General features: G+C 32.2%; 2 protein-coding genes across 18 annotated transcripts; one reads left to right on the top strand and one right to left on the bottom strand.

Moving 5' to 3' along the window:
• Positions 1 to 2,269: 2,269 nt before the first annotated feature.
• Positions 2,270 to 8,714, top strand: LOC134708016 (myb-like protein X). Of its 2 annotated transcripts, none has more exons than XM_063568255.1 (5): positions 2,270 to 2,400; positions 3,400 to 3,459; positions 3,890 to 3,928; positions 5,526 to 5,616; positions 6,720 to 8,714. In XM_063568255.1, exons 1-5 carry the CDS (start codon positions 2,346 to 2,348, stop codon positions 8,029 to 8,031), a joined length of 1,557 nt encoding a protein of 518 aa, XP_063424325.1. In that variant the 5' UTR covers positions 2,270 to 2,345; the 3' UTR covers positions 8,032 to 8,714. The 2 variants fall into 2 exon arrangements, with proteins under 2 accessions (XP_063424325.1, XP_063424324.1); XM_063568254.1 differs by having other exon boundaries at positions 2,331 to 2,400; positions 3,382 to 3,459.
• A 1,687-nt stretch (positions 8,715 to 10,401) lies between these two features.
• LOC134708014 (uncharacterized) lies at positions 10,402 to 116,218 on the bottom strand. Of its 16 annotated transcripts, none has more exons than XM_063568241.1 (7): positions 116,104 to 116,218; positions 109,225 to 109,392; positions 104,443 to 105,597; positions 103,772 to 103,923; positions 95,106 to 95,331; positions 23,589 to 23,757; positions 20,341 to 20,436 (listed from the first exon to the last, which is right to left on the bottom strand). In XM_063568241.1, the coding sequence occupies exons 2-6, from the start codon at positions 109,358 to 109,360 to the stop codon at positions 23,621 to 23,623; spliced, it is 1,806 nt and encodes a 601-aa protein (XP_063424311.1). In that variant the 5' UTR covers positions 109,361 to 109,392; positions 116,104 to 116,218; the 3' UTR covers positions 20,341 to 20,436; positions 23,589 to 23,620. The 16 variants fall into 16 exon arrangements, with proteins under 16 accessions (XP_063424316.1, XP_063424318.1, XP_063424311.1 ...); XM_063568250.1 differs by lacking the exons at positions 20,341 to 20,436; positions 23,589 to 23,757 and adding exons at positions 33,482 to 33,596; positions 45,060 to 45,196; XM_063568251.1 differs by lacking the exons at positions 20,341 to 20,436; positions 23,589 to 23,757 and adding exons at positions 76,672 to 78,312; positions 78,565 to 78,708.
• Positions 116,219 to 144,179: the final 27,961 nt, after the last annotated feature.

A 144,179-nucleotide genomic window follows, 5' to 3' on the forward strand; every position in this document is an offset into this window, starting at 1 on the left:
AAATGCTTTTTCATAGAGAATTAGCAGGACTCTTAAAATAAAAGTTAAGATTATAATTAACGGTAATACTAGCGCCGGGTCAGACAAGAGATAAATTATGCAAAAGTGCAAAGTATGTCTTCTGACAGAAACCATAAATAAACAATAAAAATTGTGGCAATAAAAAAAAAAGGCAGAGGTTTGAAATACAAGATTTGACAGAAATTATATTACGGGTGATACAATATGGGAAAGTATATTGTTTAAAGAGGTGTCAGCAGCTACGAGGTATGAATGTATACACAATTTAATTCGCTTTAACATGTTTCAGCAGACAGTTTGGTTTAATTTTTTTTCAAAATAAGCAAAGAAACATAGCTGATAAATTATTCACTTACAAATGTGAATAATTCTACAAAATTGAATCCGTATTTATGTGACCTTAAATTTGACCACTAAACTGGAGATGACACGCACGTATTCAGCTGTTAAAAGAATTTTTTTTTATTGAAAATGAAATGAGGAACAACCATATGATTGACTGATGCGATCTACAAAACAATCATTATTCATACAGGTAAAAATCGATGATAAATTTTTAACCTACAGAATGAAATCAAACACACCTAAACAGTCCATATGCGCATGACTTCTTTTTATCTATGTCTATATGCACTTTTTATATCAGATAATATGACCATCGGTAGTCCTCGGTTATCATCTCGGTGGTTGATCATATGACGTCTAGACTAAAATACACACGAAATTCCGATACATCTACGACTTTACACATTGTTTGTTTTCATTTGAAACTAATGGTACATGAAAATGTTTTTTTCCATTTTAGTTGTAATAAATCAAATTTGAAAATTTGAGTCGAATATGACAGCTTATGCCCCTTACATGTATAGTTAATTAATAATGTTCTATATTTTAGTCTGTTATTAAGGCGTCATGGTGGACCCGGAAATCAGAAACAACAATACACCGAGTTTCTATTGAATAAAAAGTCTTCAAATTCGTAAAGAGAGCCGTTTTATGACTATGCAGTATGAAAGTTTATCTCATTATATACAACGAAAAATATTATGGCTGCGTGCATATATATTGCAGCACATACAAATTACCATAAACAACATCTCTATTGGTTGTATTGGTTGCATTTCTTTGATGATGCAACTTAAACTGACCTTTAGGTGTTCGATGTTTTTTAACTTCGTAATTCATTTTAATTTAGATATTTTTTTCGAGGGATATGTCTTTTGCAGACGAAACGTGTGTCGGTTGGGGTGCACAAAGTAAAGCCTGGTATGTTGTCAAGTCATTAAAGATTGCATATTTTGGCGTTAATATTGAGTCACTGATAAGGTCTTTGCATCGGAACTAAACACATTTATTCTGAAAACAGTTGTTGGCATGACACGGGTTATGTTCTTCTCATATATGTTATGATGGTATGATACTAAACCCCTAACGGGAAGGATTGTGCCTGATGTTCATATGATGAAACATAATCTTTCATGCAGTCAGTTTAATTGAAGTCTGGAGCTGGCATATCAGTTAACTGCTAGTAGTCTGTTGTTATTTATGTATTATTGTCATTTTGTTTATTTTCTTTGGTTACATCTTCTGACATCAGACTCGGACTTCTCTTGAACTGAATTTTAATGTGCGTATTGTTATGCGTTTACTTTTTTACATTGGTTAGAGGTATAGGGGGAGGGTTGAGATCTCACAAACATGTTTAACCCCGCCGCATTTTTGCGCCTGTCCCAAGTCAGGAGCCTCTGGCCTTTGTTAGTCTTGTATTATTTTAATTTTAGTTTCTTGTGTACAATTTGGAAATTAGTATGGTGTTCGTTATCATTGGACTAGTATATAATTGTCTAGGGACCAGCTGAAGGACGCCTCCGGGTGCGGAAATTTCACGCAACATTGAAGACCTGTTGGTGACCTTCTGCTGTTGTTTTTTATTTGGTCGGGTTGTTGTCTCTTTGACACATTCCCCATTCCCATTTTCAATTTTATTTATGAGTTTACTGTTAAATTTAGATAAAATACATTCTTCTCAATTGTGCATGACTTTGGTAAAGTGAGTTTATTTTTCATAGATGGTATGAAAGAAATATACGATAGATAAATATTAAATGGGTATGCGTTATTGGAGAACTGGAATAATGATTTATGAGAACGCAATAGAACTAAAAAATAATGGTTTAAAAGGAAACTATTAATATTCGTTCAGTCTAGCGTCAATTATTTGCAATACCAGGAAACGTCCACTCTTATTAAAATTAGTATGAATTCAAATTATGTTTTGACTAAATATTTCCGTATTTCATATCAGTTATAAAAATATATGAAAGATGGCGACGGTGTCCAGTTTTCGATGGTTGTTTATAATTTTACAGATTACATGCTGTAAGTACAAATATATGTTTACCTATTTCTTCTACTCTGGACTCTGCAGAAAAGAGAATCAAAAATCTTTATCATATGGTTACATACATACATCAAGGTATTTCTTCCATCGAAACGACATTTTAAGATACTAGTTATGTGCCGTTCTTAATCAATTTGAAGGGGGAGAAAATTTAATATTTTATCTATGAAAAAAAATGCCTTTGTATAATGGTTTTGGTATTCCCCTTGTATTTCAGATAATGTTAGAGTATGTTATAAATCCTACCGTAAAATTTCATAGTTCGAAAAACCTTACGAGGACCATACATACAGCCTCAGGCGATAAAAATCACCATGTCGAGTGTCATGGCAATTTGAAAAAGAAAGCTTCGTATTTGACGGAAGATTATTTATCTTTAAAAAAAAGTAGTTTATAAAGCTGAAAATGACAAGTCGTTACCTAAAAAATCAATTTGATGCCAATTTCAAATTTTGGCAACTCATTTTAAAATTTAAGATTTCGAAACTTTCTAGTGCATATTGATAGAGAATGGAGAACACGTATCATTTCAAAAACAAATAACGTCTCCTAGTCGATTGATATGAATAAAATCCTTTGATTATGATGAAACACAGGTAACGGTGTATAAGAATTGTAATGATGTTCCGGACAAATTTACTTATACAAATTGTGACTTGGATGGAGAATTGCCAAATTGACACTCATACCACATTTTATATAAAATTACATCTTTTAATACGTATTTCTGACACAATTTTACAAATTTTAATAAAAATATGGTAAAAGCTCGAGGCAATATACCGAAGAAAGTTGTACAACATGTCGAGAGAGAAAAAACAAGGAAATAAACCCTTTAGGTGCTTTATTTTGAGCATATAAAAATATGACTGTTTTTGTGTTAGAAATGAATTAGTAACAGTTAACGTTGCATTTATTTAGACACCAATATACGAAATTTTATATTTCTGTTTTTAAAGTCTTTTTTTCACATATAGCTGCAGGTTCTACGACGAAATCTTCTACTGTACAATCTACTACTGAAACTAGTACAAGTAGTAAGTCTGTATTAATATTCACAGTTTATAATCATTCCCAAATAATTCATCATCACAACTCAAAATGCAAGATTAACGTATTGTCCTTCTATTCATTTTCATGCCTGTTCAAAGATGGTATTCAACTAGAATCATCTATTTAAGGAAAGTTTTAAATGGTGTATCAAAATATAATAATATGTAATGTTCGACTTCTTTAATGTTTTTAAATCGCTATCCTTGAAACGTAAATTATGCTTAGAAATCGTGTTTTAATTCACAATCACCTATTCCTAAACTTACATAGAACTTCCAGGACACTTTGGGTTAAATCTCATTGAGTGTTTTTAAATTCAAATATTCGTTGAACTCAATCGATACATATTTTCATCTATTTTTTTTTGAATTTTCCATTTTCATTTAATAGTGTACTATTTTACCTATATTTTAGAGAAAGTTTTGGATGCTATAATATCATTCTTTAAAAGTGGTGAGTATAACCAACTAGCATGCTTTAATTTTGATAGTTCAAACACGCCTGGAAAACCTTCAATTCTCATCCAAATGGTTAAGCGAGAAAAATTAACTGGCACTTGCTGTTGAGCTTCTCTGGTGGAAATATTAAAAAAAATCATCAATTTATTGTCAATCCGTGAATGTTGTCTTAAAAAGGAGAATGTAACGTTATATATAACTGAACCAGAGCTGGTCTTGATCATTAATCGGACCAATGTGATTTAAAATGACATCGACAGGATTTTTCTTCCGCATGCAGGTAAGTGCGGCCAGCTCATTGAGTTTTTGACAAAATGAAATAAGAGCTTCAACACGTAGTGTATATATATCAGTATATATCCTAATCAATATAAACGTATATTAACAATTTTTAACTATTTTTTTACGAATATAATTTTATCAAGCATATTATCTTGTAATGTATGATAGGTTGAGATTATCCGGTATCGGTTGTGATATTCTGGAACAATATAAAAAAAATTCCAACTAACTGCTTGTTAATCAGATACGACCGTAAAAATTCGTGAACTGTATAGTGGTTGTCATTATAGCTTGTTTTTGTTTTACCATTTGTTTTGTATGTTCAAGTCTTGTATATCTACAATAACTAAAGAGTGGTGGTTTTTAAAGTCTTTTAAAGTTGCTTTGTTTTATGTCTCTAGCGCTTGGCTCTTTATCGCTTGGCTTAACCTCTGTTTTTCGAGGCTTTAAAACTACCACTCTTCAGTATTAGTTTTAATAGACCTACAATTTTAGAACATACAAAACTAATGTCAAAAGAAAAGCAAGCTAAAATGACAACCCTTATGCAGAGGGTTCATGAATTGTTAGGGTCGTATCTGATTGACAATTATCTTCTCGAAGATTTGTTTTTACTGATAATCTCAACATTGTTCAAGTATATCACAACTGATACCAGAAAATCTCAACCTGACATACCTTATAAGATATTCAGGTAAATCAAATCATCTCCTAAAGATATAGAATAAATACTACGTTAATAGTGAGGAATAAGGACTTTTATATACTGATATATACCTTACGTATTGATTAACTGATTGTCATTTTGTCAAAAACTGAATGAGCTGACCGTACTTACCTGCGGGAGAAAAGTCATTCCGATGTCATTTCAAAATCACATTGGTCCGAGTAATGAACGAGACAAGCTTTTATTTAGTTATCCCATGGTATTGCATTCCTCTATTTAAGAAAAGACTTACAGATTGACAATAAATTGATAAAAGTCGACCTATCCTGTCTTTATTATTGGTATTATTACCAGAAAAGCTCAACCAGGAGTGCCAGTAAATTATCTAGCTTACCCATTTTGATGAGATTTGATGGTTTACTCTTTACAAACAGTTAGTCCCTATTGAATGTATACAAGACACTATATGTTAAAGTGAAGAACTCGACTGATGGCTCATTTGTTTTAATAATCATTTGTATAGGCCTACGCGTTTTGCTAACCCGATAGATTAGTATCCATTTGAAAACTTTAAAGTATCTCCTAACACATAAATATAAATACTGTTATCAAATAGTTACACATGGCTTCATTATAATTTTAGATTCCATAATGTACTTCTCGGCGGGTTTTATGACAGCCGCTTTGATTTTTTCCATTGGCTGTTTTGTCTCAAAATGCAAGACGTCACGAAGGTATGTGAGATGTTGTAATTAGTAAACAATTAAATAATGACAGTTCATGGACGATACAAATGCCTTGAAAATCTGGAATATGTGTGGGCAAAATGCATATAAGAAAACCGCATAACTAGAACACAATATGTATTTCAGTAACCTATTATAATGATAAAACCATATCTTGCTTTAAAATTTTTTTTGTCCAAAAAAAAATCAACATCCTTCACCTCACAAGCTCCCTATAACATTTAACGGCTTTGAGCTGTGGTTCGTTTTAAACTTTTACAATGAGGCAGCAACCCAAAAGCCAAGTTAACAAATCAATATCTAGAGGCCAGTGTACAGTCTTCAACAAAAGTTAGATTCCTAAATAAACTGACAAGCAATAAATCGTTTCGAATCTAAACAAAAGGTTAACAAGAGGCTGTCACAACGACAGCAAACCGGATTTATTAACATTTATTTGTGTCCTGGCAATATCACAAGAATCGTAACTGATGAACGATGAAAGTGAAATTCTTCAATATCAAATTTGAATTCCATTTTGTCATCAGTATCAACATATTAAAATTTGAAAACCTTAGGTTGAATGGTTCATGAGTAAATGCAACAACATGAATGGAAACGTCATTTTTCGATCTGCTGAACATTAAAAGTCAAAATCGACATTATTGAACTTGACCTCCATTTTATCATCAGTAACACTATATTAAAATTTGAAACAGACACGACTGGAAACGCCATTGTTCAATCTTTCAAGAACCATATCTCCTGAAAGGTAAAAGTCAAAATCGTACAAAAAATAATATTATGATTTTTTTGTAAGATGCATGTTAAAAGTTAAGGCACACACTAGTAGTTCAATGCGTAGCAAGTGTGTATCTTCAATTAACTTCATCAGGACAAACTATTCTAAAGTTTGGACCTTTAAATCAAAACAAAAAAAAACTCAAATGAAACAAACAAAATCTTCTCAATATTAAAGATTGGTATGTGATGACCGTGTCTACAACAGAGGCAACAGTTCAACGGCTGTCATATGACTTCTTTTCTAAAAATTATATATGTACATATAGGCAAATCATAGATAGATAATAAATATGTTCACTTAAATATAGGAAAAATGATGATGCAGAAAATGCTGAACTTGTCGATGACGAAGACCAAGTGTTTGCATCGGCACACGAAAACGAGTATGTTAATGAAGGATCGTTCGAATCTGATCAGAAAAGTTATGCCTACTGCCATATTGACACGGATCAAAAAAGTTCCGATGACTTTTCTCAATCATCAACATCTAAAAAGCGATATAATCGAGAATCGTACGATCTTGTTGACCATAACAGGATAAAATCGTCGTTGCTGAATGAAAAGGAAAATCCAAATCCGTATAACCATGTGACAATCGATATGGAGGTTACCGAATACGACAACGCAAGTTTCTTAAAGCCAAGGATTGAAATCATTGATCCAACATATTCTCATTTATCAGATGTGAAATTACAGGATGAAAATCCTAGTTTGACGACAAAAAAAGACGATAAAGGAAAAAAGGAACACAGGTCAATGGATGAAAAAAACAATTCAAGTAATAAAAAAAATAAAAAACAAAAGACAACGGAGAAAGAAAAGCAGAAAAAAACAGAAAGGAAAAAAGAAAATAAACAGGAAAAAGTAAAAGAAAAAGGAAATCAAAAACAAACAAAGCTTGAAAATGAAACACAGAAACTAAAGAAACCAGAAACAGAAAAACAAAAGAAAAAGCAAAAAAATCCGGAAAAAGATAAAGGAAAGCAAGTGAATCAACAAAAAGAAACCCATAAACCAAAAACGCAAGAAAATGAAGCCTTAAAACAAAAAGAAACAAAATCAGAAGAAAAGATGAAAATCAAACAGGAACAAAGAACCGACATAATACAAATAGCAATGGACACGGGAGAATATAAAGTCATTAACAATTGTGAAAATGATGGAAAAAAAGAAAAGACAATTGAAAATGACAACGAAAATGAAAATCCCTCAGAGGATAATAAACTAAATCGACACAAATTTGGTTACTCCTTAGTTCAGAAACAAAGATCCATCCCAAATGAAGAAATAGCGCACACAATAGAGGGATCACAAACTTTTGAAATTTTGTGTGATCAAGATGATAGCTCTTACCAATTAACTTCTAGCAGCGAAGAAAGTAATGAAACTAGTGAAGTTTCTACTGGGAGTAACAGCAGAAAATCATCAGTTCCAGGTGTAAGCGATGAAACTTCCGGTAGCGGAAGCGAAACTGAAACCGATAATTTATTGCCACCTGCGATGGCGATAAATATCTTGTATGAGGATGTGTCCGTCTCCGAGGGAAACGTCTTAATTGGTCCAATAGCTGAGACCTCTGAGTCAGAATTTGAATCGCAAAAGGAAGATGGAAATAACTGAACTCGTCCAAGTTTTTCTTTCTGTAAAAATAATAAATGAAATATATGTACATTGGCTGACAACTCATTGAGGCTGCAATATAAAATAATTATTTTATCCATTTATAAGGACAGTACTTTTCACTTTCAAAGGAAATAAAACATACAGGTAGGATAAGGAAAACGTAAAGGTTTGGTTCATAAGCGGGTGTAGTTAGATAAATTAAGACAGTTCTGTTGTCTCAAGAAAGTAGATATCCATTTTCGATTGTTAAGAATGAGTGGTGTTCTTAGAAATATGATGCGTAGTTTTAAAAATTGTGAAATAGAAGAATGTACAAATATTCATAACACAAAATTCCCTACACATTGTATACTGTCTGTAAAACCGGTTGATGAGATTTTTTCATCTGAGCTACCGCTGGTCAGCCATTGCGATAAGATCGTGAAAGATCTGGTATCGGATCGTGAATGCAATCAATTTTAAAAATTTACCAGAAAGATTTACTTCAGTGGCCATTTTTTATTACTAGAGCCTATGACAAACGAGATGATTTCAAATTTCAACAATGAAAATGAGTTCTAGGTCAGATAAACATGCCACCAAGACATGTACACCTTACAATTATATTCCATACACCAGCTACATTGGTCCTATCGCAAATAGTACTTGAAAAACACTAATAAACTGTTATTACAGAGATATGTCTCGCCTTTTTGTAATTTTGGCCATGAATTGTGCCAATTAATGCTAATACAATTGCAAACCAAATATCAATGACCTACCACAAGTGGATCCCCATAAATTGACCTAGTCACAAACTTATACATGTAATGTAAGCAAACCAATCAAAGTCAATAGACCATGACTGAGGGGGCGGAGCCAAATAATCTCCATGGCAATGAGATGTGACAATGCTAATATATCTGCATACCAATTATCATTGATGTACCACAAGTGAATCTCCATAAACTGACATAATCACAAAGTAATACATGTAAAGTAAGCAAACCATTCAAAGTCAATAGACCATGACTGAGGGGGCGGAGCCAAAAAATCTCCATGGCAATGAGATGTGGCAATGGTAATACATCTGCATATCAATTATCATTGACGTACCACAAGTGGATCTCCATAAACTGACCTAATCACAAACTAATACATGTAAAGTAAGCAAACCATTCAAAGTCAATAGACCATGACTGAGGGGGCGGAGCCAAAACATCTCCATGGCAATGAGATGTTGCAATGGTAATACATCGGCATACCAATTATCATTGACATACCACTAGTGGTTCCCCATAAAACTGAGCTAAACACAAACTAATACATTGTGACGCCGTCGCCGACGCCGGAAACAGCATACATTTTTTGTACCTATGTCTCGCTTTTTGACTCCGTCAAGGCGAGACAAAAAATCTTCTTGACCAATGAACCTGATAATGTGGTCAATGTCATATGAACCCTGCCAGACAGACATGATCATCTGAAAATCATTCCATATCACAAATATAATTGGCCATTTTTTTTATAGTATCTGATACAAAGAAAACTTAACATTGGCAAACGAACTAAGAAAATAAGGTCAAGTGCATATGACAAACAGATTACTAGTCTGAGGCCCAGCTCCTGGTGCGTTGAATGCCCATTGATTGACTTCGTCTGTTATCTGTTCTTTGGTCGGGTCTTTGTCTCTATGATATATTCCCCTTTTATGTTCTCAGTTTTATTCAGTACACCTCACAATTATTCCATATACAAATAATAGTGACCCTATAGTATTGCTTATAGTATCGGAGAAATAGACCAAACAACAAAACTAAACAATTTGTCCAATGAACCATGAAATTTAGGGCAAGGTCAGATGAAACGTGCTAATCGGACATGACCATCTTTCAATCTTCCCAAAATAAAATAACGATGACCTATTGCTTATAGTATCTGGGATACAGACGTGACCACGAAAACCGTGTTCACTGATACATGAGCTGAGGTTGAGGTAAGGTTAACCCAGCATGATAGACATGTAGACCCTGAAGCCAAAGAACCCATATACGTAATAAAGCTATCTTATTACTCGTATTTCACATGAAAAAATGTGATTTTTATTTTTAGTCACTGAACCATGACAACGAGGTCATGGACATAGACATATAACATGTCACCTACCTACATAAAGCCGCCATTGGATTTTTTTTATTCATATGCATCGCATTCTACAGGCGAGAAAAAAAATCATACATGGGTACCTAAAAAAATCTGCACACCAGACAATAATGAGATTCAAACAACGAACAGTGTATGTTCTTGTATGCGACGATCTTTAATTTGGTTAACAATTTCGTGCTCTAGCCTTTGGCTAATGTTTAAATAAAACGCATTTATAAAGTGCAAATTTTATTATTCGACAAATATTAATTATTAATTCAAAACAAATGACGCAGGAATGGAAAGTGCATTGTTTTTTGTTCGTTTTTTTATCTTACCTACTATACATTTCTAGGAAAATGGTTGGTTTCACCCGCGTGGAGAACGTGTATATTTCATATTCATATTTAGTAGGTGTCGTTTATTCCAAACACGGTTAGTAGTGGTTCTTCATTCCTTTGAAAAAACCCAACACGGCTCTGAGGGAAAATCTGAAAGGTTTAAGACACGAAGAAATTGAGGATGACCAATTGAAATAAATTCATACTAACAAGTTGTTATTGTTGCCATTTGATCCATTTTTATAGACCAATGAAAGAAGGTTCTTCATATTGAAGACTTGATCTCTTTGCTAATACAACATGTTAAGATAGTCGGTAAGCTAAATTCGTTACACCATGCAGTGTGCTAGTGGCCTAAATACAAAAGCATATGGGATTTCGAGCTTCGCTCTAACCCGTATGGAATTTACTGTCCCCATATATATCGTATTTTATATGTCACTGGCACACTATGTAACTAATAGTATTACAATTGTTCTGATAAGTGAAAGAATCTTGTTTATTGTGTATATATATAGATGTGAATTATAGTTATAATGTTTACTTATTTTGTATGTCACAAACTTAATGTTTAAAGTTTATATGGCAATAAATATTTGAATTTGAATTTAATTAACCAATGCCCACTGTCACACTAGGGTTTATCAATTGTATTGGCCTTCTTCATTACTTATAATTTTTTTTTTATACTTTTGTTTTTGTATTACTTGATTCATTAAATATAGCATAATCTTATTCAAATCTTTAAGAATTAACTCTTTCCATAGACATATATCTGATAATTGTTTTTACAACTTATTTATGAAAAGTTCAGTATTTTCTTTTTTAGCTTCTGCTTTGCTTGCCAAGTCGTTGTACATATATAGTCGCACACTGCTTTTCGCACCCTTGGTCTACTGTGTCGGCCGTTGACTGTACAAAAAACTGCAAAAAAACATATAAAGTAAAATAGTAGTGTATTAAAATATTTCATTCTCATCTTTACACCTGATAATACTAAAGCATGATTATGAATCGGTAAAATGGTTGTGAAACCAAATTCAGACACACGTCCGCTAAAATCCACCTTTAAAAACTCAACTTTTATTTTTAAACAATCAAAAAAGTCTAAGAAATTATCGAGAAATCCATTATTACAAACGTCTAGGTGCTCAAGTGTTGGATGTCGTAGGATCGATACCTGGCTATGTCAAACCTGAAACCTGAAGTTTGCTCATCAGATATTATTTCTTGATCTTGAAGAGGCTTATTGCCGAGTTTCAAAACATTTAATGATGGTTATAACAAATTCATTGATGTCTTAAAAACTGTAATTCGTTACTGTATGTGAATTTGAATTGTAAAGAAAATAAAAATAAATTATCACTAAAATAAACTTCCTATTGTAAAGTTTCGAAGCCATTTCAAGTCAGTTTTTCTTATAAATCAACTTTAGTGAGGATTTTAACTTTGCATTATACTTCATGGAATATGACATGGACCTCCTCGTTATTCTGATTCTCACTAAAATATTGTAGTAATGTTTCTAAACTTCCTGTCGACAAACTGCGAACAATAACCCAAGGAACATTCAGTGAAAGTTTCGAAGTAATTGGTTCTGTAGTTTCAGAGAAGAATTTTTTTTAAAAGTAAAAGTAAATGTAAAAAAAAAATAAACGTTTCAAGGACAACAACTCCTTTAAGGAGTCAGCTGACTTTTTTGATGTTTTGACTTAATTGGAGATCCAAAGCTGAACATTTTTGCCTTTAACACATTTGCCTATTATACAATAATATATATCATTTTATTCTGGTATCACCTAAGTTGGACAAAGGTATACAGAAACACACCTTAGTTTACATTACATTGCATATATATGTACATTTGTTGAGGAAGCATTACATATGAGTTTTTTTTTAAACGGTTTGATCAGTATAGCCGACAGGTTAACATCAGAGAGAATCCAGTTTGTCATTTATATTTATAATAAATTGGCACAATTTTCGAAGTTTAGATTTCTGTTTTTGGTTCATAATAGCTTTAAATTTTAAAACATTACAGTTCGATAGGTATTTCTTGTCAAAAAGTAGTGTTCTTTCTGTCAAGAGACTGCTGCATTCTATTACAAAATGGTACTCGTCACCTATAGCAACTCTGCACAACGGACATTTTCTCTGTTCTCGGGGAATGTTTTGCCATCTACCATTTTCAATCGGCAGTTTATGGTTCATTGTCCTAAACCGCGACATTGTTATAACATCTTTATCATCAAGTACGTTAAGGTAGTGTTCGAAATTGTGTGAAGTCTTATATAGGCGATAACTCAGGGTTTTGGGCGAATCGTTCACCTTTCCTGACCATGACTGTGTAAACTGATCTTCTAGTGTTTGTTTAATTGTCGATTTAATGTTAGGGTGATGTGTTTTGGAATGACCATAAGTAAGATAATCCACAATTGTCTAGAATACTTTTCATCTTGTCTAACGATCGCAATCGAAATGTTGTTTCTTGTGCCAACTTGAAAAGGTATCTAAACATTACAGCAGCGAGCTTACTTTTTTTTTTACCGGTAATAAACTTTGTCCAATAAGATACAATTCTAGTTTTAATATCTATTTCTAGGGGATACCGACCCAGTTCTCCATAAATGGTGTCGTTTTGAGTAGATGGCTGAAGATGTAAAAGTAGTTTAAAAAATTTAGTTTGAATCTTTCTAGTATATCTATGTTTTCGTAACCCCATATTTCGAATCCATATAGCAGAATAGGTTTTACCAGTAAGTCAAATAAATCTACGTGGCATTTAATTGATCAATTGTGAATTCTTCCCTTTCTTAAAACTTCGTACATTGCACTTATTGCTTTGTCCTTTAGATGTTGTTTGCATTGTTTAAAGCTGCCTGTTCTTCTGAAAATAATTCCTAAGTAGTTAAAGTGTTTTACAGTTTCAATATAATGATTGTTGAATCGGAAAAGTGGAGGGTTTGTCGTTCTTCCTTTTGAAAAAAATTAGATCTTAGTTTTAGCAACATTTACTCGCATCTTCCAGGTTTCGCAATACTTTTTAAATTTGTTAAGTGCATGTTGCAGTTGGTCAGGTGATTCTGCCATAATTATAGTGTCATCTGCGTAGATAATTATGAATAATTTCATTAAAGTTCCAAGTTTTTCTTCTATATCTTTACTTATTATGTTCATACCTATAACTTTTTCCGAGATGAGATGGTCGTTCAAGTATAAAGAAAATAAAAACGGTGACAGATTTTCTCCTTGTCTGACACCGATTTCACAAGCAAACGGTTCACAAATTTGACCATTATAGCTCAAGCTAGATTTAATATGCTGGTACATGCTAAATAAAGGCAACAGTAGTATACCGCTATTCAAAACTCATAAATCCATGGACAAAAAACAAAATCGGGGTCACAAACCAAAACCGAGCGAAACGCATTAAATATAAGAGGAGAACAACGACACAACACTGAAACGCAACACACACAGAAACGGACCAAGCATCAGACAAAACACCACGAGACTAACCAATATAACAAGAAAACCAAATACATGAATTTGGGATAGACAAGTACCGTGCCACGTCTTATCTCAATATCTCAAAAATAAGAGGAAACACAAACGACTCAACGTTAAAATGCAACACACAGAGAAACGAACAATAATATAACAATGACCATCTTCCTGACTTGGTACAGGACACTTTTAAAGGGGAATAAAAGTGGTGGGTTGAACCTGGTTTTATGGCATGCCAAACCTCGCACTTTAATGGCAAAGTTAAATATAACATTGAAATGACAACATAATATTACAGGACTACAATACAAATAAATAGGAGAACATATTAGACAAAGAAAAACATGATTAATAGATAACAAAAAGCATCAGGTTTAAAATTCAATACGCCAAAAACGCGCCTTGTCCACACAAGACTCACCAGTGACGCCCAGATATAAAAGATCGAAAGTGAAAAAAGTACAAAGTTGTACAGCACTGAAGATCAAAAGTTGAAAAGGTTTCGCCAAATACGGCATTGTTTTTATGCACGGGATAAGAACATCCTTATTATATAGAACACTTAATGCTATTGCAAACAGTAAATTTTAACAAATGAATATGAAAGAGATATACATAATGAAACTGAAGTATTTACTAATTACAGAAAACTAAACCCGAGTTTATCACAAAATAGACACACATCCTAATCAGTCCAGGCGGCAACGTAATTAAAAACATGTGACGTCACATACGATAGCGAAAAGGCAGAAACGTTATGCCACATTTGAATTTATGAAATTTAGAAACAGCATGACGTCACATATGAAAAACTATCATTCAAAAATGAGATAGAATTAGGATTGATTTAGAACTAAATACTGATAATTCATTTAAACAAAATGCATATTGCAATACTTATTAATAGCAATTAACTGTAATATATATATGTCCAGTTTGTTATGAATCCAACTTCAAACGTAAATAATCGTACAAAATTTAATATAATTAATAAAGAGGAGGTGATTAATTTTTCTATCCGTCACACCTAAATATATAATAAGAAGACGTCAACACATTTGACAAAATCTGATGAGAATTACAAATATAACATTAAACATGTAAACTAAATACATGAATTTGGGATAAACAAGTACAGAAACACGTCTTATAGTAATGCGAATTCACATTCAGCAAAACAGTCACAATCGGGAATAAGTCACGTTTGGTAATTAAAAGATTAGACGACATAATGACAAACCACAATCTACCATGTGGTAAAAATGTCCTTAGCTAGTTTGGTTAAAGAGACATCATATGGATCCACCAATTCGTGATGGTGTCCATAAAATTTACGGAGTGTCAATTTTAATCTGTCCTCCTCATGACTTTGTTGGAGCAGTTTCTGCGTAAGGAGCACACTCCTGTACATGAAGTCCGTATAGTGTGAACAAGCACGTGAATAACGTATCAATTGTGATATGTAAACACCATACGAAGGGGCAGAGGGTATGTTACTGCTGAGAAATGGGAAATTGATAATTGGGAAGTTGAAATCGTCCCGTTTATCATAGATTTTTGTGTGAAGTCGTCCATCTACGTCAATATTGAGGAAAAGATCAAGGTATGAAGCCAGTCCTTCTAGTATCAGTAGTATCCTTAATTTCAAGTTCACTGGGATATATGAGATGTAAGTATTGGCTGAAGTTTGGGTAAAAAGAGTATTAAACATTTTCCTCTTTATATTGTTGTTCAACATTTTAAACCCTAAGAAATTGCGATTAACCGTATCGAAAGTTTTCAAAGTCTACAAACGCGCAAAATAGTTTCTTTTTCGAGTGTTGTAAAACTTCAATTAGAGAGTTCAGAATAAACGCGCAATCAATTGTTGAGTATTTTTCTCGGAAACCATTTTGATTTTCTTTAAGAAGAGATGTTTGTTCTGAGAATTGTTTAAGGCGTTCATTTAATACCGCTGTAAACACTTTTCCGAAACAACTCACAATAGTTATTGGTCTGTAATTTTTGGGGTTGCGTTTGTCACCTTTGTTCTTGTAGACAGGTTTTATCATTCCTTGGACCCATTGTTTTGGGATTTTTCCAGAGTCGATAACTGGGTTGAAAATTTTCACATATATGTCTATAAGAACATGAGCGGATGTTTTTAAATATTCATTTACTCAGTTTGTCTTCGGCGCATGCTTTGTTATTTTTTCAGATTTTTCAGCGCTTTAAGAATTTCATGTTTTTTAATTCTGCTTTTTAACTCATCATTTATTTCTTAGTGGTAAATATTGCTTTCAATTTGTTGTTCTTCTGTATCATTTCCCAGGTCACTGTTTAATTCTTTGAAATATGAGACCAATTTGTCGAAATCAATCTTTGGCTGAGCTGTACTTTAGTTTTCGTTAAGAAGTCGCCAAAATTCCTTAGCATCCTTTTGCTTTAGATCGTCCATTTCCTTTCGGAAATCGCTTCTGTATTTCTTATGAGCTTTGTTCATTGTATTTTTATATCTCTTCTCGGCATCTGAAACAAGTGCTCTGTGGAACAGTGACTTATTTTTTTTTTCGTTTCATCTTACGGAATTCTGACCTAGCGACTTTGCAGTCATGGTCAAACCATGGTTTATTTTTTCTATGTTCTGACTTCTTTCCTGCACTGACTTTAAACCCAAAAGTGTTGCCCGCTGTATTTATTAACACTTTGCCTATTTTACTGATTATCATATCTACTGTTTCTTGCGGCACTACTGTTGTGCCATCAATTTCAGAATTCATATTTTCTATTTCTGTAAGGTTCAAGCATTCTAAGAACTTGTATGATTTTCCATTAGTCCAATTATTTATTTTTTGTTCATTTGTTCTAATATCATCGCTACATTTGGTGCTAACTTCTTGATCTGTTTGTTTCAGCGATATCTCGATTGGGGAATGAACATCTGAATAGAGACTTGAAAAATCAAGTATTTTAAAATCGGTAAAATTTTGAATAAGTTCTGCGCTGCATAGGCAACGCTTGAATTACGGCATGTGAACCTTCCAAACTATTAAAGTACTAAATAGAAACAGTAAAATATCATAAAAATAAACTATTTCGGACAGTAACCCTTCAATGAGTGGTCCAATTGGTCGGGAAATTTCATAGCAGATATATCTTGACTTATTCATCACTTAAATTCCATGTCACGCTCGACCTGCTATAGTTTTTGTGATAAACGCCAAAAAACGCATTTGACCCAATGTTTTATTTTTTAGCCATGGCAGCCAGGTTTGTTATAAATGGATCAAAACTTCTGATACAATTTATAAAACCGTCACCCCAGTCTGATTAAAACCAGCACAAACGCAAGTGGATAGTGGGGACTTGTTTTAATCAGACTGCCGTTACCCATAATGAGTATTCAGTTAAAGTTTATAAGTATTAGCTACATATAAGCTCGTTATATATAGTTTCAGAAGGTAGATTTTAAAATGTTAACTTAGCAAACATAATGAAAACCTTCGTAGAATTGTTTTTAAAAGGCTAATGACAGTTTTGATCAATTACAATTTTGTAGATCTTACTTTGCTGAACATTTTTCCTTTTTCTTCAATAATATTCAAGATAACCAAAAACTGCAAAGATTTGCTCTAATGCTTCAGTTTTTAAGATATGAGCCTAAAGCCCAGTAGTTTCAGAGTAGAAGATTCCTAAAATAGTTTACAACGACCACCACCACAGATGACTGACGACGAAGAATGCCAAGCGATTGCATATGCTCACATGGGACCCTTCGGGACTGGTTAGGTAAACATTATTAAATTCATTAACTGCTAGACTCGTCTGTTATGATGTAACTTAACAATATGTAGATCTCATCTGTCTACACATTTTACCCACTTCAGAACTTATCTTTTCACAGCGGTTTTCAAAAAAGGACAAATTTGCAGTCACCCCTATGTTCATGATGTTCTTTTTAAGCCCTGTCGGTCATTTTGGTTGGCTGGTGGGATCATTGGACACATTTGTTCTTATCCTATGATGATGATTGTGTTAAAATTGTGGTAAAAAATTGCAAATCAGTTTCAGAGGAGAAGATTTTTGTAAACGTTAACGACGACGACAGACAAGTGATTAGAAAAACTCAGGGCCAGGAGAGCTAAAAATCAAATATTTAGTTCCATTCAGTTGTTTTCCCTGTGCGCCCTATAAAGTTGGCAATGCTATAATAACATAATAATTTGGCATATTCTTTGAAGATAACAGACATATATTGCGCATATGCCTTTAAAGAATTAGTATCTTCTTTAAATTGAGTTGACACAGAAATATATTTCGCTTTTATTTAATGTTGTCAATACTGCAAAATTTGCAAGAGATTCACAGTCTTAAGGTGCAGGATTAAATAACTTCCAGTAAAATTAGCAATTCTAATACTAATACAACTGCATACTAAAAGCAATTATTGTATCTTGAACTGAAAAAAATACAAGCTATGCAAAGTTTCAGTCGATGTACCACAGTAAGGGGACGGGGTATACGAACCCCATGGAAATAAGATGTGCAAATGCTTATACCAAATGCAAATATCATGAACTTAATATCATTAGCTATATGAGAATCTAAAAGATGACTACTTTGTAAATGACGAACTTAATATCATTAGCTATATGAGAATTTAAAAGATGAATACTTTGTAAATGACTAGTACGTCTTGATGGTTCAACTACCACATACATACAATTCGTTTAAAATAATGTCTATAATGTTATTTGTGTCTAACACAAACAGTGTGCTCTGTATCAGTGTTTGATATGTAATCAATACAATAAAGGATAATTATTCCTGGGGAAACAGATTTATTTCTATCAATAAATTTATAGCATTGGCGTTAGAAATAAATACAATTATAGTTTTAAATAACATTTCATTTTATTTATACATATACATTATATGATTCGAAATATTTGCAATAAAAGTTTTGTTTTCATATATATTTCACCACTTTCTGGTTAAAAATCTACATAGGTTTTACACAACGTAATAGCCATAGGATTGATAGAATAAAACTTTTTGAAATCAAAGCTAATGCCCCATCAAAGGATCAATATTTATAAAGTGTCTACCATGATACATCATTTATAAAACATGAAAAGAGGAGATTTTTGTAAACGTTTACTACGAAGAGACTGGAGAGCTAAAAATCCACTATTTAATTGGATGTAATGTACAATAATTTCATTTGTTTTCCTTGTGTCCTAGAACGTTGGTTTAACACTAAATTTACAGAAAAAAATACTGAAATGTTATCGGTAAAAGATTTTCCATGGTACAATCATAATCATTATAGTTCAAAATAAAATTAACAATACATATATTACAACTCTAAATATCAGCACAACAATGTTAAATATGCATTGCAATATATATTATATAAAAGTATAAACAAGTCTAAATTGAAAAACCACAATTTTTAACTTAATTTGGGAAACATCCTAGCCCCACCCCTAAATCACCTCTGGTGTGTTATCTGTCTGTCTGACTCTCAACAAAAAGAGTAATCAAAGTACTGAAGTACTGAACATCGGAAGATCCTAGGGATGGCCAAAAGCACTTGTCTAAGAAAATAATCTCACCTCTATACCTGAAACTGAGGTTAATAATGAACAGAGATTATGTTTTTGCTACGACAAGTTCGTGCGTGTATGATGAATAATTAATGGCCCATTTAATCTGATCCAATATATGCATAAAATCCTTTCCATTTGGAAGAAATGGATCACCAGACTGCACCAAGTCATCAATAATTTCTTCAGATATTCGAAGTACTGACATGAAAATGTGGATATTATTTGTATTTATATTCGATGTTTTATAATTCATATAATAGATGCACTGACATCTGATTCCTTGTCTTGGTTTAGCTTTCTTTTTTTTTTGTTCATTTTGGTTTTGGATTTTTCAAATGTTTTGGCCTCGAGCATGCATTGACCTGACAGACTTAAGTTGTTGAAATTAAAATCTGGACGCATTGTTAATGTTTATGTGTTTCATTCACTCGGATTCTTGTCCTCTTTCTATACTTTGCACGTTAAGTAGTTAGATATGTAAAAAGAGGCGAAATATACCAAAAGGATATTCAAACTCGTAGGTTGAAGTCACACAAACTAGGCAAAAACCGAAAAATTACGAAAAGGCTTACAAGTGAGTGATAAAAAATTATAAACATACACTTTCATATTATCTTAAATATTTCCTGTTAGATGTACTTTCAGATTTACGGTCAAATAAGATCATTGTATTGAAGAATATAATCATGAATTGACTGACAGCATAATTAGTTCCTAATCATGATATTGTAATTTCAATCTGTGGTTAGCATGCCATCTTGTAGAAGTTATACTATTGTGCATAGCTCGTCTGGCTTTAGCTCTTGTATGGGTTTGATGACTTTTGGACTCACAAAAATCTGCAAAAACATTAAATACATCACCGTCGAACTACAAACTCTTGCTGTCATTTTTTTTTTTATAGCAACTGAAAATTATTGGGTTTCTGTTATGCTAATCTCGTGAATGGCAAATCTTTAACAGGAAAACACTCAATATATGCAACAGCCAAGTTTTCCATAAAATAACTGTTTTGCAAATATTTTTTTCTTTCTAACTAATCTCTGATACGGCGACAATATTGTTGAACGTCAGTAGTAAACTGAATCTGAAAATTCCGTTACTTTGAGTGTGTGACAACTCTGCGACATATTTTATCTATCGGGTCACCAGTGATGGTGATACAAGGCTGAAAACATTCTGTATATATAATTCGTCTTAATAACAGCCCAACAATGTGAGATCTATAAATTTGCGTATATATATTTATGTTTACATATTAATTTCATCCCTCAAGAACAGAGCAGAGCATTTTATGTATTTACATCTAAACGCGTTGATTTTTGGTGTACGCGGCACCACACTAAATAGTATATAATGGCAGTGGCGGACTGCCAATGGTGGTTATAAAGTTTTTCATTTTTGGCATCAAATGGTCCTGATATATTTCCCCGTTTATGGAATCACGCCACCCCTTTATAAAGATTTTTGATTTGCCTCTGAATGATGACCAGCTTTTGTCGTGGGAGAACTTTGAAGTACCTGGCGGTAACCACCGACCTTCCGACTAGAATACTGTCAATCCTAGTAAATCAAGATCTCACCAAAAGTGGATTCAAAGTCGAACTTTTTCAGTTTTAACAAGCTAGTGATCACTGTAGATGAACAACATAGAACACTCGGCCACACAGCCTCTTATATTTTTTTTATATCTGTAATTTAAAATCAGATTGATGAACTTGAGAGTAAAGTTACAATTCCATTCCGACACATTTTTGGCTAATATGGTTTAGCTTTAGGGATCGTGATACTCGAAATCATTTTATATGTTTGGATTTCCATAAACACACTACATAGAAAATATAAATCACAAAAATATAGAACAATGCCGACACCTTCAAACTACGAGTGGCAATCAGGTACCTGGTGTCACTTGAAGAATGACTTGTACCTCAACACCCGAGGTCATTAACATTTGACAAACTAGATTCTTCATGTATCTGTATATATATGTCAACGCTCGAAGTAACCCTACTGAAGCATTGTCTAATTGTCGAAGTTTGATATAAAAATACGAACATAATGAAATCGTAATAAAAACCTGGAGATCTTGCAAATGTAGTATGTTGATTGCCGATGAGACAGCTATCCATCAAATACCAGTTGACATCATAGATCAATGATTGTTGCTTGGTTTAGGATTATGTACCCTTGTGTTGATTCAATGCTAAACATATGGAAATTTTATAGAAAATCCACAGCCTTTAATGCTTTATCCTTGTACTCTCATATTTGGCAATTTGATGACTGATAGGTAAAGGATTACTGCATGCAGTGCTAGTATTGATTTCTTTAAAACAAGTTTATTAATGTAGTTATTGGTTAAAACAAATGAAAATATGGACCAAATCAAGTACACTTTTAGGGTGCGCTTGACTTCAGTGACTCAGCACGAGGTATTTTGGAATTTACAGGTTGATTAGAATTTTTTGTAAAAAATAAACACTAGCACATCTAAGGAAAGCAAGTGAGTAATCTATGTTTCAAATTTTATAACAAAATTCTGTTTTAAAAGCTGTGGATTTTCTATAAAAATCTTGGTTTATTTGCCACAAAGTACTCTATTAAACGCAGTGAAACAATAAATAATAATGATTTGCATCAAGTTTCCCCTTGGTATATGTACAAAATGGCATATCTCCATTATTAATTATATCTGTAGTTTTGATACAATTGACGTTTGAAAAGTTCGTACAAAAATGGCTACAGAAGGGTTCATAAACCTTAAGGATTATTGTACCCTTTTATTGATACGATGCTGAACAATGAATTATTTTGTAGAAAGTCAACAGCGTTTCCCCTTGTACTTTTATCTTCGGTGTATAATAGATAGAGGATTATTGCAGTCAGTGCTACCAAAGATTTACTAAAAAAAAGTATAAATATGGACCAATCAAGTACACCTTCTAATGTGCTTTCGACTTGAGTAGCACGAGTTTTTTTTTATTATTATTATTGTAAAGGTTTTTTCATGACTTCTGAGTAAACAAAATGGCACGTTCCTTTTTTGTTGTTTTAATATAAGGGCACTTTAAAATTTCGTAATAAACTAGAGAAGTGTTCATAAATCTATTCATCAATAGGCAATCATTTCAGGTACTAGTATATTCGGGTCGATCATTTAGACAAAGAGTAAAAATATAAACAACTTAATTAACATAAGATTTAGAAATGGACAGCTAAAAAGTGACATCTCAGCAAGCAAGTTCTTGCTGTATTGGGAAATAACTAAAGTGTACTATTTGTTTTAGATTATGATATAAACATTAAATGTCGGCCTATTTGAAAGGGGTATACACAAGAAGAGTAATATCACTTATATCAAATGCTTAAGGGGAATAACTCTCATATGGAGTCTCCGGATATAGCTTCGGTCAAAATAAAACGTAACATCCTCAAGGAGATCTCATAACAAAAAAAACAGTGTTTGGGGAGATGACTCTTATACAGAAAAGGGTTAAGTAGGGTCAGTTTCTAAAGCGTATAGACTGTATGATATTACATACAAAGCGACATCTTTTGAAACAAAAATAAAGCGTAAGAACAAGAGACTCTCCAGAGCCTGAATTGCTCAACTGTAATTTTTTGCTTAAATCTTTCACCAACGATTCTTTTTGCTTTTCAATATATATATCAATGAGTGGCTAAAACATTCTGTTTAAATGTTCTTTGCATTTGTCATGTTTTCCTTAAAAGCAACAACATAAAAGAGTTTTACCCCTATGTTCCATTTTAGCCATAGTGAATAGTGAGCTAAAAAGTTTGGCAAAAGAAAAGAAAGAAAAAAAAAAGAAAAAAAAGGCAGAACAAAACCAATAGGTCTTTCAACGGAAAAGTGGAAAGACCTACATGTAATTACTGACAACAGAAATTGTGTAATCCATTCCCATTACAACTAGTTACTATTAGAATATCATAACTATTCACCAAAATACAAGTTATAAAATATTACTTGGATGACAGAGTATCCAGATATAAATGATCTCAAAACTGCTTCTCGTGATATGTTTTTGAATTCTTTAGAAGTTTTTGCTTTGCTCTCCATGTTGCAATACATATGTAGTCACAAACTGCCTTTCTAACTTTTGGTCTACTGTGGCGACCATGTGATGTACAAAATACTGGAAATATAGAAAACATAAAAATAAGTTTTTTTTAAAGTCATTACAGGCAGTTACCAACTGAAAAATTAAGAGCTTTCAAATTTGGATGAGAAGGCAGACAGAAAATGCTGATAAATTTTCAATGTGGCACAAACAAAGAGAATTTGTACTGCAGACTTTGCCAGACACATGCTTAATATTAAAATATAGAACTTGGACTATAACATCGTTCTACTTTCAAATATTCAAAACAAATATCCTCTTTAAATAATGATAAGAACTAATAAACAGCTGCGCCATGAGCACATGATACCGGCCTGTAGCTTTTTCAATATCATATCAGAAATGGATCCGCCTACCAACTTATATATATCTATAATCAATTTTGGTTCAAGTGTTTGTCCCAAGTATATAGATTATTTGACACTTTGAAGAAGAAACGAAAGGCTCTTAAGAGCCTGTGTCGCTCACATGACTCTTCTTTGGTTTTGGAAATCATGTAAACATATACAAATTAAAAAAATTCCCCGAATGATGATTGAAGTCAAATTTGGTTTAATATTGATCCCGTAATTTAATAAAACATCCTTGTGGCCATCTTAACAGTAAACCATTCCATTCAGTAGTTCTCTAAAAGAAGACATTAATTTTGTATATATTTTCGATGTTAAATTAGTCGTCCGCCACTGACGGCCATCTTTGATAATGGATCAACTACAAAGTAACATCCCTTGGTCAGCAACTCATACGGAACAGTCATGCCACTTTTTGTTTCATTCCATTCAGTGGTTTTCTAGAAGAAGACATGTGTATGTATTTCTCATAAGGTCCTATGTTGTTAAACTAAACCCCTACTGCCGGTCATCTTGGACGATGGATCGACTGCAAAGTAACAATACTTGGTCAGCACCTCATAAGGATCGTTCATGCCATATTTAGTTTCATTCCATCCAGTGGTTCTCTAAAAGAAGACATTTGTATGTATTTTCCGTAGTGTCCTATGTTAAACTAAGTCCCCCGCTGGAAGCTATCTTGGTCGATAGATCGACTGCAAAGTAACAACACTTGGTTAGCACCTCATAAGGAACATCCATGCCATGTTTGGTTGCATTCCATTCAGTGGTTCTCTACAAGAAGCATGAACCATGAAAATGAGGTCAAGATCAGATGACAGCTAGACAAATAGACCTTACAATCATTTCATACACCAAATATAGGAGACCTATTGCACACAGAATAAGAAAAACAGACCAAAACCCAAAAACTTTACTATAACCACTGAACCATGAAAATGAGGTCAAGGTTAGATGACACCTGGCAGTTGGACATGTACACCTTACAGTCTTTCCATACACTGAAATACTAGACCTATTGCTTCTAGTATCTAAGATATGGACTTGACCACCAAATCTTAACCTTGTTCAATGATCCATGAAATGAGGTCGAGGTCAAGTGAAAACTGTCTGACAGGCATGAGGACCTTGCAAGATATGCACATAAATCTTACACCTCAGAAAAAAAGGACCGGCATTACAGGAATAACAAGAATGTGTCCCAAGTACACGGATGCCCCACTCGCACTATCATTTTCGATGTTCAGTGGACCGTGAAATTAGGGTAAAAACTTTAATTTGGAATTAAAATTAGAAAGATCTTATCATAGGGAACATGTGTACTAAGTTACAAGTTGATTAGACTTTAACTTCTTCAAAAACTACCTTGACCAAAAACTTTTAACCTGAAGCGAACGGAAGCACAGACGAACGGAGGCACATACCAGAAAACATAATGCCCCTCTACTATCGTAGGTGGGGCATAACAAAAGAATTATAATCTCCAAGTATTTAACACCATCTCCTAGTCATAAGTAAGGTATTGATGGATATAATGAGTCACAATGGTTTTATATATCTAGGTTGGACAACAGTATCATAAAATCAAATAGATAATGTCCAGAACAATAAAGGCAACAGTAGTATACCGCTGTTCAAAATTCATAAATCCATGGACAAAAACAAAATCGGGGTAACAAACTAAAACCGAGGGAAACGCATTAAATAAAGAGAGGAGAACAACGACATAACCCTAAAATGTAACACACACAGAAACGGACCGAAAACAGGCTTGAGAGTTTTCGGTTGTCCTGAAGTTTCTTTCGTATGCAATTACGTTACAAAACAATTCCTGTGTTTTAAAGAGTTAGTTTGTCCTTTGATAAACAAGTCTGTTTTTTATTATAGAGCCATTTTAAAATAAAATTTTATGATATTAAATCTTAATATTACATACATTTTTTTATTTTAAGACTGTACAAACTGAACAAATAACCAGTTGCTTCGCAGGGCGCAGCATTATACGACCGCAGATGTAGAACCCTGAACAGATGGGACAAGTATGGACACAACTTTTAAGTTTGATACAGCTTTAAATGTGGATTGTGATTTAAAAGTTGACACAACATAGGTTTATGTCACATTATGATTTTGGACCCTTTGGACCTTAATGTAGACCAATTTGAAAACTGGACCAAAAATTAATAAATAGTTGACACAGCATAGGTTTCTGACACAGAATAAATGTATTCAAATGAACTTAAAACTTTTGTTTTCTCTTAGAGCAATTCACTATGCTGTTGAATATTAATCCTCTCAAAAAAATGTTTGAAGAAATTTTCTTTTTATTTATGAAATTTCAAATGAGAAAAATTGAACCCAATTTTTTAATCACATCCCCCTTTCCCTTATTCCAAAACTAATTTCAATTAAAATATTCTAATGGAGTTTGCAACAATTACTACTCATTTAAATACATCATAAAATATTACGATGTAAAAAAACTGCTTGTTATCACTGAATGGTAAAGATTATTTAAATTTATCAGTTGGTAGTAAAAAGTGAATATACATTGTATATTGTATATAACAAAGATTTAAGTTGATTCTGGACAAAGAAAGATAACTCCAATTAAAAAAATTCTTGCAGATATTTCTTGCTTACTATACTGGACAAAGAAAGATAACTCTTAATTAAAAACAATTTGCTATTTCACAATATTGTGAAATTAGATATTTCTTGCCATTGCACAATACTGTGCAATTGAAAAGACTTGCTATTGCACAATACTTAATATAATAATTTTAGATCCTGATTTGGACCAACTTGAAAACTGGGCCCATAATCAAAAATCTAAGTACATGTTTAGATTCAGCATATCAAAGAGGCCCAAGAATTTAATTTTTGTTAAAATCAAACTTAGTTTAATTTTGGACCCTTTGCACTTTAATTTAGACCAATTTTAAAACTGGACCAAAAATTAAGAATCTACATACACAGTTAGATTTCGCATATCAAAGAATCCCAATTATTCAATTTTTGATGAAATCAAACAATGTTTAATTTTGGACCTCAATTTGGGCCAACTTGAAAACTGGGCCAATAATCAAAAATCTAAGTACATTTTTAGATTCAGCATATCAAAGAAACCCAAGGTTTCAATTTTTGTTCAAATCAAACTAAGTTTAATTTTGGACCCTTTGGACCTTAATGTAGACCAATTTGAAAACGGGACCAAAAATTAAGAATCTACATACACAGTTAGATTCGGCATATTAAAGAACCCCAATTATTCAATTTTGATGAAAATCAAACAAAGTTTAATTTTGGACCCTTTGGGCCCCTTTTTCCTTAACTGTTGGAACCAAAACTCCCAAAATCAATACCAACCTTCCTTTTATAGTCATAAACCTTGTGTTTAAATTTCATAGATTTCTATTTACTTATTCTAACGCTATGGTGCGAAAACCAAGAAAAATGCTTATTTGGGTCCCTTTTTGGCCCCTAATTCCTAAACTGTTGGGACCGAAACCCCCAAAATCAATACCAACCTTCCTTTTGTGGTCATAAACCTTGTGTTTAAATTTCATTGATTTCTATATACTTTAACTAAAGTTTTTGTGCGAAAACCAAGAATAATGCTTATTTGGGCCCTTTTTTGGCCCCTAATTCCTAAACTGTTGAAACCAAAACTCCAAAAATCAATCCCAACCTTTCTTTTGTGGTCATAAACCTTGTGTCAAAATTTCATAGATTTCTATTAACTTAAACTAAAGTTATAGTGCGAAAACCAAGAAAATGCTTATTTGGGCCCTTTTTGGCCCCTAATTCCTAAAATGTTGGGACCAAAACTCCCAAAATCAATACCAGCCTCCCTTTTATGGTCATAAACCTTGTGTTAAAATTTCATAGATTTCTATTCACTTTTACTAAAGTTAGAGTGCGAAAACTAAAAGTATTCGGACGACGACGACGACGACGACGCCAACGTGATAGCAATATACGACGAAAATTTTTTCAAAATTTGCGGTCGTATAAAACAAATTTCCATCATTTGGGAGAACTTCTTTGTTCAATTAGATACCTTAACAAATAGTACCCCAGTTTTCCCTTAACTTAATAATATGGTTAAAAAAAAGTATATACCTGATAGCCAGCAATTAGACATATTAATATAAACAAGTTCAATGAACAGGACTTAATTTCTGGTTCAATTATCAAAGACATGCATCAAGAATGAATGACATCACCATGGCAAAAAGATAAAAAGACAAAAGGACAAACAATATAGAGTTAACACAAAATTATATAGAAATTAAAACTAAATCTACCTAAACTATTAAGAAACTCAAGTAGGGTAAACAGTTCCCCATCAACTAGCTAGTGACACCCTTCCTATTTCTCATGTTTTCAGTAAAATATCTGATGATAAGTTATAACTGTACACATATATTATCATACAGTGATTGAGAGGAATAGGTTTCAGACCACCAATTCAAAATCCCTATCTATTCAACCAAGTTTTGCAATCTTCACAGCATATTTACTAGACTAGTAATATTTTAATTGAGGTTTAACTTCATAGAAACCAGGTATAATATCCTGAATTGCACATGTATTGCCATTCTACTAAAAATAACCCTTGTTTTTCTGGAAATATTTTTATTAGTATACTATGAAGGAAAATTGAGAATGGAAATGGGAAATGCGCATTAATCCTCAATTTTTAATGCAATCTCATAAACGTAAATTTGGGCTCAAAATGGTATAAATATATTTCTCTTTCACCAAAAGTTTTATATCTGCACATTTGTTGGTAAGTTTAGTAAGTGATGGCACCAAAAGCACTAGTAAGTGTCAGAGTAAGACTATTTTAACATACCCATATAAAATTCGATGGTGTGAATTGGTGATCTGACAACTATATGTCACATGTACAAAACAGTTTAATTGTTACTTGTAATAAGTATTGAAGGAATAGAAAATGGCCAAGTAGGAAACATTCAAGTTTTACTATTTCTTCATGAAAATTCATCTGCTTGTAGAACAGTTCGTCATAAAACACACCACTAACATAAAAATAAAGCATTTATTGCTTAAGGTATTAACAATGTTTGACCATTTTGGTATAAAGCATGTTCTTAAAGCAATAAAATAATACAGGCAAAATTTTGACAAATTACTGAAAACATATAATTAAATCTTCAATACATGTACAATGTATATATCTTTATAATATATGCATCTCTTATTTACAAAACCAAATTTTCACTGAACAGGTAACAAAAAAAACTCTCATCCATCAACTTGAATAACAGTTATACACCCTTTTCTGTAAGCTGGTGTTATATATAATTTGTACAGCATTTTATTGTCTATTTCTAGGTCAAGAAGCCTAAACAAAATTGACAAGCAAATGTGTATTCAATCACATTTTCTTATTTTCTGCTTGTTGAAAGTATCGGTTAATAAGTTACAAATACATTTATAATTATAAAAAGGTTTGATACCAGCAAGAATCAGCCAAAGAAAGTCAACTTTTAAAAAATACTGAAGAAGACAATTTTTGAGACATAAAAAGGAAGGGGATTGCACTTGTGCAAAATGAAAAGATCCCTTTAAACATCTTACAGCTGACATTAATGCTTATGTAAGATTTAAATATATTTAGTTTTAACTTCTTAATAAGTTTTTCGTTGCAATAATGATTGGGTAAAAAATATGAAAGCAAAATAAAACTGCAAAAATGCAAGTTATTTCCATTTGAATTTTGAGGCTTGTTTAATTTTCTGTCTAGCATGCCATGTAATAGAAGTAATACTGCTTGTCATTGCTGCCCTGGCTTTTGATTTGGGATGGTGGCTATTGGCATCACAAAAATCTGTAAAACAATAAAAGTTATAACCTTTAAATTTTTATGTGATGCCAAATATTTAAACAGTATCAGCTTTAGACAGCATGTTTTTTTTTATAAATTTGATGGTAGAGAAATACTGTACATGTACACATGCATGTTTACCAGAATTCCAAAAAAAAAAAAAAAAAAATGTGTTAATAATTGATGATAAAACTTCCATCCAAAATAGAAATACAAAAAAAATGATTATCAAGTAACTATTTTCCGAAGGACGACAAAGGGTAAGTCTCTACATAATTAAACAGGCATTAAAATGTCCAAAGTCTAGGCAAGTCATCAATACAAATGAATTAAAATAACACACTACTGGAAGCAACATCTGTCTTATAATAACTATGAGTTTCCTGACCATGGACTGACACATGATCAGGAGGCAAGGTTGAACTTGTTTTGGGTTCTATACTCTTTTTCACTGTTATCAAACAAACTGTGCAGTAAAAAAGTGTATACTTTTTTTTTTTGGAAAACTTTTTTTTAATAATATGATATTTCAAAAGAAAAACACAGCTTCATTACTTATTATAGAAGTAAAAGTAAACAATAGTAGTGTAAATGTTAACTTGGGGAAAATAAAAAGTCAATGTAAAGAAGTATCAGTTCATAACAAACAAAAGTGTCTTCAGACAGCAAAGTAGGCAATATATTAGAACTATCATATAACTTATTTATTGGAACCCGAGTCCATAAAAATCTTACAAAGAATTTCAATGTTATTTATACATGCATAAGATTATTTAGTACAAAAATATTTTTCAGTTGAAATTCAAAGGACATTCCAATTAGGTCATGAAATAACTGTTATAATATCAAAATAAATACAGTTCTGCTTGGTACACAAAATCCAATAACCGAACCTGACTATACAATTTTTCAATCACTTATATGTATATATATATATAGAGAGAAAGTCCTTTACAATATAATAATATCAGTACTTTACTATTTATTGAAGCTGATCAGTTATATTTAATGCAGTCTACTACTAGAAATATCAGTTAATGAACCATTATTGCAAAACCAAAACTCAGAGAAATCAAAGTAAACATGAAACAAGTTTTTAGAAAAGTTATAACATTTAAATTGGTCCAGACAAAATTCATGCATACCAATACATAGTTCCCTACTGGTTAAAAAATATTCATTGTATTAGAACACAATTCAAACTTGATCTATAACTTGTCATGGTGTAAACTATATTACAAATATCAAATAAATATCTTCAAGCATGACGAAAAAAGTGCATAAAACTTATTATCGATTTAATTTTCCAAGTCCATAGACCATAATTCTGCACAAAATCAACAGACCAGAACAAAATTCAAACTTGATCTTTAACTTGTCATGATAAAACTAAACCAATTTTCAAATAAATTTCTTCAAGACGGACAGCAAAAAGTGTGGGAAAAGGTTTTGTTTTAGTGAATTTTCAGTCAAGTACCATAACTTGGCATAAAATCACAAAACCAGAACAAAACAAAATACACCAAATATCAAATCAATATCTTCAAGTATGTAGAAAAAATGTGTAGGAAACTGATTTGCTGGACTGACGGACAGATAGACAGACAGGGAGACAAACAGACAGACGGACGGAGTGCAAACTTAAAATTCCATAGGACGTGGTAGTAGGGGACAAATAATCAGTTCCATAAAAATAGTTTTTATTCTTGTATGATTTGTTTGTTTATACAGTCATGTGAAAAATTCAATGTCATCTAAAATTCTACAATGAGTAAAATCCTAATGTCAACTGAAAAATACATAAAGTGTGTACGTATTTACACAACTATGGAAATCCCATCAATCCATATCTCATTTTCTTTCTCTGTTTTGCATGCCAAGTTATAGAAGTAATACTGTTGTTCATAGCAGTTCTAGCCTTTGTTCTGGCATGTCGGCTTTGGGCTTCACAGAAATCTGTAAAGACACCAAATTATGATCCAATAAATAGATCTGTATTTCATTATAAAGTCAACCTTTTTATGAATAATACAGAACACCACAAGCATTATTGTTTACACAAATTTCAATTTTAAAATAATTTCATGTGGTTAACATGAAATTATTTTAAAATTGAAATTTTCTTAAGTGTCTTTATTTGGTGGGTAGCATGCCATGTTACAGAGGTGACACTATTATGCATGGCTGTTCTGGCTTTTGTTCTTGGCTGGCAACTGTTGACCTCACAGAAATCTGCAAAAATATCATTAAATTTAACACTTTTTAAGCTCTTGATAGTTGAGAGGACTGGTGGGACAGGCATACATAAGTTGTTAGGAATAAGTATTTAAATGCATGATCTAATCAAGGTGAAATTTAATTGGCACATAGTTTGGTAAAAATCATGAAACAACTGTTGGATTCTTTCAATTGAGAGTAAAGTCCTATGGTTTAACCTTTTCCGTTGATTGATAATATAAGATATGAATTAAAGGCCTAGTAACGTATATACATGTTAAACAGACATATTTATATTTATGACATTTAAGGCTCTTTTTCTTTAAAAAAAAAAAAAAAAAAAAAAAAAGCTTTGCTATCATTTAGAGTGTCATGTCATGTTTTTTTTAAAATAATCTTTGTGCTATCATTCAGAACAAAAAGATTTATTACAAAAAACAAGACATGACACTTCTTTGTTAAATTCTTAAAATCTCAATTTAAAAGCTATTAAAGTTTGAGAGGGCGGTTGCTCAAATCTGGGTATGCAGATACTAATACAACAAATACAAATCAATGTTCTTGTTCTCTTGTGATACTATAAGAGCTTCTATGCTAATGAAATATAAAATAGATTTTTTAACTTGATGAATTGGTTAACAAGGGAAGGTTTTTAATGTATAAACGCAAACATTATCAGTCATAGATATATCTTACATGAGATACAATCAGTTATTGAAAAGAGGTGTAGGGTATAAAACATAGAATAGCAACCCAACAACATAATATATATAACTAGAAAAACATAAAAAATACTGTTCAAATTTCACATATGTATGGTAATCACAAATTAATTCCTCTGTTTCTTATAGTCAACAACAAACATCTAATGATAAAAAAAATCTTATAACAAATGTAATATAGATTATCCTTTAACTTATGCAGTATGTATATAAATGTAACATTAAGCTATTCTAATGCATGTGTTATGTAGGGAAAACACAAGTTGACTTAAAATAATTTCTAATTCAGATTTTTGTCTGACGTATTATAAATTATTTTTATACAAACAAAAAATATAGATACAAATACAACTGAATGCACTATATTTGAATAAATAAATTGTGGCTTTTTTTTAAACAGGTTATGCTACATTGTCAATTAAAAATAGCTGAGTTGAGAAGGTCTTATATTCTGCATAACTTTCTGTTTAGCATGCCAACTGGCAAAACAAACACTCCGCTGTAGAACAGTTCGCACTTTAGTTCTGGAATGACGACTGTTTGCAACACAGAAATCTGCAAATATAGACAATTACGAGTGAGGTCCTTTGAAAAAGTCTTTGTGCTTTAAAAATTTTTGTTGTGCACGCCATGTTGTTGTGGTGATACTACGAACTAAAACTGTTCTTACTTCAACACGAGAATGGCGACCATGAGAAGAGCAAAACTCTGGAAAGAAATGAATTGAAAACTTGTCAGTCTTATTAGCTATTATGTTTGTTAACAATTAAATTGTCTATTTAGAATTTTATAGTCTTCATTTAACTCTTCAATTCCTTTCTGTTGTATCTGCACATTTCACTTTTTCTGTTCATCAAGTACTTTTATATCAATATAACTGTAAACATGCCTTAATTTTTTTCAATCTATCACGAAGAAAGAATCTTTAAAGTCAGTAAGATATCAGAACCCTATTGTATCTTTAAAGTCAGTAAGATATCAGAACCCTATTGTATAAGACAAAGTTCTTCCTCTCAGATGATCTTTATAAAAGTTATTTGTACATGTAAGGGGTTCTCTCGAAGGTAAAGGCTACGAAAAAAAATTGAAATGGCAAAAATTATTTTATGATCTTAAAATTTAAAAAAAAAATGAACTTTTTCTGAACATGCTGAATGAGAAAATCCTTGTGGTACATGTATATGACCCTCTTTCTTCTTACTTTCTGTGCTCTATTGAAATGTCATATACAATCATTCTACTTGAGTAGAAGAAAACCCAACACGTGAAAGTGATCTATTGTAATTTTAAACATGATGTAACAAGAGTAAAAGAAAACTCAACATGTGAATAAACTCTATCATAGATACCAGGACTAAATTTAGTATATACGCCAGACACGCGTTTCGTCTACAAAAGACTCATCAGTGACGCTCGATTCCAAAAAAGTTAAAAAGGCCAAATAAAGTACGAAGTTGAAGAGCATTGAGGACCCAAATTCCTAAAAGTTTTGCCAAATACAGCTTAAGTAATCTATGCCTGACGTAGAAAAGCCTTAGTATTTCAAAAAAATCAAACATTTGTAGACAGTTTTATCAATATAACCATATCAATGACAATTCATGTCAGCACAAAAAGTGCTGACTACTGGGTTTGTGATACCCTCGGGGAAATAAATCTCCACCAGCAGTGGCATCGACCCAGTGGTTGTAAATAAACTCATCATAGATACCAGGACTAAATTTAGTATATACGCCAGACGCGCGTTTCGTCTACAAAAGACTCATCAGTGAATGTGATATATTGTGATCCCAAACAACATGATGTAATATGAGTAAAAAAAGACCTAACATTTGAATGTGGTATATTGTCGTATACAACATTAATATGTAACCAGATGCTCCGCAGGGCGTAGCTTTATACGACCGCAGAGGTTGAACCCTGAACGGTTGGGGCAAGTATGGACACAACATTCAAGCTGGATTCCGCTCTAAATTTGGATTGTGATTAAATAGTTGACACAGCATAGGTTTCTGACACAGAATGAATGTATTCAAATGAACTTAAAATTTATGTTTTCTCTTAGAGCAATTCACTTTGCTGTTGAATATTAATCCTCTCAAAAAAATGTTTGAAGAAATTTTCTTTTTATTTATGAAATTTCAAATGAGAAAAATTTAACCCAATTTTTTAATCACATCCCCCTTTCCCTTATTCCAAAACTAATTTCAATTAAAATATTCTAATGAGGTTTGCAACAATTACTACTCATTTAAATACATCATAAAATATTAAGATGTAAAAAAACTGCTTGTTATCACTGAATGGTAAAGATTATTTAAATTTATCAGTTGGTAGTAAAAAGTGAATATACATTGTATATTGTATATAACAAAGATTTAAGTTGATTCTGGACAAAGAAAGATAACTCCAATTAAAAAAAATTATTGCAGATATTTCTTGCTTACTATACTGGACAAAGAAAGATAACTCTTAATTAAAAAAAAAATTGCTATTTCACAATATTGTGAAATTAGATATTTCTTGCCATTGCACAATACTGTGCAATTGATAAGACTTGCTATTGCACAATACTTAATATAATAATTTTAGATCCTGATTTGGACCAACTTGAAAACTGGGCCCATAATCAACCAGATGCTCCGCAGGGCGTAGCTTTATACGACCGCAGAGGTTGAACCCGGAACGGTTGGGGCAAGTATGGACACAACATTCAAGCTGGATTCCGCTCTAAATTTGGATTGTGATTAAATAGTTGACACAGCATAGGTTTCTGACACAGCATAGGTTTCTGACACAGAATGAATGTATTCAAATGAACTTAATTTTTTTGTTTTCTCTTAGAGCAATTCACTATGCTGTTGAATATTAATCCTCTCAAAAAAATGTTAGAAGAAATTTTCTTTTTATTTATGAAATTTCAAATGAGAAAAATTGAACCCAATTTTTTAATCACATCCCCCTTTCCCTTATTCCAAAACTTATTTCAATTAAAATATTCTAATGGAGTTTGCAACAATTACTACTCATTTAAATACATCATAAAATATTAAGATGTAAAAAAAACTGCTTGTTATCACTGAATGGTAAAGATTATTTAAATTTATCAGTTGGTAGTAAAAAGTGAATATACATTGTATATTGTATATAACAAAGATTTAAGTTGATTCTGGACAAAGAAAGATAACTCCAATTAAAAAAAATTCTTACAGATATTTCTTGCTTACTATACTGGACAAAGAAAGATAACTCTTAATTAAAAAAAAATTGCTATTTCACAATATTGTGAAATTAGATATTTCTTGCCATTGCACAATACTGTGCAATTGAAAAGACTTGCTATTGCACAATACTTAATATAATAATTTTAGATCCTGATTTGGACCAACTTGAAAACTGGGCCCATAATCAAAAATCTAAGTACATGTTTAGATTCAGCATATCAAAGAGGCCCAAGAATTTAATTTTTGTTAAAATCAAACTTAGTTTAATTTTGGACCCTTTGCACTTTAATTTAGACCAATTTGAAAACGGGACCAAAAATTAAGAATCTACATACACAGTTAGATTCGGCATATTAAAGAACCCGAATTATTCAATTTTGATGAAATCAAACAAAATTTAATTTTGGACCCTTTGGGCCCCTTTTTCCTTAACTGTTGGGACCAAAACTCCCAAAATCAATACCAACCTTCCTTTAATAGTCATAAACCTTGTGTTTAAATTTCATAGATTTCTATTTACTTATACTAACGCTATGGTGCGAAAACCAAGAAAAATGCTTATTTGGGTCCCTTTTTGGCCCCTAATTCCTAAACTGTTGGGACCGAAACTCCCAAAATCAATACCAATCTTCCTTTTGTGGTCATAAACATTGTGTTTAAATTTCATTGATTTCTATTTACTTTAACTAAAGTTATTGTGCGAAAACCAAGAATAATGCTTATTTGGGCCCTTTTTTGGCCCCTAATTCCTAAACTGTTGAAACCAAAACTCCCAAAATCAATCCCAACCTTTCTTTTGTGGTCATAAACCTTGTGTCAAAATTTCATAGATTTCTATTAACTTAAACTAAAGTTATAGTGCGAAAACCAAGAAAATGCTTATTTGGGCCCTTTTTGGCCCCTAATTCCTAAAATGTTGGGACCAAAACTCCCAAAATCAATACCAGCCTTCCTTTTATGGTCATAAACCTTGTGTTAAAATTTCATAGATTTCTATTCACTTTTACTAAAGTTAGAGTGCGAAAACTTAAAGTATTCGGACGACGACGACGACGACGACGACGACGACGACGCCAACGTGATAGCAATATACGACGAAAATTTTTTCAAAATTTGCGGTCGTATAAAAATATAAGTACATGTTTAGATTCAGCATATCAAAGAGGCCCAAGAATTTAATTTTTGTTAAAATCAAACTTAGTTTAATTTTGGACCCTTTGCACTTTAATTTAGACCAATTTTAAAACTGGACCAAAAATTAAGAATCTACATACACAGTTAGATTTGGCATATCAAAGAACCCCAATTATTCAATTTTTGATGAAATCAAACAATGTTTAATTTTGGACCTCGATTTGGGCCAACTTGAAAACTGGGCCAATAATAAAAAATCTAAGTACATTTTAAGATTCAGCATATCAAAGAACCCCAAGGTTTCAATTTTTGTTAAAATCAAACTAAGTTTAATTTTGGACCCTTTGGACCTTAATGTAGACCAATTTGAAAACGGGACCAAAAATTAAGAATCTTCATACACAGTTAGATTCGGCATATTAAAGAACCCCAATTATTCAATTTTGATGAAATCAAACAAAGTAGTTTAATTTTGGACCCTTTGAGCCCCTTTTTCCTTAACTGTTGGGACCAAAACTCCCAAAATCAATACCAACCTTCCTTTTATAGTCATAACCCTTGTGTTTAAATTTCATAGATTTCTATTTACTTATACTAACGCTATGGTGCGAAAACCAAGAAAAATGCTTATTTGGGTCCCAATTTGGCCCCTAATTCATAAACTGTTGGGACCGAAACTCCCAAAATCAATACCAACCTTCCTTTTGTGGTCATAAACATTGTGTTTAAATTTCATTGATTTCTATTTACTTTAACTAAAGTTATTGTGCGAAAACCAAGAATAATGCTAATTTGGGCCCTTTTTTGGCCCCTAATTCCTAAACTGTTGAAACCAAAACTCCCAAAATCAATCCCAACCTTTCTTTTGTGGTCATAAACCTTGTGTCAAAATTTCATAGATTTCTATTCACTTAAACTAAAGTTATAGTGCGAAAACCAAGAAAATGCTTATTTGGGCCCTTTTTGGCCCCTAATTCCTAAAATGTTGACACCAAAACTCCCAAAATCAATACCAGCCTTCCTTTTATGGTCATAAACCTTGTGTTAAAATTTCATAGATTTCTATTCACTTTTACTAAAGTTAGAGTGCGAAAACTAAAAGTATTCGGACGACGACGACGACGACGACGACGACGACGACGACGACGCCAACGTGATAGCAATATACGACGAAAATTTTTTCAAAATTTGCGGTCGTATAAAAAGAGTAAAAAAATTTGTAAGGGTTCCGCGGAACCCAGTGTCTCGCCTACTTTTGCTGTAAATCGCAGGCTCAACAAAAATGAGGAAAAAAATCAATAAAAATATTCCTCTTGATACTATCTTATGATTGTAAGAAGCTTCTGTCCAATTTTGGTAAAAATCTATGATAGTTTAATGAATATAATAAATGTTTTGAAAACTTTAACTGCAGACTGTATGTAATGTGAACTGGAAGGAAATTGAAGTCCATTTAAAAGAAAAATACAGAAAAAATAGAGAGATGTTTTTACAAAATTTACTTCTGGATACTGTCTTATGATCATAAATAAGCTTCTGTCAAAGATTGGTATAAACCCAGGATAGTTTAAGAAAGTTATGAAAATTTTAAAAACTTTAACCACAGAGACAATGTAATTTTACCCAGCAGAAAAACTAATTCCATTTAAAAGTAAAATACGGAAAAAACGGATTTATTTTTTTACAAAATTTACTTCTGGATACTATCTTATGATCATAAACAAGCTTCTGTCCAAGTTTGGTACAAACCCAGGATAGTTTAAGAAAGTTTTTAAAATTCTAAAAACTTTAACCACAGAGTAAATGTTATGTTTCCCCGCAGAAAAAAACTAAGTCCATTTATAAGTAAAATACAGAAAAAATGGAATTTTATTTTTACCAATTTTACTTCTGGATACTATCTTATGATCATAAACAAGCTTCTGTCCAAGTTTGGTACAAACCCAGGATAGTTTAAGAAAGTTATTAAAATTCTAAAAACTTTAACCACAGAGTGAATGTTATGTTACCCCGCAGAAAAAACTAAGTCCATTTATAAGTAAAATACGGAAAAAATGGAATTTTATTTTTACAAAATTTACTTCTGGATACTATCTTATGATCATAAACAAGCTTCTGTCCAAGTTTGGTAGAAATCCAGTATAGTTTAAGAAAGTTATTAAATTTTCAAAAACTTTAACCACAGAGTGAATATTTGTGGACGCCGCCGACGACGACGACGACGACGGAATGTAGGATCGCTTAGTCTCGCTTTTTCGACTAAAGTCGAAGGCTCGACAAAAAGACCTAACATTTAAATATGGTCAGATAAATATTATCATATACAACATGATGGTATATGAGTAAAAAAAGACCTTACATTTAAATGTGGTCTATTATCATATACAACACGAGGTAAAATGAGTAAAAAAGACCTAACATTAGAATGTGGTCTATTATCATATACAACACGAGGTAAAATGAGTAAAAAAAGGCCTAACATTTAAATGTGGTCTATTATCATATACAACATGATGTAAAATGAGTAAAAAAAGGCCTAACATTTAAATGTGGTCTATTATCATATACAACACGAGGTAATATGAGTAAAAAAGACCTAATATTTGAATGTGGTCTATTATCATTTACAACACGAGGTAAAATGAGTAAAAAGCCCAAACATTTGAATGCGGTCTAATATCATATACAACATGATGTAATATTAGTAAAAAATGACCTAATATTTGAATGTGGTCTATTATCATATACAACACGAGATAATATGAGTAAAAAAAGACCTCACATTTGAATGTGGTCTATTATCATATACAACATGATGTAAAATGAGTAAAAAAAACCTTACATTTAAATGTGGTCTATTATCATATACATTACAAGGTAAAATGAGTAAAAAAAGACCTAACATTTGAATGTGGTCTATTATCATATACAACATGATGTAAAATGAGTAAAAAAGACCTAACATTTGAATGTGGTCTATTATCATATACAACACGATGTAATATGAGTAACACAAAATGTGTCCATTAGTACACAGATGCCCCACTCGCACTATCATTTTCTATGTTAAGTGGACTGTTAAATTGGGTAAAAACTCTAATTTGGCATTAAAATTAGAAAGATCATTTCATAGGGAACAATTTTTATACTCAGTTTCAAGTTGATTGGACTTCAACTTCATGAAAAACTACCTTGACCAAAAACTTTAACCCAAATTTTGAACCTGAAACTTGCAAAATCATATTCTGTGTTCAATTGACCGTGAAATTAGTGTCAAAACTATAATTTGGCATAAAATGTAACCAGATGCTCCGCAGGGCGTAGCTTTATACGACCGCAGAGGTTGAACCCTGAACGGTTGGGGCAAGTATGGACACAACATTCAAGCTGGATTCAGCTCTAAATTTGGATTGTGATTGAATAGTTGACACAGCATAGGTTTCTGACACAGAATGAATGTGTTCTAATGAACTTAAAATTTTTGTTTTCTCTTAGAGCAATTCACTATGCTGTTGAATATTAATCCTCTCAAAAAAATGTTTGAAGAAATTTTCTTTTTATTTATGAAATTTCAAATGAGAAAAATTGAACCCAATTTTTTAATCACATCCCTCTTTCCCTTATTCCAAAACTAATCTCAATTAAAATATTCTAATGGAGTTTGCAACAATAACTACTCATTTAAATACAACATAAAATATTAAGATGTAAAAAAACTGCTTGTTATCACTGAATGTTAAAGATTATTCAAATTTATCAGTTGGTAGTAAAAAGTGAATATACATTGTATATTGTATATAACAAAGAATTAAGTTGATTCTGGACAAAGAAAGATAGCTCAAATTAAAAAAAAAATCTTGCTATTGCACAATATTGTGCAATAAGATATTTCTTGCTTACTATTCTGGACAAAGAAAGATAACTCTAATTAAAAAAAAATGCTATTTCACAATATTGTGCAATTAGATATTTCTTGCCATTGCACAATACTGTGCATTTGAAAAGACTTGCTATTGCACAATACTTAATATAATAATTTTAGATCCTGATTTGGACCAACTTGAAAACTGGGCCCATAATAAAAAATCTAATTACATGTTTAGATTTAGCATATCAAAGAGGCCCAAGAATTCAATTTTTGTTTAAATCAAACTTAGTTTAATTTTGGACCCTTTGGACTTTAATGTAGACCGATTTGAAAACAGGACCAAAAATGAAGAATCTACATACACAGTTAGATTTGGCATATCAAAGAACCCCATTTATTCAATTTTTGATGAAATCAAACAAAGTTTAATTTTGGACCCCGATATGGACCAACTTGAAAACTGGGCCAATAATCAAGAATCTAAGTACATTTTTAGATTCAACATATATCAAAGAACCCAACCGATTCATTTTTTGTCAAAATCAAAACCTTAATGTAGACCAATTTGAAAACGGGACCAAAAGTTAAGAATCTACATACACAGTTAGATTGGGCATATCAAAGAACCCCAATTATTCAATTTTGATGAAATCAAACAAAGTTTAATTTGCACCCTTTGGGCCCCTTTTTCCTAAACGTTATGGTGCGAAAACCAAGAAAAATGCTTATTTGGGTCCCTTTTTGGCCCCCAATTCCTAAACTGTTGGGACCTAAACTCCCAAAATCAATACCAACCTTCCTTTTGTGGTCATAAACCTTGTGTTTAAATTTCATTGATCTCTATTTACTTAAACTAAAGTTATTGTGCGAAAACCAAGAATAATGCTTATTTGGGCCCTTTATTGGCCCCTAATTCCTAAACTGTTGAAACCAAAACTCCCAAAATCAATCCCAACCTTTCTTTTGTGGTCATAAACTTTGTGTCAAAATTTCATAGATTTCTATTAACTTAAACTAAAGTTATTGTGCGAAAACCAAGAAAATGCTTATTTGGGCCCTTTTTGGCCCCGTATTCCTAAAATATTGGGACCAAAACTCCCAAAATCAATACCAACCTTTCTTTTATGGTCATAAACCTTGTGTTAAAATTTCATAGATTTCTATTCACTTTTACTAAAGTTAGAGTGCGAAAACTAAAAGTATTCGGACGACGACGACGACGACGACGACGCCAACGTGATAGCAATATACGACGAAAATTTTTCAAAATTTGCGGTCGTATAAAAAGATCATATCATAGCTGGAACATGTGCGCTAAGTTTCAAGTTAATTAGACTTCAACTTCATCAAATATGGCTACCTTGACCAAAAACTTTAACCTGAAGCGGGATAGACTGACGAACAAACGAACGGACGAACAAACGAACGGACGGACGAACAAACGAACGGACGCACAGACTAGAAAACATATTGCCCCTCTTCTATCGGAGTTGGGGCATAGAAAAAGACCTAACATTAGAATGTAAGAGTGGTTTATTATTATTTATCTTACCTCCTATAGATTTATAGAGATATGATTGGTTAAAGGATTACACGTGGTGACTATGTATATAAGGTGTCCTAAAAAATATAGGGTTAGCAACCATACATGGTTAGTAACAATATCGGGTTAATAAGGGGTTACACCCCTTTCAAAAATGATGCCACAACCCTTCCAACAATGTTGAGGAAAAATCTGAAAGAATTCAACAGACGACGAAATTGGTGATGAAAGGTTGAAATAAGTTTCTTAAAACATAATTAAAACTAAGAATATATATAAAAGAAAAAGAAGATGTGGTATGATTGCCAATGAGACAACTATCCACAAAAGACCAAAATGACACAAACATTAACAACTATAGGTCACCGTACGGCCTTCAACAATGAGCAAAGCCCATACCGCATAGTCAGCTATAAAAGGCCCCGAAAGGACAATGTAAAACAATTCAAACGAGAAAACTAACGGCCTTATTTATGTAAAAATATTAACGACAAACAAATATGTAACACATAAACAAACGACAACCACTGAATTACAGGCTCCTGACTTGGGACAGGCACATAAATAAATAATGTGGCGGGGTTAACATGTTAGCGGGATCGCTGTTATTGTTGGCATAACAGGGTTACTTCCCTTTAAAAAAAAGATTTGAGTCGATTTAATTTTTTATGTTTAAACGCCACTTTAAAGCACCGTATTTAGGCTACTTCGTGGCAGTCAGTTTTTATTGATGGAAGAATCCGGAGTGACCGAACAAAAAGAAAAAAAGAAATCTGAAAGGATTCAACAGACGAATTAATTAAAATACATGTAATGAACGATTGGAATAAGTTCATTAAAGAAAAATAATGCTTAAGGGTTGCTATTGTTGGCATTTGTTATTTGAAAAGACTAATGGAAGTATGATATTAATACTAAGTATTGAAGACTATGATTGGTTAAAGGATTACACGTGGTGACTATGTATATTTGGTATAGGGTGTTCTTAAAAAATATAGGGTTATCAACCATACATGGTTAGTTACAATATGGGGTTAGTAAGGGGTTACACCCCTTTCAAAAATGATGCCACAACCCTCCCAACAGTGTTGAGGAAAAATCTGAAAGAATTCAACAGACGAAGAAATTGGTGATGAAAGGTTGAAATAAAATCTTAAAACATAATTAAAACTAAGAATATATATATAAAAAAAGAAGATGTGGTATGATTGCCAATGAGACAACTATCCACAAAAGACCAAAATAACACAAACATTAACAACTATAGGTTACCGTACGGCCTTCAACAATGAGCAAAGCCCATACCGCATAGTCAGCTATAAAAGGCCCCGAAAGGACAATGTAAAACAATTCAAACGAGAAAACTAACGGCCTTATTTATGTAAAAATATTAACGACAAACAAATATGTAACACATAAACAAACGACAACCACTGAATTACAGGCTCCTGACTTGGGATAGGCACATAAATAAATAATGTGGCGGGGTTAAACATGTTAGCGGGATCGCTGTTATTGTTGGCATAACAGGGTTACTTCCCTTTAAATTTTTTTTATTTGAGTTGATTTGATTTTTGATGTTTAAACGCCACTTTAAATCACCGTATTTAGGCTATTTCGTGACAGTCAGTTTTTATTGGTTGAAGAATCCGGAGTGACCGAACAAAAAGAAAAAAAAAGAAATCTGAAAGGATTCAACAGACGAAGTAATTAAAATGCACGATTGGAATAAGTTCATTAAAAAACATAGTGCTTAAAGGTTGCTATTGTTGGCATTTGTTATTTGAAAAGACAAATTGAAGTATGATATTAATACTAAGTATTGAAGACTTGGTCACTTTGATGGGCCGCTAGTCAAAATACCACATGTGAAGACAGTCGGTAAGATAAATTCGTTACACGGTGTGCTAGTGACCTAATACAATATATATGGGGTAAGTAAATTCCATATAGGTTAGAGTGAAGCCCATTAGGTCATTATCACACAATGTAACTAATAATACAACATGATTTAACATGATCAAGTCAAAGAAAACACAACAATTAAATGTGGTTTAATGTAATTAATGTAATGTCATTCCCTAAAAAACTAAAATAAGACGAAAAGAAGAAGAAACCCTGTGACATTTCATATAAAACTAGTCATAATGGTAAAGATGCAAAAGATATCCAACCATGCACAATTTTAATATATCTTGTTTTTTGTTTTTTATACATATTATTTGTAATTTAGAGTCTTCAACATTAAAATTTAAGTTTCAACAATATTTTATTCTTACCATAAAAGTGTAACAACTTTAGGATAAATGGGTTATATACATTTTGTACCATGAGTACTTTGAAAATTCATATGTATTCTTTAATTGTCATTCTATATTGATCTAGTTCAGGAATTAACTCACAGAAAGATAAAATCAAGTCAAATTCTGACACAGTTTCATTTTTTTTCTTTTAGCCTGACAAGTTCTTGCAGATACACTCCAATGTAAAGCTGTTTTGACTTTTGATCTTGTATGCCGACTATAAGATGTGCAAAAATCTGCAAAGATATAATAATTTGTGTTGGCCTTAAATCTTTAACCAGAATATGTTGTGCTTTCATACACATTTGTCAACTGTTTATATGATGACATGTATTTATTTTTAATTTAAATCGGGAATGATTTTATATTTCAAACTTGTTTCCAACTTACATAACATATGCATATGGAGACACAGAATTTATAAAACTTAACAAAAATAAATGGAAAATGTGTTCATGGTACACACATGATGCCCCTGTTTCCATATAATGTTTTTAAGGGACTTAAACTAGGGATAAATAAAAGTGAAGCCACCCAAATTTGATCTTAATCTGTGTTTTTGCTTATAAGCATATTGTGAATAACTTTCATAGTTGGTTTAGGCTCTAAATTGGAAACCAATATCAGGACGTACCTAGTATAGACATATGTATATAAGAAGAAAGTATTGTGTTTTATTTTGAGCTTTCAGTGACTTGATTTTAGGGAGGCTCCAGGGTACGAAAATTTCAGCAATAATTTAAACATTTTTTTTTATTACAAATTTTATCTATAATTAGTTATCAAAGGTACCAGGATTATAATACACTATTAGTCGTTACTTTATGATATGGTACAAAATCAACCAAAACATTCAATTCATTTTGTTCCCAGATTTAAAATATTTATATGATTGAAAAAGCTCCAAATTATCTTCCTTGGTGCAAAATTTACTACTGGATACTATCTTATGATCATAAAAAAGCTTCTGTCCAAGTTTGGTACAAACCCAGGATGATTTTTAAAAGAAAGTTATCAAAATTTTTAAAAATTTAACCACAGAGTGTCAATGTAATGTAATGTAATGTAACGACAGAAAAACTAAGTCATTAGTAAAATACGGAAAAAATGGAATTTTATTTTTACAAAATTTCCATCTGGATACTGTCTTGTTATTATAAACAAGCTTCTGTCTAAGTTTGTTAGAAATCAAGAATAGTTTAAGAAAGTTATTAAACTTTCCAAATCTTTACCCACAGAGTGATATTATTGACTTTTAAATTTTTGTGGTCGTATAAAAATAAGAATTAACTCTCAACAAGATACAATCAATACAAGTTCTGACACAGTTTGAAATGTTTTTATTTGGACTGACAAGTTCTAGCAGAAACACCATAATGTAAGCTTCTTTGAATATTAATCGTGTATGCCGACTATGCTTGCTATGGGAAGTGCAAAATTCTCCACAGAAATAAAATTTTATCCGGCAATAAATTTGAAAGATTTTTTTTTTTTTTTTTTCAAAACTAATATGAATTTATTTCAGATGACCAGATGATAATTTTTAAATTTGAATGATTTCCGTTTGTGTGGGTTTCATATTTGTATTACGACAATCACTTAACATAATTCAATGATCAACATTTTATAAGCAAGGTCAGAGTCAAATAAAACCTGCAAGACAGACACGTACAGTTATTTATTCAGTAACACTTTACAATCCTTACATATACAAAATATAGTTGACCTTTTGCTCACAGTATCTGAGAAACACACTTTATGTTGATCAAAGAACTATGGAACGCCATGACTGTCTTAGTTTAAACATATTTATTTATAGTGGATTGGGAAACAAGTTTTGCAACTTATATTAATCCCTTTTGACTTTGCGGGTGCGAGTTCTGCCTTGTATCGGTATTAGCCTACTCTTTTTCGAAATCTACAAGGGTGTCTTTTACGAGCAAGAGATATGGCTCTCTCTTAACACGGGTCAGCAATTTATCGTCCCCTTCCGATGGACTATCCTCGTTTCCTGAAGACCATAATCGCAAATGGTGTAAAGGGAGAGCCGAAAATTCATTCCTTGAAATTTTCATCCTGGAACGGGAATCGAACCAGGAAACTTTGTGTTAATAGTCCGATGTACTATAAATTAACCACTACACCACATCTCTCTATCTTCTGATGTTGATTGTTTAATATGTTCGGTGCTTTATGAATTATGTTCAGTAGTATGTATATAATGTTCAGTAGTATGAATATTATGTTCAGTAGTATGTAAATAATGTTCAGTAGTATGTATATAATGTTTTCATATTATGTTCAGTAGTTATTTCATTAGGTTTAGTAGTTTTTACATTATATTCGGTGCTTTGGCTATTATGTTTAGCAGTTTCATTATAATATATATATACTACTGAACAAAATGCATAAAATACCAAACATATTAAACAATCAGAAGACAGTCATGGCATTCCATAAAGAACCATGAAAATAAGTATGAAATCGGATAGTATCTGCCAGACATGTACAACTATGTAGAGAATTGTTCAAAACACAAAATATAGATGTACTATTGTAAACATAGTAGCTTAAAACAAAATCAAAGTACTGAAGTACTGAACATCTGATGACCACAGGTTCTTGTGGATGGTCAAAAGCACATGTCACAGAAACAGATCACATCTCTATACCTGAAACTGAGGTTAATTTACAGAGATATTTTTTCTGATACAAGTTCGTGCTTGGTTGATGAAAAAATGACAGGAAATTCAACCTCACCGTAATAACTATTATATAGTTGTGATACAAATCAGTATACATTGGTCTATTTTACTAATATAATAATAGTCCCAGTGAATACACTGAATTGTTGTTATATATTATATTAATATTACAGTTGCATGTATATATAATTTTCATCTATTTATATCATATCATTCTATTCTACTATTATTATAGTGCAGTGCAAGTGAATGGTGGACACACTTCTGTAAAAAATCAAAGCCTTAAAGGCTGTAAAAGCAGCTGCTGCCATGTTAATGTTTTTGGGACTTAATTTTTCATCCACATAAACAAGAATTAAACCTGACAGGACTGGAGTGATGTCTTGTGAGAATCAAGAAGGTTTTAACTTTATATCAATAAAAGACTTTAGCAGGAAATAGTTTTATGGTTTATATTTCACAAGGAGACAACAAGTTTACCAGGCTAAAGTTGGGGTATAATTATAAATGTTGAAAAACGGGACAGAAATAAAATTTCTTACAAAACATATAAAACATGTCAGGTAAAAAATAAATATCTATTTCAGCTTACCAAAAAATATTTTCATAATGTTACTTTGACATCATTTCTTAAAACTATATATATACAAGTCCCAAACATAATTGCTCAGTTAATATGTGTCATCCTCATGCGATACGAGATAACTATAGTTCTGATGCAATCCCAAACAAGGGGGGGGGGGGGGGGGCAAACATGACATTAAATTGATATTATACGAACAAGAACAAACAGCCCTTTCATTAGCGAATTTAAGGCTATAAAAAGTTTGGGGTTCAAAAGTTCACACAATTATTGACTTTATACAAAAAAATCGTCCTGGTAAAACATTTAATAGTTCACAAATGATACGGGATTTTAAAGTAAATTATTTCTTAAAACACTGGTCATTCATACTGATTTAAGTGGTATCGTCATAAAGTGCGTTGAAATCGGAACAGTTCTATAGCAAACTTCAAATTCCCTCACGCAATGTTATCACACACTATAGTAAGGGGTGTCCGCTAAGTTTGTCTATTTTAGATTACAGGTAAACGTATTTATAACCTGTGTGACCTGAGTGTGTAGTGATTTTGATTTTACGATAAATTTATGAATGAACGATAATTTTATGAATGAACAAGAGCACCTGACTTCTTTCTTAAACACCAATTAAACATAAAATTTGTAAGGGTTCCGCGGAACCCAGTGTCTCGCCTACTTTTGCTGTAAATCGCAGGCTCAACCACAATGAGGAAAAAAAATCAATAAAAATATTCCCCTTGATACTATCTTATGATTGTAAGAAGCTTCTGTCCAAGTTTGGTAAAAATCTAGGATAGTTAATGAATCTAATAAATGTTTTGAAAACTTTAACTACAGACTGTATGTAATGTTAACTGGAAGAAAATCTAAGTCCATTTAAAAGTAAAATACAGAAAAAAATGGAGTTATATTTTTACAAATTTACTTCTGAATAATATCTTATGACTAGAAACATGCTTCTGTCCAAGTTTGGTACAAACCCAGGATAGTTTAAGAAAGTTATTTAAATTTTAAAAACTTTAACCACAGAGTGAATGTAATGTTTCCCCGCAGAAAAACTAAGTCCATTTAAAAGTAAAATATGGACAAAAATGATTATTTTTTTTACAAAATTTACTTCTTGATACTATCTTATGATCATAAACAAGCTTCTGTCCAAGTTTGGTAGAAATCCAGTATAGTTTAAGAAAGTTATTAAAATTTCAAAAACTCTCACCACAGAGTGAATATTTGTGGACGCCGCCGCCGACGACGACGACGGAATGTAGGATCACTTAGTCTCGCTTTTTCAACTTAAGTCGAAGGCTCGACAATAAAACCGTATTTATAAGAGATAATTCAGTCAAATGTTCAGTACTAAATCAACAACTGAAATAATTCCATATTTTGTTGAAATATCGTACGACAGGAGAACGGAAATCACAGGTATAAAAACGCACCTTTTTCATTTGTAATGACCGCGGATCTATAACTTTTAAAGATCGGTTGAATACCCAAAACTAATTTGCATAATGTATGCATGATGGAAATGTATCAATACATCAGAGTCATACTCTGTAAAAAAGAAACACCACCAAAACTGACTGATGAACCATAGTCATATTAAGATGAGCATTCAACAATCTTTCAAATTTGTTTAAGGCACCCACTAAACCATGAAAACGAGGTTAAGGGCAGTGAACACAAGATAGACAGAAACTTCTAGCATACTGAATCTGTATTCAAAGTATGAAGCATCCAGGTTTCTCTCTACCTTCAGAAATATAAAGCTCCATACATTCAGTTAAGATTTGATGTTGCCACTGTAACAACATTTCTATTGATGTCTCACAATCTGGGAAATTCATTGCATGTGAAACAAAAGTCAATTCAAACTGACCAAAATTAATTTCCACTCTGTAAATATATTTTGCTTTTTCCCACCCATCTCCATAGAAAGTCAGCTCATAATGGACAAATCATCCAGCTTTGTCCAAGTTTTGATATTTCCACAAGGCATTCCCTTCCTTCTGTTAGATTTACTGTTCTGCCAGTGCCACTCAACTAGGTCTATCAAAATCTTAAACAATTGACCCTCCAACATAGTAGACTAGAATAGAATTCATGACAAAAACCTTTTGCTGATCATTTTTTATTGTCCACAATTTCTTTCAATTTTCTTCAGTTTAAGGCAGAATAAACAAAATACGGAAACAAATTATCATTTTGAGGATAAACCTTCTATAAGAGTAAATAATTCATCATAGATACCAGGACTGACGCGCGTTTCGTCTACAAAAGACTCATCAGCGACGCTCAAATACAAAAAAGGTAAAACGGCCAAATAAAGTACGAAGTTGAAGAGCATTGACGACCAAAATTCCTAAAAAAAAAATTGCCAAAAATACAGCCAAGGTAATCTATGTCTGAGGTAGAAAAGCCTCAGTATTTCAAATCAAAGTGCTGGATAGCACCTCTGGAAAGTTTGCAACTTTAGCTGTGTATTATTCCAAAAAGGTTATAGACGTGTATTATTTCGAATATGTATTTCATTACAGCTTTGATGTTTCAAACTAAACCATTGTCTCGTCAGTAATTATCAAAAATCTCTTTTTTATGTTTATCATAAAAAGTTTTGATATTTTCTCATGATTGCAACCTTAAACTGTCATGACTGTAGATCTAGAATAATGAAACATACATGCAGGAAGCTCTGTTAATTTCTTTAATTACCCATGCCATGCTCAACTTCAAGGGCCTGTGAATTAGTATTTTTCTATTGGTTTAATGCCTTCATATTTGTTTTTAGTAAATTAATTGTTCCACATGTTTCATATCGGGGCCTGTTAAAAGCTTTCAACATGTATATGGTACAAATATTTCTCATTATTGACGACCTTTAAAGTGGCCTCTAGTTACATGTATTAATACATTTTCATTCTTTGAAATCTTTTGGATAGCATTGGTTCTTTGCAAAAATACTGCATCCTTACTTATAAATTAGACAGTTACAGTAACTTAAATCAATACAACTGTTAAGAAAGTGAATTTATATTAAAGGCTTTTATCAAAAATAGGGAACATGTCCATGGGACTCAAATGATGCCCTCGCTAGCATTAACGTTATAAACTCATGAACTGTAAATGTGACACTACCAACATTTTTACTTGATCTGAATTATTGGTTAATAAACATTGTTTATTCATTCTAATTATACAGTATTGTGCAATAGAATTGTAAGATCTTGACATTTGTTTTGTGTCAGAAACCAATGTTACGTCAACAATTTGATCGCAATCCAAATTCAGAGCTGTATCAAGCCTGAATGTTGTGTCCATACTTGTCCCAACTGTTCAGGGTTCGACTTCTGCAGTCGTATAAAGCTGTGCCCTGCAGAGCATCTGATTTCATTTGTAACAAAGCACAACTTAAGAGCAGTAAAACTAAATCCACAAATTCAAACTTGATTAGTGTTTGTGGTAATAATAATTGTGTATAAGTTTCATAACATTTGGTTAGGACATACTATACTAATTAGAGAACAGAAACTTAAATTTCCAGCCACTTTTCTTTTTGTAAAGTCGCATTAAACGCTAGAATGGTACAAGTTACGCAACAAAATTTCAAACTTGACTTGTGAATTGTGGTTATAAGCATTGCGTATCAGTTTCAATCATACAATTTGGTTCAGGCAAACTAAAGTAAGAAAACAGAAACGAATTTTGGGATATATACGGAGGTACTTATAAGTAAGGGAAGAATGTACATACTTACAGAAGAACAAGGATAAAAGTCAATACGGAGGGATCATAACAACAGCAGTATGACCACATGAATAAAAGGTTTATATATACGCTAGATTCATAAATTTTTTGTTGTAAGCCTACTAAGCCATTCGTTTGATATATTATGGTAATCATTGCCTTTGTGTTTGGATGACAAAGCAATTGAATTTCTATTTAAATAGGGCAAGCTATGCACATGATTGTCTGTAATCTATATAAATTTTTGAGGTGAAATGCAGCCATTTAAGCCAAAGGGTACACATCATCATAATTTCAAGAACGTTAATCATTTCTACAGCACTTGTCTTCATACCCTGAGCTATGTTATTCAAGAAGTAGATGCTGACCTGGTTGCTTTTAATATGGATGCAATATGATACGAATTTGCGATAATACACCAGAGGCAGAGGTGGTATGATGTAAATTATTGGAAGAAGACTGAAGAAGAATTGACGTTGGTCAATGTTTTTCTGCTCTCAGTTTAATCCACTTGAGAATGCTGAACGAGTGAAGGCCCTTATATCCACATTGGAATGTATTGAAAAAAGTTTTAGAAGATTTTTGGCATCAAAACCTTTGAAGTTTCGATCGATGTTTAGACAAAAACAATGCATTTTAAAATTATTCTTTTTTATGAAAGCCGGTACCGTATTTACCTGTACTCGTCCACTACTGAGACATTAGACATACAACAAATTATCGAGTATTTTATATTCTATCCCCTGTGTTTTGTTATAAAAACCATTATCACTTGTCAATTATCCGACGGCTTGAACCTCATTCCCGATTTTTTCGATACTCTCGGGCTTTTACCACGTTTACGTACGTACATAGTAAACAGGGAAAAGTAGAGCCGAAAATGTTCATTCATGAAATTTTCATGAATGAAACTGACGCAATCTGGCGTAGATTTCTTGTGATTTTCTCTTCAGCGTATGGCAGATCCGCGAAGTAGTGTTTGAGATACTCATTTTCAAAATGAAGTTAAATTCATCTGAATCGTCGGTTCAATTCTTTTTTATTAATGCTGTAAAATTTTCAGTCAAATGAGAAGTTACTCAAAATTTTAAAAGAACCTTCCAAGAATCAGAATTCAAACACTATAGTACTTAATTATCTCGGATCAGAATTAATGGCGATAATCTGTCACCATAAGTTTGAGGCCGACGGCTATGGAAAGTAGCAATAGCAAGCTATAGCAAACTTTCCAAAAAATCAAACAGTTAATTTACAATGATTTATAAATATAACAATATCAATGATAGTTCATGTCAGCACAAACAGTGCTGACGACTGGGCCTGTGATACCCTTGGGGAAATAAATCTCCACCAGCAGTGGCACCGACCCAGTGGTTGTAAATAAACTCATCATACATACCAGGACTGACGCGCGTTTCGTCTACAAAAGACTCATCAGTGACGCTCGGATCCAAAAAAGTTAAAACGGCCAAAGTAAGTACGAAGTTGGAGAGCATTGAGGACCAAAATTCCTAAAAGTTTTCCCAAATACAGCTGAGGTAATCTAATTCTGAGGTAGAAAAGCCTCAGTATTAAAAAAAACCAAAATTTGTAAACAGTTTATTTATAAATATAACAATATCAATGATAATTCATGTCAGCACAAATAGTGCTGACTACTGGGCATATGATACCCTTGGGGAAATAAATCTCCACCAGCAGTGGCATCGACCTAGTGGTTGTAAATAAACTCATCATAGATACCAGGACTGACGCACGTTTCGTCTACAAAAGACTCATCAGTGACGCTCGAATCACAAAAAGTTAAAAAGGCAAAATTAAGTACGAAGTTGAAGAGCATTGAAAACTAAAATTACTAAAAGTTTTGCCAATTTCATCTCAGGTAATCTACGTCTGAGGTAGAAAAGCCTCAGTATTTCAAAAACATCTAAATTTTATTAACATTTAATTTTAAAATATAACAATATCAATGATAATTCATGTCAGCAAAAACAGTGCTGACTACTGGGATTGTGATACACTCGGGGAAATAAATCTCCACCAGCAGATGCATCGACCCATGCAGTGGTTGTAAATAAACTCATCATAGATATCAGGACTGACGTGAGTTTCGTCTACAAAAGACTCATCAGTGACGCTCGAATCCAAAACAGATAAAACGGCCAAATAAAGTACGAAGTTGAAGAGCATTGACGACCAAAATTCCTAAATAAAGTACGAAGTTGAAGAGCATTGACGACCAAAATTCCTAAAAGTTTTGCCAAATACAGTTAAGGTAATCTACGTCGGAGGTAGAAAAGCCTCAGTATTTCAAGAAAATCAAAATTTTGTAAACAGTTAATTTATAAATATAACGATATCAATGATAATTCATGTCAGCACAAATAGTGCTGACTACTGCGCTTGTGATACCCTCAGGAAAAAAAATCTCCACCAGCAGTGGCATCGACCCAGTGGTTGTAAATAAACTCATCATAGATACCAGGACTGACGCGTGTTTCGTCTACAAAAGACTCATCAGTGACGCTAGAATCCAAAAAAGTTAAAAAGGCCAAATAAAGTACGAAGTTGAAGAGCATTGAGGACCAAAATTCCTAAAAGTTTTGCCAAATTATACAGCTAAGGTAATCTATGTCTGAGGTAGAAAAGCCTCAGTATTTCAAGAAAATCAAAATTTTGTAAACAGTTAATTTATAAATATAACAATATCAATGATAATAACCAACATGTTTGGAAAAATTGGACTTTTTATCATGTGTATAGATACTACACAGTGTAGATACTATTCTGTACGCTATCCGGAAGTCGCGATTTTCGAAGCGAGGATTTCAAACTGGCTAACAGAACGGTTTTGTTTTGGTGCCTTTTCTCATCATTTGTTTACTCCTATATCTATAAAGTGCTTTGCACATCTTAAAGGTATGTATAACATCATAAATATGAGTAACTGTAACAAAAACATGCAGTAGAATATAAAATATTCGCGTGCATCACACCAACTTCATAGAAAAAGGTGAAATCGATTGACAATTTTGCTCTCGTAGTACAAAGCAAATAATCTTTTATTGCGAATATTTGCATCAGTTTACAGTAAAATATATACTGTTTCAATATTCCTACCGTATTTAAGTAGAATTTTCGTATTTCAAATAAAAAAATATGCTTTCCTTGAGGATCCCAAAATAAATTACTGTACGATCAGTCTAAAACTGACTGTATTCTAGTAGCGATTTCAGATTTTTTGTCTGTATGACCAGTCGTGATTTTGAAGAAAAAAACAACAACAAATGGAAATTTTTAACGACCTTGACTGAAAAACAACGGCAATTTGAAGGTATATACGTGTCTATGTGATATTATGATTGTGTCCATGGAACTATAACGTGTAATTTCTTTCATCAGACAAAATACAAATATATTTCTGATGATTTTTGTAGACGGCAAATTAATTTTTGTTCCGTCAGTCTTACCTAAAATCAAATGCCTAAAAAGCAATACATGATTCGTTTGTGGACTGTATTAGTGTGTCGTTGCAGTTATCTGTTTAACTATTACATTTTTAAAGACTATTTACACCGTCTACCGTTGATCAATTGGTGATTACATACATCAAGCCTGTCTCTTTTAAAATAACAAAAAATAGATAGAGAAAGCTTTGTTAAAAAACTTTAGGTATTGAGGAAAGAATTAACGAAATTATACCCCGCCACTTCTTTAGTCCATGTTTTGGAAAAAAATAAACCACCGGAAAAGCTAAATTATAGGTGCACAGGGGCATCATTTAATAACGAATATGAGAAAGTTTTATTAATACTAGTATATGGTAAGTTTTTGAAAGTTGCGTATAGTAAGCGGGTACCACCCAATAAGGTAATGGAAAAGTCCATATCATGGAAATAAAAAACTGATGATTTTTCGAAAAACCAAAATAAGAGGTACACAATTGAATTAAATGATAAGGAATCTGAAATATCTGATGGGTGCCCCCATATAATGCAATGTTCAAGTCCGTATCTTATATAAAGAGACCCCATAAAATATTCTTAATAAAATAAGAAATACATTCCTTTTTTTATATATATAAATAAGGCCGTTAATTTTCTCGTTTGAATTGTTTTTCATTGTCATTTCGGGGCTTTTTATAGCCGACTCTGTGGTATTGGCTTTGCAATTGTTGAAGGCCATACGGTGACCTATATTTGTTAATATCTGTGTCATTTTGATCTCTTGTGAACGGTTGTCTCATTTGCAATCATATCGCATCTTCTTTTTTATATTTTTTATATTTATGATACGGAATCCGAGAAAAAAATAATTAATAGTTATACCAGTGACGGATTCAAGAAGATTGGGATCCGGCGGTTTGAAACTCTTTTTTTAAACTTTCAATGCATTTGTATGGGAACATATATTTGGAATCCTCTTTTCTCCTGGATTGGACCCCCTCTCCATTTAAAAATGTTTGGAAACACCAATGTATATTAAGTGGTTTATGAGGAGATGAGCTTGCAAAACCGGCGAAACATGTTGTACCGGTCCAACGGACGAACGGAAAGACGGACTTCATTATCACTATAAACCATCGCTTTACAAAGTGGTGTACAATTGAGTGTGAAAGAGACAGATCTACATCCAGAACAAAGTGAAGGAACTGTGATCAATTATAGGCTACAGTACGGCCTCAAATGTTTGTAAATTCATGCATTTTTAATTTATATAGTAACAATTAAATCTGTGTGTTTGTACAATTTTAAGTATAACGGAGGACATTTCTGAAACTTCTATAAACAAACAAACCTTCTTCTTATTTCAGCCACATTCAAACATCCTTATACTTAATGTAGTAAGTCGAGTACACCCTATCAAGCTAAAACATGTTTGAAAAGTTTACAGGATGTGAATTTATTAAAATATATTTGTGTTATTTAGAAAAATGCCATCTTCTAATGTATCGAAAATAACTTTGAAATCACTACTAGAATACAGTGAAATAACGACTGATCATACAGTTTCAAAATATACAAGCGAGACTGATCGTACAGTGAGAAATTCAAACAAGTGTAATTTTCTTATTTCTGGCTTCAAAGATCTGGCTGAAACTTTTACCACCACTTAAAATACACTTTATCTAGTAAATTAAGTCTGGATTTTACGTTAATTTGTACAGTAAGAGTGCACAAAGATTGTTTTTAGGTTCACCAACTGATTTTCCTTAGTGATGCACTTGAAAATCTCTCAATTAAGGCAAAGATACGAATAATGAATGTGCTAAATTTAATTATAAACCATTTGTGAGTATCGATGTCAGCTGAATTAATCATTAAGCAATGTACAGATGAACATCTTACCGTTTAATATAGTATATCCGACAAATTTAAAATGTTATCCAAAAAGTTCTCGCTTCGAAAATCGCGACTTCCGGAAAGCGTACAGAATAGTATCTACACTGTGTACTATCTTGCTGATCATTTTTGCTTTTTTCAAGTGTGAACTAGATATTTACAACTATACTTTTTGAGATTAAAGTCAAAAACTGCATTTGACCACTAAGTTCTATTTTGAGCCATGGCAGTCATGTGTGTTAAATGATCAAAACTTCGGATACAATATATAAACCAGTTACCCTAAGGAACATTCAGTAAGAAGGCCCTGCAGTTTCAGAGGAGAAGATTCTTGAAAACTACGACCACAATGATGACTGACAAGGGATTTCTTTGGCCCTTAATTCTTACACAGTTTGGGCCATAACCAATAAAATCAACCATAGACCTTTTTCAGACTTGGAATGTTGTTGTTAAATTTCATAGAGATCCATAAAATTGAAAATGGAAATGGGGAATGTGTCAAAGAAACAACAACCTGAGGAAAGAGCAGAAATTAGCCAAAGGTGCAAATGGGTCTCCACAGCAAGAAAATTTGCACCCAGAGGTGTGCATCAGCTCGTTCCATGCACCTTAACACAAGCTATTGTCTGAAAACAAACAATCATTTTATAAATGTTCTATTCATTCAGTGTTTCCTAAAATTTGACCTAATATTCGGGGAAAAGCACAAATTTGATATCTAGTCTTTTTTATCAACAATTCTTTAAAAACATATGTTACACATCTACACGCATTTAGCTAATCATGATAGGCACCTCATAACTTAATAAAAACAAGAATTCCATACTACAGGAATGTCCCCCACTCGCACTTTCATTTTCTATGTTCAGTGGACCGTGAAATTGGGGTCACAGTTCTAATTAAAATTTGAGAGATCATATCATCTAGGAAACATGTGTACTAAGGTTCAAGTTGATTAGACTTCAACTTCATAAAAAAACTTCCTTGACCAAAAACCACTGAAGCAGAAAAAACAGACAAATAAACAAACGAAGACACAGACCAAAAAACATTATGCCCATAAATGGGACATGAAATGTATTTTAAAACATTACAGATTTTTTGTTTAATTCACAATCAAATTAACAATAAATGGCATAATTCCTTTTTCATATACTTAAATAACAATAAGCATGGTTTAGAACATTTCTTTTTGAAAATAAATATTTTGAAAATGTTTCTTAAGATTTAGTACATATTAATTGAAAATAATAAACAGAATGCAATGCTAATAACACAATTTCCTATTTAATTAATAATTGTTGATGCCACACCATGCTGGAAACCTAAGTCTGGCTTCACCCACTCCAATCAGAGATGAACAAAATCATTTACAAATGTACATACAAGACATTTTCTATTCTAAATCATATTGCTGAATCATAAATGTGAAAACCTTTCGAAAATTTATTCTTTATTTTATTAAAGAACCTTAGTGAGCGTGTTTACATACCCCACCTCCCCACATTGTCATTGGAGAAATAAAATATGTGTAAGATAAACTAGAGGCTCTAAAGAGCCTGTGTCGCTCACCTTGGTACATTTGTATATGTGAATATTCAACAAAGGACACAGATGGATTCGTGACATAATTGTGTTTTGGTGATGGTGATATGTTTGTAGATCTAACTTTACTGAACATTCTTGCTGCGTACATATATCCCCATCTATAATGATTGGCCCAGTAGTTTCAGTTGAAAGTGTTAGTAAAGATTTACAAATTTTATGAAAATTGTTAAAAATTGACTATCGATTCGTCTGAAATTTTCAGGGCAGATAGATCTTGACCTGATAAACAATTTAACCCATGCCAGTTTTGCTCTTAATGCTTTTGTTTTTGAGTTATAAGCCAAAAACTGCATTTTATCCCATATTCTATTTTTAGCCATGGCAGCCATCTTGGTAGGTTGACCAGGTCAACGGACACAATTTTAAAACTAGATACCCCAATGATGATTGTGGCCAAGTTTGGTTTAATATGGCGCAGTAGTTTCAGAGGAGAAGATTTTTGTAAAAGATAACTAAGATTTACGAAAAATGGTTAAAAATTGACTATAAAGGGCAATAACTCCTAAAGGGGTCATTTGACCATTTCGGTCATGTTGACTTATTTGTAAATCTTATTTTGCTGAACATTATTGCTGTTTACAGTTTATCTCTATCTATAATATTTTTCAAGATAATAACCAAAAACAGCAAAATTTTCTTAAAATTACCAATTTAGGGGTAGCAACCCAACAACAGGTTGTTCGATTCATCTGAAATTTTCGGGGCAGATAGATCTTGACCTGATAAACAATTTTACCACATGTCAGAATTGCTCTAAATGCTTTGGTTTTTGAGTTATAAGCCAAAAACTGCATTTTACCCCTATGTTCTATTTTTAGCCATGACGGCCATCTTGGTTGGTTGACCGGGTCACCGGACACAATTTTTAAACTAGATACCCCAATGATGATTGTGGCCAAGTTTGGTTTAATTTGGCCTAGTAGTTTCAGAGGAGAAGATTTTTGTAAAAGTTAACGCCGGACGCAGGACGACGACAGACGCCGGACGCAAAGTGATGAGAAAAGCTCACTTGGCCCTTTGGGCCAGGTGAGCTAAAAATTGTATAAGAAAAAAAAAATGTAATCATAATTTCCTGTCAATATGCACATCTACATTATAAAGTATGTCCTTATTATCTACAAAGTTTCATGAAATTATGTTGTGTGGTTTCAGAGGAGTTGCTATGACAAACTGTTGCAGAAGTACATTGAAACAAATAAGTTCAAAGGGGGGGAAACTCCTAAAAAAATGAATCATAATTTCCTGTCGATATGCACATCTACATAGTATGTCCTTATTATCTGAAAAAGGTTTCATGAAATTCTGTTGTGTCGTTTGAGAGGAGTTGCGATGACAAACTAATAAGTTCAAAGGGGCGTAACTCCTAGAAAAAAAATTGAATCGCAATTTCCTGTTGATATGCACAACTGAATCGTATGTCCTTATTATCTGAAAAAGTTTCATGAAATTCTGTTGTGTGGTTTGAGAGGAGTTGCGATGACGAACTGTTGCAATAGTACATTAAAGTAAACTAGAAAACACCCGCGAAATCGCGGGCATATACAGCTTGTGAACTGTTGTAGGATGAGAAATGTTGGAGAAGATATGATGTATTGAGATTTACATAAAAGGTATCTTCCTTTTTCCAAAGTTCGATATTTGTTTCCTTCTGTTAAATTCAATTATATTCGTGTTTCTAGTTTACGACCACCAATTATTCTTGTCCTTTGCTACAATGCTTCTTTTGGTAAAAGTCAAATCAAATTAAAAATTTGCACCGTTTCAAACATGAAATAAATGTAACTGCTTATATATAGACCATTATTTGTCTAAAAATCAGTGGCGGATCCAGAGGGGGGGTTCCGGGGGTGCGCACCCCCCCTTTATTTTTGCCGATCAATGCATTTGTATCGGGACATATGTTTTGCACCCCCCCCTTTGCTCTGGGTTAGCACCCCCTTTCGAAAATTCCTGCATCCGCCCCTGAAAATTATGCTTCAACGACAATCCATCACTGATTTTTTTAGAGCATTATTAATATGCCAATGGTAGGATTTGAATGATGTATAAATGACTAATACCGACTAAGGTTAATTTGAGGGGTTGTCGATCGTTCCTGATCCTGAAATCCCGGCCTTAAAACCATGAAATTCTGAGATGCAGAATTTTAAAGAAATTCATATCCCGAAATCAAAAAATATATTCCCGGATCCCTTAAGGATCAATCCCCAAATCCCGAGCTTAAAAACACCCTGAAAAAGGTCCTGCCTCCCTCTTTAGTTTAAACATATTTTATTTGCTGAATTCAAGCAAAATGGATTAGACACAAGTAAATCATATACTTATGAAGTCTTCTCCATAATACAATATAAAGTTACAATAATAGTAAAATATAATGGACATGCATATAAAACAAACAGTTTATACAATATAATACTAGCTTTAATAGGTCAACAAAGAGGAGACAAAGTAAAAAAGGAAAAAGAAAGTTTGAAAAATCGTATACTTCTGTGACGATGACTTGTGGATTGATGACAAGGATGACGTCATGAGTCAGCAATAATAACGCTCTATCAAGGCATAAGAAATCTGTTTGACCTTTTTATGTAATTTTGAACATGTTTGAAAATTTGAATATTTTGTTCGTTCGAAAGTAACCCAATTGTCCGCAAATTAATAGTTTTGTATCTAAAACAAAGTTTTCAGATAGCCAGTTAAGGTTATGGAATAAGTTTTCCCTACATAATGTGTATTTTGGGCAAACGAAGAAGTAGTGGTAGACATCCTCAATATCGGACCCACAATGACAAGAAGGATCATTTATAATATTAGCTCTAAATAGGTCATTGTTTAAGGATGAAGCGGAACATCGCAGTTGCGTTAAGATAATATTTAATTTCCTTGGGCCATACAAATAAAACGTTTCAATTTTACATACGAGACTATCATTTTTTCTTTCTTTCTTAAATTTAGAAATAGAGTCGACACTGCGAATTTTTGGATCAAGTTTATTCCATTCACGTATAGTAGAGGGAATAAACGATTCAGTAGTAAGGGAAAGTCTACAAAATGGAACAATAATGTCATGACTATTTCGCAACGGGTAGTTGGTTGTACTTTGTACACAAGGAGGTACAAGATTACATAGATATTCTGGTGCATGCTTTTGGTTCATGTTATAAAACATCTGTAATTTTCTTCTCCTTCTTCTTTCAAAAAGAGATTCCCAGCCAACCTCAGAATATAAAGTTTCAGTTTTTGTAAATATTGGTAGACCTGTTACTATTCTTGCGGCCTCTAATTGTAACTTCTCTAATTTATTTGAGTAGCCTATTCCACAATAATTCCACTGCCTCCCTCTAATCTCTACTTTACTTTCATTTTTGTCAAATCACTATTTTCCAGGCTTTTAACAATAAATTATATATAGAAATTCCCGGACAGAATACAGAGAGTCTCTATATATTAAAGTAGTATAATCGTGGTTTACATGTAGATAAACGCGAAAAATATTTGTCCTCTCTAAAGGATATAATAGTTGTGATTTTTGCGATCTAAACACCTTGATATGGAGAACGCTCTACGATTGGTTGTACTTGTGTCACATGTTTTACTTATTTTAATATAAATGCAACTGGTATGACCCCCTGAATAGTAAACATTTAAAAAAAACAGTAGACAGAATCAAGGAATTGTATATTTAAATATATAATTCCTTGACAGAATACAGAGATTCTCTATATATTTAAGAAGTATAATGATTATCGTAGTTTACATGTAGATAAACGCGAACAATAATTGTCCTTTCTAAGGAGGTATAATAGTTGTGGTTCTTGCAATCTAAACACCATGAAATGGAAAACGCTCTGATTGGCTTATCTATTTTTCTTTTTTGTTATCTATCATACGATTGGTTATATTTGTTCATGTTTCAAACAGGAAGTCTTATCTATGGCTAAAAGTCAGTCTGATGAAGAAATCATTTCGGACTCCTTTTTTGTTGTTTTTCTCCCAAAACAATTCAATCTGAATAATCATAAGAATGGATGACAAATGCGACTATGCATGTTACCTATAGGACACAGAGGCATGATGATTGATTTATTGTGGAAGGAAGAGAAGCGACACCAAAAATGAGGTCTTCTTGTTTAATAGTATAGATAAGATAAGTTCAAAGGGGCGTAACTCCTAGAAAAAAATTGAATCACAATTTCCTGTCGATATGCACAACTACATAGTATGTCCTTATTATCTAAAAAGGTTTCATGAAATTCTGTTGTGTGGGGTTTGAGAGGAGTTGCCATGACAAGAAACAGTACTGACCGTGAGACGGACTGACGGGTCAAACACATTATACCCTCCACAACCCATTGTGTGGGGTATAATTATACCTGTAGGAATCTGCAAATGCTAAACAGAAATGTCTCATAATTAAGTTATGCTACCATTAAAATATGAAAAATGTGTATAGAAATTTCAAGAATTGAAGTCAACCAGTTACAACCACTTAACGAATAAAGCATCCAAGCTTGTGAAATATATCAAATTGCCATGTACCAATACTATAAATGTACTGTTAATCTAACAGATCTATGATATGCCCATTGAACTCAGCAAGAATTGAGGTTTGGTTGTCTGGTAATGAAGAAAGATCTGATCAACTGTATATAAACAGTGAGTATATACATTTTATAAATTTGTCATGTTTTAACAGGTGGTTTAAATATATATTAACCATTTACATGATTTATTGTTACAGTGGAAAGTACAAAGTTTAAAAGTCATCAAAGAGGAAGGATGTTGATATATATTAATTATTTCCTTATTACCCTAAAATAAATCAGGTCAACACAACTGAGGATCACATGCTAAAAGTTTAAAACAATCCAACATCCTTCCTCTATTGTTAGGATACAGCATTATACCAACCACTTCAATATGTTCATAATTTCCTGGTTTTATTGCACTTAAAATAGATCAATTGCAAAAATTTGACATTTTAAAACTATGTAATGTATGTGGGCTTTAAATCAATAAAATTAGTTGATTGAACTTATTCTGATCTTAGTTAGTTTCAACTAATATATATAATGACTGTTTAGATTTATTTGAGAAAATAGACATGATAGAGGGTTTCACGATATGATTTTATAGCATGAGATTGTCCATATTTTTTTTTAATATAATAGGTTTTATTAAATTACACATTTAAAATTCCTGGATCTGCCCCTGATTAGCAGTTGTCACCTTCAATATTCCTTGCTTTATACATGTTATATATACATGTATTTCATGTAAACAAAAGTGAGGTCATTTCTATTTCTGGTTTGACTTAAATGAAAAGTACCAATAATAGGAGCAGAAGTGTCCTTTTATTTATTTTTTTTATTTTGGATTTGTTATTTTGTTGGAAGTGTACTTATTTTGATATGATATATATGAGAGTTTTTTTTACCAATTATTTTGAATGTATTTCAACCCAAGTTATAAATGTTCACATCAGGCATTTGTCAGGGAAAAAAAATAACAACTTTGTTAAAATGAAAATTGCATTTACAGCAGGTCTTTAGAAGGAAACTTGCTTTTCCAGTATGAGGATAAATGAGCTCAAATTAAAAAATATTGATCTCTTAATATGCAAAATTTTATTTAAACTGCAGTTTATATCTAATCGAAATTATGTTGCAGGTTCCAAACATGTTTCAAAAAAAAAAAAAAAACAATGGCAAAAATTCATCTAGTAAATGTTACCAAATATCCTTGAAAGACATAAATTTAGACCAACAGCTAAAAGCTTTAAAGTGCCAACAAAAATAATCTAAAAATGTTGTTTTGGGGCATTTTGTAAGTTGAAACAGAGGTTATATGGCATTGAAAATTAAAGTTTTAGAGTGCCTTTTGATCAAATTTTAATGTATTTTTCAACCAATTTTATTTTTCAACGTACATGACGTAAACTAATTAAAAAACTAATTTTATTGAAATGTGGATTCTTTCTTGATTGCAAACATATATATTTACTTCTAATGAAAATTCAAATGACTAAAATAGACATAATGATTGACATGATAGAGGGAAATAAACTAATAAACAAAGGTTTGTTATAATCAAAAATTTATAAATTTTAAAACTGTTTCAATCCAATTCCTGATAAAAAAAAAAAAGTGAACTAATCTAAATTGTTAATTAATTACAGATGATTATTGGAAATTTATCAAGTAAATTATAGGCCATACTTAAATACCTTTTATATATTCATATTTATTTTCATATTTCATTTTTTTATATCTTGTTAATCCATTAATCGTTTATCTTTCAGAAAGAATTTACAGGAATTACTTTATGTAATGTAGATCAAAAGTAATTGGCAATAAATAAATCTATCATCCTTATAAATATCAAACAAACAATACACACATTTGTGTAATCAATTATGAGGTCAAGTACTTGTGTATTAAGAATTAGATGCATATTGTAGTGGTCTGTAATTATGTAAGACTGAGGTTGATAGGTAATGTGGTCAATTTGATTGGCAGTTAAGGATATGGGGCATTGTAATTAAAGGTCCACCTTGCCTCTGATTGTTTAGTGATAATGACAGTTGTCAATCATACTAGTTGAATCAATACCCACTTACCTAACCAAATGTTTTTAAAAAAGCCTGCACATCAACACACCTGAATGACATACATTCTTGAATGAACTGCTCCAATAATATACCCAGTTTTTTTCAGTTTATTTGTGTATTATGTGCACATACATGAGAACTATAGGGAACTATATTTTAGTGTGAATACATTTAGTAACAGTAGCTAACCTGTCCTGTTGTTAGGGAGGGTGGTGCCTAAGTAAAGATTTAGAACAAGTTCTAATCTTTCCAAAAATCAACATATTAAAGGAGATAACTGTTATTGTATGTTAAGCTTGGCCTTTATAAAACTTAGATTTTACTGTTACAAATTAAGTTTCTGTAGCGAAGCATAAAATGCTGAGTTGAGCCTAGTACTGAAAAGGCTTCCAGCATCCAACAAGCATGCTTGGAGCTTCCACGTGAGAGTAAATCTATGATCTCTTATCTCCATTCTAATATAACACAATGACATAATAGAAAAAGTCCACAAAACTTGCATTGTCTTTAGCAACTACTAGTAAGCAATCTGATGTCATATATTTACTCACGTTATCAAACATAATACTCTAGATGTATTTATACTTTTCATACGCTTCAGAATGGTTTCAACAATGACAAAAAGAACATTTTGAGGCTCATGCATCATGTGAATTTCATGTTTATTTTATATATCATGTATTATATATAATGCTTGTAAAAGATACAATACCAGTATATAGAACAACTCTAACTGTGACATGTGAAATATGAGAGACAATAACAAGAATGTGTCCCCAGTACACAGATGCCGATCCACACCATCATTTTCTGTATGTTCAATGGAGAGTGAAAATATGGGAAAATCTCTAATTTGGCACTAAAATTAAAATGATCAAATCATAGAGAACATATGTACTTCGTTTCAATTAATTGGACTTCAACTTTAACCTGAAGCGGGACAAACGGACAGACGGAGGGATGAAATAAAGAAAGGAGGGACAGACACTCAGACCAGAAAACATAATGCCCATAAATGGGGCATAAAAACAAACATTTTCAACTAAATTTTATGGTATCGGGACTTAAATTAAAAACATGACTTCTTTCAAGAACACTTGGAGAATTACAACAATGCCTTGTGCCTTAAAGCAATAATTTATAATTATTCTATACCAAATCTATACCCAATACTTGTAAATAATAAATGCTTAAATTTTATCGCACACATTAAAAAAAGTACACAAAAATATTTCTTATAATCTTTTTTAAGCACAGTTACAGCTGAATGTACATTTGACTGATCTGGTAATAGACTATTTAACTCAAATTTCTGAACTTTATTTGACAACATATTAATGACCTACTTAACATTTTCTTAATAATAATAATTTAAAATCAACATGGAAATTTGAATTTTCTCATAAATTGTTTCTTAACTTCACATGTCACAGATGTAATCTTGCTGCCTAGAACTTGGCGACATTTTCCTCGAGAATGATGGCTATATTGTGTACAAAAATCTGGAAAGATAAATGGAATTCTGTTACTTTTTTGGTGTAATTGTTTTGTTCAGAGTGTTTATGATAAAATAATTTAATAAGGAGAATAATTATTCTTGAGTTTGTACACAATCAGCATCTTGTGTTATCTTTTTTCCCCCATAGGCATAGGAATTCACAATATAACATGTATAAAGCATCCCTCCATAACAAATGGCATACCTGAGACAATGAGATAGGTAAAAAGATCAGGAGAAAAGTACTTTAGAAACAGTTCTTGGAGATTTAACTTAATTATGCATAACTTTCACATAATAATGGAACCCTATCACTGGTCTTCTGGTAACATGTAGGAGGCTGTGCCTGAGTCAAACCAGAGTTGGTATTCGCTCTTTCTCCAGATAGTTGTGAATAAGAGGAAAGGGCAAAAGACTGGTCAGCTAAAAGTCAAAATAATGTGTCCACATGAGGTGAAATTTTGTCTCTTAGATGACTTCTACCTTATGAGCCAGCATGTGTACGGATTTATTTACGGCAAGATGGACATGCCAGCTTATAAAAAAAGTACATACATGTATAAGTTAGACTTTTTATTTCCTCAACAAATCAAAATATTGTAAATTCAGGAATTATTGCATACATTTATAATATTTTATTATTGTGACTTTGGCATTATAGACTAAAATGTGATTTTAATTTTTGCAATATTGAGAAAAATCCTGTTTAATTTATCATGTTCATATAAAAAATTTCAAAATGCGAGTTTAAATTATTGCAATTACAATTACCCTGTTGCATTTTTTTTCAAAATAAAAAACATTGCAATTATTTCTGAATTTACAGTAAATCATGTGCTTTTATATTCTTACATAATTCATTAAGTGACTTATTTTGGAGGAACTGGCATGGGATTTATAATAATAATATATATATGGTGAAAGAATGAGTCAACCCTTTTTTCAAAATCAGCTTGTATCTTTTAAATTAACATGTTAACCAGATGCTCCGCAGGGCGTAGCTTTATACGACCGCAGAGGTTGAACCCTGAACGGTTGGGGCAAGTATGGACACAACTTTCAAGCTGGAATCAGCTCTAAATTTGGATTGTGATTAAATAGTTGACACAGCATAGGTTTCTGACACAGATTGAATGTGTTCTAATGAACTTAAAATTTTTGTTTTCTCTTAGAGCAATTCACTATGCTGTTCAATATTAATCCTCTCAAAAAAATGTTTGAAGAAATTTTCTTTTTATTTATGAAATTTCAAATGAGAAAAATTGAACCCAATTTTTTTAACCACATCCCCCTTTCCCTAATCTCAATTAAAATTTCTAATGGAGTTTGCAACAATAACTGCTCATTTAAATACATCATAATATATTAAGATGTAAAAAAAACTGCTTGTTATCACTGAATGGTAAAGATTATTTTAATTTATCAGTTGGTAGTAAAAAGTGAATATACATTGTATATTGTATAAAACAAAGATTTAAGTTGATTCTGGACAAAGAAAGATAACTCCAATTAAAAAATATTCTTGCTATTGCACAATATTGTGAAATTAGATATTTCTTGTTGATTCTGGACAAAGAAAGATAACTCCAATTAAAAAAAATTCTTGCTATTGCACAATATTGTGAAATTAAATATATCTTGTTGATTCTGGACAAAGAAAGATAACTCCAATTAAAAAACATTCTTGCTATTGCACAATATTGTGAAATTAGATATTTCTTGCAAACTATTCTGGACAAAGAAAGATAACTCTAATTAAAAAAAAAATTGCTATTTCACAATATTGTGCAATTAGATATTTCTTGCCATTGCACAATACTGTGCAATTGAAAAAGACTTGCTATTGCACAATACTTAATATAATAATTTTAGATCCTGATTTGGACCAACTTGAAAACTGGGTCCATAATCAAAAATCTAAGAACATGTTTGGATTCAGCATATCAAAGAACCCCAAGATTTCAATTTTTGTTAAAATCAAACTTAGTTTAATTTTGGACCCTTTGGACTTTAATGTAGACCAATTTGAAAACAGGACCAAAAATGAAGAATCTATATACACAGTTAGATTTGGCATATCAAAGAACCCCATATATTCAATTTTTGATGAAATCAAACAAAGTTTAATTTTGGACCCCGATTTGGACCAACTTGAAAACGGGGCCAATAATCAAGAATCTAAGTACATTTTTAGATTCAGCATATCAAAGAACCCAACCGATTCATTTTTTGTCAAAATCAAACTAAGTTTAATTTTGGACCCTTTGGACCTAAATGTAAACCAATTTGAAAACGGGACCAAAAGTTAAGAATTTACATACACAGTTAGATTCAGCATATCAAAGAACCCCAATTATTCAATTTTGATGAAATCAAACAAAGTTTAATTTTGGACCCTTTGGGCCCCTTATTTCTAAACTGTTGGGACCAAATCTCCCAAAATCAATACCAACCTTCCTTTTATGGTCATAAACCTTGTGTTCAAATTTCATAGATTTCTATTTACTTATACTAATGTTATGGTGCAAAAACCAAGAAAAATGCTTATTTGGGCCCTTTTTTGGCCCCTAATTCCTAAACTGTTGAAACCAAAACTCCCAAAATCAATCCCAACCTTTCTTTTGTGGTCATAAACCTTGTGTCAAAATTTCATAGATTTCTATCAGCTTAAACTAAAATTATAGTGCGAAAACCAAGAAAATGCTTATTTGGGCCCTTTTTGGCCCCTAATTCCTAAAATGTTGGGACCAAAACTCCCAAAATCAATACCAACCTTCCTTTTGTGGTCATAAACCTTGTGTTAAAATTTCATAGATTTCTATTCACTTTTACTAAAGTTAGAGTGCGAAAACTAAAAGTATTCGGACGACGACGACGACGACGACGCCAGTATGATAGCAATATACGACGAAAAATTTTTCAAATTTTGCGGTCGTATAAAAATACCACAAAGAGAAACCGTTATGTCAGTGCAATAATTTACTTAGCAAGTAATATTTTTCTTAAATATTGATCAATAAGAAACAAAACTTTAATTCCTCAAATACATTTTTACATGAAATAAAGGACAGGTGAAAATCTGGAACAAGTATTGTATGAATCAACAATCAACAATAGCTATACATGTATAAATACACTAATAGAGAACAATTGAAGGTCTTTCCACCACTAACAATATATTTTTGGTTAATGAGTAATAACACTTTGCGTGTAATTCTAAATGTAAGATGGACAAAAACTCCCACTTATTGTATGCCCTTTCAACCAAAATATACATGTAAGGACACGTCGTAACTAACAATTTATGAAAAACTATTTGTCAATATGTCATACGGTATTTGAAAAGTGAAAATAAACCAAAATCAAAATTTTGAATATGACCTTGACCTTTGGCCTTGACCTCATTTTCAATTTTTTGGACCAAGGACCTCAAATCTGAAGACCTTAGGTCTCTGTCACTTATGGTTTACCTGTTGGAAATGAATATCACTTGAATCAAATGAAAAACGGGGAATAACTCTCATATGGAGTCTCCATGTATAGCTTCGGTCCAACTGAATATCCTTATCCTAAAGATGTGGTAAAATAAATTTGTCGTAATCTTTTACAGTTGCAAAGGAGTAGTGGCCAGAAGAACCAGATGCTCCGCAGGGCGTAGCTTTATACGACCGCATAAGTTGAACCCTGAACGGTTGGGGCAAGTATGGATACTACATTCAAGCTGGATTCAGCTCTAAATTTGGATTGTGATTAAATAGTTGACACAGCATAGGTTTCTGACACAGAATGAATGTGTTCTAATGAACTTAAAATTTTTGTTTTCTCTTAGAGCAATTCACTATGCTGTTGAATATTAATCCTCTCAAAAAAATGTTTGAAGAAATTTTCTTTTTATTTATGAAATTTCAAATGAGAAAAATTGAACCTAATTTTTTAATCACATCCCCTTTCCCTTATTCCAAAACTAATCTCAATTAAAATATTCTAATGGAGTTTGCAACAATAACTACTCATTTAAAAACATCATAAAATATTAAGATGTAAAAAAACTGCTTGTTATCACTGAATGGTAAAGATTCTTTAAATTTATCAGTTGGTAGGAAAAAGTGAATATACATTGTATATTGTATATAACAAAGATTTAAGTTGATTCTGGACAAAGAAAGATAACTCCAATTAAAAAAAATTCTTGCAATAAGATATTTCTTGCTTACTATTCTGAACAAAGAAAGATAACTCTAATTATAAAAAAAATTAGCTATTTCACAATATTGTGAAATTAGATATTTCTTGCCATTGCACAAAACTGTGCAATTGAAAAGACTTGCTATTGCACAATACTTAATATAATAATTTTAGATCCTGATTTGGACCAACTTGAAAACTGGGCCCATTATCAAAAAACTAAGTACATGTTTAGATTCAGAATATCAAAGAGGCCCAAGAGTTTAATTTTTGTTAAAATCAAACTTAGTTTAATTTTGGACCCTTTGGACCTTAATGTAGGCCAATTTGAAAACGGGACCACAAATGGAAGAATCTACATACACAGTTAGATTTGGCATATCAAAGAACCCCATTTATTCAATTTTTGATGAAATCAAATAAAGTTTAATTTTGGACCCCGATTTGGACCAACTTGAAAACTGGACCAATAATCAAGAATCTAAGTACATTTTTAGATTCAACATATCAAAGAACCCAACCGATTCATTTTTTGTCAAAATCAAACTAAGTTTAATTTTGGACCCTTTGGACCTTAATGTAGACCAATTTGAAAAAGGGACTAAAAGTTAAGAATCTACATACACAGTTAGATTCGGCATATCAAAGAACCCCAATAATTCAATTTTGATGAAATCAAACAAAGTTTAATTTTGGACCCTTTGGGCCCCTTTTTCCTAAACTGTTGGGACCAAAACTCCCAAAATCACTACCAACCTTCCTATTATGGTCATAAACCTGGTGTTTAAATTTCATAGATTTCTATTTACTTATACTAACATTATGGTGCGAAAACCAAGAAAAATGCTTATTTGGGTCCCTTTTTGGCCCCTAATTCCTAAACTGTTGGGACCTTAACTCCCAAAATCAATACCAATCTTTTTTTTGTGGTCATAAACATTGTGTCAAAATTTCATAGATTTCTATTAACTTAAACTAAAGTTATAGTGCGAAAACCAAGAAAATGCTTATTTGGGCCCTTTTTGGCCCCTAATTCCTAAAATGTTGGGACCAAAACTCCCAAAATCAATACCAACCTTCCTTTTATGGTCATAAACCTTGTGTTAAAATTTCATAGATTTCTATTCACTTTTACTAAAGTTAGAGTGCGAAAACTAAAAGTATTCGGACGACGACGACGACGACGACGACGACGACGCCAACGTGATAGCAATATACGACGAAATTTTTTTCAAAATTTGCGGTCGTATAAAAACAGTGTTTGGGCAGATAACTCTTACAACGTGAAGTATTTTGTGATGCGGTTGTCATTTTTTAAAGCGTATTAACTGTACGATATATAATATTCCAAATATCTAAGCGGCATCTTTTGAAACATCAATACTACGCAAGAAAAAAAAATCGGCGAAAAAAAAAAGAATCAAAGCGCTGTAAGCACTGTAGGCAGTTTAAACCAAAAACCAAAGGAAAACATATTTATGAAAACTGTGGCAATCTTGCTTCAATTTTTTTTTTTTTAAAGATTTAAAAGAACAAACATTAAACATTCATATATAATTGTACATTTATGTTCATTTAATGAATTAATCACTTAGGCAAATAATTCATATTTTATCAAGGTTTTCAATAGCAACACATATATCAAGTATAATTTTTTTCGGGGTCATGAGTCTTGAGTCAGCAGTGGTACACATTCACAATGATTGCAGTTCTTCTAGTTGAATGTAATTGTTTGTATAAGTTGACTGTTTGTATTTCAAGTTGACTTTAGTACAAGCTTGTAAAAGTATGAATGGACTTGCTTTCCTGGAAAGAAAACTGAGTTTGTGTTCTACAGTTCAAAAGTTATGAGACACAAATCAGACAAATGTTTACTACAACAGGGATCAATGGTGAGGTCTGACTGACCTGTCCATAGTAAATGTAAATGACTCCCACCTTCACCCCAAGTCCATGATGTCTTAGTTTGGAACAAAATGACAGGTGTTAGGTCTAGCAAAGTGATATGCATATGTGACGCCTATGAGATTGACCTTGTATGTCATTCAATGTTTAAGAAATGACAAACAGGAATGAAATGAATATGGTTTAGGAGTTTGTATCTCAATCTTTTACAAGTTCTCAAAACACAAAAGAGGGTGTGGGGTGACCCTAGGGACTACCCCTATTTTTCTTTTGATTTTTTATGTTGTCCCATACATGAATATATATGGTTTAGGGATTGGGATCTTGACTGTTATCAAGTTTTCAAACAGATTGAGGGTTTGGGGGACCCCAGTGACTTAATTCCCCTATATTTCATTTGATTTGTTGTATTGTCCAGTACATGAATATATATGGTTGAGGGGTGGGGATCTCATCTGTTTCAAAGTTATCAAACAGGATTGGGTAGGGTGACCCTCAGGATTCTACCTATATTTCATTTGATTTGTTATTTAGTCCCATACATGAGTATATATGGTTAAGGGATGAGGATCTCGACTGTTTCCAAGTTCTCAAACAGGATTGGGTAGGGTGACCCTCAGGATTCTACCTATATTTCATTTGATTTGTTATTTAGTCCAATACATGAATATATATGGTTTATGGGCGGGGATCTCAACCGTTTTCAAATCATCAAACAGGAAGGGGTAGAGTGGCCCCACTAACTCCACCTATATTTCATATGATTTTTTATATTGTTCCATACATGAATATATATGGTTTACGAGTGGGGATCTCGACGGTTTCCAAGTTCTCAAACGGGAGGGGTGGGATGACCCACAGGGACTCCCCTATATTTCATTTGATTTATTATATTGTCCCATACATGAATATATATGGTTTAGGGGTGGTGATCTGGACTGTTTCAAAGTTTCCAAACAGGAGGGGTGGGGTGACCCCAGGGACTCCCCTTGTATTTCATTTGATTGGTTATATTGTCCCATACATGAATAAATATGGTTGAGGGGTGGGGATCTCAACTGTTTCCAAGTTCTAAAGCAGGATGTGGTGGATGACCTTAGAGACTTCACCTATATTTCATTTGATTAGTTATATAGTCCCATACATGAATGTATATGGTTGAGAGGTGGGGATCTCATCCGTTTCAAAGTTATCAAACAGGAGAGAGTAGAGTGTCCCAAAGGACTCCACATACATATCCCATGATTTGCTTACATTCAGTTATCATATAATCTAGTTGCACTATATGTGTAAAATAAAAAACTTCCAGCTATTTCAACTGACCCATTAAAATTGAGAAAAAAAAAAACCCATTGAAATTGCAGTAATATGTTTACACTTTAAAAGCATCAAACTTGCTTTACCAACATTTATCACTGATAAAGAAAATTTATACTGTCACCAGGACCATATATATTGTTAAATATACTGTTACCAGCTGTCACAAATACTCACATTGTATTGGATTCACATTAAAATTTGTCAAAAAAATATTTTTAGTTTCAGAACAAAATATTTTTTTGTTTTTTCATTCTTTTACATATACATTGTATCTATGGTTTTCAATTCTAGTGTCTAAATTTATTTACAATGCAATACAATGCAAAGATGCATTTTGTCATCTGTCTGATTTTTTAAAAAAGTTAATCGACAAAACCTGGAATTACACATATCTGCTTCCGGAATCGGGTCCGATATTGTAATTTTCTTCTCATGTCAGCCATTTTGTTTTCAATGTTGTTTTTGTCAGATAGGATTTTACTTGAATTTACACATTCTTTGTTTGTGATTTTCTGTATAAAGCTAGCGGTTGATCATGTTGAACACAAGAGGCTGTCACAAGGACAGCAAACCGGATTTATTAGCATTTATTTGTGTCCTGGCAATATCACAAGAACCATTACTGATGATTGGTGAAAGTGAAAATCGTCAATATCAAATTTGACCTCTATTTTGTCATCAGTATCAACATATTAAAATTTGAAAAGCTTAGATTGAATGGTTCGTGAGTAAATGCAACAACGTGAATGGAAACACCATTTAACAATCTTTCAAGAACCATAACTCCTGAAAGGTAATAGTCAAAATCGTCATTATTGAACTTGACCTCAATTTTGTCATCAGTAACAACATATTAAAATTTGAAAAGCTTTGGTTGAATGATTCATGAGAAAATGCATGGACACGACTGGAAACACCATTTTTCAATTTTTCAAGAACCATAACTCCTGAACGGTAAAAGTCAAAATCGTCATTATTGAACTTGACCTCCATTTAGTCATCAGTAACAACATACTAAAATTTGGGAAGCTTTGGTAAAACAGTTCATGCGTAAATGCACGGACACGACTGGAAACGCCATTTTACGATCTTTCAAGAACCATAACTCCAGAGCCGTAAAAGTCAAAATCGCCATTATTGAACTTGACCTTCAATTAGTTGTCAGTAACAACATATTAAAATTTGGGAAGCTTTGGTCAAACAGTTCATGCGTAAATGCACGGACACAACTGGAAACACCATTTTACAATCTTTCAAGTTTCATAATTACTGAACGGTAAAAGTCAAAAACACCATTATTGAACTTGACCTCCATTTTGTCGCCAGTAACAACATATTAAAATTTGGGAAGCCTTGGTCAAACAGTTCATGCGTAAATGCACAGACACGACAAGAAACACAAGAACCATAACTCCTGAACGGTAAAAGGTCAAAATCGCCATTATTGAACTTGACCTTCATTTAGTTGTCAGTAACAACATATTAAAATTTTAAAAGCTTTGGTTGAACGATTTATGAGTTAATGCACGGACAACATTTGATTTCTGCCCGCCTGCCCGCTGAGCATCCCCAAATCAGTAACCGACATTTTTGTCACAAAAATCCGGTAAAATATGTACATTGCTGTCATGAATAATAATGCTTAAAACCAGTTATGAGATCGTTTACTAGGAGACTTTGGTAAAAAGGTTTGCAAAGTTATTTTTTTTTATTTCCTCTCAAGTTGGGCATGTTGAGCGTAGCTAGTAAGTCGAAATTACGACTGCAAAAGTGGGAGGTCGCAGACCTCGAACAACCGCTAAATTGAAAAGATACAAAAATTTCGTATTATAATTTAAAATTGCAGCCAACGGCATGAACAATGGAACTTATTTTTAGACTTCTGACGTAGTTGACTACAAACAATATTCCTACGACTTTTGCCATTTGGGAATTCTAAACTACTTGTCTTTAGAGATTTTCGGCAATTAAACCTTTTCTGTATTTGTTCTTTGACAGCTTAGCCAAAATCTCAGGGGATAATAAACTACACAAAGATTCCTAATGTGCCCTACTTCGAAATCCTATGTGCAACTTCAAAACTTTTGGATAAATCCACGATCATTTAAGTTTTTTCTGGTCATATTTTTTGTAATCAAGAATTAAAAGTATGAAAAAACTGTCCAATAAATTATAAATAACATAACATCAAGCTAGATAATAACAATAACACGTATTTCAGCATTTATTGGGTAGCACACAAATATAGGGTGCTGGCATAAGGCAGCTTAACTGCCTAAACAAATAATAATAATTATTATATTATAATAAATAATCAGAACAAATTCAAAAGGTCCTTCCACGGAAAGGTGGAATGACCTAATAATCAGAACAAAATCAATAGGTCTTTCCACGGAAAGGTGAAAAGACCTTATTATTTACGGGCAGCTAGAATAATATATAATCTACCAAAATGTAAATGTGCAACTAACAATAAATAGATGTAATTTTATAAACTTATAAATTTAAAGTCCAATCGACTTCACATTAAAAAGTTCAGGCTTTCAATAAATTATGGATGCAATTTTAGCAGTCGAGTGGGTTGTTTTTCTATTTTATATGGACTGCAGACTATGGATGATAAATTGTTACCTTGACTTTGGATCAACTAACACCAACATCTATGTATAAAGGAACCTTGCTTTTATGGGAATTCTCACTAAATGACAAGACCTTGACCTTTGACCTCAAGACCATAACAAAAATATGGTGGTCTTCTTCATCCCACAAGGTATTAAGACCAATTCTAGAAAATGATGGAAAAAACGGTTCAATATCCAGGAAGCAAAAAAGTATAAACTTTTGAATATTTGTTTAAAAACTGAACTTACTGTAAATCCCTATAATTCCTGGTCTCAAATAAGATAAAGTGTAAACCTATTGAGCCACAAAAGAAGAACTTGTATGAAGCCATCATTTAACATTTGCATTTGTTTTACTAGAGTTTCTGATATTTTATATAAAAAAAATAAAAATATTTGGTACATATATGCTATCTGAAGTAATCGCTGACAATACAAATACAGTACGTCAAAATTTCAAAAGAATATGAGTAGCCAAACTAGTACTATACATTCAAAGGACATTCAATGGCCTACACATCAAGATTAGTTAAATAACAAGAATGCCCTTTTTTATAAGGTCACTAAAATCTATCAGTTCCAATTCAGCATATTCAGTCACTTCCACTGTAAATTTCGAAATATAACTTGCACCTAGTGTTTTATCGACTCATTTCATGAAACTGAACAAAACCTTTGCTTTAAGCATCCATGTTTATTTACTCAGAAGTGTTGCAAACGATGCATAAACTCCTTATATTTCTTCAATTTTTGTTTTTCTTTGCAAGTTCTTGCAGTCAAACTACGATAAAGAGCCTCCTTACACTTGGATTTGGTATGCTGTCCATTACTGGCACAGAAATCTGAAAAAATATGTAGCTTCTTTATAGTCTTTCAATCCAAAAAACTGATGTTTTTACAACATAGAAATTTATAACATTTAACTGTCATACATGTGGAGTAAGCAGTATTCTATGACAAACGCACTACATTCAGTCTCTTAACTTATTTTCAATTTTTATTAAACTTTTGTAATCCTCAACTGATTATGATGCTCAAATCAAAATCTTCTTACATTTTCCCGCACATTATTATGATTTTGTTTTCCAAAAGATAGATCACTTATTTTGTTGCTGATTAGCAATCAGCTTCTTTATCTTTTGTTTTGCTTGACATGTTGCTGATGTTATACTGGTAGCGATGCAATGTCTAACTTTCCCTCTTGAATGACGGCTATTTGCAGAACAGAAATCTGGAAAGAGAGGGATATCACTTTAGAAATATTCCTTTTGAAGCCCATTTTTTTCTCATTCGATGAGTTTCTGCAGAAATGCTACGTGAAAGTGTATGTCGTGCTTGTCCACGTGTGTGTTGACCATTTTTTTCACAAAAGTCTAAAAGAAAAAAATGATTGAAGTCAGACACAAATTGTTTAAATCTTTATCTATCTTACTTTGTCCAGCATTTTCCAATAGTGTTTCAAAATTTAAAGATTATTTATTACCACTCAAACAAGAAATCCTAGTTCAAATCATCATTCCTCTTTGACTCATCAGTTTTCTAATTCTATGAGTTTCAGAAGACACACTACGATATAATGTTTGCCTCACTTCCACCCTCCTATGTCGACTATAATGTTCACAAAAGTCTGAAAAGTATAAATAGAAAAGGTTTTTCCAAAGACCAAGCTTTTATTTCTATTTCTTATTTGTAGCAGCACTATCGGTTTGTTTTTTTCTAAAAAAAATAGTAATTACGATGCGAAATATGTTCTAGTTATTCCCCTTTGGCCGATCATTTGATATTCTCGCATAACTGATTTTGATTTGTGTTCACTCCACCTTTAGTATTAAAGCGAATTCCTTTTCCTAGTCATTACATTAGAACTCTTTTGTGTCTTTAGAGTAATCAGATCAAAAAATTTATTGTTTTTAAAAACAAGATAGTATTTCTTAGACAGCCCAGAGATATTTAGTCTTTGTGGCCCGCCACTATGTGTATTATTCTAGTTTAACTGAATAAGTATTAGTATTTGTATATGTCTTGGTAATTTATCTTTATATTATTGTAAAAACATGTAGGTAAAGATTTATGTTTTGGGCCAAATAAATTTATATTATTATTACAGTGTTTTATGAAGCCAAGAAGTAATTTAAGGTAGTAAGTAGATTGTAGTTGAGGACACATAACAACTTAAAAGAAAATCAGTTACTGAAACATTGTCTGTTTTAAATTGTTCTTCATTTATTGCGAAGCCTATCATAGTTTTCCACAGATTCACCTGCAAGTTACCTGTCCATTTAAACTTTTGGCAGTTCTATTGTCCCATCTAACAAATACAACACCTTTTGTTCTCTGTTTAGTTTATTCAATGGGACCTTTAAATTTCTTGCAAGAGAAATCTATCACTCATTGATTCATTTACCTGAACAAAAAATTGAACTGTAAATGATGGAAATACATGTACAAATAAAAGTAATCATTAAACTGCATGTGATGTTGTATTTATTCAACCAATAACACATTTTCAATTTGACTTAAAATGTGCTTTTTAATCTGTTCACAAATTAAAACTTAAAATGATAATGTTTAGATAAGGGTCTTCATAAATGTATTCTTTATAACTGAAGAACCATGAAAAACATGCAGACTCTTTGAAACATAAATCCATGCAGTACTTAAAAAAAAAGAAAAAAAACTTTTTATAATGAAATCAGTGCTTATATTGAACAGATTGAATATATATTATTGATATTGAATAAATACTGTTTCACATGCAGTTTATGTGGGTTTATACATGTATTTCAATCAACAAAGAAGATATTTTTTTTGGTCAGGCAAATTAATCAATGAGTGATAGATTTCTCCTAGAAGAAATTTAAATGTCCAAGTGAATAAACTACACTGAGAAAAATAGCTATTGTATTGATTCAATGGGACAGGTAAACTTGCAAAAGTTTAAATACCTTGGTAAAGAGCAGACGACTCTGTGGAAAACTTTTATTTGGTTCGCTATAATACAATGTCAACGGCATGTATATGATATAATCTACACAAGATTCAAATTGAATACATCACTTTGTATTTCTCTCTAAAATACACATAAATAAAACAAGTATTATTGCCAATAAGACCATTACTTATAGATCCAATACTGACCAAAGCAGGCACAGATCAAAGGTTTTATGAATATTTGAGGTGTGACAATGACATTATTTTATGTATAAAATGCACAAAATATATTTCATTAATTCTAAGGGAGTCTTGATGCTTCCCTGTCTGAATCAGCCTCAGCAAAAGACAAAAATCTGATCATCTACAGGTCATATAACAGGCTTAATTACACCCAAAAAATACTCTGAGTCAATGTTGTATTTTATAATCATTCCTTTAAGCTTCAGACACATTTTGGACCCTTTGGACCTATATGGGCCAGTTCTGGGAATCAGTAGCTAGTTGAATCTGCCACATCACTAAAATGACTCCCAACCCATGTCAAGCGAACGGGTGAATTAAATCAGTCAATTAATACTTTGTTTCAATTTCAATGTTGTCATTCTTTTCCTTTTAACATGTTTAATGGCTGAACACAACTAATTCATGCATAACTAAATTCTATCTATTTAGCTAATGGGTTTAATTGAAAGTCACATGAATATGGATTCAATGAGGTTGAGTTATTCACTTTGAGTTTGATTAACATGATTAAGTGATCGAATAAATCATCAGAAATGTTTCTTTGTCATTTTGAAAAAATTGAAATAAATTGGTTATTTATAACGAATTATTGTTTCATCAATTTACTTGTTTTAATGATTGAACCAAATAAAATGATATTCTTTTTTTTTCATAACTCATAGCTAGTTCTCCTTTATATTCTAACATTTATATGGCAGTTCTATAATATATTAATCAAATATTTGCTTAAACAACAGAAAAACTTCTGCAAATAGTTAAGTATACTAGAATATCTAAGAAAACAATTTCAATATCAAAAGATGTCTTAGGAAAACAGATAGTTATAGTGTAGTACAATGTTCAAAAATTGAAAATAAAACTACCAAGCTGTTTACATAATGTGACAAAAGGGAGATAAATACTACAATTTGTTTTGATAAAACACATTTAATACATTTACAGAGTTAATAATTTGACACAACTGCAAAAATATCAGAAGATACAATATGATACTATGTCAAAATGATGCAATATATGTACATTTGTACTAAGGGATTTCATTTTGATTTTGCCTGGCCTGAAATATAATGAAACTTAAAACAACATAAAAGATATTGACCATTTTTGCATACAATTCTAAAGTTGATAGTACTTCAAGGTTGTTCCATTTAAAAATGATTTCAATATTTATACAGAAGTTGTATATTAATCAAATATCTACTAAATCAGCAGAAAAACTTCTGTAAGTAGTGAAGTATGAATATTTATAAAATCAATATCAGCATATGTATTTTAGGGGAAAAAAATGATAATCATTATTTAGTATGGTACAATGATCAAAATATGAAAATAAAACTACCATGCGGTTAACAGTATGTGACAAAAAGGGAGATAAATACTACAATTTGTTTTAATATTCAAATAGTTTGGGGGTCGGGGTCAAATTGCTGCAAGTTTTGTATACATTGACATCAATTTTACATATATTCTTATTGGTCAATCAATTTTTCCCAAATTAAGTTAAGAGGGTGGTAGGAGAGTCGGGGCAAAAACTATATGAATTCAGTTTTGTATCCTTCATTGAACTTTTGATGTCATCCGGATCCCTTAATCAGTTGACACCATTGTGGCAGTATGAAGAATTGCTTTCTCTTGCTTTCATATTAATCAACTCAAAAAAACATAATTATTGGCAATTGTTCACAGAAAGTCTGAAAAAGAATATTGCCTGGCCACAAAACGCAGTATTTTGCTCGAACAGTTACGAGGTTGCTCATTCCCTTTTTTCGGGATACCTTGAGATGGTTTTACAGAACACTATTTTTCTTAGGTGTGTTGAACATTTTGATTCGATATGTGAAGGAAAAGTTTTTTTAAATGTGGATATAGTGATAGAAACAGATGTGAAGCAGATTGTTTTAATATATTGTGTTTAACATTTTAATATAGTGTGCCTAACATTTAATCAAAGCGCGAAAGCGCTGTAAAGGCAGTTAATTACAGGTTGTGTGTATATCTAGTCCAGTTATACCATTATCTTCCATAGAACAGAGGTGGTTTGTAGAATTTAAGATTCAGAGTTCTTTTGTACCTAGTTCACCTATATCTATAGTCTATGTTTACAGTATATTTTATGTGCCTCCCATGAAATGCATTTTTAGCCATGGCCTTGTCAGTTTGCTTTAAATTTATGAGTTTGACTGTCCCTTTGGTGTCTTTCGTCCCTCTTCTTTAGACATATAAGAACTTTTCCTTTTCAATATAAATAGACTATTCTTAATTATTGATTGTATACACATATTCTATGACTCTCATAAAAAATAGTTCACAAAGATTGACTAGTCTCTGTACTGTGTTTATAGCAAGAACATCAAGTAACATAATGGTAAATGTACATAGTAACATGTCAACTTTTTTGATGACCATACCTGGCAACTGTCAGTATTTGCAGAGTATTTCCCCCATCGAGCTCAAGGCTCCCAAATGGAAATTTTGTAAGAGCAATTTTGTCGACTATTTTAAAGAAAACAATTAATTCAACAATGGCTATGAGCTTGTTAATGCACGAAGAAGCCAAAAACCACATTAGAATATATTTGAAGGGAATCCATGACAAATCGTCCCACTTTAAAAACAAGAGTGCACACATGAGGTCAAGGTTAGATAAACCATGCCAGGTAGGCAAGTACAGACCAAAAAAAAAAGCTTAACACTGAGCAATGAATTGTAAAAAATGAGATCAAGGTCAAATAAAACCTGCGCGACTGACATGTAGATCATGAAATATTTCCATACACCAAATATAGTTGACCTATTGCATATAGTATTAGAAAAAAAGGCCAAAACTCAAAAACTTAACTTTGACCACTGAACCATGAAAATGAGGTCAAGGTCATATGAAACCTGCCAGGTAGACCTGTACACCTTACAACCATTCTATACACAAAATATAGAAGACCTATTGCAAACAGTATAAGAAAAACAGACCAAAACACAAAACTTAACTATAACCACTAAACCATGAAAATGAGGTCAAGGTCAGATGACACCTGCCAGTTGGACATGTACACCTTACAGTGCTTCCATACACCGAATTTACTAGACCTATTGCTTATAGTATCTCAGATATGGACTTGACCACCAAAACTTAACCTTGTTCGCTGATCCATGAAATGAGGTCGAGGTCAAGTGAAAACTGTCTGACGGGCAAGAGGACCTTGCAAGCTACGTACATACCAAATATAGTTATCCTATTACTTATAATAAGAGAGAATTTAACATTACAAAAAATTTAACTTTTTTTTTCAAGTAGTCACTGAACCATGAAAATGAGGTCAAGGACATTGGACATGTGACTGACGGAAACTTCGTAACATGAGGCAACCATATACAAAGTATGAAGCATCCAGGTCTCCCACCTTCTAAAATATAAAGCTTTTAAGAACTGAGCTAACATCGCCGCCGCCCCCGGATCACTATCCCTATGTCGAGCTTTCTGCGACAAAAGTTGCAGACTCGACAAAAAAACTGCCCCAACCGTGATTACCAAATCGCCCCCCACTTGTGAACCGTGTTAAATCCCGTTAATATTACCCCTGCCAACTGGTCCCACCTAATGGAAATCGGTGAAATCTAGATAAATATATTAATAACCAGGATGAATTTAGTAATGCCAACTCACCCCACTTATGGAAAAAGATGTTATCCCATGGAATATAAGTTCAATTCCATATATTGCATTATGATACATTTAACAGGTTTCTTTTCAATTGTTATGCAAATAACTTAGAGCTTCAAAACGTAGTTATTCTTTAACAATCAGGGTTTTTTTAGAATTATAATTTCAGTATATATCAATAATAGTAAGTAAATTAATTTTCGGTTTGTTTGTATTCTGTGTACATTAGTTTTCATTAAAGTGGTGCGAGTTTTTATTTTTAATTATATATATATTATTAATCTAAATATTACCGTTTTTTTATAAGTAGGGCAAGTTGGCAGGAGTAATATTAAACATGATTTAACCAATTTCACATGTGGGGCGATTTGATAAATCAGTTTGTGGCGTTTTTTTAAAAAGTGGGGCGATTAGCCAGTGGGGCAACTTGTCCTGCTTCCATTTGAAGGCCCCCTTGGAGGTTTTGTATGACTATATGAACCATCTTTCATGTAAAACCCCCATGTGCATTTTGAAAAGTTGGCAGATATGTTTCTAACTCCAGGCAAAATCTACTGGTATGAATGAAAAACAAGTTTTCAATTAAGGCTCTGTGGCCATAACAGCTGTCTCATTAGCATTTTAACCACTTCCAATATTTGCAATTAAAACAATAGAAGAAAATTATTCAACGCAAAAACAAAACTTACTTGTAAGTAAATATGAAATTCTCTTTACGGTATGAGTTTTTCTCATTGTTTGAGATTGTACAGTAGTACATGTACCTGTAACTGCTTATACCAATTTCTTATTCACTTTTGCTTGATTAACTCACTAAATATCATATACATTGTACCACATCTCCTTATTTTTATAAGCATTCCAATAACATGAACAATTGTAATTCAATTCTATATACCAAAGCAAAATGATCTGCACCACTTTCATTCACTAGTATGCATCTTTTGGCAAAATACAAGTTCTTAAATGACACAATATATATTTATTGATAAAAAAAATAAAATTTAGTATACAACTCTATAAACAGGTATAAAAAAACACAGCGGTGTCATAACTTGTGAAATCTGTGCTGAAAACACAAACGTTGATGGTATTTGATTAATTCCATATGTGAAGCTCAACATTAGCTCGTCAGTTGGTGGTGGACAGTTATAGTTCCTTTCTGCAGGCTAGGATGAATGGCTTTTCAGGAAAACCAATTTCACAAATCAAAACTTTCCTCTAGATTTCTCCTACAATATTCATCCAGTTTAGTTCTTTTGTTTTAATTGGACACCGTCCTGATTTTTAATTTTGCCAACCATTCAGTCTCTTGCTTGCAAATGGTGCATGAAATTAGGATGGGTATGGCAGTAGACAAGTGTCTTTAAAGTGGGTTTGTGCCCTGAAAAAAAGTTTTATAACTTAATTTTTTTGAAACTTGTGCAACACACATACCTAAATCACTATAACATAGAAGAGAGCAGCATTCGTGTCAATGTTTTGTTCCTGTTTACATTGTCATTGATATTTTTTTCAGAAAGCCTGAGCTCATGAATTCCTGTCATTACATCCTAAATTAACATAATTACTGCTAGCTAGCTAGAATAATTATCAGTATGCAATACGTACACTATCATTGTACAGCCCAAGTCTTCAGTATATATAATTGTTGCATTCATTCACTCCTGTGTTCAGTCGTTCAAAAATATTTAAACATCAACAAATGAACTTTAATTTAAAGGACAAGAAAACACTAGAAAAGATACGTACATACAACCCGTGTTAAGTGTATTTGAGAGAAATATATCGGGTTAAACGATTTATAAAGGAGAAATATATCTGGTTAAACGATGTATAAAGGAGGAAAAATTGTAGATATTGCATTACGATGCTTTCTACCTAATAGCACGTGGATATGTTTACATATTTAGACTTGACCCAGTATGACCCGTACCTTGTAGGTCACCGCCGTCGACTAGACTACAGTCGTGTATAAGACAACAAAAAGCTTAAGCCTGTACTATTTGTGTGAAGTAAATGTGTTTGTTCTGTACATTTAAATTGTTTTACCTGATAGCAAGGACGTAAATCTATCCGTTTCCTTCTCAATTCACTTTGTCAAATTCTTCGAGCTACTTCGAAACATACGTATTACTGCGCCGGAAGTGAGAAAAATATGAGAAATCCTCGTAAAATAATGCTATTTTCAATTTTGTGGAATCCATTTTGTTATATTTATTATACAAAGATAAAAAAAAGTTACGATTAATTATGAATTTGATATCATTATACGGAACGTTTGTGGACTATTTTTTCCATAGCTGTAAAACGGTCATTTTGGCGGGAAATCATGTACACATACACACGTAGATTGGCTGGTACCCGATCGTAATGTTACACATCACATACACAAAAAGCTAATACCCGGAACGTAGTACCGGGAACCAGGATAATACGTAGACAACATACATAACTAATACCGAAATTGAAAACGCTTTACAGTTTCTCGTTCATAAACCGAATTCCGCTTTGAATTATAGAAGATGCAATATTAATCATGTTCAGTCGACTTTTCATTGTTATATCAACGTCTGAACTAATTAAAGAATCTTTAGATGTCAGATAACACTCGAAATTGACCCGACCTCTTTCCGCACGGAATACACATAATGATAGTTTGTAGTCAGGTTGACTGCTTATAATGCAAAATACACACTCATAACAAGTTCTATAAAACAAACAAAACACACTGATCGTTTCTTTAGTCCCCAATGTAAATGAAAGAAATAAAAACCATATCATACCATAAAAAGAAGAGGAGAAATTCGAACATTTCCGGATCTATTTCAGGCCAAAAGACCCCCTGCAAAGATTGCGTATGAAAAGATGAACCTCATGACTTAAAAGTCAGGCCTTAAAGCACTGCCTTTAAAAACTAGAGGCTCTAAAGAGCCTGTGTCGCTCACCTTGGCATATGTGAATTAAACAAAGGAAGCAGATAGTTCATGACAAAATTGTGTTTAGGTGATTGTGATGTGTTTGTACATCTTCCTTTACTGAACATTCTTGCTGCTCACAATTATCTCTATCTATAATGAACTTTTCCGTGTAGTTTCAGTGGAAAATGTTAGAAAAAATTTACAAATTTTATGAAAATTGTTAAAAATTGATTATAAAGGACAATAACTTCTTAGGGGGTCAATTCACCATTTTGGTCATTCTGACTTATTTTTTAGTCTTAAATTGCTGTACATTAATGCTGTTTACAGTTTATCTCCATCTATAATAATATTCAAGATAATAACCAAAAACAGTAAAATTTCCTTAAAATTACCAATTTAGGGGCAGCAACCCAACAATGGGTTGTCTGATTCATCTGAAAATTTCAGGGCAGATAGATCTTGACCTGATTAACAATTTTACCCCGGTCAGATTTGCTCTAAATGCTTTGCTTTTGAGTTATAAGCCAAAAACTGCATTTGACCCCTATGTTCTATTTTTAGCCATGGCGGCCATCTTGGTTAGTTGGCCGGGTCAAAAAACACAAATTTTCAACTAGATACATCAATGATGATTGTGGCCAAGTTTGGTTAAATTTGGCCCAGCAGTTTCAGAGGAGAAGATTTTTGTAAAAGTTAACGCCGGACGACAGATGACGGACGACAGAGGCCAAGTGATGAGAAAAGCTCACTTGGCCCTTCGGGCCCGGTGAGCTAAAAATGGGTTATCATTTTGATTAACATTTTACAAATTAGGTTTATATTGATGTTTTATATGATTTTATAGAATAATTTATTTGACTTTTATTCATTTTCTTTATAGATAAAACTATTTCTTTATTTCAGTTATTATGTATAATCCCTGACATTTTTTTTAGTGATTATACATAATCCCTGAAAATTTTAGTGATTATATATAATCTCTAAACTAGCCAGTGATTCTACATAATCCCTGAAAATTTCAGGGATTCTGCATAATCACTGATTATACAAATTCACTGTACCATTTATACCTACAATTGTGCAAAGTTTCATACTTTTATTATCCAACCCATAATTCTTCTAAAAATATGCACAAATTGGCTGGACTAATTTTTCAAAGTTCATAGAAAACCAAATATTTTTGGAATCAGTGTAAAGGAAGGTATCATGTGAGACTGGAAGCGATATATTTTTGAAATCAGTGTAAAGTGAGCTATCCAAAGATACAGGTACATGATATATGGAAAGGTAGGATAGTAGCCTATTAAGTCATTATTATATAAGGTATACAACAAAAAATTCTAAGACAAGTGCCTGTGTATTTTAAGTTCCCAATTTCAATTACTGTTTCAAATATCTGTTTATATTACTTTTCTAGACTTTTCTTGTTTATAGTACTTAGCTCTATTTAAGACTATTATCACCACCACTGCCTGACAACTTTTAATTTTGAGTGAACAAGAATGTGTCCAAAGTACACGGATGCCCCACTGGCACTATCATTTTCCATGTTCCATGGACCGTGAAATTGGGGTTAAAAGTCTAATTTGGCTTTAAAATTAGAAATATCATATCATAAGCATCAAGTGTACTAATTTTCAAGTTGATTGGACTTCAGCTTCATCAAAAACTACCTTGACCAAAAACTTTAACCTGAAAATCCCACTTTCAAATCATATGTTCAGTTGACCATGAAATTGGGGTCAAAAGTCTAATTTGGCTTTAATATTAGAAAGATAATATCATAAGCAACAAGTGTACTAAGTTTCAAGTTGATTGGACTTCATCTTCATCAAAAACTACCTCGACCAAAAACTTTAACCTGCAGACGAACAAACAAACGGACAGACGAACGAACTCACGAACGGAGCCACAGACCACAAAACATAATGCCCCTCTACTATCGTAGGTGGGGCATAAAAACTAGACAAATCAAGGAAAAAAACATGCTGCCAAATCAAGACAAAAGTAAATATTTTTCTGCATTTTTGTATAAAATTACACATGAAATAATAGTATAAAAATGTGACTTAAAAGCATATTATATATACGCAGTGTAAAAAATCTGCCATAGCAACAGATGAAAATGAATATCATGAATATTCTGTTAAAAAAAAGTCCTGCTGCCTTACCACCGCAAAAAAAAATATTATCCACATCTTCTCTCAATGTTATATAAAAAATGTCCAATCATAAATTCTTGATTCCACAACTGAAAAAAATTATCTTATGTTGAAGTCACTTTTGTGGTACTCAATATGACCTAATGAAAAAGAACAGTGTTATCTTCATGAAATTTAAACAAATTACTTAACAAAGATGCTAAAAAAACCTACCATAGACCTAACCATAAACAAATCAGAAATAATTTACGTTGACATACACACAAGCTGTTTATCTAGAAATTCAGGTGCATATAAATCGGTAGTGGTCAGTATGTGACATCTTCAGATAAGCGGGAACATTATACCATGTATACCATGGGATTCCTACCCTTGCTACAATACATAACCTTGCTCAGAGCTAAAAATTATTGTAGATGGACTTAAAATATAATCCATGTTTTAAATTTTAGTTTGTAATAGAAACTACCAGTATAAATTCAGGCCACAGTTGAAAATATTCAATTTGCAAAAACCCTACCCTAAGGTTTTTGAAGTCCTCAAGATATGCCTATCTTATTAAAAAAAAATCACTTTGGAAAAATAAAGTATTTTGAGTTACGGCAGATTATTTTTATAAGTAAGTAGAGTGAGGACAAACAAACATATATTATCCTTTTTTTATGGCCTTGTAATTATCTAATGTTATGTATTTGCTATTTATAAATGATGCTTCAAAACTTCACTTCAATTTGTAGTCATTGGTAGTCAGCCCAGTCAGAGATACCTACTAGTATATAGTGTTGGAATATTTTATAATCTCAATGATCTCTTTGTTACAATTTTTCTTGCATTGATAATACAAATAATGTTGACTCACATACATTGACATACCAAAGAATAAATGAGTGTAGTCATCAAATAAATATCATGGCAGATTTCCTGTCACTTTTCAATTAAATGTTGTTATTTTTTTAAAGTAGCTAGTTTATATCAAGTTTTTATATAAACCTATGTAGAGCCTTTAGTGGTCAAGTGGTCTTGTGCATCAGGATTCAGACACAGTGCAACACGATTTGGTGCCATGATATCTCAGTAGCATGACTTCAAATCCCAGTCAAGGAAGAACAAATAAATTTGCTGACACAAATAAACAGATTTAACATTGTTTGGCTGTTATTTAGACGAATTATATATATATATAACCAAGTCTATGTAGTTTATGCTTATGTAAATGTAAATTGTAATCTGACATGGTAATTGTCTGTACAAAAATCAGTATAGATTTTAACACTTTGTTCTGCCTGTCAGTATTGGTCATTGTGAAATATTGACTCCAATTTCTGATACAGTCTCAAGATTAATTATCCTCATTTCAACATGTTCGAACTGTTTTCCATAAAAATGATACATTTCATTTAATAGCAAAATAAATAATAGCTCCATATAGCATTATCACATACATGACATAATGATGATAATGTTAGGACATACAAATATTATTAACTTCTCTATTATTGAACCTATGACTATTTCCCTTTAACACTTAATCAAATTATTATTTCAACAGGACAATATCAATAATAAAGTTAGTCTTGTCTTGTGTGTCATTTTGACAATATTATGTGAATGTTGAAACTTTTAAGTTGAAACATATAAACTTTGCAAAAGTTTCAAAGTCTATGAACCATGACGATTGAGCTAAGAACTTGGCCTATATACTGTGAAAGTATTTTAATTCGTGGGTATCAATTTTCGTGGTTTGAGCAACATTTATATTTTTGTGGGTTTTTTAATTCGTGGATTTTAGTTATAATGGTTATATGAAGAAGAAAAAATAAAACATTTTAGACATTAGAAACGATGTTTCAAATTGTCTGGATTGAAGAAAATTGTAAAGTAAACATTGACCCTGTTAATCATAGTCATCACACTAATTAAAGGCAGAATCAATTTGCGCCAATTGCAGTTTGGAAAAGGTATTAATTGCGCCACTCTCTTTAATTTTGATGGTATTGATTGCGCCAATAAATGAAATGAAATAGCGCCACATTTACCTGTAAATATTGTTTACCTACTACAATAGCAGGGCGACCTTCTAAAATAATAAATTCAGAGCTCTTTAAAATTGAAGAAGACAATTTAGAAAAGGAAGATTTAAAATAGAGGATTTTTTTGCTGATGGTACCTATAAATGTTGTCAAAAATATTTCAAACAACTTTATACTATACATGTCAAAGTCTTTATTACCACCATTCATCTTAATTTTGAAAATAGAATGCACAAAACAGTAAGAGACATCTTTCCAGACGTCGTTATTAAGTCATGTAGTTTTGATCATGGTCAGGCTTGGTGGAGGAAAATTGCCGGTCCCAAGCCCGGATAAAGGAGGAGAGAAGTCAATCTATATATTTTCACCTGTCCTAAGTCAGGAATCTGATGTACAGTAGTTGTCGTTTGTTTATACATGTTTCTTGTTTCTCTTTTTTTATATAGATTGGACCAGTTTAAATGGTTTTACACTAGTAATTTTTGGGTCCTTCATATAGCTTGTTGTTTGGTGTGAGCCAAGGCTCCGTGTTGAAGGCCGTACATTGACCTATAATGGTTTACTATTAGTTTAAACATATTTATTTATAGTGGATTGGGAAACAAGTTTTGCAACTTATGTAAATCCCTTTCCACTTTGCGGGTGCGAGTACTGCCTTGTAGCGGCATTAGCCTATTCTTTTTTAAAATCTACAAGAATGTCTTTAACGTGCAAGAGATATGGCTCTTTCTTAACACGGGTCAGCCATTTATCGTCCCCTTCCGAAGGACTTTCATCGTTTCCTCAAGATCAAACTCGCATATGGTGTCAAGGGAGAGCCGAAAATTGAGTTCATGAAATTTTCATCCCAAACGGAAATCGAACCAGGAACTTTTGCGTTAGTAGTTCGCACTAACCTCTACACCACAGCTCTTTGGTTTACTTTTATAAATTGTTATTTTGCTGGAGAGTTGTCTCATTGGCACTCACACCACATCTTCTTATATCTATAGTTGTTATATATAAATAAAAATAAATAAATTGGCACAATTGGATGATTATTTTATTGGCGCAAATGATACCTATAGTTTTGAAAATTAGGTGGCGCAAAAGAAGTATTGGCGCAATTAAGTTGTAGCGCAAATGAGTTATTTTTTGGCGCAAAAAAATATCGCCCCTAATTAACCCAAGATAGAGTGAACAACAGATTAAAGACCATCAAAGATGTTAATTAGGCCATAAACATATCACCTTAAGAAAACAGTTACATAAACAAATGCTATAAAGGTATATTGAATGTAAAATAGTTCTTATAAAAAGCAAGCGCAGCATGATAATAAAATTTAATTATTATCATTTCCCATGCGTACAAGATTTTTGACTACATAAAATGAACACTTTATCATAGCATATCAATACTGGAAATCTAACTATCATCGATCACAATTATTTTTTTATGATAAGATCAAAGGTTGTACATGGACAGTTTAGGTTTTATAAAGATTAAATGGGTATAATCCTGCCTGCAGTTGTAGTTCATGATGCGTTTGCCCTGTGACTACTTTTATAGTTTTCTCAGGGTTGGCGATATTCAATATATTCTCTAGATCAAATAAGTAGTCAAACCTACATGGGGATCTTTCCATGCCTTGATTTGGACAATGGATGTTTTATTTCGTTGGACACTTAAATTCATGGATCAAGTCATCAACAAAAACCACAAAATTGGTTTCCCACAAATAAAAGTACTTTCACAGTATATATATCCATGGAAATAAGACATGCGAGATATGCCATTCTCCATGTTCTCATCCATGTCATCCAATCGCCTATGAAATATAATTTACTTTCTATTCAAATGTTTCCTCCTGCATATAATGTCCTGAACATTTGCTGAACTAACCACTTTAACTTAAACATGCATGCAAACAATGGAAAAGTTTTGAAGTCAATGGGCCATGACTTAGTGCAGGTCAAAATAACCTCCTTAGATATGAAATGTGACAATGCTATCTATACCATTGACCTGCCATAAAAATATTTTTAACTGTTTTGAAACTCATGGACAACATTAAATACTACTGAAAATTTTCAACAAATTAGATAATATTACATTAATATTACCAATTAAGGGCAGCAACACAACAATGGGTTGTCTGATTTTTCTGAAAATTTCAGATAGATCTTGACCTAATTAACAATTTTACTCCGTCAAATGTCCTCTAAATGCTTTGGTTGCAGAGATATAAGCCAAAATCTACATTTTACCCCTATGTTCTATTTTTAGCCATGGCGGCCATCTTGGTTGGTTGACCAGGTCACTGGACACAATTTTTTAAACTAGATACCCCAATGATGATTGTGGCCAAGTTTGGTTAAATTTGGCTCAGTAGTTTTAGAGAGAAATTTTTTGTAAAAGTAAACAATGACAAAGACAGACGACAGAGACAGACGACAGACGCCAAGTGATGAAAAAAGCTCACTTGGCTAAAAAGTACTTATTGCTTGGGAGATAAAGAACTTTTTCTAACACAAAGAAGCTAACATTATTTGTATGACCTATAAACACAATAGATAGAAGATTCATAAAGTTATGTACAAAAGTATTCATTGAAATCCTTCTTAACCATTTAACGTATGATTGGTATGATTGGTAATAATACGACTGCACATGTAGAAGGCAAAATTTGCTTACTCAATTTCAAGTTCTCTGAAATACATTATGTAGATTAAAAGAGGTTGTTACTTTTGTTCTATTTTTTGTTTGTTTTTCAATATAAATCTTCTCAAGAGCTTTTCATATCTTTTGTCATTTTTTATGTAAAACTAATTATAAGATTATTAAGGACAAGGTGTAAAATCAAAGCATTTTGCTACGCAATATAGATCATACTAACTTGATCCTAAGAACTTCAGAGACAAAGAAGTCATTTAATATGTTGTCTCAACAATTCTTGTTGTTTGGCTATATTTACATGTACATTATTCATGTCATTTAACAACTTTTTCTATATAAGTTCAGAAGGATTTCTAATGATTAAATTCAAGCTGAACACAATATGGACAGAATCAGGATAACATTACCCAAACCAAAGATTTCTTAGCATAACATGAGCACTTTAAAGATAGAACAATGTTTAGGACAGGGTTTCTTTATCATGCTTATTTGTTGGTTTTACGGATAACCCACCCTATATTCCTAATTTTCAAGAAAATAAATTAAGAAAGGAATATGACGTTTTTAATGCAATATATGGATAACAAATTTATTTATTAAGGAAAATTTTATCACGTTAAAGTTGACGAAAGCAAGTGAAGGCAAGTTTAAGATTTAATTATTAATGGTCAGGAAAAGCGAAGTGACAGATGGGAAAGAGACTGTGGCTCCCCTGTTTCCTATTAGCGTGTGTCCTGGCTTAAGGTAACTTTTGATATATTTCCCGAAAGTAGATTATAAGCAACATGCAGCTGTTTTTATTTACTTCTTTTTATTACCATTTATTTTTATCTTTTTGTTCGTGGAAATACCTCCCTTCTTACAAAACTATATATGACGATGGCATACTTTTTATGATTAAGGACATACGATATGGTGACAGGGGACGTAATAATGACCTTGCTATTGTAAGATTCTGTTTTTCTAAATGTCAAACTGTACTTTATTGGCTAAAGATGCATTTATCAACTGATTTTAACCATTAACTTGAACATGAGTACATGGACCCCATTTTATTGAATAGCACTTGGCTTTATCATGTTGGAAGATTATTTGTACCAATTTTCATAAACACATCACTAATGAGTTCTTTTTTTAAATAAGATAAATAAAAGGCAAAAAGTTTTTTCTTTTCCAAAATCTTGAAGATTTAATAAACTGTTGATACAAGTATATGTCTTACATATTGGGATAAATGCAGAGTGATTCAGGAGTTCAAATTGTCACCAAAATCAAGTTTTTATCACCTATCAACTGGACACCCCCACCCCCCAAAAAAATAAGTCATCCAAAATATTTCATGGCAGGCGCAAAAAACGAATTTCCTTGTTATCCTGATTCCTTCTTTATGTTGCTAGACTAAAAATTGACTACCTACCTAGTATTGCTTCTATAATCTGTTGATTAAGTATTTTTTTCCCTCGACCAGCCTTTGATAAAGTAGCACCAACTAGATCCTTCCTAGACCAGAATACATTTAATAAATATCTTGCCATTTTTTCACCACTGTATGTACCTGTATCTCTCTCAGTTCCCACCTTAAAAGCTTGTGATATTGTTTTATCATAAACATAAACACCACTACCTGTTACAAGTTCTACCATCTGAAAAAGAAAATCCAATTTCTCATCAACCTTCAAGTTGTTAGGTTTATATCAGTTGTAAATAGATATTGTCTTCTTAATAAAAACACTTCAAGTGATTCAAAGCATTCAATATTGTTGGAAATCAACAATTTTACATGAATAAACAAGAAAAGTGGCAACCAAGTATCAATTGTAGTTTTTTTAAATAAAAAAAAGTCCCTTGGCATTTAAGAGTGCAGCACAAATTCAGAAAAAATTAAACATTCTCCAATTTGAAACCCTGTATATTGGACGTCTAAATGTACGTCCCTCTGTTCTACATCATTCTTTAAAGATTTCAAAGATATGTTTCAATAAATTTGAGACAGAAATAAATTCAAGTCATTTTTCACTTTGCATTTATTGAATTACGAGTTCATATTCATCCAGTGGCAAATAATTTAAATAACTTTTATAAGACGCTACAAGCATGACAAGTTACTAGCATGACTAGAATAAATACAAATATCAAGAATTTGAAATCAAAGTATCATTGATGTCGTAACTCATCCAATTTTATAGGAAGTCTGGCAGTTTTCTGACCATATTATCAATTATTATTTTGATATCTTCATTTAAAGTCATATGAAAGGAGTGCCCGGTGAAAAAAAATGTTAATCCAATTCTTGAACCAATGCATACATTAATATTGTACACCTTTGAGTGAAGTTGTTTAAAATTGTGGCAGCTATCAATAACAATGGTATTGTATCAATAATATCACTTGCCAAATGCAAGAATGAAAATGAAAACCTTTATACTACCCCAATGGTGGAACCCTGAACAGTTGTCACAATATTCAAGCTTGATACTGTCTGAATTTGGATTGTGATCAAATTTTTGACATAATAAAGGTTTTTGTCACAAAATTAATGTGGTCAAAGATCTAATAAATCTATTGCACAATACTGTGCATTTGAAGATTTCTTCTTGAAACTTTTCAAAATTTAAATTTGAAAAATTATGAAAAAAAGGAATCCCTTAAAAAAATTGATAAACAAAAAAACACACCCCCCTCCAACTTTTGGAAACCCCCTTGGAGCAATAACTCTAAACACAATCCCATGCTTTCCTTTGTAGTGATGAACCTTGTAGTACAATTCCAGAGAGATCCATACACTTAAACACAAGTTATTGTCATGATTGTTTGGAAACTAGAAACATGCTTCTTTTTAGCCCTTTTTTGGCCCCTAATTCCTTTTTATTTTAGGCAATTTACCTAAAACTAAATCCCAGCCTCCCTTTTGTTATATGGTACATTGTGGTACAATTTCAGAGAGATCCATACAATTAAACACAAATTATGGTCTGGAAACTAAAAAAATGCTTGTTTTGGCCCCTTCTTGGCCCTTAATTTCTTAACTTTGGCCCCAAAACCCCTAAAATAAATTCAAACCTTCTACTTGTGGATTTTAATATTGCGGTATAATTTCAGAGCAATTGAAATACTTGTACACAAGTTTTATACTGAAACTAGAAAAATGCTTGTTTTGTGCCCCAAATTCTTAATGGTTGGGACCATCATCCCCAAAATCAATCCCAGCCTTCCTCTTGTGGTATTGGACCTTCTGAAAGAATTTCATAAAGATCTATTCACTTAAACTAAAGTTATTATCCGGAAACCAATGTGTCTTCGTACGACGCGGACGACGACAACATCATACCAGTATACGATCCCAAATATTTTATGGGGTTGTATAAAAAGTATTGGAATCAACTTTGATTATCAAAACACATCTTGAACAAATTGTATTCAATGTCTTACAGGACTATAATTAGGTACTGAAATAACACGTTTCATTATTCTTATCAACTGCTTAAAAATATGATGAATCACATTTTCCACATTAATTAATACCGTCTTTTGGTATGTATAACACGCACATTTATACCCTAGTAGTCCAGTCAATCTAGCCCAAAAAATCACCCAACCTCAAACAAATTGCAACAAAAGGTTTCTTGATATAATTCGATCTATTGACATATCCTACTGAACATATCAAAAATCGACAGAAATCGATGGGCTCATTTTCGGAATTTTTGGGTCAAAATATAGGTTTTTGCACAAAAATCGCTGAAAACTGGAAATTTTCTTATATTTTATTATCATGACAAAATGATAAGAAATGAGTGTACAAATAAGATAACAGTTATGAGAACTACCTATAATAGTGGCAAAATTTGGGAAAAAAGTTTTGAAAAAGAGTAATTTTGGGTTAAAATCTGCATTTTTGTGACAAAAATCGGCAAAAACTGATCTTTTTCTTTTAAAGATAGTAAATATATAAATAAATCGTTTTTTTAATTTGATTTAGACAGTAAATAAAATATTCTTGTAAATAATGCATTTTTTTTTATTAACATACGAATTTTGGGGTGAAATAGTTACTTTTTAGTGAAAAATAGAGGTAAACGGAAATTTAAGATAATAACTTTATCAAAATGTACTTTAATAACTTACTGTGAAAGTACTTTTATTCGTGGGGTACCAATTTTCGTGGTTTTCGTGGGTGACTTGATCCACGAATTTAAGTGTCCAACGAAATAAAACAACCATTGTCCAAATCAAGATATGGAAAGATCCTGATCCTTAGGTTTTACTACTGATATGATCTAGATACTATATTGAATGACGCCAAATCTGAGAATACTTTAAAAGCAGTCACATAACTACAACTACATACGGGATTATACCCATTTAATCTTTAATTACCTAAAATGTACAACTTTTTATCTTTTAATTATCATAAAAACTTTTTTGATCGATGAAAGTCAGATTTCCGGTTTTGTTATGCTAGTATGATAAAGTGTTCATTTTATATCATCATAGTTCTCGAACATATATGGGAAATAATAATTTCATGCCTAGGCTTGATTTTGATAAGAATTATTTGACATTTCAAGATACGTTTATAACATTTGTTATGTTACTGTCTCTTTAGGTGACATGTTTATGGCCTAATTAACACCTTTGATGGTCTTAAATCTGTTGATCACTTTATGATGAGCTAATTACTGTTATTACTACGATTTACAGGAGTCAATGTTTACTTTGCAATTTCCTTCAATCCAGACATTTTGTAACCTTCGTTTCTAATAGCTTCAAATTTTAAATTTCTTTTTTTTTAGAAATTTGAAATCCACCAATTTAAAAACCCACGAACATGTAAATATTGCTCAAACCACGAAAATTGATACCCAGGAATTAAAGTACTTTCACAGTATTCATTTATCTTGACTATAAGTAAATAAGTTATTCGAAAGTTATGAAAAAACAATAAAGAACTTATGTCAAAGAAACAATGTCACATGAAAATAAGGAGTTATTTAAAGATAGTTGTCTTCTTGAAATCTAGAAAATATAACTGACAATATATTTAATATTTGTTTCAACTTGAGTCAAACATTAGTTCATCTGCTGCTAAATTAATGTCAACATGCATTGAATTCATACACAGCTCTGACCACGACATTCGCCACACGAAATGTTACATTCTAAACCATGTTTTCTACATGTGCAGTGACGAGTATCACAATTAGTCTTGCAGTTGCAACTTATAATTGAAAGGAGTCTTTGTGGAGCGGGTTGCTTTTTTGTCTTGATAGGCATAAGTCTTCCATTAACAAGTAACCAACCAAATTAACAAGGATCTATCTCTTCTCCTCCGATCCATGTCAGAACTTGTAAATAAGTCCTTAAGCTATGGTATGTAGCAGTCTCAGTAGTTGGCGGAAGAGTGTGTATTTGGATCACTTCTTTGCAAGTTAGAACTCTGTTTGCAAATTTTTTGTACCTCAGAACGTCAAGTCCTTCGATCGGAGCACCTCCGTACAAAAACGTAATTATTTTTTTCCCCGGCATTTATAATGTCTTCAACAAGAGATCCTTTTAAAAATATCTCAGCAAGATCTTTCAATATTTGACTGTAAATAAATTTCTTTAATGTAGCTACCTTTCCTACACCATACAGCTTTGACGTCGTGTCACAACGGCTTATTGCGTGAATGATCCGAAGGACTTTGCACATGTTTTGTCCAGGAACGCCTTTTGTTTTATTCATGTCCCATATTTTTGACTTTGTCTTCTTATGATGATTTGGTTTAAAGATCAGATTCATAGATCCAAAATTGTTAAAGATCCACTTGTTTTATACATTATAGCTGACCAACTTGCACTTAACTTTAGAGGCCAACAATAGATCAAGCTTCCAAGTCTCATTTCCCATCTCTCTTTTCTTGAGTACTTCATAATTTAATTGCCTGAACAAGTTGGATTGTTCTTTGTAGAATTTGATGCTTATTTTCGCTAATGCAGTAATTTCTTTTATGCTTGGGTTCGTACGAGGTACAGCTCTTGCTGTCTTGATGCCAGGAGTGGAGGCTGATATAATACCCATCCCATGAAAAGTTCCAAACCCATCTAAAGATCGTATGTTGCGGTCTACATTATCTGCAACGAACTGTATAAATGATTGACTGTCATTTTCATTTTTTGTGCTTCTTGACGCAGCAGCGTTCATCTTGAATTTCTGTACCTCACTGTAGGATGAACAAAACCCAAGATTGTACAGTGTGTCCACAAGGAAACGGGAACCAAAGTGGTGGTGCATTTGAATACCTAAGCCAATCTGCAATGGTGATATAACACTTCGTGGCCTTGTTGCCTGTATGATTGCATGTCCAATTGTTGATACAATCTGCTTCGCTAAATAACGAGTTCAAAAATATTCTTAGTGAACGAGGGACATAGTCAGCATTTGAGGTTTCTGATTCCATTTCGTCTGCAGATGGATAATAAATGTCTTTAGACGTTATTAGCTTGATGTCTTCTTTTATAAGTTGTGCTGCAGTTGATATGATAGATTTCTTTTCTTCTTCCTTATTTTCTTTTCCTCTACGATTATAAAATGTATGCAATATCGATGAAATGTTGTCTCGAAACGTCAGAATACTTGGTTTTCCTTCTTCTTCTGTAAACAATACTGATTTACCAAAACAATCAAGGATTTTTTTTCTTCATGTGGACAATTGAATAAGTATTCTCTACGCCACATATTTTTTCCATCTCACGTACTACATCGGCGATAGATATTTGCTCCCGATTCTTTTCTATTTTCAACATAATTTCCTTGAAACCATTTTCTGCAGTATCATTCTTTAGTCTACCTGCATAGGATGTTTTTTCTTTTTTTCAAATTGTCCTCCGGTGTTGTAGCTATAGTTTGTGGCATTTGCTTCCCAGTTCTAAAGTTTGAATTGCATTGAGCATAATAAACTGCATCTGCCGCATGCATTACAGAATGAGCCATCTGTATTCTATTGAAAACTGCTTCTCCCCATTTGTCATTTGTCTCTCTGCATGCAGTTTCTACCGTTGACTGAACATCTAAAGTTCTGACACATACAATGTCATATCCTCTTTTTCTTTTGTAATTCTTTGCAGTTTGCCCACAGAACAAGCAGTTATCTTTAAATTTGAAAAGTGGTTTGCTGGACCTTAAATCTCTTTCTCTATCACTTATTTCCGGGTCTACATTTTAACTTATTTTCCATCTCGTCGATTTAAGGTTTATAAAATCTCATCTACAATCATGGTGAACTGTTTGGCCAGGAGCAGTAAATATTTCCTTATGTCTGTCGGAGCTGATTTTGTTGATGTTATCACACCCTTTCTTTCCAAGTTTTACTGTGGGTTCACCGTTGTCCAGGAGCTTGTCACAAAAGATACAGCTGTCCATGATGCCATCTGTAAAAAAATTAAAAAAATAATTTTAAATTCACCCTTTGAATTTATAATTGAATATATATGATGTTATTCTATAGCTATGAATTTAAAATTTAAATAAAACAAAAATATAATATTGTTTCATAACAAGTTTCTACATTTATTACAGCACAATTGATAAAACGCAATAGTTAAATTGATATATAATATACTTGAAATCGTCGGTTATATCATGTATATTGAATACAGTAATAAACAAAAATATAAATGGCTTAAAACGGTAAGAACGCAACGATTTCCACTAATTCGTTGCATAAAAGTGTGTGAATGTTAATTGCTGTACATCATAATACAATATTGATGGAAAAAAATACTTGAAATAATTTAAAATGCCCTTAAAACATTAAAAATTCCATTTTCATTCCGATAATTAAAAGTATAAAATGACGCTAACGGCGTTCCATACTTTTTTTCTCCCGAAATAGCCTTGGCTTGCAGCGGTCATAAAAATGTAGTTTTTCGTTGTTTTATATATATTTTATCAAAGGGTAATTGGTTTTATTTATAACCAAAGGATTTATCAGAGTTTTTAGGCTTACATTCAAAATTAATTCATTAAAAGGCGTCAGCAGAGCCAGTGTGTGAATCGTAGACAAATAACATTTATTGACAAAAAAAAACGGTATTCGTGAACATCTATATATGAATTGAACATTATAAACATACTTATTATACAACTTATTGTCTTTTATTTCATTTAAATACTTACCAATACCGGCAAAATCGTAGATACTATAATAGCAAATTCGTCTGCTACATTGCAGTTATTTCCCTTTTGTGAACTCTTTCACTCTACGGCAGCCTGAACGTTACGTAAAATACACGGTAATTATCAGCAAATATGTATTCGATTTTAAGAAAAAACAAGCCGATCGATTTTTGTCAATTTTGATATGTTGTTTAGACATAATTTATTATTCAAATTGCGCAAAAAATTCTTTTGTTGCAATTTGTTTGACGTTAAACTTTATTTTGACTAGACTATAGGTCATGTTTGTTGTAAGAGTGGTGCGTGTTATATACATGACTACAAATAATTTTTTAGTCTTTTTTTCAGGTCCAAACTACTACAAAGAAATTTCCATGTGAAGTGAAAAGTATGGAATATTTTTGCTGGATTGTTTTTATGTTTTACATGTTATAATTATAATATGTATCATATTGTTCTTGATTTGTCATGTTTTATTCAAATAAAATACATTTCATATCTTTGTTGTTAGTTTTATTGTGTATTTATCCATCTGTTTTGCAACCAGGAAATTTACCAAGTCTTGATAAAGACACAATAAAGCTTTTGCTGTCGATTAAATTAGCCTCTGTGTTCCTTGTTGTCATACCTTACTGTTTTTGTATGTGTTCATCATAGAGAGTTGAAGAAAAGTGTATAAAATTTGAATAAACCACGCTTGTTTTGACAAGTTAAACCGCCATTTTTTCTAATTTATTGATCAGGTGATCACAAGTCATGTGGGTCAGTCATGTGACTTAATATTGTAAAGAGATGATTTACTCTATGAAAAATTTATTAAGAAAAATACGTTTTTACTTTGTAACTTTTCAACTTTTAAACAACTGTTTAACAACTGTTTAAAACCATTCAAGAAATTATGATTGAAAACCTAATAATCCCATAATTGTAACCTGAATGAATTTAATCAACCTGTCACTGATTTTTTTTTTACATTGATTAGACCTGTTGATTGAGGTGTGATAATCCGGATTAACAGCTAGAATCATCAAACAAAAAATAAAAACAAGGAGATTTCAACAATTTATTACAGCACTAATGACATTATTTATAATTATTAGACTGATTCGTTATTATTTTATTATTGAAACAGAACAATAATCTTGTCTTTGATACTCAAACCATTTATTAAATTTGGATTAAAATATTTATCTCAAACTTATTAAATTCTTATTCATTTATTAGAATACTTTCAATTTCATATTAATTGCGTATTCCGTACGGAATTCTCCGAAATCGGTGTCCATTTAAAAACTTCCTGTTTACCGATTAACTTCCTGTTTGCCGATTTTGGGGCTGTAACTTTCCTGAAAATGTCTAGGAGTATTATATGACCAATAAACTTTTTTTCTCTCGTTTCTTGGACTACAAAGGGGGTGCGTTGCGCACAATACACAAATGTGCACTATACATACAAAAAGACGGTAAATGGAAATTTAATATAAATTTTGATTTATCATGTGTATGGCATATATATGCAAGTGTATATTTTAAATAAATATAAATAAAGAAGTTGTTCGCTAAACTTCTACTTAATTTTTAAGGACAAATATATATATAACATATCAAAAGTTGGACGTTGATAATTAAATTGTGTATAAAGTCATAGAAACTCATAATTATTTCCATGACATATCTTCAACCTATAATTTTGAACCTTCTCCAAATTTTTCCAGTGTTCAAATAGATCCACTAGCATGACTTGTACTATGACCGTGATGAATAGTGGTAGAGACATGTGTAAATCTACTTCTGTGAAAACAAAGTTACAGTGTAGAGGGCCAGTTTGTACATGTATTTAAATTCTGGTTTTACATGTTGATACTGTCCACCGCAATCCTCATCAATTTTGTTTAAAATGAATGTGATCACATGACATGATTTACCTGATAAGCCTTTGCAGTCTCTGTGTCAATCAGACCTGGTCTAGGGACTCCACCAGGCTCTACAGGACCATGTGATGTATGAGATGTGTCTTGAAATGAGAGTGATGAGTCTGTACTTGTATCTAATAATGAGGTTTGTAATGTTGCTGCATCTAAAATAATCACAAAATCCATCAATTTTTCAGCTAATAATCTAACAAAATTGACATGATTGACTGTAAGATTCCAGTAGCCCTTTTTCATGTTTGTATTGATATTTTAGCCAATTATAACAACATGTATGTTATTTTTCTCTAATAACTTATTTAAGTTAGACCCTTGAAAGGTCAGGGGTACTACTTAAGCTTGTACAAGTAATCTTTATTTACTTGAAAAGTAAACAAAATATACTTATATAAGTTAATTATAAAGTTCATGATGTTTGAATAATCTCCCCTTAATTTTCTCAAAAATTACAATCCCACAAAAATTCTCAAGTTTTGAGATGTAAAATATGCCTTTAATCATTGTTAATGATTTTTCGCAGGTGAGCTAATTCAACAGAGAAAGTGATTGTGCAAAGATCTTTAAAAAAATATTTTAGCAAGGCCTTCAAAAATTGCTCCTTGCAAAATAAACATAATTTGTAAATTAATGTTGTGTAATGATACATGTATTAGTATATTAGATACCTGTACTAAAGGAGTCACTTATACTGGCATTCAGGTCTGTTTCCATTTTAACTTCAGTGGCATTAGAACATGATGGTGCTGACACCTGCGACAAATCTCTACTGATATTGTCAATATTGGCATGCAGAGCCACAGGAACAGCTTGTCCATCAACCATCTGGGAGAATGAATTTGGTGAAATTGACAATCCAGGGAACACAGTTGGTGCTGAAGGCTGATTAGATGAGGTTGTGTCCTGAAAACTTGTCTGACGTTTCACAGAACTGGAATCGAGTAGTTTTGGTCCTGTGCTAAATGACTGACTGGACGGAGGTACTTCTGTTGATAATCTGCATTGTCCAGACACTGCCTGAACTGTCTCTGCAATTATATCATCCAATGATTGTGAACCAGTAACTGGTGATACTGAAAATGCTGATGAACTCATAGGTGGTGCTAGAAATGAACTAACTGGTGGTGCTCCAAGAGCAAAATTTCTATTTGAACTAGCTGTCCTTGTAGACTGTGAACTAAAGCTGGAAGAAAAAGTAGGTGTCAGTGTTGTTGTTGTTGAAGTATATATTGCAGTACCTGTTGACAATGCTTGTCTGTTTTTGGCCTTTTGTAAAAGCTGACCTGCCCGTCTAACAATTGGAGTGCTGGTTTTTCCGATTTCTTGTCTATTTGAAGAAAACATTTTCTCTGTTGGTGAGGATCCATCAATCTCAATAACTTCAGTTCTAGCACGTTTTTCTTGTCTTTGAATAGAAACAGTCAGGTTTTTTTGTTTTAAGGACCCTGGTGAAGGTATCTGTCTCAAATTGGCACTTTGGGATATTGCACTGTTCTGATTGGAATTCTGTCTAAAATTGTTATTGTTCACCCTATTCTGCATTTCTCCATGAGACAGATCTATAATTCCCACCTCACCACGAATATTTTCTGACTCATCTGTTGACTTCTGCTGAGCCTTGTCCTTAATTCTTGAGGCTGCATTCAGCTGATGGACAGGTTGTGATGCATGAATATCTGAGTAATACTGGCCAACATCACGCCCAGCATGACCAGTGGATGATGATGATGAATGACAATTCCTACAAGGCGCTGGAGGTGGTGCAATATCAGATGTTATGGTGTCTTCTTCCAACCATTTAGGCTTTGTTTTTACATTATGGTCTACAAATAAAAATAAAATTACAATTATAAATATATGTTTGAAAACAAAATGATTTGTGTTCAATATTAAACATGTAAAAATATAATCCACAAACACATAAATACTCGCATAATTAAATTGATGCATTTTTATAAATTTGATATATACATTTTGTAGTAAAAATGAACAATCATAACATGCATAAGGCCAGGGTGTTTAAATTTGTTTGGTTTCAAGACATTAACTTAAGTTCAAGTGAATTGATCTCTATAAAATTTTACCACAAGGTTCAATCCAACAAAGGGAAGATAGGGATTGGGGGTTATGGTACCCAGTTTAGAATAGAGGTCTAAAACAAAAGATTTTTTGTACAAAAAAATGTAGTTTCAGGACAATAACTTGTGTGTAAGCATGGTACTTTTGTAAGTGTATGGATCTCTTAGACTCTGAAATTCTACCACGAGGTTTCATATCACATAGGGAACTTAACATTTTTCATGAAAAGAAAATAATCTTCAAAATGCAGGGTAGGGGGTCAATAAGAACAGTCATGACAGTATTGCACAATAGCAGGACAATTTTAATTGAAAAAAAAAATACACATTTTTATCCAATTTCAATGGTAATGAATGGGATAATTCAAAGCCTTAATTTTTTTTGTGCGACTCTAAACCTTGTATTACTATTTTGGATATTGGGCCTCATTTTCAAATTAGTCTACATACATACATAGAGATCAAAAGGGACCAAAATTAAACTGTTTGATTTCATTAAAAATTTGTCAAAGATTGAATAATTGCAGCTCTACATGCTCTAGGATATGGAACATAATTTGCTATTGGGCTCCGTTTCCTATAACTATAGAAAAGTGATAAAATGTGAATTACTGTAAGAAAAGTTGCAACTACATCGAAAGATGCCATTATTTTTATCAACATACAAGTGTATGCTACTCTTCCCTAGAAAAAAAATTAAAATATACGAATTTCAAAGATTCAACAACCGTATTTTTGTGTCGTTTCTCGCGTTACTTGTTGCTTCCGAAGAGCATAACGCTAATTGATTTATAGATAATCGTCACCGGCAAATTCGTAACTTTTGCTTTCAAATAACAAAGAACATCGACCAATAAGAATAGTGAGAAGAAAATGCCGAAAACTATAAGTATTTATGTAGCAGATGTAAGAATAGTGGCGTGATGTTTGTGTCCGATTTTGTACGAAATACTAGGTCTAAACATTGTTTTTGTTTCCAACCGGATGTTAGCAAACATAATCTGTAGACTTGTTTCGTCTTGTTTAAAAGAGGAAAATACAATTGTCAAAGAGATTGCGCCGGTGGTCTGTTATTTTTCCTATGTGCATAATGTTACATACGATCCTGTGTGAAAATAAATGCCCAATGACTTGACAAAATCGATTTCATATTTGGCAGACGTTAGAACACACTTCGTTTCCCGATAATGACGTGAAGAGTCCTTGGAAAAATCAATCGAAATTACTTCTCTTATCATTGTACCAATGCTCGTTGGATTGATTTAACTTCAGCAGTAAATATTACTGGATATTTTAGGTGAATAAATATAATTTAATAACAAATACATGTTAATATACCCTTACACTTAGAATGTACAAAGTTGGAATCCTGTCACAGTTTTTAATTAATATTTTTTATTCATGTTCTGCAAACACTTATCAGAAACGCAATAAACTTGTCAAAGGAGAAGTAATCTTTTACCATGCATGACTTGAAAGGAAGTACTTTATTGATTTTAGCCCACTAAAGTATGTTAAAATGTGGAAACCATGTAGATGGTGTACAGGTCACAAGTATCACATTGTGCCTATTTTAAAGATTTTAATTCCAAGTTAAAAGTTTTTTTCTTTACTGGATTTAAAGAATGTTAAATTGCCAATGATTTGGAATAAATTGTATATAACTTGAATATCAAAACCAAATATAAATACATTTTTTTTGCTTAAACATCAAGATACAACGATTATGGTATCCTGTATCAATGGAGAAAATATGGAAAATTCTGAATAAATTGTACTAATTGTTTTCAAAACAAGCACATATTTAGGAGTTTTATAATACTGTTACATTTAAGATGGATTTTAAGAAAAAGTATACTTTTCAGATTATTTTAAGCAGATTTTGCAATAAAATAAAACTAAAAAAATGCTTTCGGTTTCTTATGGTTTCCTGTCAGGTTTAAAAAAAACTTTAATATAACATTGAAAATAGATTTTAAATATTAACATGAAGCAAGTAACACTAGTAATGGTGTTTATTTATGCCTTTTGAATTATATTGTGCAAAATAAAGAAAATAAAGATTGGTTTCCTGTTTGGTTTCATGTCACGTAAACGTTGAATCAAAATGTATTAATTTTTTCTCGAAAAACTCAATTGTTCCATTCATACTATTCTAACACCAACACAACCCACAAAATAAAAGTTAAAATTTTAGAACTTATAAAAAAGGATACAAAAAGAAACCAAAGGCTGAATACCAAATTATGGTCCATATGCTAAATCTAATTTAGCAATTACATTTTTTTTATTTTGGGCCCTGTTTTCAAATTAGTCCTACTGGTTTTAAGGCATCTTCGCTAGCCAAGGGTTAAGATCCACTTCATATCTCTCCACCCTTGGCAGATTAAGCCAACATTTGTGGAAACAATGTTGCGCCATCTATCAGAAGATTAAAGTCATGCCCATTCCGAATACATTATTGTTGACCAATGTAGCACTTGAACTCTTCTATTTAGAGTTAAAAACACGGTAGCATCTAGATTCTACACAATTGGTAAAGCCCGAAATGAAAATATATGTCAACAGTCATGGATTTGGGCATTAAACTACATAGGTCATGTAGGTACTTCTATTTATAAGTTCAAGTTGATTAAAGATTAAAAAGATTCAAGTTGTCACTAGACATGCTAGATATAATCCTATGTTTAGGGATGTAAAGACTTGTTGCACATGATGCACAATAAACACGTTGCAATTGTTTACAAACACTTTCTACATTTACATGTGATCATGATATAGGCGTTTTTTGATTGGATGCAACAAATAAAAATCCTTAATAACTTGTGTCTCCGAATTTTTATCTCAATCCTCCAAGGGTGAAGAGAACTGGAGTGGATAGTACAACCCTTGGCTAGCGAAGATGGTTTTAAGGGTCCAAAAATGATTTCAAATAAAAAAAATTAAAAAAAAATTTATTATATGATGAATCTCACCATATCATGACCATGTTGTTTGATTTTGGATATATATCAGATCATCCTATGTATATTAAAGTCAGACAGTATCAAGCTAGTATTTTGTGTCCAAACTTGCCCCCACTGTTCAGGGTTGGAACTCTGTAGTCGTAACAGTTAGGTTGCCCACGGTGAAGCATTTTATCAATCTTAGCTTGGGATACCAACTTTCTTGGATTTCATTGAAATTTGAAGTTTCATATGACTTTAATCTTCTAGAAGCTCAGACAACTTTGATGAATTCTAAATACAAATGTATATATTCTCAAACGTTTGACGGTTTGTGCATGCTGTGTAACGATTCATATTTATGTAATGATGGTACATGTAAACATGGAATATAACCTGACAACAAGAGGTAAATATTACAGATTACCTAACACCATGTATCCCTTGGTTTTAAACTCAGATAGTTTCAAATCTAGCCACATGACAAACTGTGTTAATGTCCATGGCTCTGCCTCTTTAACCATAAAGGAGAAGTCTTCTTTGATCTTAAATAGGTCAATCATTGTAAGTTATGTATCTTTAAACCATCAAATTCCTGAAATAGACATAATTTAAACATGTACATTAATAGTTTTAAATAAATTATTTAATACATGAAATTGACAAATAAGCATATACATCATGTACATGATATATACATGATTAAATAAATATGATCACTATATTTTTTTTTAATTCTTCTTCCAAATGAGTATTATGGTTATCCTATTCTATTGTCCAAGCCTGTAGTTCAGTTTAAACATATCTATTTATAGTGGATTGGGAAAAAGTTATTGCAAATATTAATCCCTTTCCACTTTGTGGGTATGAGTGCTTCCTTGAAGCAGCATTAGTAAGTCTGCTCTTTTTTTAAATCTACAAGGTTGTCTTTTACGTACAAAGATGTATGGCTCTCTCTTAACACAGGTCAGCTATTCATCACCCTCTTGCAACGGACTATCATCATTTCTCAAGACTGTAGTTGCAAATGGTGTCAAGGGAGTGCAGAAAATTAGGTCCCTGCAATTTTCTCCCTGAGACAGGGATAGAATCAGGAACATTTGTGTCAGTAGTCGGATGCGCTAACCACTAAACCATGGCTCTCCAAAGTGGCTAAGGGCCATATACAATATATATATTGACAATTGACCCAATGATTTAGAGGTGCATGTTTTAATCAATCAGTTGATACCTTCATTTAATCATGTTAATCATCTCAATGCATCTAGCTTGTTTATGCAACATTAAGGGTTAAGATGTGAAAGGATTAGGTTCAGTAAGACCCCTTTTTGACCCCAAAATAAAGTGGTTTTACAAAATTTTGATAATGTAATCATGAAGCTATTTATTGGAGAGTAAAATGATTCTGCTACATAAATATGGGCTGTTTTTGACAATACAATGCACATATATCGGGTACTAGCATCATAAAGTCATGCTTAATTACTGAAATGTTCACAAAATTAGCATTTTAGTTAAATTCTAAACGGTTTCTGTCTAAAATGAAAGTGGCCGCATTCATGTTCATTCATAATATTGAAATGCAAGTTATATTTGACGATAATACATAATACATGTATATATAACATGTATAAAGGTTGAGGATGAACACAGATGCGGCCACTTTCATTTTTGACAAAAACCATCTGAAAAGTGACGATTTTTGGCAAATTTGATAGATTTGTCATATTTAAGCTTGAATCGGAGCGTTTTTAATGACTAAATTAGATAAAATCTTTCACAAAAACTAATTCATTGTAATTAAATCAATTGAAATAGACACTCAAGTGTTTAAAAAGTGTCCAAAATATTTCTTCAGATGAACTTGAAAATTGAGGCCAAAATAGGCCCCTGAAGTCTCCTTTAAGGACATCCAATACAGTTTTAGGGAGTTTACTCAAAGCATTTTGCAAAGCACGACTTGAAGTGTTTGAATTCTCAAAAGCTTTCGCTTATTCATCATGTGTGTAATTTTTCCTAATTTTAACAAGCATTCTAAGAGTATTGCATGGCTTATCAAGCAAAAGACAGTTTCTGCATGTACAAAGTGCATTTTCAATTTAATTTTTGTCTTTTTACCAATAAAAAAATCCAGCTTCAATAAGGGGAAAAATATCAAAAAAATGTTATAAACACTTACATGTAGTCACATGACTTGTTGAAGTGATTACATTTTAACTTTTCAAATTACTTGTTTCAGTGATTTTAAAAAGTCTGTGTGAAATTTGTAACATTATACAGCCAAAGTCACTCCTTAATAAATCATGTAAGATATCAATCTTTTTTCCATTCCATTTTTTTAATTCTTTAAGAGGTAAGACATGTAAGATAAGATAAGATAAGATGAAAAAAACTTTATTTTGATTCGGCATTAGTACAAATACATGTAAGCAACACAAGCTCTGAGGAGCTTTTGACCGAATATAAAAACATAGTGCACATATATATACATTTTGTAGGTGGATTTATAAATGCAGAGACAAAAACAACCGTAGATGCACCCAGTGTCCAGGCGGACAGTCATGACAGTGATGTTGGGCAGTAGCTAATTTGGTCATTTTCACAAAGAAGTAACACAAATAAAATTGTTCTTGTTATAGTTTTACCCCTCTGAAGGGATAAAAAAGAATCAAATTGATAAGTTCAAGAGTAAATTTATAACTGCAATCCCATGATTTACCATATTCATGATATTTAGCCATTTTCCATTAAAAAAAGGGCAACATCAGATAAATTTGTTTTATTTAAGTCAAATTTATATCAGATTGACATGTACATTTTGCTCTGCATCCTTGGCAGTGTGTTTGGTTCAAAATCAACTATAGTGCGTTGTATAATATCTTTCCTTTATTCAAATTAAGATATTTTTGGAAGGTTTGCATGGAAATCACCAGATGATTGAGAAATTCTCAAAACATGGTTTCCACAATTTTGGACACACATAATAAAAATAATTTACACAAAATGTGAAGGGTGAAACAATAAAAAACATGCAAAAAGGAAGTTTTATAAAATAAAGTATGTTATGAATGTTTTCACACAATATTTTCCAATATTTGGTTTTATCAGTTGAACAGTTGATTGAAGTCTTACATTTACATGTAGGTGTGCAGATACACAGAACTGCACCAAACATGTCATGCATGTGTAGAAAGGGTAACACGGATGACCGAATATTTTTCATTTTTGTTTTACATGTTTTAAGCATAGTCATTGTTACAATGTAGGTATATAATATATATTTTTCTGAGTTTCGTAGTATAGTAGAACAAGAGGCTGTCACAACGACAGCAAACCAGATTTATTATTATTAACATTTATTTGTGTCCTGCAAATATCACAAGAACCATAACTGATGAACGGAGAAAGTAAAAATCGTCAATATCAAATTTGACCTCATCTTTGTCATCAGTATCAACATATTAAAATTTGAAAAGCTTAGATTGAATGGTTCATGAGTAAATGCAACAACTTGAATGGAAATGCCATTTTACAATCTTTCAAGAACCATAACTCCTGAACGGTAAAAGTCAACCCTCATTCTTGAACTTGACCTTCATTTTGTCATCAGTAACAACATATTAAAATTTGGGAAGATTTGGTAGAACAGTTCATGTGTAAAGCCACGGACACGACTGGAAACTCCATTTTTCCATCTTTCAAGAACCATTACTTCTAAACGGTAAAAGTCAAAATCGCCATTATTGAACTTGACCTTCATTTAGTTGTCAGTAACAACATATTAAAATTTTAAAAGCTTTGGTTTAACAGTTCATGAGTTAATGCACAGACATGACTGGAAACTAAATTTTTCCATCTTTCAAGACCCTTAACCCTTTCAACGCTATACACGGCATATGCCGCGATGACGTACACCGTTCGCCACTGCTATTCGCGGCATATGCCGCGATGAAAAAGATTTTTCATTAGGACTCTTAAACCATTCGGTTTTCGTTCGGGTTCTCTCTAATTTTTCCTTGTTTGAATCTAGGATATGCAAGGTCTCATTTGCGCTTGAAATCCTGACAATTTTAATAGTAAAATCATGCAGTAGAAGGAAAATAGAAGGAAAATAAAAACAAATATTTTGACAAATGCAAATGGCGGAAATCAGAAACGAAGCTGTAAATATGGAAAAATTTCAGCATTTCCTTGGCGAAACTAACAACGAGGATTAGTTAAAAGGTTTCTTGTTATCTCAATGTGTTTATTACATTAAATTCGTGTGGGAAATATGATTTGATCGATCATTACGAGACGTAGAAAAAGGGGGGAAAACGGAGGTTGACTGAAATCTTTTAGGACGGAGCTATTTATTTGTGCCACGATTACATAAAACGTTATGTATGGTACAATACGCTACGGAATCGGGCAGCTGGTGTCTTCTTTACAATATGGCAGATAAAACAACAAAATAAATGAAGACTAAAAGTAGTTTTTATTCAAAATTCAACACAAATGTAATAAATTACACCTTTTACCTGTTAATTACCTGAAAACGCAGGTAACCTGACAAAAATTTCAGTAAAATAATTGTCTAACATTACAGTTCATGCTATCCTGAGCATTTTTCATGCAATAATTTTCTCTGTATCTCATATAATAAAAAAGATACAGCAGTCTGAAAAGGAAAATACTGTTCTAATGAATGAACTAAAAAAAAATGCAGCAGCAGCAGCCATTTTTCTATTTTTTTGTGTAGCGTTGAAAGGGTTAACTCCTGAACGGTAAAAGTCAAAATCGTCATTATTACACTTAACCTTCATTTAGTTGTCAGTAACAACATATTAAAATTTTAAAAGCTTTGGTTGAACGGTTCATGAATTAAAGCAGGGACTCGACTGGAAACTCCATTTTTCCATCTTTCAAGAACCATATAACTCCTGAACGGTAAAAGTCAAATTCGCCATTATTGAACTTGAGTTTCATTTAGTTGTCAGTAACAACATATTAAATTTTTTAAAGCTTTGGTTGAATGGTTCATGAGTTACATTGTAATGCACGGACACGACTGAAAACTCCATTTTTCCATCTTTCAAGACCCTTAACTCCTGAACGGTAAAAGTCAAAATCGCCATTATTACACTTGACCTTCATTTAGTTGTCAGTAACAACATATTAAAATTTTAAAAGCTTTGGTTGAACGGTTCATAAGTTAATGCTGGCCGCCCGCCGTACATCCCCAAATCAATAACCGACATTTTTGTCCCAAAAATCCGGTTAAAAATAATGTATTGCACGGTTCATCAAGACTAAGTTCAGTCACGTGTTAAGAATGACCAATGGTCAAGGTTTTTTATGGTTTGGCCCCAAATGTTTTGTTCGTGTTAAGGTTTCCATTCTAGCCGTGGACATTCGATAGTAAACCACAAATTACAAGTGTATATAACTATATATAAGGGAGCTACCATTTGATTTTTATAGGGGGGGCTAGGATGAAATTTGAAAAAAATAGGCAGGACAGGAGTTTTGAGTAAAAAAAAAAGGCAGGATGAGACACTTGTAAAAAAAAAAAGTCAGGATGACAATTAATGTAAAAAAAGTCAGGATAAACTAAAAAAAAAAAAGCAGGACCGGATAGAGTGAAAAATAAAAAGGCAGGACAGACATGACACAGATTACAACTTTAAAAAAATGCAGGACAGAATTTTTCATCCTAGCCCCCCCCCCATAAAAATCAAATGGTAGCTGCCTAAGTATGTTATAAGCAGTAGCTGTTTATTTTTGTATTTGTTTTTTTACGGGCTGGACTTAACACCATTACATTAAGTCACAGGTTTCCATGAATTAAGGGCATACGATACAGTTTTGAACCTGTATTTACAAGTTCATGAAAATTTGCAGATAGGCTATTTTTCACCTGATTAAATAAAAAATGTAACAAAAAATATACCTTCATGTGCTACTTTTTGAGTAAAATGAGGTCGAAATTTTGTATATTTGCTCAAAATTCAGATTTGTGGCCGTAATTTCTTTTTCAAAAGAAAGACATAACTTTTTTCTTATAAAAGATATACACAAATTGTTTTTTGTTAAATAATCGGTAATTTCTGTATTTTATTAGTATTCTAAAAAAATATGCAATTTTTTATTCAGAAATAAATCATATTTATCAAATATTCATGAATTGAGAAAAAAACGTCATTTTTTACTGCATGTTTATCAAAATTGGAAAAAATCCTCTATTTACAGTTTTATAAAATTTGGTTCACATAATCTCCCTGCAAAATGAAACAAATTGCCTTTTAGAAAAATAGGGGTCCATGAACTCGTTTTCAAATTAAATCAGTTTGAATGATAAAAATCATTCGAAAAATGCATCTTTTCCCGATATGTCACAGTTTGACGTCGCGAAAATAACATTTTATGTTAGCAACGTCATTACCTCCCCTGTAACTGTATCGTATGCCCTTAAGTTATTTTTTATGGTTTTTCCTGGGTGGCATTCATCACTAATGACGGAGATGAAGATTCAAGGAATAGAATCTTTTATATTGTTTATGAAATAGACAAATTTGTTAGTCTAATTTATCCTTTTCGATTGAAGTATTGTAATAAACATATATATCGTCACACACAGGCACTAGACGTTCTGTCAATAGTATAAAAATATTGGAAATTGGAAGAAAATAGTGTCCATTTATATAATTTATATAAAAATATTGGCAATTGCAATTGCCAATATTTATTGACAGAACGTCTAGTGCCTGCTGTGCGTCACATAATGTCATATTATATCATTAAATGCCGGCTAGTTCGTCCATACTGCAAATGCAATTTATATTTGTTGAGTTATTATTTAGATTTATATAGTTTGAAGTAAAGTTCAATTTGTATTTGGTATACTACTACAGTAACTAGTCAGTCAACATAATTGAGTATGTTTGGTACATCTAGTTTGGTATAGTAAATACTCGACTTCTTCAAGTTTCATGAGTTTTCCAGTCATCCATCTGAATAAAGATGATTAATAACTAGTGCATAACTGCTGCCAGGCATCCATATGCCACCGAAGTTTTTTGACTGTGACAATTAATAAATAGAATCTATATTTATAACTGACTTTGAATAAATCTTTTATGCTTTCTGCTACACTATTAGCATTCGAATATTCCATTGGGTTATCTGCCCCTGTTACTGTTCTAGTATCTCGATTTTTTTTTATCCTACAACCTCTAAAGAGGTACAATCTGATATCGTAAAAGCTTAGAATTTCATCACGCATTTCACCATAAACATTTGTACTATTTATTATCCTCACACTTACATGTACGATTGAAATCTTTCAGCTACGCCAGAGTCAGCTATCAAGTGCTAGGTGTCGCTGTTTGCCTTTTCATTACTAAATGCAGAACAAAAGCGGGAAGTATCGGTCGTTACGGCACCGGACCGCGGATAGACACAAAGCTAGCGCGAGTGGTTCAGGCCTGACATTTTTAAAAGTTCGTGCACTGTGGCATATATACTAAAATCTAAATACACTTCGTGTACCACCAAATTATCAATGTTACTGTGACAGTTTGTAACTCAGCATATAACTGAACTTTCTATTGTTCATTCAAAACTAAACCAATATGCACATTTTTATTGGTACTTGACTCAGGTTTCCTTACACTGCACCAGTAGCCTTATATCTCATACTTTACTAAAAAAAAACACACAAGAAGTTAAGTTAGGGAGAAAATCAGTAGCTTACATAATAGTTACTTTATCACCTATTTAGGACAAATATTTATTTATCCGAGTATAATTTCCTTATACCTTAATAGAAAATTCATTTCTTAACTTAATAGAACACTTAAGGGCATACGATACAGTTTTGATCCTGTATTTACAAGTTCATGAAAATTTGCATATATGCTATTTTTTACCTGATTAATTTAAATATGTAATAAAAAATATACCTTCATGTGCTACTTTTTGAGTAAAATGAGGTCGAAATTTTGTATATTTGCTCAAAATTCAGATTTGTGGCCGTAATTTCAGTCTTTTTTGAAAGAATGACATAACTTTTGTGTTATAAAAGATAAACACATTTTTTTGTTGTTAAATAATCAGTAATTTCTGTATTTTATAAATATCCTAAAAAAATATGCAATTTTTTATTCAGAAATAACTCATATTTATCAAATGTTCATAAGTTGAGGAAAAAACATAATTTTTTACTGCATGTTTATCAAAATTTAGAAAAATCCTCTATTTACAGTTTTATAAAATTTGGGTCACATAATCTCCCTGCAAAATGAAATAAAATGCCGTTTTGAAAAATAGGGGTCCATGAACTCGTTTTCAAATTAAATCAGTTTGAATGATAAAAATCAGTCGTAAAATGCATCTTTTCCCGATATCATCGGTCACAATTTGACGTCGCGAAAATAACAAATTACGTTAGCAACGTCACTGCCATCCCTGTAACTGTATCGTATGCCCTTAAGCTTCCTTACAATTAATAAATAATTTACTTACTTACAACCTTAAATATAAGTATAGCAATAAATAACATGACACAAGGCTTACTTAACCTTAAATTGTCATATTAAACCTTAAACTATTAATTAATAGTAATTTAATAAATTTCTTTATTTTATTTTAAACTATTAAATGATTTTAAATGACTTTAAATGACATTGCCATCCTAGCTGCCTACTAAATCCAGTATAAAACATCTTTAATGGTGCAAGGCATATACCATTCCTCTTGTTATGGCCTCAATGTTCTCCATAAATAAGAAAGTCTGTATTAATATTGGAACTTGTGGACTAGAGACATCCAAAATCACTCTCAATAGCATTGAATTGTTTGAGAAGACTAAATTTCCTATTTCATGATTAAAGTCATAAAGCAGAGTTCTTAGCTTTGGAATAACTTAATTGGTTCCTCACAGTATCTGTACTAGCACATTGTAGCAAGAAATGTTCAGTATCTTCGATCTCATCCATACACAACGGCCATATCGCACTTACTTCATACTTGTTAAATATACTACGATTTGATTGCAGTGTATACACTCCTGTAAGTAATCTAGCTTTTACATTAGCTTTCATAATAGAAATATAGTCAAGTCATGCGTTGGCCCAAACGTTATGAACAGTTCCACAATTCATTGACATAGGATGCAAGAAGCGAAGAGTAGACTTTCCTTCTGTCATATTCCTTATCTTCTGTTTCCAGAAGGTTTCTATTCAGGCTCTTTTTCACATATATTTTCCAGCTTTCTCTATTTGGAATCGAGTTTAAAATGTCAAAAATAGATTCAAATTCATACAATGAGAGTATAGCGTTCACATATATAAACCAGCTATGAGAGGTGTTATCCTTCATCACAAATTGTCTAATACAAATCTCCTTCTCTATATCATTGTTTCGCACAATGTAACCAAAGTTCACTAAAATTTGTCTATGTAAAAACGCTTCTATTGGCATTTGGCAAGACAGAATATATATTGCTGAATCAGCGGTTCGTTCTGGCAAATTTTGGAGAATTTTAAGTTGTGATTTGTGAAAAAAAAGTTCAATTCATCCAATTCATTTCTGCTAAGTGTTACACAGTCTAGTCCAAAAATTAATCGTGGGCGAACATATGTATTCCATAATTTGATGACTATATTTGGGTTGACTCCATTATATCCGTGCATACATGAGCGAATAGCATGTTCGTCTAGCTAATTTAATTCTTTCTGATACCAAACATTTTCCTACTGAATTTCGATTAATTCCCACATGAGTATATGAAACAACATGTTCTATAGGTTTTTCATGTAAATAAAATTCATCCACACATTTTTCATTCCTTCTACTATTGAAAGTCATAATTTTACTTTTAGCTTCACTAATAAAATATCTATCTTTATTTGCAAAAGTTTCTTGTAAATTTAACATTGTCTGTAATGGTAACTACTTCCGGTTGAATGGTTGTACACATGAAAATTTTGGAGAGTTAAAAACTTTCAAATCTGGTGTTTAGCAGGATAGTTATGGGTACAAAATAACATAAATACAACTCCAACTCATGTAGAAGTTCTAAAGCACAAATGCATGAAACATTGACGAGCAGTACTTAAATTTAGAAATTTATTTAACTTTCACGTCACACGTGTGAATATTGTAACTATAAAAATGGCCGATGTTCAACAAACAAACGACAGCAAGCAGGTCACATTTGACTTGACGAAAAGGTCTTTATTGTTTTGGCGAAGAATTTTATTACTAAGATATTACGTTGAAACTGGAAAAAAGAATGAAATGAATGTTGTGTGGGCTGATTATGACAAGAAAACAAGATTACTAGCTTTAAATGACGAGACGAAATCGTTCTCGGAGAAATCTCCAGATATAAATTTGTTTAAATCAGTGGTCCAAATATCCCGCAGTAGTGTTAAATTACTCACAATAAACATATATTACACAACATTCAAATGCCTTGTACAAGGTAATGTGTGCCAACGTTGGGTTACAAGAGAATTTGACTACATAAAGAAACAAGTAAACATGGCTCTCAAGGGAGATAATCCTAAAGCTTTTGATCTCAGAGTTAGAAACATGAGACCCTCAAATTTTACCATGCAAGAAAATCTTGACAGCAGTGTCGATGATAATGATCAGTCTAATGATACATTAGATGAAACCTTGAATAAATCAAATGATGAGGATAATACAGATCAAAAAAAACTTTTAAATACTTCATTAACATGTTCTGATAGTCAAGATAAATCAACTCTAAGTGAATCTCCTAAAAAAGATACATCACAATCTAAGAAAAACAAGTGTGATACGGATGGTAATGTAAAGGAGGATCAAAATACAGAAAATAAACAAATAACAACTCTTATTAGTGTTATACATTCTTTTGAGTCAAAGTATGTTGAAAATCAAATGAACAACAATAAAATCATTGATAACTTGGTGAATGTGGTACAGAAAATGGGAGAAAGAGTAGAAATATTAGAAGGTAGAATTCCACAAGTAACAACTGACTTAAACCCTATTATTAGTAAGGAATTGCTTGAGAAAGCAATGTCGGGTAAACAAGAAATGATGAAAATTGATAGAAAACTTGACACAATTATGTCTGAAGTGAAACAAATTCAACTTACTCAAAAAAACAATATACAGATCACTGAAAACATAACGTCAGCTGTTAATGAAAATTTAAAAAAAAATAAAAACCAATGTTTATGAAAAAGAAGATTTTGTAACTCTCAAATTAGACTTATTGGAGGGAATGTGTAAAGAAATACATTGTATAGTCAAAGAAAACAACACACATGATGAAGAAATACAACAAAATCAGATACATATACATGTAGATAAGAATGATCACAATAAGAGAAATCATAATGCACATACTAGTGAGAATCATGTTAAGCAAGATACAAGCCGTGTTAAATCCAAGAACGAGTCAAAACGGGACGAAAAGAGGTTGAATTCTAAAGAAAACAACAATGAAGTAAAATTTTGGCTGGTAGGATCTTCTATTGTTAAGGACATGAATGCGAAAAAAATCTTAAGATATCAGTCTGCAAAGATTACTACACTTAGATTCAAAATTTGGTGACTATGTGGATCGCATCTATCCCATCGAATTGGAGATAAAGGATACTACAGATACAGTTAAGTCGGCTTCATATCTTGACTTACATCTAGAAATTGACAATGAGGGTCGGTTGAAGACAAAACTTTACGACAAAAGAGATGATTTCAGCTTTCCAATTGTGAACTTTCCATTTCTAAGTAGCAACATTCCAGCAGCACCTGTATACGGGGTATATATCTCCCAATTGATACGATATTCCCGTGCTTGCATTTCCTATCATGATTTTCTTGATAGAGGGTTACTGCTCACAAGGAAGCTATTAAACCAAGAGTTCCAAATGGTGAAGTTGAAATCATCCCTTCGTAAATTTTACGGACGCCATCACGAGTTGGTTGACCGTTATGGAATAACCGTTTCACAAATGATATCGGATATGTTCCTTACGTCGTAACTACAATCCCCTTCCCTTTCATGAATTTGACCTACCGAATTAGACTATTTACCGGATTTGTAATCACATAAGCAACACGACGGGTGCCGCATGTGGAGCAGGATCTGCTTACCCTTCCGGAGCACCTGAGATCACCCCTAGTTTTTGGTGGGGTTCGTGTTGTTTATTCTTTAGTTTTCTATGTTGTGTCATGTGTACTATTGTTTTTCTGTTTGTCTTTTTCATTTTTAGCCATGGCGTTGTCAGTTTGTTTTAAATTCACGAGTTTGACTGTCCATTTGGTGTCTTTCGTCCCTCTTTTAGAGACAAGACTATCAAAGGAGCAATTGAATTCCTTGAAACTGGAAAGTTGAAAGCTGATAATATCGCATATCAAGTCGGATCAAATGACTTAGACGAGAAGTCTACAGAAGAAGTTGTAAATGATATGAAAAATTGGTATTGGCCACACAAAGATTAGTGCCGGGCTCAAATATTATAATTAATGAACTCTTACCTAGATACTACAAGAATTACAAGCACACTGAGGACTATGAAGTTAAAAGGTTAGATTGCAATGCATTATTGGAAAATCTATGCTCAGAATTTAACTTGAAATTTGTACATCATAGAAACCTAACACAAATTAACTTCAGTGATGGCATTTATTTAGATGTATATGCAGGAATCGGAATTTATGTAAGAACTTTGAAAAGCATTGTAAGCCCTCTTTTGGGAGTCGTAAATCCACAATACACCGAAAGTAGACAGAGTAATTGGAGAAATCAGCAACATGAGCGTCATTACACATTAAATAGAAATCCTTGGGACAACCATCATGACCATTCCTCTCAGTGGCAAGACTAATTCACAAACAACAACTTCAATGACTTCCAACAAACAAGTCGTCATAATTCAGACATGAATCTCAAGTTACTACGTTTGGCTCTTGAAAGCTTGAACTATTAAAATGTTTTGGTTACTGACCATGTGTACCATGGTGTACTGTTAATTGTTATCATTAAAATGTTTTCATTATTATTCTTATAAATAGCATTTTGTGGTTATGATTGGATATATAGAAAACAATGAAAATCTTCTAATTCTAAATAAGAGTAGAAAGTTCTGTGAAACTGTTTTTGTTTTGTTTCTTATTTTGAAATTTGTTCTCATAATCCATTAAAATAATTGAAACATGAAAGTTTTTTATGTACCATGTATATATACCATGTTATTCTTTTCAAGTATATACAAGTACAAGTATGATTGGTATATATTTACTGAAAGGGGGGGGGAAATAAATAAATGATGTTTTCTTAAATTTTTATTGAATGTTAATGAGGGGTTAAAGAGAAAATATCCCTGTGTCTAGTTAATTTTGTTTGTTCTACATATCATTTCATAGTTTAAATTTACCTAAATGCAGCATCAAAGGAAAAAACAAACAAAAAAGGAAAAAAGAGTAAATATTAAATGTGAAAATTCTATATCTGGGGAAAATTTGAGTTACTTCCCTTTGCCCAATAAATTTTATAGATATCTTGCTTTACACCAGAAATTGATTTTGAAATGAAAACAAATTTGTCGATTGGTAGTTGGAATATTCAGGGCCTGGGAGGTAAATTAGAAGATGACTATTTTTTATCTAGTCTTAAATATGACATAAATATTTTAATGGAAACTTGGAAGGGTGCCGATTCTAGTACAAACATTGTAAATTTTAATTATGTACAGAAATCTAGAAAAAAGAAATTAAGATCCAAAAGATACAGTGGAGGTATAATTGTATATTATAAATCTACCTTACATAAAGGTATATCTGAAGTTTTAAATGTAACAAAATCTGACAACAGGCTATGGTTAAAGCTTAATAAATTTTATATCATAAATTTAGGTACTTACCTGACATATGTACTTTAGGATTTCAATCTCGTTGGTATTAGACTCGACCGGAAGTTCAAAACGCGCGGAAACCAGATGTTATGCTACATCCGGTTTCCCATGAACTTATCAGTTTTCTTTCTCGGCGGCTTGAAAGATAGTCGTGTATTACGTGCTCGTAATTTCTGCCGTTTGAGATGGCAGAAGAAAATAGAAACGGAGATATTTCTCCGGTGGAAGAAGATACTTTGGAGGATTCCTCTCGTGAAGGGCAGAAGCCACCTTCATCTTCGTCTGTAGTTACGAAGAAAAAGAGGAAGTCGAGGTCCAAGTATTCGGAGTTAGAAGATAAGTGGAACACAAAGTTCGGAAACTTAAATAGTAAGTTAGATAGCATGTTTGACTTGTTAAAGGGTGAACTAACAGCTAGACATGTACAGACAAGTACCGCAAATGGTGACAATATAAATACGTCTGATAATTCACTGTCACAAAGACAGTCCAGTTCAACTTCAAGTCTGTCACAAAGACAGACGAGTAAAAGTCAGTCACAAAGACCGACACTTAGGTCTAGAGATTCAGATAATGAATCAGCTGATGATCGTGATGATGTAATGTCTTTGCAACCAGGTCAAAACGAAGTTTTGGGTTCAGGGACAGAGTCTGACAATGAAGGCTCTAATGATGAACAGTTGTCAAGTAAGGCAAAGAAATGTTTATTTGATATTTTTGGTGAGGATGCCATTGCCAAGAAAACAGAGAAAAAAATTGGCATTACAATGGATGATTCTCAAAAAGAGGTTCTAATGGGTCACTGGCGTGCACTCAAACCTAATTTAGTATCAGCATTTGCTGAAGAAACTAAAGAACTATTTCCTGTTGATGAGGAAACAGAAAAATTCCTTCAGGTACCAACTTTAGATGATTTCATTGGAAATTGTTTAGTTAAAAGACATGGCAGTAAAGCATCTTTTTCTAAAGGAAAAAAATTATGCTCCCAACCTTACAAAATGCTTTAGAAAATAGCATATAGAGGACAGCAAGCAAGTTTCATGGGTATTGTCATTTGCATGTATATGCAACAGAGTCTTTGTAATTTATTAGAATTATTATCTGATGAGACGCCTAACATTGATAAAGCTATTCAACAAGTAAGGGACATTTTTGCTATGTCCACGAAAGAGTTGGATCAAGCTGGTAGAGCAGGTGAGTTTCACCATATTTTGAGACGTCAAATGTGTATGACTGATACATCCATGTTTCTACTTCATGATTCTAGAGACATTTCAGATTTGCCTCTGACTGGAGAAGGTGTTTTTGGGGATAACTTAGTTTCTGCTTTAAAAGCTAGAAAAGACAAAGATAAAACTCTTGATGATTTGTTGCCTAATATTTTCCCAAAAGACAGGAAAAGGAAAACACCTTCAACAGAGGATTCTAGTAAAGCTAAAAAGGCTAAAATAGAGAAATCAGATCAAAACAAAGACAAGTCATCTGAGAATTTTCGTATCCCAAAACTGTCTTCCAACACAGGACCTAGAAAGTTCACCAAAAAGACAGAGGATGGAAAATTCTCCAAACCAGATACTGGTTACAAGAAGACTCCCTTTCCGGCTAGAGGAGGGAAGTCCTTTAGAAAATGACAAGGTGAGAATAGTGTTGTTTCCGGAGATACCAGTAGGTGGTCGTCTTTTTCATTTTCTTCCAAAATGGGAAGAAATTACAAAGGACAAATGGGTTTTGGCTATAATTTAAATAATGGAATTTTTACAAAAACCTCCGTTTTTAGGAATCAAAAAGACATTTGTAAATGTCACAAATTTGGAAATTCTAAAACAAGAAGTAAAAAGTTTATTAGAAAAAGACGCTGTAGAAATTGTGCAAAAAACACATGTTCAGACAGGTTTCTACAGCACACTTTTCTTAGTAGAAAAGAAAAACGGAAAATTAAGACCCGTAATAAATTTACGACCACTGAACCAGTATCTCAAGAAACAACACTTCAAAATGGATACAATGACCAAGGTTTTAAATTTAGTCAAGAAAGGAGACTGGGCTTGTTCTCTCGATTTACAAGATGCTTATTTACATGTACCAATCTTTCCAAAACATCGAAAATATCTAAGGTTTGCAATAGACGAAACAGTGTATCAGTTCAAAGTACTATGTTTCGGTCCAACAAGCTCACCTCGGGTATTTACAAAGATAGTCTCAGTTGTAGCAGCACATCTGAGAAAACTAGGTATAAGATTAGCAGTGTACCTAGACGATTGGTTTTTAGTCGATCAACAAAAATCCGCACTTGTAAAAAATCGAGACACAACCATCAGTCTCCTTACTTCTCTAGGTTTTATAATAAACACAGAAAAGTCAGAATTAATTCCTACTCAAACAATAACATACATAGGAGGACTATTCAGACTAGATCTAGGACTAGTGTATCCAACTCCAGAGAGAATCAAAAACTTAAAAATAACAATTATTCAGTTAATGAGGGGTCAAATAACAGCAAGACATTATTTGAAACTGCTGGGCATAATAGCATCCTGCCTAGAATTGATTCCCAACAGTCGTTTGTTCATGAGACCAATTCAAATGCACTTGTTACAAGTTTGGAGACCCTCCAAAATGAGTCTGGAATATCAAATTCCTTGTACACAAGAGCTGAAAGCTCATCTAGCATGGTGGTTGTGCCAAGCAAACACTATGAAAGGGCGGTCTCTATATCAAGGGTCAACAAGTGTAACAATCACAACAGATGCCTCGATGACAGGTTGGGGGGGGGGGGGTCATTTAGGGACTCAAACTGTTCAGGGTCTGTGGTCAACAAATCAATTGAGATTGCTCAAACACATAAACAATCTGGAGTTGGAAGCAGTATTTCTAACAGTCAAACATTTCCTGCCTGTTTTGAAAAACAAACATGTACTAATTCGGTCAGACAATACAACGGTAGTACAGTACATAAACAAACAGGGGGGAACAAAATCGATTCAGCTTTGCAGTCAGACATGGAATCTCTGGAATATGGTTTTGAGACACAAAATTGTAATCAAAGCAGCCCACATTGCGGGGGTAAAAAATGTTCTAGCAGATCAACTGAGCAGGATCAAAGTAAGACCAACAGAATGGTCTCTGAACAAGGCAGTGATAAACAAGATTTTCTTGGAATGGGGATCACCAACAATAGATCTGTTTGCCTCGGCTCAGAATCACAAGTGTCCAGTGTTTTGTGCTTGGGATCAAGATCCAACAGCACTGACACAGGATGCCCTAGCAGTCGGATGGGACAGGATGTTTGCTTATGCTTACCCTCCTCTATCCCTAATTCCGAAAGTGTTACAACACATGATAGATTATCAATGAGAGATGATTCTAATAGCACCTTTTTGGCCAAAACAATGGTGGTATCCACAGTTACTACAACTGTTGATAGCACAACCCCTACTATTACCTCAATGGGAAAATCTGCTAGAACAAGGTCAGGGAAGATTAAAAATAGTTCATCCAAATCCAGAGATATTCAACCTGACTGCATGGCGAATATCGACAAACAATTTAAAGCAAAAGGCTTTTCAGAAAACACTAGAAAATTATTATCTGCCTCATGGAGATCTGGTACACACAAAGACTACAAATGTAAATTTAGACAATTCAGTAGCTGGTGTAATCAATGGAAAATTGATCCATATGTTGCAACTTTAGAAGAGTGTGCAAATTTTTTAGCATCATTATTTAATAAGGGGTTAAAATATAGAACAATTGCAGGATACCGATCAATGTTATCCTCTGTGTTGCCTCCTGTTGATAAGACACCAGTAGGACAACATCCTTACATTATCAGACTTTTAAGAGGGGTGTTTAACAGTAGACCACCTGAGCGCAAATTGCTGCCAGAATGGGATTTACCACTTGTTTTGGACATGTTCAAGAAACCTCCTTTTACTCCGATGAGATTAGCTAGCCTTAAGCATCTTACATGGAAAACTGCCTTTTTAATAGCTATTACAACTTTTCGAAGGTGTAGTGACTTACAAGCTTTAAAACTAGGCGAAGGCTCTGTCAATATTCAAGAAAAAGGAGTTACTTTTTTGAGACATGGTTTAGCTAAACAAGATAGAGCTTATCATGACAATTCAAAAATTTTCATACCAGCTTTTCCAGAGAGCAAATTATTAGATCCAAACAGAACTCTTTACATGTATCTGAAAAGAACAGATGAACTGAGACAAAATGGGGAAAAACAAGAATTTAAATTGTTTTTATCAATTAACAAGCCTCATAAACCAGTAACAGCTCAAACAATATCACATTGGATAGTGAAAACTATCAAGATGGCTTACAAGCAGAATAAAAAGCAAATAGGCAAAGTAAGAGGTCATTCAACTAGGTCAATAGGACCATCATGGGCCCTTTTTAAGGGAGTTAGTATGAAAAATGTGTTGGATAGTGCAGATTGGGCAAAATCCACAACATTTACTAAGTTCTATTTAAAAGATGTTAATGTAAATTTTTTAAATTTGTAGGATGAAGAATGAGTTCTTCCTCGGCGAGTCGCTGAGGGAGAGTGTATATATTTTTTTCGTTATGTGGGAATGGTGGTGGATTTTAAATGCACATAGATGACAGTTTGCCTGAGTGTTTAAAAACACAGGTTTTTAACGGCCAATCTGTATGATCAGATGTTTTTCAACGTTGTTGAAATAAATATAAACTACGGAACTACATAGTAAGTGTACGTATTTCCATGTATAATAAGTTGTATATACTAGAGTTTATAGTTTGTGATTTATTGGAAGAAGAAGTATTTTAAGAAAACTTTTTGTCAAAACTTCCTGCTACAAATTATTGCTTTGTAATCAATAGAAATCCTAAAGTACATATGTCAGGTAAGTACCTTAATTTATGATATAAAATTCAAAAATTTGAACTCAAATTCAAATTTTATGAATAAATTATACTTACCTGACATATGTACTACCCACCCTTCCTCCCCAGGAAGTTTTTAAGTTTTCTTAACGGGGTCTTTCAAGCCGCCGTGAGAAAACTGATAAGTTCATGGGAAACCGGATGTAGCATAACATCTGGTTCCCGCGCGTTTTGAACTTCCGGTCGAGTCTAATACCAACGAGATTGAAATCCTAAAGTACATATGTCAGGTAAGTATAATTTATTCATAAAATTTGAATTTGAGTTCAAATTTTTGAATTTTTCTTTGGTTTAAAAAAAGATATATATGTGTGTGCATGTTATATTCCACCATTGTCATCTACATACTTTAATGATGACTTTATATTACTTGAAAATGAAATCTCAAAGCTGTCATCCAAAGGTAATATTCTTATTATTGGAGATCTTAACGCTAGAGTCAGTAATCATTTAGATTTTATTTCTGATGAAAATAATATTCATGATGATCTTTTAAATTTATTGCCAGATGACTATCTGGGTGATTCACATATTTATAGAAATTCTCTAGATCAAGTATTAAATCCTCATGGAAAACAACTAATTGATCTATGTATTGCCTCCAGGCTCAGAATACTGAATGGTAGATTTGTAGGTGATCTTTTTGGTAATGTAACTTGTTACAAGCATAATGGTTCAACCACTGTTGACTATCCCTTGTCTGACATGGATTTGATGTCCTCTATAGAATATTTTTATATTGGCGAACCAACATATTTGTCAGATCATGTCCCTATATCTGTTATACTGAAATGTAGTATATGTCACACAGAACATAAAAGTCATAAAAACTTTACTCAGATAGGAGTGAAATATAGATGGGAGAATACATCAAGAGACAAAATGATTGAAGTACTAGGGGAAAATTTTATTAAACAACAAATTAGAGATTTTGAAGACTCACAGTTTGAACAAACTTTTTCAGGAATTGACGAGGCAACTTCTGATATAAAAAATATTTTTGAGGGCCTAGCAAATAAATCATGTAAAATTGTAAGATATAAAAAAGTTAAACAAAAAATACTTAACAGAAAACCATGGGTTGACCATGAAGTACGTGATCTTAAAAAAACTATTAAAGCAATAGGAGTTAAACTGAGACGAGAACCATTTAATTTAGAGCTAAAATGTAACTTTTTTACACATGCTAAAAAAACTTACAAAATTAGTAAAGAGAAAGAAAATTGTATTTAAAAAGAACTTATATGAAACATTAACAAATTTGCAAGAAAATGACCCTAAAAAATATTGGGAACTCCTTAAAAAATTAAAAAATGAAGACACTAAACAGGATGATTGTTCAAATATTAAATTAAATAACTATGAAGAACATTTTCAAAATCTTGGTAAGGCTGAAAAATATGATAACTCTTTTAAAGAAAAAGTTTAAAAAAAATTTAAATATGCCTGACAGTACTTTAGAACATAATATTTATACTGATAGTCCATTTTCAATATCAGAAGTAAAGAACTGTATAAAAGAATTAAAATCAGGGAAAAGCGCTGGACCTGACTTAATATCTAATGAAATTATAAAATATAGTAGCATTGTTACAGTTACAGCCATAGTTAAACTTTTAAATCTTATTTTATCATCCGGTATTTACCCCACCAGCTGGAGAAAAGCATTTATTGTTTTAATCCATAAGTCTGGAGATAAAGAAGACATATGTAACTATAGAGGCATTTCTATTTTAAACTGTCTAGCAAAATTATATAGCTCTGTTTTGAATAAAAGACGAGTAAACCATTACGAAAATAAGTTCTCCAGTCATCAATTTGGATTTCGTTCAAATCACAGAACATCTGATAGCATATTTATTTTAAAAACTCTTGTCACTAAATATTTGAAAAAAAATAAGAAAAAGCTGTTTGCTTGTTTTGTAGATTTGCGTGGTGCTTTTGACTCTGTTTGGCATAATGGCCTGTTGTATAAATTGATAAATGATGGTGTTGGTGTGAAATTTTATACTACTTTGAAAAACATGTATAGTTTATCCCAGTCTGCACTGAAGATTGGCAATGCACACTCTTTGTTTTTTCCAATAATTAGAGGTGTAAAACAAGGGGACAGTTTAAGTCCTACTTTGTTTAATTGTTAAATAAATGATTTACATTCAATTTTTGATGTAAATTGTTACCCTCCAGTTCTTGATACTTCAAGTATCCAAACTCTCAGCTATGCAGATGATTTAGTGTTACTGTCCGAGACACACCAGGGGCTTCAAAACGCATTAGATAAACTAAATAAATATTGCACTAAATGGCAATTGAGTGTTAATACAAACAAGACTAAAATTCTAGTTTTTCAGATTATTTATAAACAATCCCCACCCCTCTTGTTTAATAATAAATTTTTGACTGAAGTTAAGGACTTCAAATTTCTAGGGAATATTATTAACTATAGGGGAAATTTTACAAAAACTACTGAAGAGCTGTCTAAAAAAGGCATTAAAGTTTTATTTTTATTGAGAAAATATATGTCAAATTTTAATTTTGTTCCCACTAATTTGTCATGTAAATTATTTGATACTCTTATAAGACCTATTTTGACATACAACTCTGAGATTTGGTTTATGGGTAATTTTCAGTCAGCTTATAGGGCACCTAATAGAGCTGCAGTAAATTATACATTTTTTGATACTCTTGCATTAGCAGAAAAATATCCCTTTGAGAAGGTTCATTTTAAATTTTGTAAAGCAGTATTAGGACTGAAAAAGACAGCCACTAACATAGGTGCTAGATCAGAATTAGGTAGATTTACTTTGGACTCCTATATAAAAACTCAAACACTCATGTATTTTTATAGAATAAATTGTAATGATATTAATCCCCTGGTTAAAGAATCTCTACAAACAAACATAAATTTACATTCAGAAGGAATTTATTCTTGGTACTCATTTGCAGATAAAAAATTTAAAGAAATGAAAATAAACCCAGAAAATTACTCTAATAATAATGTACCTTTTAAACAATCAAAAAACATGTTAAAATGTAATATAAACAAGAGGCTCTCAAGAGCCTGAATCGCTCACCTGATTTTTTTTGGTTTAATCTCTCATCAATGATTATTTTGGCTTTTCAATTTATTTAAATGTTCTTTGAATCGTCATATTATCTTCAAAAGCAAAAAAAAATCATTTTCTCCTATGTTCTATTTTAGCCATAGGAGCTATGTTTCTTGACATACAAGGAAATGAAATATAAAATTTATACTAGATACTCTTAAACTCATTTAGCCTAAGTTTGGCTGAAATTGATACAGCAGTTTCAAAGGAGAAGATTTTTTAAAGTAAGTCAACCTGATGAACAAATTGTGAAAAAAGTCTTTAAAGGGCAATAACTCCTTAAGAGGTCAATTGACAATTTTGATCAAATTGACTTATTTGTAGATCTTACTTTGCTTAACATTTTATCTGTATCTATAATAATTTTCAAGATAATGACCAAAAACTGCAAAATTTCCTTAAAATTACCAATTAAGTGGCAGCAACCCAACAATGGGTTGTTTGATTCATCTGAAAATTTCAGGGCTGATAGATATTGACCTAATGAACATTTTAACTCCATCTCAGATTTGCTCTAAATGCTTTCATTTTTGAGATATAAGCCAAAAACTGCATTTGACCCCTATGTTCTATTTTAAGTAACGGCGGCCATGTTTTTTGATGGATCAAAAATCGAAGCGCACACATTGTGCAGGATAATCTAAGGAACAATCATGCTAAGTTTCATCCAAATCCATTCAGTAGTTTCAGAGGAGAAGATTTTTTAAAATTAGCAAATATGATGAACAAATTCTGAAAAATTGTCATTAAAGGACAATAACCCCTTAAGGGATCAGTTGACAATTTTGGTCATATTAACTTATTTGTAGATCTTACTTTGCTGATCATTTTTGCTGTTTACAGTTTATCTTTATCTATAATAATATTCAAGATAATGCCCAAAAACTGCAAAATTTCCTTGAAAATTACCAATCAAGTGGCAGCAAACCAACAATGGTTTGTTTGATTCATCTGAAAATTTCAGGGCTTATAGATCTTGACCTAATGTACATGTTTACCCATGTCAGATTTGCTCTAAATGCTTTAGTTTTTGAGATATAAGCCAAAAACTGCATTTGACCCCTATGTTCTATTTTAAGTAACGGCGGCCATGTTTTTTGACGGATCAAAAATCGAAGCACACACTTTGTGCAGGATACTCTAAGGAACAATCATGCTAAGTTTCATCCAAATCCATTCAGTAGTTTCAGAGGAGAAGATGTTTGAAAAATTGTTAACGACGACAGACGACGACGACGACAGACGACGACGACGACGACGGACGCCAAGTGATGAGAAAAGCTCACATGGCGTTTTAGGCCAGGTGAGCTAAAAAGTGTGTTTCAGAGGAATATGAAAAAAATACTTTAATTAAACTTTCAAAAATGGATTCCTCATCCAAACTTTGTCTTTATGGGAAATTAAAAAATAATTGTCAGTCTGAGGAATATTTAAATTGCAATAATTTTATACATAGGCAGTTACTCTCAAAATTTAGACTAAGTGATCATTCCCTAGGCATTGAATTAGGAAGGTACAGAAACATTCCAAGAGCACAAAGATTATGTAAAAGATGTGAAGTCTTAGATGACGAATATCATTTCTTTTTGTATTGTGACATTAACATATCTTTGCGTTCTAATCTTTTTGCTTATCTAAAAGACTATGTGCCATTATTTCAGCATCTTGATGCATTCAATAAGCTTAAACACATTCTAAACCCCATCCCTGAACTTGTTTGTCATATTGGAGTCTTCATTAAACAGTCTTTAGAACTGAGGGAGTCAGACCCGTGTCAGGCAAGGTTATGATGGTGTTTTTTACATACATTTATAATTGAACTCTAATGTTCTATTTTTCCATATATTGTATTGTATTATTTTGTATTTCATTGTATTTCATTGTATTGCATTGTATAGTATAAAATTATTATTTCATTGTATTGCTTGACCATCATGGGTGTAATTTTGCAATAAAGATATATATGTAATGAAATAGCATCTTCCGCCAATAATACATTGTAACATAAATTGGATTTTTTCCTTTGATGTTTTTATGAAATAATTTGCTTAAAAAGTGTGGTAAGGGAAAACCATGATATATTATATGCAAATCATATCCAACTATAGCAGTCATCACGTGACTTTTGTGACGTCACACATCGCCCGTATCAAGCCCAAGTAAATTGTATAGAAATGCATATAGTGCGGTGACTGAAGGTAGAATTTTTTAAATTTAATCTCCCCACCGAACACACACCTATATAATATATCATTGGAAAGAAGAAATTGTGTACTATAATAATATGCCTGTCGTCAGGACTTAGTATGGTCACATTTTTTTTAAATTGAGGTCAAAGGTCATATGTGAAAATCTGTAAAAAAAATGGGAGGGTTTCAATTTTGACATTTTTTTCTATTTCTAAACTCTACATAAATACAAACGATACTGTTTTGGCTTTATTAATGTTTGATATTATACATAAACATTAATCATAAAGATTTATTTTATCAAAAAAATCCTAAAACGACGTTTTATTAACAAAACTTCAAAAATTAAGTTTTCAACCTATAAAATGTTTAGAGCACCTTAACCTTTTGAAAAATCTCAATTTCATGTATAGATCAAGTGTCATGAAGGACAATACTTTTAAATTATTTTTTAAACTATCATATTTGGTGAGATATCAAATCAAAGCAATAGAACACTACAGTCAAATATGACCTCAAATTGAATTGCGAATCATGACTTCAGGTTTTATTATAGACTACTCGTTGTTTTTGGTTCTTTTTCATAATTATTACTTTTTCCATATAGTATTATCTTTTGTTGCGTATTTTACTCTGGTTGATATCTATTACATTATTAGGTTTGTACCTATATCCCCCCTTTTTGTGCTTGCAACGTACCACAAACTTCAAAAGTATTCCATATAAAAGGAGAAGATGTGATATGATTTCAAATGAGGCAACCCTCCAAATGAGACATAAATGACCAATACGTCCCGAACGGGCTTCAACAATGAGTAAAATTTATACTGCATAGTCTTCAATTCCCGAAATGAATAATGTAAAACAAACGAAAAATCTCTCGACCTGATTAATGTACAAAATGAATAAGAAACAAAAAAATATAGTATATAGAAACAAACGACAAACACTGCATTACCGTCTCATGACTTGAAACAGACACACACAGAATGTTGCTGGGTTTAACTTTTTTAAGGGCGCTCCAACACTCCCCTAACCCGGGGGCTGGGACCGTGTGTATCAGTTCAACAAGCTTTATACATAATCAACCGTTATCTACATCAACTTCATTTTCTTCAACCGTCACAAGACATGTTTTGAATATTTCTATACATTTCACTCATGGCCACAGGTCTGCAGATGAAAAGTTCTGCTCAAAGCAAACACGTTATTTTGAGTTTTTCTTTACAAGTACAGACAAGGTATTGTAGGAAGTCCGAAGTCATTTGTTCCCCAAAAAATACCAACTTCCAACCATCCTTTTCAATTCATCCAAGATTTAACAGAGATCTAAAATGGGGTTTAGATGACATCCATATGCTTGTCTGCAAAGATGACGGGGAAACATTATGCATGAGACGTACACACTATCTTGATCTCGCTCAATTTCATGGTTGGCAACACATTAGATAGCGTCGCACTCTACTTTAAGAAGCATAAAATCCATTGGCATTCAATATGTCAACAAGGAGTTTCGAACCAAACTCATGGTACATTTGTAAAGCCAATCCTAAATGAAAAGGAGTAAAAAACAAGAATGTGTCCAAAGTACACGAATGCCCCACTTGCACTATCATTTTCCATGTTCCATGGACCGTAAAATGGGGTCAAAAGTCTAATTCGGCTTTAAAATTAGAAATATCATATCATAAGCATCAAGTGTACTAAGTTTCAAGTTGATTGGACTTCAGCTTCATCAAAAACTACCTTGACCAGAAACTTTAACCTGAAAATCCCACTTTAATTTTATATGTTCAGTTGACCGTGAAATTGGGGTCAAAAGTCTAATTTGGCTGTAAAATAAGAAAGATCATATCATAAGCAACAAGTGTACTAAGTTTCAAGTTGATTGGACTTCATCTTCATCAAAAACTACCTTGACCAAAAACTTTAACCTGCGGACGAACGGACGGACGGCCGGACGAACGAAAGGAGCCACAGACCAGAAAACATAATGCCCCTCTACTATCGTAGGTGGGGCATAAAAATGGCCAGACAAACGGTTGACTCAACAATTGCTTAGCAATAACGCAATTTCTGTGATGCCATTTCCTGAGAATAGTCTTGGCTATGCAGTTTCATCGAGTTACCATACAATGAACTGCAATAAAGACGAAGGCATTGACTGAATTGAAGAAGAAAGAGACAATTCTTCCGAAGTTGGGTATACTTTTGAAGAGTTTGTAGAGATGTCTTTTCTATTGTATACTTGCAGCGGAATGACCTATCTCTCCGTTATTTGTGTCTATTACATTTGACATTAAAATTTTGAGGTCAGTTTTCAATTGACTAGCAGCTGATTTGGCATCTCAAATAGTTATTTTGCTACAACATATTGTTATATTTGCCTTGAACTTATTGAAGTTGTTTGACAGCTGAATTGCTATAGAAATAAATCAGTGAGTTTAGACTGCATTTTACAAGTAGAATATTTCAAATTAGAATCAGCTGGAAGAAAAGATCTACTAGTATATTTATCTAGTAACGGTGTCCTGAGGAATGACCATTAAATCGTTGTCAATAGCCAAAATAAAATTAGTAATAGCAGTATTGCGATCTGAGATATCTGCTTTTTTTTTCGTTTTTAGCAAATTATTTGTAATGCAACCAAAATGACAGAGTGCTTGAAGTTTAAAAGATGGACGGGAAACTATTTCAATTTAAATTTTTCTGACACAGTTAAAACATTCTTAATACGCTCATCTGATTCAAACTTGAGTAGTTTTTGATCTTTCTAAAATGTTTTGTTGCAACAAAATATACAAGCGCTCCAGTTGAACGACTGCATTCTAGAACGCGTACACATACCCGAAACTGAGGGACAACAATCCGATAATGGTATGTCGTCATTAAATATCAGATAAGTGGCTTCCTCGCTCTAAAAGGGGGAACAAATATGTTTTCTTGTGTAACTTTTGTAGCATGAACAATGATAAACAGCCTGCACGGACTTCTGTAAATTAACAGCTTTCCCATGAAGCATCTTGATGTTTATCTCATCTAATCTTTTATTCAATGCAGATTCTAAAATCGACTTCCCTATACTGGTAAATTGACTCAAAATTTCAGTCGATTTTTTCTTTTCTTTGCGTATTAAGCACTGCATAAAATGTAACAACTTTTGTCTTTTATGTGGACTTAATGGAGCAAGTTGCAACGGACTTGACATGTCACGGAATATTTACTGAAACTAGCCGTCAATTATTTTGATTTTACAATAAGACTTTTCTGACAAAGTATATTTGATGTTTTATAACAAAAAACATACAATATAAACACATACAAACAAAGTATGTAGCATATAACAGTGCACTTTACTTGAAAATATGTGTATATAATAGCGAAAAGGTAGACATATCATATACCAGTTGAGAGCAAATCATTGACTAATACACAAAATGTGACGGAAGGCAAGTGATTAAGTTCCGTGTTGAAATTTTTTTTTTTTATTCCATTCTTTTCCATTGATTTCTTAAGGTTTTTTTCATATTTTGGTTCCGAAATTTTTATCACTGATTAGTTTTATGAAATACTGCATGCTTAAGATATTGTGGGATAATTTTTATTACTACAATGAAGAAGAAACTAAAGTTTGTGTCTGAATTTGCAATTAAAATTACTCCAATTTCAAACAGTCTAAACTTCGCAAATTTTATAGATTATAAGAAAATGAAATATTGAATAGAATATTTTGACATATGAAAATAGCTTCAGGAAAAACTATTTCAGTTAAATGTAAGCAAACATACACCATTTTTCATTTTGAAAAAGGGGGGTTGAAACTCTCCAATATACTTCTAGTCATTAAAACGACTTTTTAGAAAAATGTGACCGTACGAAATCCTGACGACAGGACAAAAAATAAAGAAGATATATTTGTCTTTAAGTTAAGACCATTTTTAGCCGTGTGTTATTTGGGGAGATTAAACTCGCGATATAGACGACTTTTTACACTTCTGTCACCGCACTAATAGGGGCTTTCTGGAATCGATGAAATACATTACTTAAAGTTCATGATACTAGTACTAAAAGTGTGGGTCTATGTAGTAATTCCTCATATATTTAGAAATAGAAATATTCCTTTTGGAATAGTTTAAATTTTGATCTTCTCCCTTCCAAATGCTTTTGAAAATTTGTCTTGCTGCCTCGATAGTTCACACTGTTAAATCATACAACTACGATAAATATTGGATTTTCTGTCGTCTTTAACCTTAAATTGCGATTTAAACACAACAGATGGAATAACTGTGGGTCTTTGTGCTTATTATCATATTCATAAATATTTGAAATATCGTATATAGAATAGTTTAATTTTCTATTATGTCCCTTCCAAATTGATTTGAAAATAAGCTATTTTCAGAAAATCTGCTATTTTTTTTTTCAAGATGGCGACCAGATTGACAGCGTGAAAAAAAGTCATGTTGTACAATACTTTGCTAATTAACTCAACTAGAATCCAAAGGAAAAAAGGCGGAGCTTCAGCCATGGTTTAACATATTCATTTTCATGTTATTCCATGGCTGAAGCTCCACCTTTTTTATTTGAAATGTATCCGCCTCTTAAATATTTAGGAAATTGTTAAACGTACTAAAAGGTCAAGACCTTCATTTGTTTTCATTTTATAACAAAAAGCAATAAATAATGTGTACCCCGTGACATCTTAAGAAACCTTTTTCAAACTGTATAGGATTGTTATGAATTCCCCTTATTTTGGAAACAATTACTAAATGTTTCTTCTTTTAGTTGTGAAAAAAAAATGAAATGTTAAACTATCATTTATTTGCGAAAATCCAATTAAATTTCGATTTAAAAAAGGGGGTACCTTTAGAAAAAGGAATAAATATCGGCTACAAATATTTGTGAAAAAATATGATTTTTTTGGCGAATAATTAGGGGAACGTACACTATCTACGCTCCCTGGATCCGCTACTGTTTAAATACAGTGTTTTATCATTAAAATTGTGTTTAATAAATAATCTAATAATCAAATTAATAAAATAACGGAAGAAAAGCAGTTTGTAAGAAAACTAGAAATGTAAAAATATGCATTTTTCATTGAGATGAAAATACTGTAAAATATGAATAACTTGTATGATACCTTAAAACAAACAAAAACAAAATCAAATTCTTACCGTGACGTCGTTAGAATGATTATTTAATCCTTGTTGCTGTCCAGAATCCAATATTTTTGTTTACCTCAGTCTGATGACATTATGAAATTACCTGCGCAAACAATCATACACGGGGCGCAAAACTAAATAAAAATCTGGAAAATCCGACATTTTCTTTCCTTTTTACAAATTCAGGGGTTCTATTACATGAAATACACAGAAAATCATACATGAGGCGCAAAAGTGACTTGCGCGAGCTTCTATTTTATTGGATAAAACTGTAACGTGATCAATTTCCAATGTTAGTTGAAGGTCTTGAAGCTGTCAATCATATTATTTATATTACAAATTTCATATACCATGTGTCTTACTCATTAACATATTTAAACAAACTCATCCTTCGGATTCATTTGTTTAAATATGTTAACTCGTAAAAACCATGGTATATATAGTACATATCATCTGCGCATGCTGGTGAAGCAATATGTATCGTTCCAATACGGAAGCCCAAATGCTTGTTTTGATACCAATCTAATAATGGATTAATATAAAGTTTATACAGAGTAGGAGACAAAATACCTCCTTGTCTAACTCCCTGTTGCTCATCAAAAGCTCTTGAGAAATGTCCATCCCACTTTACCTTTGATCTCATTTGCTGATACCATTTATATACTACAAACCAATCCTCATCCTTAATTCCAGACTGAAAAAGTTTTAATATTAAAGAGTCATGCCACACAACATCAAATGCTTTAGAGGCATCAATAAAGGCTACAAATACTTTCCTTTTACGATCCTTTGCATCAGCAAGCGCCTCAGTAAGCAATAAAGCTGCATTTGTTGGAGATATCCGTTTAGTAAAACCACGTTGCAATTTATTTTGGAGTCTAAATCTGGTGAAATTTTCGACAAATGTATAGTCTCAAAAACTTTTCCCATTATACTACATACTGTAATTCGCCTACTAGTATAAGCATTTGGATCCTGCAAGGGTTTACCATGACTCTTGTGTATTGGTGTAATAATTCCAGACTGAAAAATTTCAGGTACATCTCTTTCTTGTAAAACACGATCAAAAAGAGCTTTTAATATTATAGGTACTATTTGACCACCACATTTCAAATGTTCACTCATTAGATTTAATTCGTCAGGTGATTTTTCATTTTTCATTTTGCTTATAGCTGCTGTAACTTCATCTAAAGTTGCATATTGCCTTCCCTTATTCCCTGAATTTTGTACTGTCAAAATATTTTGTATATTGCGCTTCACAATTTGATGCTGATGTTCACAAAATGATGAACTTGTAGATAAAGTACTTAATTTTTCGAAATACGAGGCCCATCCATCCCTTATTTCTTCGGAGGACTCAAGATTTATGCCATCAATAACTAATTTAGTCAGTTTGACTTTCTTAACCTGCCCAGTTCTTTGAATAACTTATAACAGTGAAATATGGTATATGGATGCATACTCATCCTTTTATAAAGCTTCAATTAAAGGAGATAAAAATAACAAAAAAGTAGATACTCTTAATTTCATTGACAAAAGTCCACCTGATAAAGTACTAAATAAATTTAATAAGTTAACTTTAGGAGTAAAAAAATGCTCTTGCAATATAGCTGCTCGATCTGAATTAGGCAGCTACCCTATTGATTGCTTTATAAAAAGACAAACTCTTCTTTTTCATGATAGACTATTAAAGGGAAACTTCGCAAAAAAATCAAAAATTCATATTATGTCCATTCTGTATAAAAATGCTCAAATTTATAAATATAAAAGTTTTATTCCGCTAGATAAGAGATCACCATCGATTTTAATTTTTGAGTATCAGTTCTTTGCGTTCCGCCATTTTGTTATCTTGTCCAAATAAAAATCACGATATGTCTATAAACCATAAAGAAACAAAACTACAGTAACCGATGTTGTCGTAATTACGTGTCGATATCTTGTCAATCGTACGGTTGTTTTATCTGACTAACTTACTTGATTCGGAAAATTTTCTTATATTTTTAATAACCATATAGTCTGTTATTTTTAAACTGTTAATATTGGAATTAGTTAAAAAGTCAAAGTTCAAATCATAAATAAGAGTTCCGTGAAAATTGTTTTCGAAAATCCACTTCGAAAATCTAATTCGTTCATAATTCTTTAAAGTAATATACTTTATTCAAATAAATTAGGATCTTCGCTCCACTGATCACCCGCATGGCTTAAGGTATTACTCCCAAAGGTATTGTGAGGGGTGTAAGGTGACACGACCAGGTATTGAAGCGATTTCCTGTCGGGCCTGCAAGTTCATGCATCGTTTCACTTCTGTAGGTATTGATCAGTGTACACGGCCGATAACTTATAACTTTCCATTTTGAACTATCAGGTGCATGTATAATATACATCTCTGTCTTGCGTGTCCGAAAGTGATATAATATACTAGTCATTACTTAACTCATACGCTTGTTTATAAATAAAATTTCTGGTGTAAAGAATATTATTTAAAAAAAAAAAAAAAAATGATACCAAAAAAAAAAAAAAAAAAAAATTGAAGATATACAAATATACGTATTTTTTCCAAGGGTTAATTTGGGGAAAATCAGAGACATATAATTGTATTATATGTCTCTGGGACAATGTAATATTTACTCGTTGTCAATAGTAAAGGACATAGTTGGATCATTCCAGAAATGTTGATTAAAAAAATGTGCACACTTGTCGACGATTCGTTTATACGCCCGGATAGAAAGTTACGGAACTACAGCGCAATTTAAAATATATACATGTATACATTGAACATAAGAAAGAAACATACATTTTGTGCAAATTGGGGTAAAAGTTTTGTAAATAGACTAGTCCACGTATACCAACAGTATGTAATCATCCAATTCGATAGACTATTGTATACCAAAAGAAGAAGAAGAAGAAGAGGACCAATTTGATTTAAATACAGGTCGATCTATAACTTGCTTTGGTTCATCGAAGTTATGAACATAGTAAAATCACAGATTTATATATCGAATAAAGAAAGAAATTCGTCATCACCACAACTGTTCCGACATATGCAACTGGACGTACACTAATAATCCCCGAGGGATGTGAATATTTTCTAGGAAAGCTATTGAGTATTAAAGTTTCAAATCATTTTCGGGATTTATTTTCTTTCTTGATATTCAATGACAGCAAATTTAAAGAATAAACTGCTTGTCAGATATTTGTCCGCTTTAGGGGTATTCTTGCCAGTTGAACAGACTTATAATTACATTCAAAAATAGGGAAAGATGACATTAAATTCGTTGTCTTTTGTTTTTAAACATCTTTGGTCAAATAGTTATTAAGTATTATACGTTGTGAGACGAAGACTACTTTAATAATGACGTCCCCGATTATGATTAAATTTGGTTGACGTTTTTCACACTTGATAAAGAATATCTATTCGTAATTTTTCGATTCCATTCCAAGAAGACCTTAAATTTGGTGTCAATGTTTTAAGACTTCTCAAGTACAAAAGTATTTTTTCTTTATTCGTTCATATTATATTCCGCTTCGGTAGAGTTATCTTCAGTGAGTTCCAGTTATTCATTTGTACGTGGCTTTTAAAAAGTCTGAATCTAAGTGTTCTCATTCATTTATTTGCCTAATAAAGACAAATAAAAATACTTTGGTAAAGCTATTTATAATTTCTAAGTTCTCCTTTTTATAAGACATCAATCAAGGACAAAAGGTGTAAATCATTTCAATCGGACATATGAATTAAGTTTCCCGTCTTTAACCAAAAATTGTGTATTTCTTAGTAAATTAACTTATTTGAATTCAAATAAATAATAGCACCAAACATAATTAAATAATTCCACGGCGATCAATTTTTATTTGTCACCAACTTGAATATATATTTTAAATATGTGTATTGGATGCTCCCCTTGTCTTATAATTCACTGATCCGAATAGACAGTCACACCTGGCAAGGTGTGCCCGAGATGCGTGGTTAAATACCGAAGTGCAAATAACAATTTACCTTTCAACAAGCCATCTACGAGTTTTGCTACAGAACCGTGAATACACACATCGTATCAACCAAGTCGTAGCAGAGATAGTAGAAGGTCAATAAGAGTACACCAACATATTGTCTTTACAGATTAGTGTACTTTACTTTGTTCACCTTATCAGTCCGAAAATACATTAATTAAAAATCAATTTATAACTTTTTGTGTTGTCTACAAAAATAATTCGAATATATACGTTTAACATAGAAAATTTATTTCATGAATATGTACAATTGAACGTATGTGCGTTTTATCTTCTTATTATCGGATGGTTATTAGATAAAGCATAAGTCATCGGCGCGCTTATATTTTACGTTAAAATATGATTAAAAACCAAGACTTTTAATGATTGTTTTTTAAATCCCGGCATGCAAAAACCAGGAGAAAACGTCACGACCTACAGGAAGTAGTTAATATTTTTTCATTAAATATTGAATTTCTCCTTTATTACTGCACATATAGCGATAAAACTTTGTGAATATATATATTATGTCATAATGAACATATTTAAACCATAAGTAAAAAATCGTGAATTTTCCTTTTAAGGGAAGAAACTAGTCCCTTACTAAAAGAGACACTAAATTTGGCAAAAACTTTACATAATGCAGGTATTTATTCTTGGTACTCCTATGTAAATCATGTCAGAAGTCAAAATGATTTAGAAATTGTTAACCAAAATAAAGATAAAAATAATACGCTAATATACAAACAAAATCTAGAAAACTCCTATGAAAATTTATATAATGATAAAATATTAAATTTACAAGAGAATAGCAAACTCCAACTTTTTAAAAAAAATAAAGAAAAGCTATAACTTTGAACCATACCTACTTTCTCAAAACTTTGAATATAGACAACTAATTTCTAAATTTCGAATAAGTGAACACTGCTTATTAATAGAAACTGGAAGATACGGGAATATTCCCAGAGATTTAAGACTATGTACACATTGTGATGTACTAGATGATGAGTTTCATTTCTTTTTTAAATGTAAAATAAATGAACAATTAAAAAAAGAATTTTTAAATGAAAATAAATATAATAACTTAAATGATATAGATAAATTAAAACATATCCTCAATCCTGAAACAAAACAGGACACTTGCAAATTAGGCTCCTTTTTAAAAAAGTCACTAAGACTGAGGGCAGGGAGTCCTTGATATAATTTGAATCTCTTATATATTGATTTAAAAAAAAAAGACAAATTATAGTTCAAAGTGACTCCATTGTTTATTTTCATTGTTTTATGTAAACTGTATATTATGTATAATGTTTTAAGCCATTGGTCCATATGGGCGTAAAGTGCTTTTCAATAAAGTTATTATTAATAAGTTTGTAAAAGAGCTTCTGATTTGAAGTATACGAGTCCATTATTTCATAGTACAGTTTATATCTATTATTCGCATCCAGCTGCCTCTGAGCTTGTCCGAGTTTCTTTTTTGCCACTTTACAGTTCACCCATAAAGTGTTAGTTTCACATTTATTTCCCCCATCTTGTTTGAAAATATTATATGCTTGTTTACTGTCATGACATAGACTTCTCAAATTTATAGGCCACGGCTTTAATTTTCGAACCCTACGTTTTTTAACCTCCTCTGATGATTCCTCTGCACTTGTTTTAAAAATATCAGCCACATTTTGAAATTGTTCATCTAAAGTTTCAGATGTAATATCTAAGAAATTAAAATTTTCATCAAGTAGCCTTTGGTACTTCAACGTATCACATCTCTCCCAGTTGATTCTATTCATCGTAGCAGTATTGACTACATCATTCTTTTCTCACGCATATAAATTACAGATAAAATTGGCAGTCACTGGCACATGAGATGACAAATTTAACGGCGACATACAATATATATCTGTCTTAGTAAAAAAAATATTATCATTAAAAGCTAAAATATAGTCTATTTGTGACGAAGCTTTGTCATTATGGTGAAAGAAAGTATGACTAGAAGGATAATTCGTTGGTACACATAAGTTTATTTCCTGTATTGATGTTAAAAACACTTTGTCTCTTGTAGTTTTCTGTTTACGAATCAATGAGGCATTTAAATCACCTAGCACTATTATGGTATGATCTGCAAATTTAATAG

The sequence above is a fragment of the Mytilus trossulus genome, chromosome 2, assembly GCF_036588685.1.
Source record: "Mytilus trossulus isolate FHL-02 chromosome 2, PNRI_Mtr1.1.1.hap1, whole genome shotgun sequence".
Classification (NCBI taxonomy): Eukaryota; Metazoa; Mollusca; class Bivalvia; order Mytilida; family Mytilidae; genus Mytilus; species Mytilus trossulus.

Coding starts and splice junctions, on each gene's coding strand:
- LOC134708016 (XM_063568254.1), top strand. CDS start 2,346: ATGGCGACGGTGTCCAGTTTTCGATGGTTGTTTATAATTTTACAGATT. Junction 2,401..3,381: donor AATTTTACAGATTACATGCT/GTAAGTACAAAT, acceptor CTGTTTTTAAAG/TCTTTTTTTCACATATAGCT. Junction 5,617..6,719: donor AAATGCAAGACGTCACGAAG/GTATGTGAGATG, acceptor ACTTAAATATAG/GAAAAATGATGATGCAGAAA.
- LOC134708014 (XM_063568236.1), bottom strand. CDS start 109,360: ATGATTGACCTATTTAAGATCAAAGAAGACTTCTCCTTTATGGTTAAA. Junction 105,598..109,224: donor CAAGGGATACATGGTGTTAG/GTAATCTGTAAT, acceptor TTTTATTTGTAG/ACCATAATGTAAAAACAAAG. Junction 103,924..104,442: donor AAGTGACTCCTTTAGTACAG/GTATCTAATATA, acceptor TGATTATTTTAG/ATGCAGCAACATTACAAACC.